At 35.4% G+C, this 144,179-nt stretch overlaps 2 protein-coding genes across 2 annotated transcripts; one reads left to right on the top strand and one right to left on the bottom strand.

The window, feature by feature from the left end:
* Window positions 1-60,936: 60,936 nt before the first annotated feature.
* On the bottom strand, window positions 60,937-88,976 carry SRD5A1 (steroid 5 alpha-reductase 1). Its single transcript, XM_074200225.1, has 5 exons — window positions 88,557-88,976; window positions 80,319-80,485; window positions 71,871-71,972; window positions 67,563-67,713; window positions 60,937-61,330 (listed from the first exon to the last, which is right to left on the bottom strand). Exons 1-5 carry the CDS (start codon window positions 88,838-88,840, stop codon window positions 61,264-61,266), a joined length of 771 nt encoding a protein of 256 aa, XP_074056326.1. The 5' UTR covers window positions 88,841-88,976; the 3' UTR covers window positions 60,937-61,263.
* A 517-nt stretch (window positions 88,977-89,493) lies between these two features.
* On the top strand, window positions 89,494-122,708 carry NSUN2 (NOP2/Sun RNA methyltransferase 2). Its single transcript, XM_074208303.1, has 19 exons — window positions 89,494-89,625; window positions 89,784-89,941; window positions 92,553-92,657; window positions 93,737-93,842; window positions 96,558-96,629; window positions 97,398-97,482; window positions 98,609-98,801; window positions 100,344-100,418; window positions 101,782-101,912; window positions 104,450-104,523; window positions 105,268-105,398; window positions 106,314-106,410; window positions 109,701-109,912; window positions 110,485-110,577; window positions 111,571-111,706; window positions 112,607-112,687; window positions 112,896-113,034; window positions 115,641-115,680; window positions 117,595-122,708. Exons 1-19 carry the CDS (start codon window positions 89,518-89,520, stop codon window positions 117,938-117,940), a joined length of 2,382 nt encoding a protein of 793 aa, XP_074064404.1. The 5' UTR covers window positions 89,494-89,517; the 3' UTR covers window positions 117,941-122,708.
* Window positions 122,709-144,179: the final 21,471 nt, after the last annotated feature.

Here is a 144,179-nt window from a genome sequence, read left to right as displayed (position 1 = left end):
GCAACATGAGGGTGATGATCAACCTTGAAGGACTTGCTCATTCCATCAGTGCAACAATCGGGAACAATTTTGGGCTGTCTGCAAAGGAGAGTGCCATCTGTATCCAGATAAGGAGCTGTGGAGTTTGAACAAAGTTCAAGGACTATTACCTTTAATTTAGAAAAAAACAGATATCTTATTGTCTGATCTTGTTACCTCTTAGAATTCTTGTCTCTTCTCTAAGGATATGATTTCTTTCTCATCACACCCAATTTGGATCAAGGTACAACATGGAAACAAAGTAAAGACTGACAGATTACTTTCCGTGGGGGGGGGGGGGGAAGTAAGACTGGGGGGAAATTGTAAAACTCAAAATAATATCTTTAATGAAAAACAAAGTAACAGTCAAAAAAAAAGAAATGTCACTGAACCATTTAAAGACTAGTCCAGTCTTACCTCCTCATCCCCCCCCCCCCCCCCCCCCCCCGCCAAAAGCCAATGCTATATAAAAGAGAAACCGGCAGAGCAAGAAGAAATAGAACTATAATTGCATTTGGAGGAAATAACATTTTATGTAGTAGACAACATCATACCAATTAGATAAGGGGTTTTTAAGAAGTTATGAAGAGGGGTGGCTAGGTGGCACAGTGGATAGAGCACCAGCCCTCGAGTCAGGAGTACCTGAGTTCAAATCTGGCCTCAGATACTTAATAATTACCTAGCTGTGTGGCCTTGGGCAAGCCACTTAACCCCATTTGCCTTGCAAAAAAACCTAAAAAAAAAAAAGTTAAGAAGTGAAATAGCAAGGATAACACATCACATTTTCTTTTCAATTGTATGTAGTTAGTATGCGTATGATCATCTAAATGGAGGCATTCTTTCCTGATTTTCTCTTCCCCTTTTTTCTTTGAGGGGTAAGGGAAGACTGTTGAAGGGTAGATGAATTGATAGGAAAGGAATTACTCTCCTGTAATACTCTGAAATCAGGACAATTCTCAAATGTGCTTTTTTTTCTGTCAGAGAAAAGTTTCTGGGAGATAGTGACAAAGAGGGAGAGTTGATAATGGTAATAGATGAAACCATGGTTTTCCAGCTACCTGCTAGTAAGTATTGTCTGAGGTTTGCAATCAAAGGATTTTAGTGATTTCCTGGAAAAGAGACAACAGTCACAGCATTACCTGAAGGAATCAGACAGCAGCATTGTGATGGTGAACTACATAACTTCTAAGGACAGTCTGTGATATACTGGATAAGACATTGCACTTGAAGAATGAATCTCACCTTAGATTTTTTAAATATCTGAATGTCTACAAAATGAGTAAAGTTGCAGATGTATAAAGTACTTTGCCTGAGACCTATCATCCAATTAGTGATTATCATTTAAAATTCATTTTTCTTACCTGTAAGATGACCAAAAATAATAGCACCAACCTCAAAGGGTTATTGTGAGGCTCAAATAAAATAATAAATGTCAAATGCTTTGTAAATTTTAAAGTACTCTATAATATTACTACTATTATTTTACAACTCTAAATCTATGGTCTTACTGTCTAACTGAGATGATTGCAAAGGTTGGAGTTGGCAAGAAAGACTGCTTAACCTGAACTTCCCCCTTAATACCCCAAATAGCAAGTCAAATGGATTACTAAAACCCATCAATTGTGATCATATTTCACAGGAATTGTGAACAAGGTAGAGAGATTTGGTATGATGAATATTGTCTATAATGATTCCTTTTTCTGTTATATGTGTGTGTGTGTGTGTGTGTGTCTGTGTGTGTGAATTTTAATAGTTGCTTTAAGTTCACATGCATTGGTAGTCTTGGTTACTTAAATGAGAGGAATTGAGGATCCCCAGAAGAGTTAAAATGTGCCATACTAGATTCTCAGAAAAATTATTCTGTTTAGAAACAAACACAAGCTATCAAGATAATTGGAGATTTATAAGGGTGGGGAGACTTGATCTGAATACTCCTCATTAATTGATTTTTCCTCAGGCCATTTGATGAAATAACTAAAGATAATGAGCAGTTTACAGAGATAATGAAATATTTAGAGCTAAAAGAATACACAAAACACATATATTATTTTAACACTTTGTGAGGTATTATTTGATGTTCAGTTAGTTTCAGTTTTGTCTGACTCTTTGTGACCCCCTTTGGAGTTTTCTTGGAAAAGATATTGGAGTGGTTTGCCGTTTCCTTCTCCAGTTCATTTTTGGATGAGAAAACTGAGGCAAATGGGTTAAGATTTGTCCAAGGTTATACAGCTTAGTAAAGTGTCTGAGCTCAAATTTGAGGTCATGAAAATGAATCTTCCTGACTTCAGACCCTGTTCTCTATCTACTGTGCCATCTGTGAAGAATTCATCTAATCAAAATTGATGGAACTAGAGAAGATCTAGCAATTGATTGATGAAGAATTAGGCATGTTCCTGATGGCCCTTTAAAAGAGCATGGATTCTGACTCTGCTGTAGGGTAGCTGAGTGGTGCAGCAGACAGATCCCTGGCTCTGGGGCCAAGAGGCCCAGCACCCCTTAGGCCCAGCATCCACCTGGCCCTAAGGTCCTGAACAGGCCATTCAATCCCAGCCCCTTGCAATAAGTAAAAAAGACAATGTGTTATACCTGACCACTCTCCCGCCATGGTCCATCCTCTGCTCCATCACTCACATCACCCCCCCTTCACCCATCCCCCTCCCCTCCTTGTTATTCCAGATGCCTATACCCCATTGAGTATATATGCTGCTTCACAAGAATATTTTATTAATGTATAAAAAACATTATTTTATAAAATGAGAATAAATATTAAATAAAAAAGTGGAAATAAAAAAGAGCATGGATTCTCTGGAGAAATAGTTGAGGTGGGTCATATAAGGAGTATGTTCTCTAACTGAAGAGAGGAAAGCTAGTTATAAAAGGAGAACATGTTTTCTGACTCAGGATTCAGAGTTATTGGACTCAGGTTAGAATACCACTTCTGTTATATATTTCTTTTATATACTTGGGCAATTCCCTTTATTTTAGTTTCTTCATCTAAAAAAAGAAAGGAGAAATAGACTATTCTCTAAAATCTCTTCTAGGCAGCTAGGTAGTATATCATATTGACTGCTGGGTCTGGAAGCAGGAAGATTTGAGGCCAAAAACAGCCTCAAACTAGTTTTGACAACCAGGGAAATTAATTTTCTCAATTGTAAAGTCAGGATAAAATAGACCTCACAAGACTGTTGTGAGGATCAAAGGATATTATATTTGTGAAGTGCTTAGCCTAGTCCCTGGTATATAGTAGACATATAGTGAATGCTTGTTTATTCCCACCCTCACCTTTCTCTCTACTCATCCTATAATCTGATTCAATGAGCTGCAATAGATGCTGGGGACACTGTAGACATGTGATTCTGTTTTTCTGCCATCCCTGTTCCTCCTCCCACCAACAGATGCTACTTCTTTGGCTTCAGACTTAATAACCTTGGACTCTGACAGTGCTTTTCTGCTTAGAACTTGGATTGTTATCCCTCTGTTTTGGAACTTATTTATACTGAATATTGATCATGTTTACTATTTGATCTATTCACTCGCTCTTCTCTCTGACTTTGTAATGTGGCCAAAACCTATTGTAACCAGTATGTCCAAACAAGCCTGGATTTTGTTTTTCTGTGTTGCTGAATAGGCCTGGGGAAACTTAACTCTTATTTAAAGAGAATGTTGAGTGGTTCTATATACATGCATATGGGTGCAAAGCTTCTTGGAAGAGAACAGTGGTTCCAGAGATTCTTCAAGAGAGACATGTGAAAAGAAATAAACACTTCGGAAGTTGCAATCCTGTAAGGGAGACCATGTATTGCTGATTTCTAGCTTGTCTCCCTAGAGACTTTTCTTTGGCTGAGATTGAACCTCTTCTTTTGGTATAAGTTGAGATCTCATCTCATTTCCAGCTAAAGAGTTTATTCACATATAGGACATTCTAATCTGTTGAACTTCTCTAATTTCCATTTGATGTTTGTCCTTCATGCTTGAAGAAGACCATGACATCAGGGAGGTGATGGCATGACAAGCACATGAATTGGATTTGAGTGAGGGGGTATTGTACTAAGTTACCAGCCTAACTTTCTTCTCCAGAGTCATCTGGGTCCAATGGCCAGATATGAATCAGGACAACTGGAGATAGCCCTGGGTGTGAGGCAATCAGGGTTAAGTAATTTGCCCAAGGTTGCACAGCTAATAAGTGTCGAGCATCTGGGAGGGGGGGGCTGGATTTCAACTTTTGTCCTCCCAACTCCAAGGCCAGTGCTTATCCACTGTGCCACCTAGCTGCCCCAATTTCTGTTTACTGTTTACTTGGATGAGTGAGTTTACTTGCTATTTATTATTTGTGGTAGTCTTTTGTGTAACCCATATTTGTTGAGGAGTTAAGCTGATAAAAATAAACTAAAATGTTATTTTCTTCCTTAAGAAAAATCAGAAGGTAGGGCGGCTAAGTGGCGCAGTGGATAAAGCACCAGCCCTGGAGTCAGGAGTACCTAGGTTCAAATCCAGTCTCAGACACTTAACCCTATTTGCCTTGCAAAAACCTAAAAAAAAAAAAGAATAATCAGGAGGGGAGCAGCTAGGTGGTGCAGTGGATAGAGCACCAGCCCTGGAGCCAGACCTGAGTTCAAATCCGGACTCAGATACTTAATAATTGCCTAGCAGTGTGACCTTGGGGAAGCCACTTAACCCCATTGCCTTAAATTAAAAATAAATAAATAAAAAATAAGAGCAATCAGAGAAACTTTTGCTCTGAACTGAATAATCCCTAGACCAATCATACTCAAAGAAGGCAAATAGATATAAATCTATTCTAAAAGCCTTCTTAGAGATAGGCAAGAGAAGGAACACTCCAACCATAATCTTCCTCCAGCTTCCCTCAAGGCAGAAATTGAAGTCTCCTTTGGGGAGAGGTGGGCTACTCATGAACCATGAATCTTTAGATTTTGACAACACATGTGTGCACACACATCTTATGTGTGACATGTATTTTAGACTATTTTTATTCTTTACTTGTTAAATGAACCTGCTGTTAAATACACACATACATACACACATAGATACCTTGTTAATGTTTATCTCTGACTCAGCATCTGGTGCTGTCTAGCTCCTCTTTAAGTTGAGGTGGCCTGTAATGTCAATGTTTGTTCTTTGGAGCAAATTAATCAAATTTAAAAATTTTGTATTTGGGGTGGCTAGGTGGTGTAGTGGATAAAGCACCAGCCCTGGAGTCAGGAGTACCTGGGTTCAAATCCGTTCTCAGACACTTAATAATTACCTAGCTGTTTGGCCTTGGGCAAGCCACTTAACCCTGTTTGCCTTAAAAAAAACTAAAAAAAAGAAAACTTTTATTTCTTTGATAATGAATCTCTCTATATTTCACCCAGGCAGGAAGTCCAGTGGCTATTCATGGAGCCTGACTACTGAATAGTATGTAAGTTTTGTGTTGCTCCATTTCTGACCTGAGCAGGTTTGCCTACCTGAATCAATTTTGCAGTCTTTTTCTCAGGGAAAACTCATCATACTGATGCCAGAATGTTAAAATAGAAGTAGGTTATCCCATTGCAACTCACAATTCCTCTGCCAAGAGATCCACCAGTCTTAGTCTCTTCATTAATAGATATTATAGACACTGGCCCATTAATAATGTTTTATTATGAACTTACTAACCATCAACAAACATGAATATTTCAAAATACAAAGAAAAAATATGAATTTCTATTATGTACAGTTTTCTCCAAAGTTTTATGTTTTATTTTATAGGTTAAGTGTGCAACTGTGATGGGCTGGTCATGTTGTTCAAGTGCCAGTCATACACTTGCCAAAAAGATTATTTTATGGAGAACTCATACATGGCAAGCACTCTGGAGGGGGGAGGTTGGGGGGTTTCAGAAGAAGTCATACAATGACATCCTGAAGGGCTTTCTTGAGAACTTTGGAATTGATTATGCAGCATGGGAGACACTAGCTCAGGACCACTCAGCATGGTATACCCCTGTCAGAGAAGGTGCTATGCTCTACAAGCAAGGCAGAATTAAAGGTGAGATACTTAAGATTAGAGTAATCACCCCAGGTGTTCAAGTGGACTATTTGTGCCAACTGTGGTAGAGCATTCTGAGCTCATATTGGGCTGATCAGTCACAGTTAGACACACTGTAATTTGTCTCAAATATGGTGATGTCATTTTAGTCTTCTTCAATAATGAAGGACAAGAACCAATCAACCAACCAACCAATTTCCATAACTCTGTTTGTCTTTACTCCATTCCAAACTTCCTTCTGCTTTCTTCTAGGTATTTAAAATAATAAATTGATATTCAATTATTTATTAATTTGTATTTGTTTATTTACTTAGTTTTTAAAGTTCACTATTACCACCACCACCACCACCACCTCCACCAGTATCAGCCACTACTATTGCTACCACCACACCTTGACCACTACATCTTAGGATATAATTAGGAATTGCTCTTGTGGTTTCATTGGGTGAGAAACCTCCTCTAACAATGTAGTTTAGCACCTTTTTTGCAACCTCAGTTTAAAAAAGTAGTCAAAATCACTTTGAGTTGTTTCTTATTCAGAGTCACAAAGCCAATATGTATCAAAAGTATCTACTGTTATATATTATCTCTCAATTCCATGGCATTCGATTTTAGTATCTTGTGAGTTTTCTTAGCAAGAATTAGTCCCCTAGCCAGATGATCACCTGATTGTATTAATATAATCAAAATTTTTAGCAATTCATATGTGGGACAGGTGAGACTTGAATCCAGGACACAACTCCAAGGTTAGTTCCCTGTTCACTGTTCCACATTGTCTTTTGCATACCCATTAAGTGGGACAAAAAATAAACTCTTCAGAAATCTTCTCTAACCCATAAATATATACTCTTCAATGTTAAGGTTTAAAAGAAGAAAATTTATGGGGCTTTACAGTGAGATTCCTAGTTTTTAAGGCATTCAAGTCAGACATGCAATCAGGCACTTGGTATGTGCAAACTGAAGGGATCTACATCATTTATGTTACAGCAACAGGAGCAGAGTCCTTGGCATAGGTTTCTCCCAGTGTGTAGGGGTTGCTGGGGAAACTGGTGATAATAATAGCTCTCCTTTATGTAGTACCTTAATAATTACCAAGTTCTTTCCTCACTACAAGAGTATGAAGTGGGTCAGTGCCAAAGTTAGGCCTTAGACATTAAGATCAGAATGTTTCCACTATGCCCATGCCCTTTCTCTAAGCAAGTGGAAATTAATTTGCAACAACCCCTGGCAAAGAACTTACTGACCACAAAACTCTCTGGGATTTGTACCAGTTCAATCTGAGTTGGAGAAGAGAGGAAACTAAAGAAAGAATAGTACTCAACTGGGGAGTGGAGGTTTTCAAGCAAGGCTAGGGAAAATAATGTGAGACTGGAGAAAAATGATGAGAGAAAAAGGGAGAGATTGTGGTCTTCCCACAGAAGCAGCATGAGAACAGAACAGCAGCAGCAGTCTGCTACATCTACAATGCCCTTCTAATAAGACCATAAGAAATTATCTTCATCTGAATAGACAAGGTTGGAGATTCTTGAGACTATATGTGTTTTACTGGGGCTGTCCTTCACCCAGAGGAAAAAAAAACAAGGGAAGAGATAGGATACGCCCTACCCTTCCCTAACCTTACTTCAATTTGTATTTTTCCTAAATTTGTTATGTTAAAGAATGCATTTGCTGATTTTTATATTTTTTGTTTTCTTTTCAAGGAATTGGGGTTAAGTGACTTGCCCAAGTTCACACAGTTAGGTAATTAAGTGTCTGATACCGGGTTTGAATTCAGGTCCTTCTGATTCCAGGATTGGTACTCTCTATTCACTGCATCACCTAGCTGCCCATGAATTTTATTTTATTTTATTTTTAGGTTTTTCAAGGCAATTGGGTTAAGTGGCTTGCCCAAGGCCACACGGCTATGTAATTATTAACTGTCTCAGGTCGAATTTGAACCCAGGTACTCCTGACTCCAAGGCTGTTGTTCTATTCACTGCGCCACCTAGCCACCCCCCAACTGCACCACCTAGCTGCCCCCTGCCCATGAATTTTATATCCAACTCTGACCTTATATTGTCAAGCATCTCTTTATGTCATGAGAATGCAATGGAAGTATGGGAGAAAGGGAGATTTCCTAACATAAAACTTGGAATTCAACCTCAGCCCATTGCTAGAACATTTTCCTCTCCAACTGAGGGGCATAAGCATGATTCATTTCATAATTGTTCTTTATACAATTATGTTCTTTGAAGTGCAGAATCACTCTGAATTTGGATATAAATTTACCTCATAGATGTTAATTCAGGCTATACTTTCATTCAACAAACATTTATTATATGATTACTGTTTATATAATATACAGTGTGTGTGTGTGTGTGTGTGTGTGTGTGTGTGTGTGTGTGTGTACACACAGCAAATATAAAACATATGGAAATGGATAACTACTACTTACACTAATACAAAACCCCAAGAGGCTTTTAGGTGTGAAAACCACTAAGGCTTAAATTCTGTCTATAGTCCCAAGTATACATCATACTGCTGTTTTATACTAGTCAGATATTACAGAAAGAGGGAAGGAATGATTTATTTTCAGTCAATGTGGCAAGATATTATTGGAAACCATCTAATAGCCCCAAAGATGAGAGTGGATAGGCATTTAGTATATACAAATTTCATGGAATACTTTGTAGATATTTAAAAGAGAAAGCATATAGTAGACTATATCAATATATATGATGTATCAAAAGTATCATGTTAATGAAACAGCATAAAATAGTATCTATAGTATCCACTATGCAAACATATGTGATATCTCTTAATGAAATCAAATGAGAATTGGGAGTAATAGAAGTAGAATTTAATACTTATTTAAACGGTGAATAAATGGAACTGGTGAATAAATGGAAGCTGGAAGTGAGAGTTGAGAGGAAGTTCCTTGTCTGAAAGTGATGGGAATGTTATTCATTGTCAAGATGAGTAGGTTTGCATCTAGAAAATAGATCCAGGAGAGATAATTTATGAATTATTGGACTACTAGAAATACTAGAATAAAAAACGAACCTAGAAATTATCTTTCAGGAAATTATCAGGGTAAACTGCTAGAACATGAAGACAAAAAAGCAAATGAAAGAATATGCAGAACTCCTCCAGAAAGAGACCCCGAGATAAAAACTCCTTGGGTTATCATAATTAAATTCAAGAATTCTCACATAAAGGAGAAAATACTGCAAGCAGCAAAAAAGAAGTAATTTAAATGCAACACAAACAGAATCAGATTTACACAGGACTCATCAGCTTCAACACTGAAAGACCAGAGGACCTGGAATACCATATTTTGGAGAGCAAAGGACTTTGGATTACAACCAAGAATTTATTAACCTGCAAAATTCATTATATTCTGTCAGGGGAAAAGATGGATGTTCAACAAATTAGATGACTTCCAAAATTTTCTGATAAAAAAACCAGCTCTGAAAGAGAATTCTAGCTCCAAATACAAGACTCAAGAGATGCATTAAAAAGTAAATGTAAAGGGCTGGGGGTGGGGGGGGGGGGCAGAGAGCAAATGTTAGTCAAGAGCATTAAATTGCATATAACCCTAAAAAGGGATGATTTAACATTTGTAATTCTTGAGAATCGTATTTCTCTTAGGGTAGATAAAGAGTTGTTGAATTAAAAAAAAAGACAGATTGTGCTGCTTTGAAGATTTGGGGGCACAGATCATTATTTAGGAACATAGCATTCCAGTTATTTTGCTGAAGATGGCAGGATTGGTGTATACAAAGAGTGATTGAAATTCCCTAGGCAGAAGAGGCTAGAATGCTAGCCTTTGTGAGAGTCATGATATATAGATATACATCATATATGTATATATATATATATATATATATATATATATATATATATATATATAATTTAGGAACATAGAATTCCAAAAGATGGTATTTTTTTCTGGAGTATGTTGTAGGACTGGTATATATAAATTCCCTATGCAGAAGAAGCTAGAATGCCAGCCTTTGTGAGAATCATGGTGTGTGTGTGTGTGTGTGTGTGTGTGTGTGTGTGTGTGTGTGTGTTCATAATGGAAATGACTTAGAGAGATAAGTGATATTTGCCCTTCATTCTTGACTTTGACATCAGGGATGCCATGACAGGCACATGAATTGGATTTGAGTTAGGAAGTACTGTGTTAAGTCACCAGCCTCACTTTCTCCTTCAGAGCCATCTGGATCCAGTGGCCAGATATGAATCAGGATGATTGGAGATGACCCTGGGTGCAAGGCAGTCAGGTTAAGTGATCTACCCAAGGACACACAGCTAGGTAATTAATTATTAAGTGTCTGAGGCTGGATTTGAACTCAGGTCCTCCTGTCTCCAAGGCCAGTGGTGCTATCCTCTGTGCCATCTAGCTGCCCTAGTAAGTAATCTTGGTTTGCTAGCCACATGGTTAGGAGCTGTTTTTGCTTGTTTTTGCAATAGCAACTGGTATGTCTTTCAGAGGTGTTAGGTTGCTTGGACATTTTCATTTTCCCTTCCACTACTCTTCTCTTAGCTTAACTCATCTGTTGACACTATAAAGGAAGCTTTGATCCTTGACCTCTGCATTTGTCCTTTTCTCTATTAGATGAAATTATTAAAGAATGAGCACCCCAGAATCTCCATGTCTATTTTGTAGTAGCTCAGTGTAAATGGCCCCAAGGAACTGACCTTTGGGAATGACCTTAAAGACATAGCGTAATAATTTCTGAGACAAAGAATCCATCTATTGGTTGATTATACATTTGAGGATGAACTTAGTGAGAAGTGAAGTAAGTTGAAGCACCCTCTCTCTGGAGATAGATTTAGGTTAGAGGATAGTCCCTGAAGTGCTGGGGAAAATGTTTGTACATTTGTTTTTGTAATATCTTTGAAGTATATGTCCTTTTGTGAAAGTGAATTGATTTTATATGGATAAAGGAAATGAGTCACAAGTCACTGGCTCATAACAGTGGAAGAAATAGCCAGTAAGTACTCAAGTTGATGACATTTAAAAAGGAACACATTCCAAAATCTCAGGGTACCTGCTATCCTAAATGACAAATATATCCATACTGCATCTGGGATAGCTGTTTAGAACAAACTTGATACATTTCGTTTATTGTATTACTTAAATTGTTAATTCTTTTGTAAATGGCTTGATGGGGGGGGTCTCTAATCAATTTAATCAGTCTCTCCAATAATTAGATTGGGGTGTGGGGAGAATAAACGCATCTAAGGGACATTTCCCCATGGAAACAGAAATATTTATTGATGTACTGTTTAAGGATACAGACAATTCTGTGAGTGGGACTACCCCAAGATCATCATCTGATTGAGATGAAAGCTTGTTAGAGAATATGCCCTGGGGGCAGCTAGGTAGAGCAGTGGATAGGTATTGGCCCTGGATTCAGGAGGACCTGAGTTCAAATTCAACCTCAGACACTTAATACTTACTTAGCTGTATGACACTGGGCAAGTCATTTAACCCCATTGCTTTGCCAACACAAACAACAACAACAACAAAACCAAGAATGAGAATATGCTCCGCTCTTAGGTCTATAAAAATGAATTGTGAGACCATTTTTCTTTCTCTGTGGAGGAAAGAAAGATTCACCAGAATGTCAAATTCAGGCCCCCTTCCAACAGGAGCTGATGGTCTATTTGAGTGCTTTACTCTTTTTTTTCAGCATTTCCTGTTTGATAATGGAATCCTGTGAGTAGTGTGCAATATATACAATAATAGAGGAGATGCTTGTTATATGAATTTAGGCAAACCTAGATATTAGTCAGGCCATCTCCTTTCTTGGACCATTGTCTACTGCGTCCATCAGAAACTTTGACTTACAAAACTTTGACTTCACCCTTACTGTACCCCAATTTTGATAGGCAAGATTTTTTTTTATTTCTTCCAGTACCAAGACCTCCCATTTCCGGGCTCTCTTCTTATCATATCTCCACACATGTAGAATCTTTCTTGTCATTCCCATCCCCCCCATTAGAATGTAAGCTTTTGGGGGACAGGAGATGTCTTGCTTACTTATATTTGAATCTTCATTGTTTACATAGTACCTGATCTATAATAAGTAATTAATATTATCTCTCTATCTATGTATCTGGCAGCTCAGTGGCACAAAGCAGTGTGACCCTGGGAAAGTCATTTTTCCCTATTTGCCTGGGTTTTCTCATCTGTAAAATGAGTTGGAGAAGGGAAGAGCAAACCACTCCAGTATCTTGGCCAAGAAAACCCCATATAGTGTAACTATAAGAGTTGATGTTGTTGATGTTTTGTCCTTCATTTTCAAAGAAGACCACAACATTGGAGTCAGGAGGACAGGAGTTCAAATCCAACCTCAGACCCTTGACTGGACCCAGATGGCTCTGGAGGAGAAAGTGAGGTTGAGCATTCAATAGACAATTAATAAATGCTTGTTTCTTCCTTATCTATTTGTCTGGAATATCTGTCTTATCTCTCTTCCTATTTTATCAATCAATCTGTATGTCCTGGAATAACTCAGGCAGGGAAAAACAAAACAAAGAGAGATAATAATCCTTTTGGAAGTGATGTCATGACAAGCACATAAACTGGATTTGAGTGAGGGGGAGGCTGTGCTAAATCACCAACCTCATGAGCCATCTGGGTCCAGTGGCCAGATATGAATCAGGACAATTGGAGTTGACCCTGGGTGTGAGACAATTAGGGTTAAATGACTTGCCAAAGGTCACAAAGCTAGTTAGAGTCAAGAATCTAAGGCTGGATTTGAACTTCTGTCCTCCTGACTCCAGAGCCAGTGCTCTATCCACTGCACCACCTAGCTGAGTTGAACACAACTGCTTGGAATCAGGAAGACCTGAATTCAATTCTAGTCTTAGATACTGTGTGACTCTGAGCCAGTTATTTAATCACTGTCTACCTCAGCTTCCTCACCTGTTAAATGGAGACAGTAGCACCTATCTCACAGAGTTATTGTGAGGCACTTATCTGTCATATTTCTCTCATATCCATCAAATATCTGTCATATTTGCAAAACACTTAGCACAGTGGCTGGCATACAATAGACAATTTCTTCCTTATCTATTTATCTGAAATATCTGTCTTATCTCTCTTCCCATCTTATCAATCAATCTGTGTGTCCTGGAATAACTCCAGGCAAGAAACAACAGAACAAAGAGAGATAATAATACTCTTGGAGAAAGTCCCCCAGATTCAGACTGGGTCGCAGAATCCTAGGAAATAAGAGCTGTGATCATGGATTACAACTGCAGCACAAATATCCTAGACTACAATGTAATTGTCTTTTCTTGTGGGTCTCATGAAATGGGAAAGGAGATGCAACTTACTGAAAAAATGAGACAAGTGTTATACACAAATGTATCTGGATATTTTTTCTGGCATAAATTCCAGATTGAGGAAAATAATTGAGTTAAAATTGTGATGATTTATGAAATTTTATGTGTGAAATAAATTAAAAACCCCTACACCAACACTGATGGAACCTGATTCAAGATTAAGGGAACTAGGATGCTATTAGGACAACTTTCTTTTTTTATTTTTATTTTATTTTTATTTTTAGTTTTTTGCTAGGCAGTGGGGTTAAGTGGCTTGCCCAAGGCCATACAGCTAGGTAATTATTAAGTGTCTGATGCCGCATTTGAACTCAGGTCCTCCTGACTCCAGGTCTGGTGCTCTATCCACTGCGCCACCTAACTGCCCCCTAGGACAACTTTCTAAACTATCCATAACATCGGTTCTTACACAGTGACAACTCTTTTTGACAGGTAGGGACAAAAGATCTTTTCTGCCTCCCTTCTGTACCTTTTCAAATGGGTGTCAAAATTCACATTCTGATTATGTCCTTTTTTGTAAAGTTGCATAAAATAATAATTTAAATAATACATAGATATAAAAGGAGCCAGCAATATCTAATGAAATTGACAGATCCAGGGAAGAAGAATAGAGAAGATTTTGCAACAAGGAGGTCCCTAGTGATCTCTAAAGGCACATGTTCAATGAAGTATTAGAGACATTTCAAACTGTTATACCTAAGAACCTATTTCTGAGTGAAATTGGTGTCCACATGTTTTGACATTTGTTCAAAACAAACTTGAAAACAAATTTTAAAAAATCTAGTCATTTCCTTTCTATATATTTGAGTCTTCAAGTGTAGAAAAATCCATCTCCAGGCTGCACCCAAAGTTAAGGACAATGGAAAGATTATAATCTTTGGAAATAGTGGATTTGAGTTCAGTTCCTATTTCTGATATTATTACTTGTGTGAGTTTGACAAGTCATTTAATGGTCTTCAATTTCCCCATCTGTAGAATAAAGAGATGAAACTAGATTTCTTCTGGGGTTCCTTCCACTTCTAGATCTCTATTCCCTTTGATCTGTAAGTACCATTCAGTTGGGAGAAACCTATTTACATATGAGAAAGATTAATCTTCTATGGGCCTGGAAAGAGGAAGAGTACTAATCATTCTATGTATACAAAAAGTTCTTTCAGTGGCTTCCTTTGCTGCAGGGAGCAGTAGAAATGAAGAACATTTCTTTTGATGGATATAAAGATGTCAGAGAGTAAGAAGGGAGGTGGCTGGTGTATTAGTAAATCAACAGAGTGTAGACGAGAGAGAGAGAGAGAGAGAGAGAGAGAGAGAGAGAGAGAGAGAGAGAGAGAGAGAGAATGGTGAGGAGTTGAGGAGTAGTGGAGTCCATACTGCGCAAAGAAAGAGCAAATAAACCTGGGATATGGAGTGTTGTAGCAGTGCCCATTGTGTTTGCTCTGTTTTCATTTTGGTATGTGTGTGAGCTTCATCCAGGTTTGTCCTGGAAAAAAATGATGCTTTTACTGTGTACCAGAGGGATGCTGATAAATGTTTAACAATTGACTCCATGGTGGGGAGGGAATGTACTCACAATGAACTTTTAAATTTAATCTGTATTAGCAACTTTTTCCTTCATCTCTCTCAAGTTTAAGCTATCCAAAAAAAGCAAATAAGTTGTGATTTATATTTTTTATTGATTTCCAAGGTGTAGTGGCTCACACTAACAATTAGCTCTCACCGGTTCAAGCTGGCTCCAGTATGCTCTTGGCTCTCCCACACTCGGAGTTGAGAAAGTAAAAAAATGAAAAATTTAACCTAACCTAGTCTTTTGTTGTTGTTCAGCCATTTTCGACTCTTTGTGACCCCATTTGGAATTTTCTTGGAGAGATTTTCCATTTCTTTCTCCATTTTATTTTATAAATGAGGAAACTAGGCAAAAGGGATCAAATGACTTGCCTAGGGTTGCATAGGTGGTATCTGAGATCAAATCTGAACTCAGATCTTCCTGACTCCAGGTCCAGCACTCTTTTCATGAACCACTAGCTGCCCCCTATTGTTAATTATATGAATTATATCAGTTGATTTAACGTGTTTCTCTTTCCTAACAGAAGAGTGTTGGGAATTGAGTATATGTTACTGATCACCCCAAACTGACCTAAAATCTAACAGCACTCAAACTATTTTTTCCAGTAATGAAAATACTTGCTTGAACTTTTAAAATGCTGATGATAGAAATTTGAAGCTATTAGCTTCAAATGAATAATTGTTCAATTCTTTCAAGGAAGTATATTAAAAAAAATAAAGAAGAAAAGCATGAATATAACTTGAAGCAAGCTCTTGAAATCCCTTATGCCATTTTTATCTCAAAGTAACAAACAAAACTTCAAATCTTTTTCTTTCCTTGATCAAAAAGCACTATTTATTAAAACATAAATGGTTATTTATTGAGGTGGAAACATAATCCCTTTCTGCCTATAGGCATGGATTTCAACCTCCCTCTCCTCCTCCACCCCTATGTCCCTAAGATGCAACGACTTGACTTAATGACTAATGTATTTCTTTGAAAAATTCTAATGTTAAAGATTACAGACACAGGGAAATACTACCAATTTTTTTAAGTGTTGTAATTCTTACCTGAATCTTGGGATATTGGGTATTTTAGAGTCTTCTTTGTATCCATTTTTCAAAAACAGCCTGACTTACCTTTGTGGAGTGTGAAGTCTCACATCTCACATTACTGATTAGAGACCTCTCTTTTATGTATAGACATCCCCATCTGCTGGAATGCTAGGTACTTGCTGATTGAGGTTTCTAGGTAGCACTTAGTTGAATTTTTGCATTCACTGGCATATAAATAGGGAGCAGTTAATGAAGACAGAAACAGTTGTTGTACATTATTCTAACATCTTGGCAATGAAAGAAGTTAAGAGTCTGTCCATCTCTGAATAAGGCACTTGGAAGAAAGTAACAAAGAAATCAGAAGGTGTTTTATTTTCCTTTGATAGATATAAATTTTATTTGAAATTTAAATTATATTTTCCAGCAACTCAACATTATTGCCTTCTGATGTCCAGAACACCTTACTGCAACCTTTATTAATTGACTTGAAAACCTGTAAATGTAAATTCACTTTTTCCAGTCATGTAAATATAAATAATAGACATTCCTCTTCAATTTTTGCCTATTGTTGCTGACACTATTTCCTTTATCCTCTAAGGCATTCTAAGCTAACAAGGGCCTATTCAAGTATAGCTCTGCCTTTATATAACTTCTCTGCTACTATATTTATTTTAGATTCATGTAAATGGAAGTTTCCTTCAAGATTATCCTATCTGTGCCTTCATATGATAAGAAGAAAAAGTCAATCCCAGAAAAGTTGTGACATTATCAATGCCACAGAGCATGGTAGTGACAGAAATAAGGATAGCATTCAGGTTTCTAATCATCTTTGATGAAAATACCTACTTCTATTTAAATAAATGGATAAAATGACAGTTTTGAAAGAGTTCACTATGTTGCTATAACCAAGCAAAATATATAGGGAAAATCATTTGTGGATGAGGGACTCCTGTTTTGTCAGAAGGTGTTAATGATTTCACTACAACTGATCTTGTGATACAGTAATAATCCCTAAAATCATTTGATGTCTTCTATGCCCCCACAACTCAGACAATTGACAGACATCATGGTCTGAAACCCACAGCTTTCCCAGGAACTTATGCAAGAAAGGACACGGCAAAGATAAGCAAGGAAAGAAAGTCATCAAGAACAACAGATTTCTAAAAACATAGTTTGCCACTCAGAAAGCATCACCTGGCTCTCTCTAGTGAGTAAGCCTAGAAATGCCAACCCATAGGTTTCGGCTCATTCTGCTTTTATCTCTGATGGGAAGACAATTTTGAAGTTTGAAAAAGGATGGATGATGCCTTCATTAGTGGCCAAGTAACATAAATCCTGAATAAGTCAATTATGTTTCATTCCTTCCTTCTTGTTCATAAATGTTTTCTCATGACTAGAATGAACTCTCAACACTGTCACCTCTTGTGAAATTCCAAGATTCATTTTCTATCTTAAGAATCAAGTCTTAAACCCAAATCCCTCTGACTCTCATTGATTGGTCCACAATAGGTCCCAATACAAGACTAACTTGGTCAATGTTTAGTCCTTGATTGGCTCAGAAGGAATACAAAAAGTAATTGTTTGTTTTGTCTAGAAACCCTGAGGATCTTCACTTGCCAGGCTGATTTTTTTTTTTACATCATCTCTCTTGAAATGACCTTTTATCTATTCTGTATTTGCTGCCTTGTATCACAGTAGAATGTACAGGATCAAAACTTTCATTTCTGTCTTTATATCTATCCTCAGTGTTTAACACATAGTGAGGACCTAAAAATATATTACTGTATTAGCAATGTTATTCCCAAGTTATAGATGAAGGAATGTGTTCAGAGAGTATAAATGACCCACCTAACAATAAGAAAGTTTCTGAGATAAAATCTGAACTCCAAGGTGAGGCCTCTCTCTTTAGTCCCATACTTTACAAAATATTTTTCAAATTTTCACCTGACTTTACATAAAGACTGATGTGGTGGGAGGGGGTACTTTACTATATCCTAAAACAGCTCATTCTAGTTTTAGATTATTTTAATTATTAATTTTTCTTTCAAATAAGGGCAGTTTAGTGGTACAGTGGACAGAGTGCTGGACCTGGAGTCAGGAAGTCTCATTTGCCTAAATTCAAATCTGACCTCAGAGATTCAGGAAAGAATTCTACATATTGACTCTTGATTTGTAAATATAGCCACAAAGTTTATTTATTATATTACTGTGGCTATTAATGTCACAAGTAAAGAGAATAGTGTATAGAAAGCTTGAATAAGACTTGATCTCTTAAAGAAATGTAGAAAAGCTAAGAGAAAAGAGTTATTTAAAAGCAGTTGTAAGGTTACAAGTAGTAGTCAGGGAACTCAGCAAAGTAAAGAAAAAAAAGTAAGTCACTAGAGTGTTGCAGCTGGGTTGAATCATCATTAGCAGGCATCAGGGTGATGCAGGGAATTATGGATGTGGGGATGTGATTGGAAACAAATTTTGTGGAAGGAAAAATATTTTTGTACTTATCTAGGGAATTCTGTTGTTCAAAGTGACTTCATTCCAGGATGGAAGTGACCTTGGACTGTTCACCTTTCCTCCGACTTTTGTACCCCTTCCCTCAGCTTCCAGTTTCCAGTTACTTGACTTTGCTCATTATTGGTCAAGCTTATGCTGGTGTTACAGGAAATGACATGTTGGACTTAAGAGGTCACACACTTTGGAACAGAAAGGACCAAGTATATAGCTTACCTATTGGAGAACACCTGGAGCCAGGTGCTAGACCACCCCCTAAGTCCAACCTACTACAGAGGTGCATTTAAGAGAAGTGTAACCCCTTCTCTCTCTCCCTCTCTTCTTGTCTGTACTTTTACCTTGCAAGGATGGCTGTCTCATGATTCTGGCCTAGGCCCACTGAGAACCATGGGCCCCTATGCCATGTGGCTAGACCAAGCAACCCTTCTGTCCTCTCTCTCTCTCTCTCTCTCTCTCTCTCTCCCTCCCTCCTCTCATCTAGCCTGTCCTCAAAGTGCTTACTGTTTTTCTAGGAGAAAGGTTTGTAACCTTCTATAATAAATCCTGAGCAGTTTTAAATCCCAGGGATGTATATGAATTCATTCACTATTCAAGGCCTCTCAATCTTTATTTGGCAACCCCAAACTCATCCACAACAATGGAAATAAACATCATGGGGAAAGCAGCATTAGGAAAATAGGGACAGTCGTAAGGCACTAGCACCTGGACTGGATCAGCAGTAGCCAGCAAGGGATAAGTAGAATAAAGAGGGAGATTAGCATAAAGTAGAGAAATCAGGGACAGTTACAAAAGTGTTATAACTGGTTTAGATTCTTAAGAGAGTAGCAAAACTGAAAGAGAATGTTAGGACAGTTGCAATGGTATTGAAATTGGGCTGATAACAGGAGCAGCCATCAAGGGTAAAGGCAGAATTTTTATTGGGGAGCAGCATATAGTGTACATGGTGGGAAGGGGTTAAGGGAAGGAGGTGAGGTACTTCCTATGATCTCAGTGGACTTATATCTCAGTTAACCTCTTTGGTAGGATAGTCTTTTGGGCCACCAAAGTTAAGTACCTTTATCTGAATATCAAAATATACTTGATTGGAGTCTTCCCTTCCAATAAATTGTTTTCTGTGTATAGGTTCCAGGTGGCCCACGATGGGATCTAACAATGGAATGGAAATCAGGTGCCCATAGGATATGCAAGGTTAGCACAGAAGGCAATAATATTTGATATAATTTTTTCTGTAATATTTTCTCTACTTCAACATGACAAAAAAACCTGAAAACCAAATACCAAATCTAAAAGAGTCTTGATTCTAATTTTCACATGAGGCTCCCAATTCTGTTCTTTAGTCAAAATATATAAGATCCCGCTTCCATTTAACAACTCTTCAAAGACTACTGCAACTACCAAATTTTCCAAGAGATTTGTCTTCTACAAGCTAAACAACCTTAGTTCTTTCCATCAATCCTCATAGAACTAGACACATTGAGACATAGGAAAGACCTTAATTTAGAAAGGCCAAGGTCACCCAATGCATCTCAGGCCATTCAGTTGTCTTGACCTTTGTCTTGCCACTAGACTCCAAGGACTCTCAGGGAGATAGCAAAGTTATGACTTTGTTCAGCTTTGCCTTACTCAAATCCAATTCAATCTAAAGTCAAGGCATAGAGCATGAGGTCATTAGTACTCTTCAAGAAAGAACAAACAAAACAATGAACATAAATGAGGTACTTCACTGATTTGGTCATGCCCCTAAGGATGCTTTGCCTTGTTGATTCAAAATATTGTTATTTTCTTTAGATAATCAAATAGGTAAAACTTAGGGGTGGGAGAATTGGGGATTTAACTAATATTCCTTTTTTTCATCCTGGATTGAACAATTGTTTAAAATGACCCAAAGAGTGAAGAGTATTAATAAACTGTTGTGAACCTGTAGGGAGGTTGCTAGAACAGGTTTAAGTGGCACAGTTCTTAATCTTATGATTTTTTTTCTGTTATTTTTGCGAGTTTTATGTAAATGTTTGTGAATATTATGAACACAGAAAGTAAAGCCACTACGAGACTTAAAAGTTTAATTCACCTAATATGTGCTTGGCACAACACTAATATCTCATTTGATCCTCACAAAAAACCTGTGAGGTAGGTGGTATTATTATTATTATTATTATTATTATTATTATTATTATTATCTCATTTGACAATTGAAGAAACTGAGGCAGACAGTTCAGTGACTTGCCCAAAGTCACACTATATGTTCTACTTTCTTCATTTAAAGATATTCTGAGGGGGTGGCTAGGTGGTGTAGTGGATAAAGCACCGGCCCCAGAGTCAGGAGTACCTGGCTTCAAATCCGGTCTCAGACACTTAATTATTACTTAGCTGTGTGGCCTTGGGCAAGCCACTTTAACCCCATTTGCCTTGCAAAAACCTAAAAAATAAAAGATATTCTGAGAAGCAATTCTTGGGTTTCCCCAATACTACCATGGTACAAAGGGATATACATTGTACCAAAAAAAGGGTATAAATCTTTGGAATGGGTTATAAATCAACTTGGTAGAAAGCTGATTCTAGCTGTATTTATACTACTTTTGGTACTATTTAAAATAAATACAGCAAAAGCTTACTGTGCAGAAGGTAAAGCTTCCTGGAGAGTTAAAAGCCTATTTCCTTTAGTAATTTTAACACAAGGTGAAGGAGATTATAATCCTAAAGAAATGAAGCAGATTCAGTACCATATGACACTAAAGGAAGTCTTCTCAAGAGGAATGTTGTGGTATTCTATCTCACACCTCCTGTGTGTTTACACTGACAAGGAATATTCAGGCAGCACAGATGAACAGCAAGTCTGTCGAATGATTAAAATTATACTTCTTTCCAATTGACTTTTTTTAAAAAGGGGGGCTTAATGGAGAATTCTCTTTTTCAAAGTGAAAATAATTTGCTTATCATTATGTGAGGAATATGTTTCTAGACTGATTGGGACAAACATTTCCTTTACACATCTTGCAAAAGTGATGGAGAGTGGTAATAATGACAAACTATTTCCTTGCTTGATCTGAGTCTAATTAAATGACAAAATCAGTACTAGGACACAATAGAAAACAACCAATATGTAACACTAAAGAGTTGTTTTTTCTAGTTAGTTTGGAAAGACATTTTTAGACATATCTAATATTTTAATAGATGCTAATTTTCTATTACTTTGGGGTAAGGTAAGGCTAACACTTGCACAAATAAATGAGCTATTATCCACTTTTCCAAAGCTACTTGTTAATTTTATTTGAAAGATTTCCTCAAACCTTACCTTCCATGCAGGTTGCAAGGATAAGTCTGCTAGCTGTGTAACAGTGAGAGCATTAAAAAAGTGCCCCCCGAAAATATAAATGTTCGTGTCTATAGTTGCTCCAGGCAATTCTGGACTATTAGGATGTATATATGAAGTCAAGTAAACATGAATTCATTGAGCACTTACAAGCAGTCCAGCATTGTGCTAGATGCTTAGAGAAACCAAAAGTAAGCATAGGTTTCTGTCCCTGACCTTGAGAGGGTCATAGTCTTACTGCAAAGGCAATATTTATTATTATTTATCATAATATTCTAAGCATAGGGTAGCATGGAAAATTGACCATTAAAAATCCCCCTAAGATATAATGCAATTATATATTTTATTCTCTAGATTTAGTTATTGCTCTAAATATGATATCTGACCAATAGGAAAATGGGCTGCCCTTCCAAGTAGTGAGCTGTCCATCAACTGAAATGTCCAAATGCCTGGCATATTATAAGCACTTAATAAATGTGCACTGACTTTCTGATGTAGCTGGAAATCCTGTATTGGATAAGTAGTTGGACTAGATGACTCTAAGCTCCCTTCACACTACAGAATTTTAAAATGCCATATTAGTTTGGTAATTGTGAGAAAATAATTCTGTAAACCAAAAAGGGCTACATAAACCTGTACTATTATTACTATTAGAAGAAAGTAATAAATCCCATTCTCTAAAATGACATTTTAGTTCAGAATTTTCAAATTTACACTGGACTCTTTTTTAAGAATAATCAAGGGGCGACTAGGTGGCGCAGTAGATAGAGCACTGACCCTGGAGTCAGGAGTACCTGAGTTCAAATCCAACCTCAGACACTTAATAATTACCTAGCTGTGTGGCCTTGGGCAAGTAACTTAACCCCTTGCAAAAAAACCTTAAAAAAAGAATAATCAAGTGAAATTGTGTCAGATTCTTATACAATGTTCAGTTTTCTTTGGTGTATGTCAGGAATTTCTCTCCTGGCAGTGGGTTCTGAGATTCAGATAGACCAAAGAACAGCTGGAAAGTTGAAAGGAAGAAGTTCACACTATTTATTTGATGTAGCAGCAGCAGCAAGAGACTACAGGATACAGAAATACACACACAGTTTGTGTGTGTGTGTGTGTGTGTGTGTGTGTGTGTGTGTGTGTGTGTGAAAACTAAATAAAACTGGCTACAAGTAAAATTTGAGGGTTACATAAATATGATAAGTATAAACAAATTATATAATTGTGAATATATCAGACTCAAATAAGGGCTTTACATCTGGCCAGTTTATAAAACTGTGATTAAGGAAATTCACATTCACATCCAAATATGACTTTCATTTCCAGCCAAGTTCAACTTGGCTTGGTTTGCATTACATGTAGTAAGATCAAAGTATTAATGAGCAGGTTACTCTCTTAAGATTTTGAACTTCTTGAGGCTGTTCTTTGCCTTTCTTTGTAACTCCCAGCACCTAGCATAGATTACTTGTTTATTACTGATTCTAAGCATGTGAACTTCATAGGATCACGGATTAAGAGCCTTAAGGGACTTCAAGGATCATCTAATTCAACAACTTCATTTTACAGATTAAAAAAAAAACTGAGACACTGGGGAGGTTAACTGATTTGCCTAAAGGCTTATAGACAATAAGCATTAGAGGTCAGATTTGCACTAGACCATACTGCTTTTTCATAAAAGATTTAAAGATATGTTACAGGGGTGGCTAGGTGGCGCAGTAGATAAAGCACCAACCCTGGAGTCAGGAGTACCTGGGTTCAAATCCGGTCTCAGACACTTAATAATTACCTAGCTGTGTGGCCTTGGGCAAGCCACTTAACCCCATTTGCTTTGTAAATACCTAAAAAAAAAAGATATGTTATAATTTAAATAATCCTAGACTCAGGAACCAATTCACCCAATTCAGTTTTAACACAAAGAATTACTTGAAGTTTTTAAAAATAGTCCCTACATATATGTCTAGGTATATATCTATATCCATGTGATACATATATATCTATACATATTTATGTATGTATGTATACATGTATATATACACACAACATAGATATGCATATATGTTTATGAGTAAGCATAGGTATAGTTAGCTAGATGGTATAGTAGAAAAAAACAAATCTGGCCTGAGACATTTATTAGTTATATGACCCTGGTCAAGTGACTTAAAGTCTGCTTGCCTCAATTTCTCCATTTGTAAAATGGAGGTTGTAGTGAGGATCAAATAAGTAGAAATTATGAAATACTACAGTGCCCAAAATATAGTAAATATATTTTTGTTGTTGTTATAACCCCCATTTTTGAAGGGGCCTAGACTGGCTAGCATTCACTCCTTCCACTTCTGATATTTCAGACTGTGAAACCATCCTTTCCTCTTCTAGATTTTTTTAAACTTTCTTTTCCTTTCTTTCCTCATTAGAATGTCAACTCCTAGTGGTGGCTAGGTGGTGCAGTGGATAGAGTACCGGCCTTGGAGTCAGGAGTACCTGGGTTCAAATCTGACCTCAGACACTTAATAATTACCTAGTCGTGTGGCCTTGGGCAAGCCATTTAACCCCATTGCCTTGAAAAATCTAAAAAAAAAAAAATAATGTCAAGTCCTTGACATATATAGTAAGTACTTAAAAAGTATTTACTTTCTTCTTTTTTTAGCTATTTATTAAAATATGTTGGAAAATAAAAGCTCATTTCATATATATGTATATATATTTAAATATGAAGATATATATATTTAAATATGAAGGTATTTTAAAAGACAATGTGGTATGGTGGCTAGGGAATCAACCCTGGAACCAGAAAAGACCTGGGATCAACTCCCATCTGTGACATATGTTGACTATGTGACTCTGGAAAATAATATAATTTCTTGGTGCCTTCAGCCAAACTCATTGTTGCTTGTCCTTTGTTCTGGAAGAGGATCATGACATCAGGAGAATGATGCCATGACTTAATTGGATTTTAGGGGGTGGAGGACTGTGCAAAGTCACCAGTCTCACTTTTTTCTCTGCTGCAAAATATCTAGGTCCAGTGGCCAAATATGGAGCAAGGTGACTAGAGATGGCCTTGGAGGAAGTGGGAGACTTTGGTTTTTTTAAACTAAGGTCTTTTCCAGGTCTCAGTTTGCTTGAGGCAATTCCTGTTCACTGATTTTAATGTATTGCAATACATATATATGTGTGTGTGTGTGTGTGTGTATATGTATATATGATGCTTTGATAATAACTAACTTTCATAAAGCTTTTGATGAGAAGACAGGGTTTGGTAGTCTTTTAAAAATATTTTCTCAGTCCAATTTTATTTTTGTAATAATAGATTACAAGTTTTTCCCCAAATATTTGGTATCTTCCTTCCTCTTTTAGAGGCATTGAGTCTTCAAAATCCTCAAAATTGTTTGGCTTACTAAGTGCATAAACCTTAGTTTGGACTCATGTCTATCATAACCCCGAAAGAAAGGAAGTGGAAAGGCACTCAAATAATATGAATCGGGAATAGGACACTTCTTTATTTTTAAACACAAAAGAAATGCTATAAGATCTAAAAGATTTGAAATATTGGTTAGACCTGAGTAAAATTTATGACTTAGAACTACTATGACAATCTTTGGGGAGATTGAGTTAAAAAACATTAAAACATAAAGTTGTTTGTAGGACAACTGACTAGGTTGTGTTGCATTTCATTTAAGTACTTCACTATTGAAACAAAATTGATCTATATTTTCATGGGGGCCTCCTGGGCTTAGGTAGTCATTTTCTTCCATGAAAAAAAATACTCAGCTTGTTGTTGGTAGCCCTACTCAATGGAGCTAGAATCTCTGATCTCTGAAACAGAAATTATAATCTTTCCCTCTAAACCCATCCCCCATTCCACATTTCTTATTACTATAGAAAGCTACATCATCCTACGATCCTTCACCTCAGGCTTGCAACTCAGGAGTCATCTTGCATTCCTTACTATATCTCACACTTTCTGCTCTTCATTCTCAAAGAAGGAAGGTGCTGCCATGACAAGCATGTGAATTGGATTTGAGTTAGGCAGGGCTGTGCAAAGTCACCAGCCTCATTTTCTTTTCCAGAGCCATCTGGGTCCAGTGGTCAGATACGGATCAGGACAACTAGAGATAGCCCTGGATGCAAAGCAATTAGGGTTAAGTGACTTGTCCAAGGTCACACAATTAGTAAGTATTAAGTGTCTGAGACCGGATTCAAGTTCTGGTCCTCCTGACTCCAAGGCCAGTACTCTATCCACTGCACCACCACCTAGCTGCCCCCAGGAATTAGTGAATGGAAAGAGAAGAATCAACAAAGAAAGGGTATCAACTGAAAGCAGAAAAAGGGAAAGGAAAAATGAAGAGAAGAAAACTGAAAAAGAAACATCTGTGTTGTAGCAAAGAAGGGAAATAAGCATCTCAGGCTTACAACCTAGGAGTCATCTTGGATTCTTTACTATGTCACCATGAGAGAGAGAGAAAGCTGGAAGCTTTTGAAATGATTGAGCACCTCACCCACCCAACCCCCCTATTACTGTCTCAGGGTTTCCTGCTTCACACCAAAGTGCCAAGTTATTTAAGCACTGGTGGTTAAAAACTGCCAGAGGCACAGTTATCCCCAAAGTGCTCAAGTACTGAGTCACCATGGTTGGCAGAAATCAGGCAAGGAAGTTCTGCTAATGCTCCATGTAATCCACAGCTATACTTTATCTAGTCTGGCTATTCTTCCCATTCATTTTCTTAGGTGTCATTTCTATGTCCTCATGTAGCACATCAGTGGTAGTTCCATTGTCATTGATGAAGACAAGAGGTTATTGAAGACATCTATATAGATCTTTTCCATTATTATTCTCTCTCCTTTCCTTTTTCTAGTTTCATACGTAACTGGAGGAAGTAAAATAAAGTCTGAGGAAGACTTTACTTTAATAGGTCTCTGGTCAACCTTTCTGTACATTTACTTATTCTCTCCACTGCTTCTGTAAGGTATGAGTCTAATTCTCTTTTCAGCTTCACTTGTTTTCACTCATTCCTCTTTCCATTATTTTTTTTCCTTTAAAAAATGGGTCTCCTTATTTTATCTGGTATGGAAATATAGGAGATCAGATAGGTCCAATACCATTGTGATTGGAATAAGATCTTTTACCCAATCTATTTCTGAACTGGGTCACTTGTCCCTCCTGGGTAACCAGGTCTTCCCCCCTTCTCCACTACCTACTCCCATAAGTTCACCACATTAATAGCAGGTTTACTACAGACATCAGATAGGTTTAGCATACTGAAACTAACAACTTCTGAACTTCAGATGTCAGGCAGCATTTATGATAGCAGTTATACATGATCATGCCCAATGCTCTATTCTTTCTCATAATAGTGGTTTGATATTTAATTAATCACACCCTATGCTAGCTCACTTTTAGCCTAAGAGCAATATAATAATAGTGTTTTTAAACCATTCTCCTGCTGTTTGAGTTTATACCAAATAAAAACTTATTACAATGACAATGACTCAGAGTCCTCAGAGAACAAGTGTCAGTGGAAAGTTATGGAGAGGGGAAGACAGGAAAAGAATGGACTTTTGCAGGGCGGGGGGACTAACCTTAATATGAGCACAACTGATAGCTCTGTTTAAACTCTCTGGTCTGAGTTGCTTGTATCTCTCCCTTCTTTGCTGCAACACAATTCTTTTTTTAGTTTCTCCTCTTGATTTTTCCTCTTCTTTTTCTGCTTTCAGTTGCTGCTCCTATGCTGTTGATTCTTTCTCTTTCCACTCATTAATTCCTGCAGAGGAAATTCCACCACTCAATTCCAATTGAGCATTGGATCCCTTTCAAACTACTGGTTTACAGTTCAAAAACAGTTCCAAATCATTCTCAGAGCTAAAAGGAAATATACTTCTCCCTCTGAATTACAAATTCATATTTACTAGGAAGTTCTTATGCTACCTTTTCATTTTTATAATGTTTATCCTGTTTGTTGCCTTTTGACTCATTGGAAAAAAATACACTATTTATGATGATGTGACTTTACTAATATCTACATATCTCTGGAAATATAGCTTCCAATGTATTTTTACCATCTTTCCTTATATATTTGTATTGAAATACCTATCAATATATATGTTGATTTAATTTCAGATTTATATTCTTTGTGAATTACTATACCTTATAATCCTCTGCAATAGATTCAGGTTAATGAATCACCCCATAGCTTATTAAAAATATAAAAGAAAACTGTCTAGAAGCAATTATCTCCAGCATAGTCATTTTTAAAGTCTGGTTTTGTCTAAATGTTTTTGTGTGTATTAAGTAAAAAAATTACTTATCTCTAGATAATGTTACATAGATTCTGCTTCCTTAGTTGAAAAGGTTTGAAGCCAAGAAAAGAATTTGCTTAAGTATATTTTCTTGCTATAAAATTAGATTTGATGTGGCCCATGGAAGTATTTCCTAAATTGATTTGAGCTGGTAGAAGAAGGAATGGAACATGCATTTATTAAGTGCCTATTATGTGAAAGACACTATGCTAAAACCTTTTTAATGAATACAGGCATATCACAGAGATAATGTGGGTTTTATTTCAGATCACCACAATAAAGTGAGTATTGCAATAAAGTGAGTCACATGAATTTTTTGGTTATGTTTACCTTTACTGGAGTCTATTAAGTGTACAATAATAATTTATGTATTAAAAACGATGTACAAACCTTCATTAAAATACTTTATTGCTAAAATTGCTAATCATCATCTGAACTTTTAGAAAGTTATAATCTTTTTGCTGGTGGAGGGTTTTGCCTTGATGCTGTTGGTTATTGATTATCAGGGTGGTGGGTATTGATATGACTGTGAAAATTTCTTAAAATAAAATAATCAAGTTTCCCAAATAATTGACTATTCTTTTCACTTGAACACTCTAAGACCTTTATAGGATTATTAATTGGTCCATTATAATTTCAATATTATTGTGTCTCTGGGAATAGGAGACCTGAGAAGATAGAGAGAAATGGAGGAATAGTATGTTATTGGAGCAGTTAGTTTTGATTAAGTTTGTTGTCTTACATGGGTGAGGAGCAAAACAATTACAATAGTAACATCAAAGATCACTAATCACGAATCACCAGAACAGATACAGTTATAATGAAAAAAATTTGAAATGCTGTGACAGCTATCAAAATATAACACAAACACAATGTGAACACATGCTGTTTGGAAACATGACAGTAATAGACTTGTTCTACTCAAGACTGTCACAAACCTTCAATTTGTAAATAGTTCAGTATCTGTACATCATAATAAAGAGATATGTTGGTATTATCTCATTTAATCCTCATAACAACCCTGTGAAGTAGATGCTATTTTTATCCCCCTTTTCAGTTGAGGCAGATAGAAGTTGAATTACTTGCCTAGAATATTGAGTATTTGAGCAACTGAGTATTTGAGACCATTTGAACTCATGTTTCTTGACTCTAGAATTCAACCATCTAGATGCCATTGATATTGGATATTGGAATTTGTGATCGGAACTCAGAAGACTCCTCAGTCAAATGTGCGGCCCATGTAAGGACCAGGTACAATATGAAGGGCCAGGGTTGACATATGCATAAGGTAGATGGCGACTAAAGTAAAGCCCAATGTAAATGTCATTGCTAGAGCCTATAGACTTGTTAGTGATTCTGAATGAGGAGAAGCCATGGTAGATTGCTCATGATTCAGAACAGGGAAGGGTAGGGAAGGCACCCCCCCATCCATAAAAGGCTTCAGCTTTGGGGAGTGATATTACCAGAGAAAGAATAATTTCAGCAACATTCCTGATGACATGATACCCTAAACTAGCTCCTGGCTTTCTAATTTCTGTCATTCCCTTAGACAATGTAATTTTCCAAGAAATCTTGGTTCCCCCCATGTAGATTTCTGTTTTATACTCCCATGAAAAATGATTTGGACACACTTTACCCTCTTGAAAGGAGCAGTTAGGGGCAAAATCAGGTAGAACTGAATTCAAATCCAGACTTATTGTGTGATCCTGAGCAAAACACAACCTCTATTTGCCTCAGTTTCCTCATCTATAAAATGAGTATTATATTAAATATGTAATTATGCTAAATGGTTATTATAAAAGAGATTATATAAAAGAGACAATTATTATAAAAGAGACCTCCTAGGGCTCTTGTGAAGATCAAATGAGGTAATCTTCATAAAATGCTTAGTTCTCTGCCTAGAATAGAGGAAGCACTATATATATATATATATATATATATATATATATATATAAATGCTGCTGTTATTGTTCAATTGTTTTCAGTTGTGTTTAACTCTTCATTACTCCATTTGGGATTTTCTTGGCAAAGATACTGGAAGGGTTTGCCATTTTCTTCTCCAGCTCATTTTATAGATGAGGAAACTGAGACAAATAAGGTTAAATGACTTGTGCAAGGTCACATAATTAGGTAAGTGTCTGAGGACAAATTTGAGCTCAGGAAGATGAGTCTTCCTGACCCCAAATTCAGTACTCTTTGAACTGTGGCACCACATAGCTGTCCATATAAATGCTAGCTGTTATTCTTTCCAATAGTCATATTTACTTCCATCACAATTATTGCCCTTACTGAGTCAGTTCTCTTGCAGAGAATATGCCTAAACTGGCTCTTTCTCTTGAAATTTTCCAGATGGCCTATTGTTCAGGTATGGATTGGACAAGGTGACTTCTTGAGTTGAAGAAACTGAGGCAGACAGAAGTTGAATTACTTTGAACTCTGGGATCCTATAATTCTGACATTCACAAGTAAAGTCTTCTTTAAATGTTAGGGAGGTTATGGTCATTGTAATTCAGAACTACTGAATTGCTTAGGGAAGGAGAACAGATGAGAGAGAGAGATGCAATACAGTGGAAGGATGGCAGTTACATACCAGTCAGGAAAAAGAAATGTTTTTTAAAGACCTGGTAAAATGCAATTTGAAATCTTGTCTGTCAGTAACTGTAAAGTGAAAAACCTTCAGCTCCATCCAGTTGCTATGCGACAATTGGTGATGAAGTGGTTCAATGGGAACAAAAAGGTTGGATTGTTCACAGGGCAGAGAAGTCAGCCCATGAAAAGTGATGGACCAAGAATACAGCAGCTGCTGTTTTTCAGCAAAAAATTGATCAGGTTTTAACTTGGGTAGAATATCATCAAAGCTCAGATCTGTTATTTTCCTTTTGATGTACATATCTAAAAATTGTTGGGAAATGTACCATCAGCAGTCATATACTACTGCTGGGTTTCCTAAAAAAGAAAAAGTCCTTTAAGGTCAACACAAGCTGGTTTCTTTTCAGAAAGGAGGCAAGCTGTTAGTTTATTTTTTCCACTCAATTTGTTTTTCTATTTGCATTTTAACTTGCTGATTATTTTTTTCAGTTCTAAAATCCTATTTGTTTTCTGCATTTTGAATTCAACTGGGCTTTGATTTCAAAATATGATTAAAAACCAGTTTGGAATTAACTCTTTTATTCTCCCTCACCATTCACTCCCCTGCCAATGTTGATGCTGTTCTGCTTTCCAACAGTGGCTGCCAAATAGGACTCCAAAGAAATTTGAGGTGTACATCCTGTATGAACATGACTTATGGACCAAACTCTTTCCTTCTTGGGTTTGGGAGAGAAGAGGGCTTGGGAAGTTCTCTGCCGATTATAGTTTTTGGGTGGAAATTCAACTACTTCAGGCCATTCACTCAAATCTTTTCTATCCCCCCCCCCAATATTTGCTAAATGATTTATTGATGATCTTTTCAGCTGAGAACACTTAAGGTATGTAAGGAAATGAGTATGGTGAGGTGGAAGAAAATAAGGTATGTAATACCTTGAGGTCATTGGCTAAAATTTTCTGTTTTGTCCATCGGATATGTAGAGTTATTGAGAAGGCATGAGCTTGTTGAACTCATCTATGTAGCATACTCATCTGGTGACAAATTAGAAAGGGAAGTCAATGGAAGAGGAAAACATTTTGAGGGAAAGTTGATAGTCTGTTTTTGAGTTAAATGTGGTTTAGATGAAGGATTTGGTCCTTCCTCTACCCCTAGTCCCTCCCTGTCCTCTAATAGCAAAAGGTGCACTATGATGTGCCAGTGAACAAGAAAGCTTCAGCTTGCTCTCTTTTATAGACTGACTCAGACTGACTGGTTGTGTCTTTTAAGTTTCATCAGAGAAATGTGGTTAAACATAATAGTCAAAGGAAAAGCACATTAATATCCCATCATCTGTTAATATATTCCATGATATCATCACATGAGCTGTGAAGAGGACCCAATTCTGCCTCTTTCCCCACCTTCTAACTTCCTCAATGAATGCTAGATCAAAGTATATCAGACATTAGATAGGACTGTGAAACTGTCATGGTTGTGAGAATTTTTTTTAGTATTAGGAAAGGTTTAGTTATAAAATATATCCTCCTTCCAAGACACTGAGTTTTGGTCAGGGTGAAAAATTTCATTCAGATAATAGGAGATGCTGTTCTGGTCTGAAAGAGGAAAGGAGCAACAGTGATGTTGATCTGGGAGTTATCCATGCCTCAAGTGAATTGCCACTTCTCACATAGTCTCACCTGCTCTCCTCAATTATAATTGCCCCTCATGTCAAATTACTTTTTTAAAAAAAACTCTTGTATATACACTATATTTACTTTATCTGAATATAAACTGTTTTTCACCAGTAGAATATAAACTTCTTGAGGGGAGGTATTCTTCAGTTTTGTCTCTGTAATCTCAAAGTTTAGGGTATAGATGCTAACATAAATGTCTGTCGAATTTGAATTGAATTCAGGTACAGATGATAATTGAATCATATTATGAGATATTTCTCTGAGAGGAGAATAAATAAATCAATAATAATTTATATAAGTATCTTCTGTATGTTTAGTGTTGGAAATATAAAGATAGAAACAAAAGCAATCCCTGCCACAAGGAGCTTATAGTTTAGTTAGAGGAGATGATTGATGGAAAGACAGACAGACAGATAGATGACATATATGTAATACATACACACACATACATTTGTTGTCATTGTTTAATCATTTCAATCTTGTCCAACACTTAATGACCCCATTTGGGGTTTTTTTTTTGCAAACAAATACCATTTCCTTTTCCAGCTCATTTTTATAGGTAAGAAACTGAGGCAAATAGGGTTAAGTGACTTGTCCAAAGTGACACAGCTAATAAGAATCTAAAGTCAGTTTTGAATGCAGGTCTTTTTGACTCTAGACTCTGTACTCTCTTCATAGTATTGCCTAACTGCACATATATATTTGTATGGTTATGCAAAAATACATTCAAAATGCTTATTAGGAGCTTTTAAAAGGTACTGGGAGTTGTGAACATCAGGAAAAGAATCTCATGTGGAAGGTAGCATTTGAGCTGAGCCTTAAGAGATAGAAATAAAGTAGGAGTATATTTCCGGACCTCTAGTCCTGGAGATGGAGTTCCAAGTAGGAGGAGAAGGAAATGCTGATCACAAACTGATAGTCTCTGTGAAACAATCACATTGTCACCTCCACTGGGAAATGTGTCAGTGATTGGACTATGATTGTAGGTGTAGGGAAAAAGAAGGGCAGATACCTAGATATACGTGAGAGTTTTTGAATATACATACACACATACTCATTGTGCATATATACATTCAAAGATATATATATATATATATATATATATATATATATAATTGTCTGTGTATATATATATATATAAAACATTATGCTTCAAGATATGAACACTATATATACTACCTATAAAGTAAAGTGTGTTTGTAAATATATTTATTTATGCCCTGCATATTCCCAAAATTTTAGTGTGTATATAATATTTTACCTACCTACAGTGTACAAATATTTATATATGCACAAAATATAGTATATTAATTATATATATAATTCATATATACATATGATTGGAGCTGTGATCTCATTGGTGGAATTCTCAATTAAGAAATGTCCTCTACCAATGCAAGTCAACACTTTCTCTGCAATTTAAAGAATAAAGACAATTGCCTAGGGTTATATAGTATCTGAGGCAGAATTGGAATTCAGATCTTTCTGGTTCCAAGGTTAACTATCCACTATACTATACTATGTGTGCTACTTCTCATATTACCATATTACTCATATGGTATTTAACATACACTTAGATAATTTCATTTTGTTTCCTCATGAAAATAAAAAAAATTGAAGCTTAATATAGTATGTAGCAAGGATTTATGGAGCCAACAAATGTTAAATAGGTTCAATTTAATCTAAAATCATGAAAGAGTCCCTCCAGAGCTTCATAATAAACAAAACACTATTTTCAGTGCAAAGTAATGTTGAAATAACCAGCATAAAACTATTGTGATTTTCCAGATAAAATCTTATTTTAATCATTTTACTATATCTATATAAAATTCAGAACATTTAAAAATTATATTTGGCAAACTTTCAAAAAACATGATTACAAAAACATGGATTTTACTGTGGTATGGAAATATGGTTTTGCCTTTAATCCTCTTATAATACATTAGTCTTTTATCTAATATATTAGTCAAAGGCAACAAAATTGCTGAGTTCTAAACTAAATTCTATTTCTGAGGCCATTTGTCTATTTAGAAGAAATCAAGTCTTCATTCTATCTGGTTTATCAATCTGGACCTTTTCTTACTCTAGAAGTCTCTCTACCTTCCTCATTCATGACTTCTGCCTCTCTCCCCCTGTCACCCCAAAACTTCCTCTCCTTACAAAAGAGTAGTTTGATTCCAATTCTTAACACCTGGAACTATTTTATTTAGAAATGAAATTATGGAAGAAAAAATCAATGTGATCAATACATGAAGAAAAGTAGATATTTACCATGAATTTATATGCAACAGATTGGATATGGGTGTGAGAGATAGTGAGGAATCTAGGATGACTAGTTTGCAATTCCTATGTCCTCCTCCTACTCAGTTCGGAAATTTATTGGTGTTGGGTAACAAATCACAGTGAAATTCATGAAGCATTGTTTAAAAATAGAGTAGAAAGAAAAAAATTTTATTAAGTAAATATTTACCTTATTCTATTATAAATCCCAACATAGAATATACTTATTATATATTAAATGTGTTAATTCCTGTAACCAAATTTTTATTGTTTGAATATGTTTATCAAATCCCACATGTTATAGTTGACCAAGTTTCTCATTCCAAATTTCGTATTCTCTATGTTTTACATATGGTACCTTGATTTACCAGTATTTGTTGAATAAGGCATAACAGATAAACATCCAGAGTATCTCCTAGTTATTGAATGTGCCAGGAGTTTCTCTTCTTATACCAGAAACTTGATATAGTCCAGGAGTACCTCTGATTGGTCAAAAAAGCCTGATACAAGAACTCAGTTCTTTTGCAGCTGCTTCTAACCTCTGCCACCTCTGAGACCACAGTTTTAGCCCATAAACAATGCTAATTATAACAGGAAGACTCATTTTCCTGGGTTCAAATCTGGCCTCAGACACTAGCTGCACAATTCAGGGCAAACACTGTCTCGGTAACTCGTTTATAAAATAAGTTGAAGAAGGAAATGACAAACCACTTCAGTATCTTTGTCAAGCAAACCGTAAATGGAGTCATAAAGAGTTGAACACTACTGAAATGACTGAATAACAACTCATACCATATACACTATACTAAGCCTTGAGGATACCAAAAAAAAAAATAAGCAAAAGGCAGTCCCTGCCCTCTAGATGATTACAATCTAATGGGAGAGACAAAAGGAAAAATAAATATATACAACCAAAGGATTGTATATATCCCATTCAATCCTATTTAAAGGATAAATAGGAAATGATTAAGCAAGGGAAGGCACTAAAATAAGAGACTGGAAAAACCTTCCTCTAGAAGGTTTTAGCAAGTACTTGAATGAAGTCAAGGAAACCAGGAGATGAAGATGAGCATTGCATAAAGCTGAAAGATGGAGTGTCTTTGTTTGAGGAATAGTCAGGAGATCAGTGTCACTATATCAAAGAGGAAATGAGAGGGAGTAAGATGTTAGAAAACTGGAAAGGTAGGGGTTGGGAGGCTAGGTTATAAAGGGCTTTGAAAGCCAAAAAGAGCATTTTGTATTTGAACCTGGATTCAATGGGGAGCCAATGGTGTTTATTGAGTTGGGGTGGGAGCAACATTTCCTTCCCTTCAGTACAATCACTTAAAGTGACTGAATGGGGCATTTCCTTTCCTTTTCAGCACAATTACTTTTAGTGGCTGAATAGAAGAGGGTTTAGAGTGAGTAGAGAAGACACAATCCAACTGTGAGTTGATGAGAACCTGCACTAAAGTAGTATCAGTGTCACAGGACAGAAAGTGTATATTTGGGTGATATAATAGATATGAAATGAATATGGTTTGGTAACATACTGGATACAGGGGTGAGAGATAGTAAGGAATCTAGGATGACTTCTAGTTTGCAAACCTGGGGAACTTTGAAAATGATGAGGTATTCTATGATACTAGACAGGAGCATAGGAGGAAAGATAATGAGTTCAATTTTTGATATGTTGAATTTAAGATGTCTATTGCATATCCAATTAGAGCTGGAAGGAGATGACTGGAGATCATCAGACAGGATAGAACAGAATTGGTGGATTTGAGAATTATCAATGGAGACATGTAATTAAATTCATGGAGCTGATGAGTTCATCAAGTGAAGTAATATAGAGGAAGAAGAAGACCTTGGACAGAACCCTATGGAACACCTGAGATTAGAAGGTATAATCTAGATGGGGATCCAGCAAAGGAAACTGAAAAGGGATGGTGTAACAGATAGGAGAGAGTGATGACCCAAAAACCTAAAAAAAAGAGTTTATCAATCAAGGAGAAGATGTGCAATAGTTTCAGAGATGCAGAGAGGTAAAAAAGAATGAGTATTAAGAAAACACTATTGAGTTTGGCAGGTAAGAGATCATTGTTAACTGTAGAAAGTAATTAGGTAGAATAATGAATTTGTAAGTAGGATTGTAAATAGTTGAAAATAGAATAAGAAGTGTTAAAATGGATAGACTTATTATAGACAGCCTTTTAAATGATTTTAGCCACAAAAGGAAGAAAAACTAAATGATGATAGGAGACATAGAAGGAACAAATGAGGATTTTTTCAGTATGGTAAGACATTAGTAAGTTTTCAGGTGTTAGAGAAGGAATCAGCATATAGGGAGGGAGAATAAGTGATAGAATGGAAACTACAACTGGAGAAGACTTGCTAGTTACTTTGATCCATGTGCTTCCTCAAAGTATATGGTTACCTGGAAGGATCATGTGTAGTCTTTCCTTCATAGGGCATGAATTCACATATGTGATTCATCCATCTAACTTTTCAACTCTGGTTTTCTTTCTCTGTGTCCTTTGTAGTTCTGCCCCCACTCTAACTCCAATTTAAGAATCCTCTATACAATATTGAACAAAATACATGTATCGGTACTTTTTGTGGTAGCAAAAACCTGGAAATAAAGTGGGTGGCCACTAATTGAAGAATATGTGGGAAATAATCAGATATCATTGCACAATAGAGGGAAAAAAGGACAAATATGAGGATTTCAGAAAAGTAAGGGGAAATTTGTATGAACTGATACAAAATAAAATAAGAACCAAAAGAATCATGTGTATGATATCAGTGTGAATTAAAAGATCTGAAAAGCAATCTTGAATATTTAGAAACTAATAAATGAGCTAAAAAATGAAACATCTCTTTCCTCATAGCAGAGATGGTCATGGTCTCAATGCTTTATAGGTTTTTTGTTTTGTTTTGTTTTTTTTGCTAGAAGAATGGTTCAGTTCAGGTGTGGAATATTATTTTTCCCCCTCCCAGAAATGACTATGATCTTGAGAGGTAAAGAGGCATTAATTTTGTGTGACTATCTATGTGTTATATATGTATATATATGCATATATACATACATATAGAGAGATGTATGGGAATATGTCTAATAAATCATTTATAGAACATTATGAAAAGACAGAAAGAAAATATCACAGAATGAAAAGACATGGATGGTGCTTGATCTGATCTATGCTGACAGAGAAGTAATCCATATCAAGGAATTCTACATATAGAACCAGCAATTTATCAAAATATCATTAATTTTTTCTATTAAAAGGAAAAACTGTCATGTAGAAAGTGGTAAAAAACAGGATTTTTAGTTGTGGCTTCTTAGCTGATTCACTGAATAAATCTGTTTACTGCATCTGAGTCAATTATCTCAGTAGTCATTTCTATAAAAAGAAAATGTAATTTCTTTGTGAATTACTTCACTATTCTTGACTGAAAGGTCCTTTTATCTTCACAGAAAACATAGGAATTCCAAATGTCCTCAAACTGAATGGGAAATCTATGCCAAGAGGGAATAAGGGAGCAGAAATACTATGTAAGAATTCGATGAAGCATATTGGGAATGAGAATAATAAAAGGACAGTGTCCTAGGTGCAAATGTGGAAATGACACATCTAATTGTCAAGATCTGTTTGAATCTTTTTTTTGCAAGACAGTGGGGTTAAGTGGCTTGCCCAAGGCTGCACAGCTAGGTAATTATTAAGCGTCTCAGGTGGGACTTGAACTCAGTTACTCCTGACTGGTGCTCTATCCACTGCACCACCTAGCCACCCTGATCTGTTTGAATCTTGAACATGTGTTTGACCTTAGTTTTTTTAGATGAATCAGTTCATAGATAAAGTCCCTCCATTCATCTGTGTCCTGCTTCCTAGTTCAGTTTGGGGGTACTTGGTATAGCCTAAGGGTACTCATGCACTGAGTCACATTCTGGGATCTGGTCAGCATGAACTTGACAAAGAGGCAAGGAAGTAGGTAATGTTCTAAATCTTTCTCTCTTCTGACCTTTTATAGTCTTTATTGTCAGCATCATGAAGTTGTCACTTTGCTGTATACATTATTAAATTTCACAGATTTAAGTTTTGTTTATCCACCTAGGTTGTAAACTCTTTGAGAGCAAAGACTACATTTTGTATGTAGCCATATAACTGAAGTCCCGGGTTTATAGGGAAAAGACGTGATAATAAGGGGAAGGGCATTACTTACATAATCTTTGTTTCTCTGACTTGATTATCACACCAAGGATTTTCTCTAAGGACTTAAGAATTTAGCTTGTTTTGCATCCCTTACTCCTCCCCAATTCTTTCTCAGTTTACCTTGGGAATATAAATATTTGATTTATGTCTACTCTCTACAAAAAAGAAAAGATACCCAGTTCTCAAAAAAGTCCCGTTGTTAATAAGATGTCAAATATGATTGATTTATTTTAATTTGACAATTAAAGAAAAAACATATAATTGGAACTATAAATAATCAAAACAATTCTTTCTTCTCTGCATAGAGTACTGGATCTGTCTGGAGTCAAGAGGAAATAGTTCAAATCCTATCTCAGAAATTTACTATTTGTGTGACTCTTGGCAAGTTACCTAACCTCAATCTTCCTCAGTTGTCTCAATTGTCAAGTTGAGTTTTGGGGAAGATCAAATGACATGATATTTGTAAAGTTCTTGGCACAGTTCCTGAAACACACCTAATATATGCTTATGTCCTTATAGTGAATCTCTTATCCAGAGATTTCTATTATCCTTCAGATTTAAAATATTGCCATGAATTTAACCCTCCCTTCATCTGTAACTAATACACAAGACAAAAAAAACCCCAGGACTTTTTTTTTTATTTGTTTGTTTTGGTGGTTGCAAAGTAATGGGGATAAGTAACTTGAAAGGTCATACAGCAAAGTAAGTATTAAGTGTCTGAGGCTGGATTTGAACTCAGCCCCTTATGACTCCAGGGCCAGTGCTCACTGTGTCACAATAGCTGACCCCCAAAATTTAGGATTGTTAAAGAGTGAACCAATCGGAATAAACTCCACCTTACAGGAAGATGGGGTGTTATAATCCATTACATTGATAGTATGTACCCCGGGGTGCTCCTTTTACCTCAAAAGGGGAAATTGTTCAAAGTATCTAGAGAATCTCTTAGATTTGTATAGTCAATATTCCTCACAGATCTAGTGAAGGGCAGGATCTGGGTGTGTTTTTCATTATAAAGGTTTCGTCTCTTGAGTGCCCCCCCCACCAGAATTTGGACCAGGAACTCTTTACACTTAGTTCAAGAACATCACTATGATTCCTCTGCTACCTCAAAAGTTTTCCTAGTTTTGTGTACCTTTCACTATGGATAAGGCGTAAGGTCTGTGTGGCTCTGTGACATTGCCATCGACTAAAAGCTCCTTTAGACAGTATCTGAGGTCCTCCATATTACAGAGGTCAGTTTTTTAAGACTGCTTTCTGAAACTGTTGAAGTTGACTGTTCCTTTGGCTCACCCCACATTCTCCTACTGTGGTAAGAACACACGTGACCTTATGCTGTCTCTTCCTCAGTTGATCTTTCCAATTCCAAGGATTGGAGGGCTCATTGCTTTCATGGAGTTCTTTTCTAGGATTGTTTTCTATTGTCCCACAATTTTTTACATAAAGTTGCAAATTTTCATGTTATTTTAGCACTGGATCCCAACTCAAAGACTTAAGTATTCTGCCAGTGATATGAATAGCCACACTACCTACCTGCTCCCTGATGATTGTAACTTCCTTAAGAAATGTCAAACTCACTATGGCATAAATCAGATCTATTCTCCTTCAGGCAATGTAAACCTAGTCTCTGAACAAGCTGTAGAGTTTACACTACAAAAGTGTCATGTAAAATTATGAGAATATGAGTCTTTTTTGGATCTACTCTATAGCAGAGCATGACACTCCCTGATTTTTAAATCATTGTTGTCACTGCTATGTGAGATCCTATGCGTTCCTGTGGAATGGAGCCAGGAAATTTTGTTGGGGCAGGTGTTTCCATACTCTTCAAGATTCAGAGTGGCTTCCAATCATTCTCCTAACTCTGGTTTCCTGATTTTATGCCAATAGATTTCAGTTTGTAGCAAATCAATGTTGAGTTCTTTTCCCAAGTGCTCTCATTCAGTAAAGATATTTCTATCTTGACCATAATTATAATAAAAGACAAATTGATTTTTTTTGACTACACTGTTGCTACTTATTAAGGGGGTTCTTCAGCATTTGGTCTTGGCCTTTCCCCTCTAGTAGTGGGATTTGTCTCTAGTTTGTCTTATAGTAAGACTGGCCATAGCCTATTCGGTTAAAAACCTAATTGCACTTTTGTGGTTTTTGGTCTCAGTAGCCTGTATTTTAGGAGATAGTCTGGGGACAAATGGGGCTGGTTTATGTAATTTTCAAACATTCTTGGTCAAGTATCTTCATGTCTATTAATTGGGACTAGCCATTTTAATTTTAGATAAGTGGTAAATGTCCTTGTTATGGCCAAAGGATTTTATTATATGCTAATCTCCTTGTCACATGGATTATTCTAACATTGTTCATCTGCTCCATGGATATTATTGGAGAGTAAAGAAGAATTTGACAGAGTTGATCTGTATGATCATTAAACTGTATATATGTCATCTTTGAGTCCTGGAGTACCATGACCTTAGGGTTTCACAATTTTCAAGGATCATATGAGGTCAAGTACAAGCCCCTAAGGCTTTCCAAAAATCCCTTACATTTCTTGGACTCATTCCATGCAATTCCTACTTTCAGCGGCATATCTTAGTCAAAGTACTAAGAGATCTTCTGGTGAGTAGAAATACTCCCCTGAAAAAGACTACAACTCATTTTGGGTCCCTTGAGCAAGACTGGAAGATGGACAGCCTGTGCTCCAAACCTGATTACTGTCAATATTACAATTGAGAAGCTTATTACTATATAAGATGCTGGTACTGGGTTATTGGCTGCTACTAAAAGTGTTGACATTAGGTTACTGGCTCCTCCTAAAAGAACAAAAACTCACTGGTTACAGATGAAGATTTCATTTCTCCCAGCAATTTCCTTTATGTCACGATTAGTTCATTCTGCTCTCTTCAAAAAGAGTATTGGACTTACTGATCAATTCCTGTTCTGCAGTGGTAGATGTGGTTACCATTTTGCAAGATTTAAATACACACACACACACACACACACACACATATATGTATATATATATATATATATATATAAAATCTCCTTTATGACCCAGTTTAAGAGCCAATCAACATTAAGATTTTCCTGAGTGTTCCCTTATCTTCTAATGCCTTTGACCCCCAAATTTCCTTGTTAATTGTGTGCATATTCTGCATTTACTTATATATTTACATATTGTCTTCTTTGATACAATATAAGCTCCTTGAAGGCAAGAATTATTTCATTTTTGTTTTAGCATCTAGAAGCTAAATAATAAATAAATTAATAATTAAATAATAATAATTAAATTAGGTGCTAAATAAATGCTAGTTAATTGTTTGATTGAGCCACACAACTTTTCTTTTTTAAGATTTTTCAAGGCAATGGGGTTAAGTGGCTTGCCCAAGGCCACATGGCTAGGTAATTATTAAGTGTCTGAGGTCAGATTTGAACCCAGGTACTCCTGACTCCAGGGTGGGTGCTTTATCCACTGCACCACCTAGCTGCCCCTGTTTCTGTCATTTCTGTTTGGGATATCAAAAAGTTTTATTTTGTCAATATTAATTAACATTTTGGAAAGTTTCTTCCTAAGCAATTGCTGATAGTGAGATTTTCTAATTTTACTCAGGTTTGCCATAGTGTTTATAATAATAATAATAACAGTTAATGTTATATGTAATGTTTTAAGGCCCTTGAATTTTGGAGAGATCTCATTTTGGAGTCTCATAACAACTTGTAAAATCCTACAGGTATTAAGTAGCCCCAATTTGTAGTAAGGAGATAATTTGTGAAAATGTGATTATATACTTTATAGATATTTTATTCAATGATAGATCTGACCTCAGTATGGAAACATAGAGCATGCCTTGGAAAATTTTCTTAAGTTTTTCAAAGGTTAGACTATCTCATGCATATTACTGAATCAAAAAATCAAAACACATTTATCAGTTTTATAAATGTAGTACATGTTGCCTTAAAGTGCCAATGATAAACATAAACCAAGAGAACACAAGCATAATCCTGTCTGATATGGGATGAATAAAAGAATTTCACAATATTCTGCAAATCAAGTCTATAACTTCTTTGATATTTTACTTATAAGATATAGGAAGGGGCAGAAAAAAACATTTGAATCTATGCTTAACAACAAGAAATGGTAAAGTTCAAAGACTTAGAAGCTACTGAGGAGTCTTATACGTGAACACAGGGTGAATGAACTCAAAATTGGTTCTCAGGAGAGATTATTAAATTTTCAGTATGTGTACTGAGAACACCAAAATCAGGAAATGCTACAAACCAGGGCTTCATTTATTATTTTTTTTTGATTTCTAGATGGAAGAAAATAATGGAAAAAATGTCAAAAACAGATTGAATTTAAAGTGTTTCATGGACAACCTATTTTTACTTTAGAATGTCAATTGTGACATTTACCAGCATACCACTGTTTGCACATCATATGTCACCTTTTCTAGAAGAGAATCACAAGCATGTTGCAACATTAAAAAAATATAAAATTGACTATAGTTTTAAAAATGTTTATTTATTTTTAACATTGTCACAGACAATCTAGTCTTTCTTTCCAAATAGCTCAAATAGCATAGCAACTATATAATATTTTCTTCCCAGTATCTTGCATCTCTCCTACTCCTCTCCCCCTCTGTCCATAGCATTGGATAAAATCACAGCAACATCACTAACACAATAATGAGTACTCTTCCAAACTCACAGGCCTTAAATGTTCATGCCTCTCTTTCCAGTCCTGTCCCCACCTATTGAGAAGGCAAGCAATATGATATCCATTATATATATATGAAGAACTGACAATACTTTTAACAGGCAAGAAGTAACTGGTTAAAGATCTAACAATCATTTCAGATTCAGTTATCTATTTATGGTCAGATTACTGAATGTTTAGAGGAGAAGAAAGGATAAAGAAGAAATTGCAAGTAATTTAAATGTCATCATCTATGAAAAATGAGAAATGAATTTCTTCCAACACCCTTTGAAAACACTAAGATTCTGAAGGGACACATTTTTTCCCCTTTTAATAGAATTAATAATCACCTCCCAATCGCTAAAATACATTCACTTTTTTAGGATATTCTTAATTCTTTTTGGTGCATTTGGAATTGATACTCAGCTTTGATCTTGTCATCAGGAATGCTTGAAAACCCTCCATTCCATTAAAGATCCTTTTTTTTAAATTAGAAGATACTTGAACTTAGTGACAAGAAAGTACCATGTATTTTATAAGTACATGATATTTGCAAAACACAATATAGGAGAAGGAATTATTATGACCTCACAAAACATAGCAACCAAAGAGAAAAGCCAACAGAGGTCATATTGAGAGATCTAATTAAACTAGCTTTTTAAATTTTGTTTTTTATTTTTGAATCTAAACTCCCTAAATAAGTCTTTCTACAATACAGCATAGCACAAAAAAAGAACTGTATATAAAACTGTGAATCTCTACTTCATGAATCTTAATTTTTATTAAGTTAATAATACATTCAACAATCAGAGTAGGTAAAGGAATAATTCTAATTACATAAAAATGGGAAGGTTTTGCACAAAAAAACCCAATGAAGATAAAATTAAAAAAGAAAAAATAAAATAGGATAAGTAATTTTAACAAATTTCTCTGATAAAGGTCTCATTTCTTTCTTTCTTTTTTTTTTAGGCTTTTGCAAAGCAATGGGGTTAAGTGGCTTGCCCAAGGCCACACAGCTAAAAGTGTCTGAGGTCAGATTTGAACTCAGGTACTGCTGACTCCAGGGCTGGTGCTCTATCTACTGAACCACCTAGCCTCCCTGTAAAGGTCTCATTTCTAAGATGATAATAAATTAATTAAAATTTATAATAACAAATCATTCTTTTAATTGATAAATGGCCAAAATGAACAGGCAATTTTTCAGAAAAAGAAATCCAAAGTATAGATAATCTGATTCAGAAACACTAATTCACTAATAATTGGAGAAATGAAAATTAAAACAAGTCTGAGGTTCTTATCTCATATTCGTTAGATTGGCAAAATTTAAAAAAAAAAGAGGAAATTATAAATGTCATGAGAAACACAAATACATTAATACCCTGTAGGTGGAGCTCTGAGCTAGTCTAATCAGTAATTTTAATAAATAATTTGGAGCTATGGGAAAAAAGTCATTAAACTATGCAAACCCTCTGACTTAGAAATATCATTACTGTTTCTATTTCAAAGAGATCAAAGAGAGAGGAAAAGGACTTATATGTACAAAAATATTTAGAACAGCTTTTTAAAAAAAATTGTATTTATTTATTTTTCCAGTTACATGCAATGGTAGTTTTCAAACAATCATTTTTATTGCAAGGTTTTGAGTTTCACATTTTTCTTCCTCCCTCCCTTCCCTTCCTCCCCCTGACAGAAAGCAATCTAATTTTGATTATACATGTATAACTATGATAAACATAAATCCATATTGATCATGTTGTAAAAGAATCAAATTGAAATGGGAAAAACATCAGATAGAGGAAAAAACATAATACATAAGAGAACTTTTAAAAAATGAAGATAGCAAGCTTTGGTCTGCATTTAAACTCCACAGTTCCTTCTGTGGTTAATGTTGGTATTTTCCATCACAAATCTTTTAGAATTATCTTTGATTATTGTTCTAGAGCAACTTGTTTTTGGTAGCAAATAACTGGAAATTGAGGAAAGTGTACACAATTGGGAAAATGGCTAAACAAACATAAATGTGATTAAAAATAGAATACATTTTTACTGTAATAAGTGTTCAAAAGGCTTCAGAGAAACTTGGTAGTATTTGTATAAATCAAGGCTTAGTTAAGTGGGCTAACTATAAAAAATAATTAATAAAATAACATAAATATTGTAAGGGCAAAAAACTTTGAAAGACTTAAAATCCTGATCAATGCAATGACCAATTTTGATTCCAGAATACTCATAATGAGACTTGCTACCCAATTTCTGAAAGAGAGATAATTGACTTAGGAAGCAGAAATATATATGTGTACATATACACATATATGTATATGTACATATTCAATATTGCATATGTACTATATGTATATGTACTACATTCCACATTTGTACAGATTATATATATAATCTGTACAAATGTGGAATATAGCCTCTGTAGGAATTTGTTTTGTTTGATTACACATATTACAAGTGTTTTGTTTTTTCTTTCTTTTTAAATGGGAGGAGCAGTGAGAGAAAGAAAAAGTAGATTTTTATTATTTCAAAATTTTGACTTTAAAATAAATTCAAGGGGCAGCTAGTGGATAGAGTGCCAGCCCTGGAGTCAAGAGGACTTGAGTTCAAATTCAGCCTCAGACAATAATTACCTAGCTGTGTGACCTTGGGTAAGTCACTTAACCTCATTGCCTAGCCCCGCCCCCTGCAAAAAAATAAATTCAATACATTACTTTCAAAACTGTTTGTGCCTGTGCTTCCTTCTAAATTTCCTTTGACTTTCTTCTGTTCATTTAAAAATATTTAAATGTGGGCAACTAGGTGGTGCAGTGGATAAAGAACCATCCCCTGGAGTCAAGAGAATTTGAGTTCAAATCTGGCCTCAGACACTTAATAATTACCTAGCTGTGTGATCTTGGGCAAGCCACTTAAACCCATTGGCTTGCAAAACAAACAAAAATATTTAAATGACTCTCTTTTGACCAGTCACTAATGTTTTTCAGCTTCTATTAGAAATAGAGGGAAAAAAGAACCATGTAATACATAAGCATATTTAAGCAAAAAAAAAAAAAATCCATATAGTGACCACATTCAGAAAGGTATGCTTTTTTTTTTGATTTTTTTTTTTTTGCAAGGCAATGGGGTTAAGTGGCTTGCCCAAGGCCACACAGCTAGGTAATTACTAAGTGTCTGAGACCAGATTTGAACTCAGGTATTCCTGACTTCAGGGCTGATGCTCTACTGCTGCAGCCGCCCCAAGGTATGCTTTTTTAATACCTTGAGTACATTACACTGTCAGGAAGGGGTAATAATTTTCACCATGCATTTTCTGGCACCCATGGTCATTGTTTTGTTTAGAGTTCTTAATTTTTCAAAGTAGTCCTTTATAATTGAATAAATTGTTCTCTTGGTTCTGTTCACTCTACTCTCAATTTCTATTGCTATTTTTCTACAATAAAGACAAAGTGACAAATTCTTCTTTTAATCATTTCTTACAGTACAATATTATTACTTTATATTAATATACCATAATTTGTTCAGCTATTCCAAAAGATAAATATCCCCATAATATGTAGTTCTTTTCTTTTTTGTTCCATTTAATATACCCTTAAAGTTCAGGAGGTTTGCTTTATTCTACCTAGAAATATCCTCCTTTAATTTTAGGGTTTTGTTTTTTTTTTTTGCAAGGCAATGGGGCTAAGTGGCTTGCCCAAGGCCACACAGCTAGGTAATTATTAAGTGTCTGAGGCCAAATTTAAACTCAGGTACTCCTGACCCTAGGGTCAGTGCTCTATTCACTTTGCCACCTAAATGCTCCAATATCCTCTCTCTTAATCCCTCCTCTCCTTAGCTTTACTTCTTGCCCAATTAAGTTTGATATATGAAATATTTTTATGTCAAACTATATACATCTGTATTCAACCCTGCTTTGTCCAGATGAAATATATGAAGTTCATTTAATACCTATTCCAGTTCCCTCTTCTTCATTATTTACATACTTTTCCCATCTAATCCAAATTTGAAAAGTAGTAAATTTTTATCAATCATCTCCTTCTCATTTGCTTAAATAAATTTACCTTTCTAGAATGTTCAATTCTTATTTTTTGCATTCAGAATTGATACTCAGCTCTGGTCTTCTCATTAGGAATACCTGAAAGTCCTCTACTCCATTAAAGATTCCTCTTTTTTTTCCTCTAGGAGGATGATACTCAGCTTTGTGGACTAAATTAATCTTGGTTTTAAATCTAAGTTTGAAATTTAATACTAACTTCTGGTTCCTTGGTACTTGAATTGTTTCTTCCTGAATACTTATAGTGTTTTGTTTTTCTTTGATATAGGAATTCTGAATTTTGAATATATATATATATATATATATATATATATATATATATATATATATATATATATATAATCCTGGGATATATAGTTCCTTGTCAACCTCCCCCCCCCCCTTTCCATAAGGTGATTGGTAGATTTTATCTTCACTTTGCTCTTTGGGGTATCTGGGTTCCATCACTGAACATTCTGGGGTTTGATTTTCCAACCTGAATCTTTGAGGTTCAAAGCTAGATCTTCAGGAAACTTTATAATGTCTCAGGATCAAATAACAGAGATCTCAGAGCCTCAGGACCCAGCTATCCTGTTATGAATATTGCTGCCCAAGGATTGGCTACTGATCTCTATTGTGAATTGCTGACAACTCCGGGGCTTCCTCCGGGGAACTCTTCATTCTTATTGAGTTTATCCAGAACCATACAGGCTATAAACATTTCTGGTCTATACTGGTAAGGCTGGGAGATTACTCTCTTGCCTACCCCACCTTGGTGTCCCCTAGCTTTACTGATATCCCTCTTTCCTATCGTCTGTGGGACATCTGGCTAACTTTTTATCTGTTTCCATCCACCTTTCTTTCTTTTTTCCTTCTCCCTCCCTTGGCTAAATCCCCCCCCCCCCCCCCACACACACACACTCACAAAAGCATATGATTAAGATATAAAGACAATACCAATAACAAAGCAGATAGTATTAATATCCAAATCCTTGATAAAATGTTAACTAGTACAGAACCAAACACATATCACCAGGTTACTCTACTGAAATCCTCTTGCCACATTGACAATGAAACATTAACAATTATCCTTTTAGTCTTGTGACTCAACCATCCCTGCTGGTGATAATATCCATTTATCTGTATTTTGGTCTAGTCTATATCTTGGCATCTTTGCCATAAGAATAGCAAGAGAAACTGGGTCTAAATCCTGCCTCCGATCTTTAATTCCTGGTAAATCACACAATGGGTTTACACTCCAGTTTCCCAATCTGTAAAATGGGGATAATAACAGTAGTACTTCTTAGAACTCTGAGAGTGGTAAATATCATATTAATAATGGAGGCAACTAGTGACTGATCCGGTGGTTCAGGAAAACGTAAGTTCAAATCCAGTCTTAGATGCTTACTAGTTGTGCAACCCTGCCAAGTCACTTAACCTCTATTTGCCTTAATCTCCAGGATAAGGAAATGGCAAACAACTTCAGTGTCTCTGCAAAGAAAACTCTATGGACAGTATTGACAGACTATTGGTCTATAAGACAGAGTCAGACATGAATGAAAACCAACAATTTCTAAGTTTATTAACTTCTCTCAACTTATCTGTTTCACAGAATTGTTGTATGCTAAACACTTACACATAAAATAACTATGTATAAAAATGAGTTATTTTCAAGTAGGGTTTTCATTGCACTTCTCTCTAAACATTGTTCCATTAAATAGATTTGTTGTTTTTCAGTCATTTCAGTTGTGTATGACTTTGGGACCCCCCCCCCCCACCTTGAGATTTTCTTGGTAAAGATACTGGCGTGGTTCACCATTTAATTCTCTAGTTTATTTAACAGATGAGGAAACTGAGGCAAAGTTTATATAAGTTTATATAAGTCCAATTATTAATTGAAACATGTTCCACTTAAACCCTTTCAAGTTTCCTTCTAATTCTACAAATCTGCTATGAATGAGAGTTCTCTTTCTGACAAAATCAGATCATTTGGAAAGAGAAGTCAGCAAGCTTCATCAAGATGAGGTTATAGCAGACTGACCTTATTTCCTTCTTTTTGGCAGAACATTAGCTTGGTAAAAATGAAGATTGCTATATATACAATAAATTAGATTTTAGCAAGGCATTTGGCAAAGTCTCTTAAATGTTGCTTGTCCATAAAAAGACATAGGCATGATTAGGTTGAATTAGAATAGTATGAATGACTAGAGGCAAAAGCATAGTTATTAAGAGAGTGTGATGGGACCCATATCTCTAATTTTCCAATTGCACTTCAACCAAAATGGATTAGTTTTCCCTTTAAAGGGTACAAGGTTATGTCTGGGAATCTGATTGTCTTCTGCCTCCCTTCATATAGGTACTAGTGATCTAAGGGCATAAAAGTCTCACCAAAATGAGTAGGAACCCTTCTGACATGTGGATGTCTGAAGACTATGTGAAGCATCACATTCAGATGTATTTCTCTATGGAAATGAAGGAAAATGTGTGTATTCCTCTAAATAGAATAGGAAGCAGGATCCTTCTCAAGTGGAATGATTAGCTTAGTGGGTGCTAGTTGCCTGAGAAGGTAAAAGAAGCACCAATCCTAGCATTTCCTGGTTGTTTTTGACCAATCTATAGAAGTTGGATTGTCTGCATAATAAAACTCAAGGTGTACTGGACTTTAGCTTGGGGAAGCAAATAGTGCTGGTGGACACATAAGCTGCAGGTTCTTAGCTGATAAGGTACAGATTGATAGGCTTCAGATGGAAAGCTACTGTGTTGTCTTCAGCCATGAGGTTCTTTTATTCTTTATTCCAATAAGACTGATACCATGGGAGAGAAGAATGAGAATGAATGAGAACAAAAGATTTGGTGCAAGGTAAGCTGTTGGTCCAGATGTGAATGTGAATTTTCCTTAACCACAATACTCCAGCTTGGCCAGGAGTAAGGCCAATATTTGGATATTCACTTAGTAATGGTTATAATAATCAATTCAGATGTACAGTCCTTTTATGGGATTTGGATAGCTAGGTTACATGCCTTGTTTATATGATGATATTTATGTCTCAGACTTGGTATGATGCCAGTTTTGTTCTAGACCCCTAAAAATGTCCAGGCTAAGGAACAGAATTTGCATACAGGAGACTGGGTGGACAGCAGGACAGCGAACAATCCTGTGTTAATGGGTCGTGGAAGTGAAGGTAAGTGGACCTGGTGGACTAGGAACTTGGGGAACTGATAAACTTTGGCTATGTAGAGAGATTTATGACCCTGCCACCTCTTATCTCCAAGGTTGTACCATAAAAGGTTTAAATCTCTCCAAGCCTCCAAAGCATTCTTTTGGTCTCTCTGAATAAAGAACTTGTAAAACAATCAGGAAAAGAGCATTTAAAAGCAGTCAGAGTTCTGCCTTACAATTGATAAATCTGACAGGATTTCTTTGAGGTCAAACTCTCCAGAACTTGCAATTGGTAACAAGGATGGGATTTGTTTGAAACATCCTGCACCATTCAATTGGATTGTATTTAGATTTGGTTTGGTCTTGACAGGATTGGACTTAGACTTAGGAACTCAATAGTTGGTAAAATCACAAAAATAAAAATGAAAACCCCACATGTACTTACTACTCCTGGGAGGTTCACTTTTGATTTTGTGTATGTGTGTTTATGTCATTGTACTTTCCATTTACATCAGTGTAGCCTTTGTGTATATTCAGTTTTTGGCTTTCCTTATTTTACTCTGCATCAGTTCATGTAGATCTTTTCATACCTCCCTATATTCATCATATGCATTATTTCTTCCAGCACCATAATATTCCATTACATTCATATTTGATCTAGGGTTTGTTTGAAGATCTCTCTTTCTTTTAAAGCATTTGTACAAAGTTCAGTTTAATTACTTGCTTTAATAGTAACTTTTATGTTAAAGGGGAATTAAATTCATATTAATGTAATAAGGTGAACTCAGGCACGGACTCATTATTCAGACACTCAAGGAAAGAAAATGAGTTCTTTGTAGTTTTCTCTGTATTGCAGGGGTAGATCTGAGGAGGTAACTAAAAACTCTTTGAGACTGAAACTACAAAAGTAATATTTCTCATGTTTTAAAGATTTTTTATTTTTGTGGTAAGCTACTAATTTTTTGGAGAAGAAAATGGCAAACTACTCCAGTATCTTTGCCAAGAAAACCCCATTACAAGGTCAAGAAAATTTGACAGAACTGAATGATTGAACAAGTAGGCTGATAGCAAAAATGTAGTGCACCTGGTACATTCCACAACTCAACTGACCTCAGTGAAAACATCTTGCTTGATGGTGAAAAAACACGAACCACCAAAAATCCCTGAAAAGCAGGAATTATGTCAGTGAAAGTTCTGATGTAACAATTAAAGAGTTAACTCAAGAATTAGACCATCTTCTTTCAAAAAGAAAAGATCCCTTTATTAGATTTGATGTTTAAGAATTCAGTCTATACTGGCACCAATGATTTTATTTTTTGGTGATTAGAGTATTAGATTTAATAAAACCTCAAGTATTTCAAACTTGGAAAACATTTTTGATATAAAGATCTTTAAATATAAGCTTCAAAGAGTAAAACAGAATTTTAAAAATCACTTTGGGAAAATTGGATAAGAGAGCAGTGATGAAGTCTGGTTACATAAGATTTTTTTACATAGTCAATGAGGGAATTTGTTTTTCTTAATAAGAACTTCTTAGAAGGGTTTTGCTTTTATTTTTAAAAGGGGGGGAGAGAAAATAGATTTTTGTTCATTATAAAAATAAAATGAATCTTAAGAAAACAGAATAATTTCTAGGACCACACAATTCAGGATTTGAAAAGTAACATCTGAACTTTAGCACTGAATAAATGAAAGGACAAGTCATAAATAAAATGCAGGTATTAACAGCAACACTATTCAAAAAAAATTCCCAACAGAAATTCTATTAGAGGAAGGTAAAATTGGTGTGTGGAAAGCGTGGGCTTTGATGTAAGAAAAATTTGGTCTTAATTTTGCCTATGCATGCTGTAACTCAAAATCACTCGGGGGGGGGGGGGGGGGGGGGGGGGCTGGGGCAAGCCAAAGGTGGAGTAAAGCCTCATTCAAGATCTCACCCAAACAATCCCCAAAATATTTAAATAATTACTTTACACAAATTCTAGAGTGGCAGAACCCACAAAAAGATGCAATAAAAATTTTTCCAGCCTGAGACAAGTTGGAAGATTGATGGGAAGGGCTAAAGAGGGGCACAGAGAAGTGCAGTGTGGGCCACTGTAGAGTGACCCTGCCCCAGGAATCCAGGGTCGGACAACTGGGTGACAGGGTAGGTGACAGTGGTTGTGGTTTCCAGACCTCTCAGCCCCGTGATTACCAGGGACAACTTGGAAGTTCTGTAGGAAAAGTAAGCTGCATCTCAGTGAGAGACGAGCACAGTCTAGTGCAGATTTGACCCCAGTGAACCAGGAGCAATCCTCGGGAGCCACTGAATGGGCAGAGGTAGCTGCTGCTGGAGCTCTCAGTCCACAGAAGGTAGGTCAGAAAAAGATGACAGGGGTCTCTTTGCTAACGCTGAGGTGGGACTATGGAGCTTTGTCATTCTTGGATCTGGGTTTCAGTCCCAGGTCATGGTCCTAGGAAAAGAGGACAAACAGTAGCACAACAAAGCTTGCAGTTCAGGGGGAGCGGGGCCCTTCTCACAGTTCTAGGGCAGTGGTCAGCAGAGTACAGGCTCATATCACCTTGGAAGAACTGAAACCTTGCAGGTCCCTAGAAGTCTCTAACATCAGCTGCAAAAAACTCTAAAAGCTTGGAACAGTATATCTTCCACTCTGGAAGCCAAGCCCCACCTTAACAAAGAGTTAAAATCAATTCATAGGAAAATAAGCAAACAGCAAAAGAAAAAAAATCTGAACATGAAAGTTACTATGGTGATAGGGAAGATCAAAACACACACTCAGTAGAAGATAAAAAAATTAAATCTTCTACATCCAAAGCCTTCAAGAAATATATGAATAGGTCTCAGGTCATGGAAAAGCTCAAAAAAGATTTTTTTTAATCGAATAAGGAAGGTAGAGGAAAAAGTGGGAAGAGAAATGAGAGTGATGTGAGAAAATCATGAAAAATAAGACAGTAGTTTAGTAAAGGAGACTTTAAAAAATAATGAATGAAATAACATTTCAAAAATCAGACTAGTGGAAAAAGAGGTCCAAAAAAGCCAATAAGGAGAAGAATGCCTTAAAAGTAGAATTTGTCAAAAGGAAAAGGAAATATAAAAGCTTGCTAAAGAAAACAATTCCTTAAAATAGAGCATTCAATAAAGGGAAGCTGAAGCTGATGAGTTTATGAGAAATCAAAAACAATAAAAAGGAATGAAAAACTAGAAGAAAACATGAACTATCCCATTAGAAAAACAATTGACCTGGAAAAAAGATCCAGGAGAAATATTTTATAATTTATTGGACTATCTGAAAGATAGGATTAAAAAAAAGAGCCTAGGATCATCTTTCAAGAAATTATCAAGGAAAATTGTCCTGATATTCTAGAACCAAAGGGGGGAATAGACATTAAAGGAATTCACCAATCACCTCTGAAAGAGATCCCCAAATGAAAACTCCCAGAATAACCAAATTTCAAAGCTCACAGGAGAAAATATTGTAAACAGGCAGAAAGTAAAAATTCAGTTATCCTGGAGCCAGAGTCAGAAAAACACATTTTAGCTGCTTCTACATTAAGGCATCAATCACAGGGCTTGGAATATGGTATATTACAAGATAAAAGAACTTGATTACAACCAAAAAATCAATTACACAGAAAAATTGAACGTACTCTTTCGGGGAAAAGATGGACCTTCAATGAAATAGGAACTTTCAAACTTTCCTGATGAAAAAACAAGAGATAAACAGAAAATTTGACCTTCATTATGAGAATCAAGTAAAGTAAAAAAGGTTAAATAGGAAAGGGAAATCATAAGGGGCTTAATGATGCTGAGCTACTTATATTCCAGCATGGGAAGATGATACTGTTAACTCATATGAATTTTCTCCTTTATTAGGGCAGTTAGAAGGGATAGATAGATAGATAGATAGATAGATAGATAAGGAACAGGTGGGGGTTGAATAGGAAGAGATAATATATTAAAAAAGATGGAATTAAGGGGTGAGAATGAAATGGATTTTTTCAGATTATATTTTATTTTGTTTTTCCAATTACATATTATGAAAGTTTTTCAACATTCATCCACTTGCATATTTATAAGTTACACAATTTTCTACCACCCTCCTTTCCAACCCTACTTCCCTCAGTGGTGAACAATCTGGTTAAAGTTGTGCATTTAAATTTGTGTTTATCATGTTTACAATATTAGTCATTTTGTGGATGAGGAATTAGGTCTATGGGAAAAAAAGAAAGAGAACCATGGGATAGAAAGGAAGAACATAAAAGAAATTTTTTAAAAAGTGAACATAGTATCTATTCAGATTCTGTATTTTGGGGGAAATTTTTGGAAAAGGAATGTACTTGAAGAAAGTGAAAGGGGGAGGTAGAATAGGGTAAGCTATTTCACATAAAAGAAGCAAGAAAAAGGTTTATTTCAGTGGAGTGGGAGAGGGGGAATTGAGGAGTGGGTCTTATTCTCATCAGAATTGGCTCAGAGAGGGAATAACATACACACTCAATTGAATATAGAAATCTATCTTACTCTAGAAGAACTAGAAGGGAAGAGGATGGGTGAGTGGGGTGGTGGTGGAATACGATGGAGGAAAATACATTTAGCAATATAAACTGTGGGGAAAAAAATTTGTCACACGTTTCTCTGAAAAAGTCCTATTTCTCAGAGAGACTGGGTCAAATTTATAAAAAAAGTGCATTTCCCAATTGATAAAATGATTAAAAGAAATGATTTTTGGATTAGATTATCAATGCTCTCTATGGTCATATTTTTAAAAAACCCTTCTAACTCAAGGCAAATGGGGTTAAATGGCTTGCCCAAGGCCACACAGCTAGGTAATTATTAAGTGTCTGAGACTGGATTTGAACCCAGGTACTCCTGACCCCAGGGCAGGTGCTCTACCCACTGCGCCACCTAGCTGCCCCTGATCCAAGACAGTTTTGAAGGACTTAGAATGTTTTCCAAACCCAGAGAATGACCTGATGTCTGAATATAGACTTGAAGCATACTTTTTTTAACCTAAAAGAAAAGCAACATGGGGTCATGAACAACTATAATAATGGACTTAGCTCCTCTCAGCACTCAGTGATCAAGGACAATTCTAAAAGACTTGTAATGGAAAATGCCTTCCACATCCAGAGAAAAAACTATGGAGTCTAAATGCAGATAAAAGCAGATTATTTTTACTTTTTTTAAAACTTGTTTTATTGCTTTTTCTCATTTTTTCAACTTTAGTTCTGATCCTTCTTTCACAACTTGACTAATATGAAAATGTTAAGCATGATTGTACATGTATAAACTATATCAGATTACTACTCACTGTCATGGGGAGGGGAAAATATGGAACTCAGAAGCTTACAAAAGATGAATACTGAAAACTATCTTTACATGTAAATTGAAAAAAATAAAATGACATTTTAAAAAATATTTAAAGTTTTCTTAAAAACCTGTATCATGTTATTTCAGATGTGTAGAAAAGATGAGAGGAACACTACAAAGTTGATTTGATTAGATTAAAAATGTCAGATTTAAGATCATAAACCATTAGGAAACACTTTAGTCCTCTTCTTGAAAAGGAGACTGCTGTGTGTTCTGAAGGTTTTGCAACTAAGGCTGTTCAATTTCCAATAACTGTTGTTACGCTAGACAATGTCAGTCTCATATATATATATATATATATATATATATATATATATATGTATATATATATATATAATTAAGTTCATTCCACTTGACAATATTAGAATATGGAAAAGACTGAATAAATGAAAACTGAGGATAAAGATTAATCATAGTTAAATCAAAAGAATAGACAGCTATTTATGAGATGATGTCACATCTGAACTTTGTATGCATTTGCAATTTTAGTTCTTGATCTTGGGTCAGCTCAATGCATTTTAGCAAATATTTACTAAACATTGCTAGACACAAAATTTTGTGTGAGGCTCTGGGAGATACAAAGATATATGGATAGGTGAGCTGTGTAAATCTACCAACTCCTAAAGATTACAAATATTGGATTCTTTCTTGGAGATTTCTTCCTAAAATCTCTTTTGATTCATGCCTCTACTGAGATTTTTCTCAGGAAAATCAGAATTTGGCTTATGTCAGGATCTGAACAACATAGGAACAAAGCCATCAACTGTAGCGCAAGTGTGTTCTTCCTAAGAATTTATGTTCCTTTTTTGAGCGCCATTACCCCTTCTGAAAGGGGAAAGGACTTGTGGCTGCTTGAAAGATAAGCAAACCTCCTTATGACAAACCTCATCTCCCCAAGAATTTTTAACCTAAACCTTTAAACTTAAAATGATATCCTGATTGGGCCTCCTGGAACATAGAAAGTATTTAAAAGTTAATACAGTTAATAGAAACATCTCCCATCTCCTTTAGACCTTCACGGTTCACTTAATTCACAATATCGGTGAAGGATAAGATTAGGTTTGGGGACTTAAAAAAAAAACCAAACCTTAAAAAAGAAGAATAGGGATGGATAGACAGAGTCAGAAGTCATCTGTGTAGAGATGATACTTAAATCTATGGGAGTTGATGAAATCACCAAGAGAATGGAAGGGGGGCAGGGCAGTCTTGGGGATACACTCAGATGGGGTGAATAATACAGTAAAAAGAGGACTCAGGAGGTTAGACAGGTAAGAACTGCAGAAAAACAATACCATAAAACCCAGAAAACAGAAATTATTCAAAAGGACACAGAAAACAGTGTTAAATGCTGTAAGAAAAGGTAAAAAAAAAAAAAAGATGAGGATTGGGGAAAAGGCACCATATATTTGGCAATTAAGAGATCTGGGAACTTTTTTTTATCAAAGATTTTATTTATTTTGAGTTTAATTTTTCCCCTTAATCTTACTTCCCTTCCTCCACTCCCCACAGAAAGCAATTTGTCAGTCTTTACATTGTTTCTATGGTATACAATGATCCAAATTGAATGTGATGAGAGAGAAATTATCCTTAGGGAAGAAACATAAAGCATAAGAGATAGCAAGATCAGACAATAAGATAATTAGGTTTTTTTCCCTAAATTTAAGGTAATAGTCCTTGGTCTTTGTTCAAACTCCACAGTTGCTTCTCTGGATACAGATGGTATTCTCCATTGCAGAACGCCCCACATTGACCCTGATTGTTGCACTGATGGAATGAGCGAGTCCATCAAGGTTGATCATTGCCCTATGTTGCAGTTAGGGTGTACAGTGTTTTTCTGGTTCTGCTCATCTCACTCAGCATCAGTTCATAAAAATCCTTCCAGGTTTCCTTGAATTCCCATCCCTCCTGGTTTCTAATAGAACAATAGTGTTCCATGACATACATATACCAGTTTGAAGGACATTTACTTGATTTCCAATTTTTGCTAGCACATATAGGGCTGCTATGAATGTTTCTGTACAAGTGATGTTTTTACCCTTTTTCATTATCTCTTCAGGATATAGACCCAGTAGTGGTATTGCTGGATCAAAGGGTATGCACATTTTTGTTGCCCTTTGGGCATAGGAACTGTTTTTTTTTCAAATTGAAATTTCGTTTTTATTTCACAAGTAATTTTCCTTCCTTCCTATCCCTTACTCCTTTAAAAAGAAAATAAATTTCTTTCAATTAACACACATACACACACACACACACACACACACAGTCAAACAAAACAAATTCCCTCACTGGTCATTTTCAAAATAAATGTCTCATTTTTCACCTAAATGCATTATTTTTCTATCAGGATATAGATAACATACTTCATTATCAGTCCTCTGAAATTATGTAAGCCATTTCACTGATTATAGTTCTTATAGCTTTCAAGATATTTGTTTATATAGTGTTGCTTTTATATAGATTGTTCTCCAGGTTCATTTCATTTTTCATCAGGTTATACAACACTTCAAAATTATCCATTTATAAAGCTGATGTTATAGTATCAATTTTTCTTCTGGTCCTGATTACTTCACTCTACTTCAGTTTATAAAAATACTGCCATGACTCTTCAAATTCATTTGTTTCCTCATTTTCTTAACAGCACAAGAATATACTAATTAAATTTATATACCTTAATTTGTTCAACCATTCCCCAATTGGGGAGCATCCCCTTAGGGCTTTTTGCCACCATAAAAAAGCACATAATATGAATATTTTTGAATATGTAAATCCTTTTCCTCTTTCTTTGATCTCTTTTGGCAGACTTGGCAGACTGAGTCACCCTCTCCCAATATATTATTATTTCATTAAATATATGTAAAAATCTAACAGATTTTTTTAAAAAATTGAGTTTTAAATTTTCTCCATTCCTCCCATCACCCTTTCTTGAGAAGGCAAGCAATTTGATATAGATTATGCATGTGAAATCATGCAAAATGTATTTCCATACTATTGTTGAAAAAAGAAAAAAAAGAGGAAATAGGTTTTTAAAAAATATTCTTTGATCTGCATTTAGACTCTCAGTTCTTTTTCTGGAGATGAGATATCATTTTTCATCATATGTCCTTCAGAATTACCTTAGATCATTGCATTGTTAAAAATCTACCTCCAAGGGACAGAATGTCATATGAAATTAAGAACAGGAGGCCAATGTTGCTGGAATACAGATTACAGGGGATAAGGGTGTAAGAAGACTGGTTATGAAGAACTTTAAAAGCAAAATAGAGGATTTTATATTTGATAGAGGCAAAGGAGGGTCACTAAAGTTTACAGAATAAAGGGGTGATGTGGTCAGATCTGTGTTTAAGGGAGATAATTTTGATAGCTGAAGGAGGATGGACTGGAGTGGGGAGACACTTTCAGGCAAGTAGTCAACCAGAAAGCTACTGAAATGGTCTAGGCTTGAGGTGATGAAAGTTGGACCTGAGTGGTGATAATATCAGAAGAGGCAAGGGATACACATACTAGAGATGTAACAAAGGTAGAAAAATCAAAACTTGTTAACTTGTTGGAGATGGGGTTAAAAGATAGTGAAGAATAAAGGAATACCCCTTTGTGAGCCTAGGCAAAAGAAAGTAGTAGTATTATCCACAATAATAGGAAAATTAGAAGGAAGGGAGGGTTTTGAGGAAAGATAATTAGTTCACTTTTGGACATGCTGAATTTATGAAGCCTATCCAGTTGAAGATGTCCAATGCATATTTGGAAATGCAAGATTAGAGATCAGGAAAGAGGTTAGGGCTGGACAAGGATAATCATCTGTGTAGAGATGATAATTTAATCCACAGGAGTGGAGGAAATCACCAAATGAAATAGTACAAAAAAAGAGAAGAAAATTTAAGACAGATTGATGGACAGCCACAGTTAGTAGGTATTACTTAGCACAAAAGAAACTGGTCAGACAAGTAGAACCAGGAGAGAGCAAAGTGGGGCTAAAATAAAGAGAAAAGAGCATACAAAGAGAGGGACTGATACTGTCAAAGGCTGCAGAGAGATTAAGAAGGCTAAGGATAGAAATAAAAGGATAGATTTGGCAATTGAGAGTGCATTAGGGATTTTGGAAGGAGCAGTTTCAATTGAATGGTGAGGGCAGAAGCCAGAATGTAGATGGTTAAGAAGATAGTGAGGTGAGAGAAGAAGAAGCAGAAGCACTCACTGCTCACAGACTACCCATGGAATGGGTGGACCAAATGAGGGGTGGGGCGGGGCTGAGGACAAAAGAAATTTGGATATCTTTGAAAGCACTAGGAAAACAACTGGAAGGCAAGAAGACAATGAAATTGAGGAAGAGAATGTAGATGATAAGAAGGGGCAATCTGCTGGGTAAGAGGATAAAATGCAATCATGTGTGCATGTAATTGATTTGTCTGGGCAAGGAGAAGGGCCATCTCTTTATCTAAGACAAGGGTAAAAAGGATCTGAGTGACCTTAGATGAAAAGAGAAGAAAAGGGAGTCTTGGCAAATTTAAAAAATAAAACGTGAGACAAGGATCCCAGCTGAGAAGGTAGAAGAGCGAAGTTATTAACAAGTTGGAGAAGGGACAAAAAGGTTTATTAAACATCATTTATAGGGATAATTTGCTTTTGCATACCTAATTTGTTCTCATGTTTGATTTTTAAAAAAAAATCTGTACCAAAAAGTTTTGAAAATCATTCCTTGGTAGAATAGTTTGGGAAAAAACAGGAAGGAAAATGTTCTATTTGGAACCATTTGCTCTATCAAGACACAGGCATAGTCAGTCAGTAAAAATTACTATTAAATGTTTACTATGGGCCATGAGCTAGTACTTGGGTATACCAGGAGGGCTAAAGTCAGTGCCTCCTCTTTAGGAGTTCACAAAGTGTAGTTGTATCATTAAGCTCTGCAAAACTATTATTTTCAGAAATAATCAGAAATCAAAGAGCCAGAGACTATTTCCTTTGTATTCAGTATTAGGAATATGCTGCTATTTTGTCCAGTCTGTTTTTAGAACTGAAAATTTATTCAGAAAAATTTCTTAGAAAATTCTTTGAAATATTATTCATAAAAATGACATTTTGTGTCTGCATATACATACATACATACATACACACACACACACACACACACACACACACATATATATACATATATCTGTATATACTCCAGAGAAAATTATGCAAACCCTTGAAGCTGAAGACAGAAATTTTCAGCGATATGTGCTTAATATAAAAATGGAATTATAATTTTCCTCAACTTTGGATAGTCTTCAAACTTTTCCAGGTACCACCTTAAAAAAAGAAAAAAAAATAATTTTTTTTTAACGCAAGGACCATTCTTTCTAAAAAGCTTTAACCAGGTACTTTCAAAATAAAAGCAATGGAAGATAGGTTTTGTTATCATCACCATAAAACAAAGAAATAGCTGAAATAGATCTTTTTTACTAAGCTAATACATATGATGGCAATAGAATTTCTATAACAATTTCGTTTATGAAATGGGTTATCAGATATATGTTGTTATTCATAAGAGAACCAATTTCATTTATTTTGATATCATCAGGGTTGCTGATCTTGCCTCACATCTCTATTTTCATTGCCGGCACTTAGCACAGTATCTGGCAGATCCAAAATAAGCAATTACTCAATGCTTGTTGATTTATTCTTATTGATCAACACAATGGGAAGACAGAACCTTCCCCACAGAGCTGAAAAAAAAAGACAGCTGTTGGAAAACTGGGCTGAAATAAAAAAAAAATTCCCCAAATAACATGCAAGGTCCAATGAGGAAAAAAACTACTCACTCACAAATATGCCCCTTTGCTTTTGGGAAGGCACTAATTATTATAAGTTTTTCTTTGGATCAACTCTGTTTTCTTTCTACAACATCCAGTATCAAATATGGATTTTTTAAAATGAAAGGAAATTATTATCTGAACCTTTCTATAAAACTGTTTAATTATTAAAATGAGGATTCTGGAGAGGCAGAGCCAAGATGGCTGAGAAAATGGCAATGACTTACCTGAGCTCTCCCCAAAACTCCTCTGAAAATATTTAAATAATGCCATAAATCAATTCCTGAAGCAGCAGAATCCACAAAAAGTCAGGGTAAAAGAATTTTTCTAGCCAAAGTTGACTTAGAAAGATTGGCAGGAAAGGTCTGTTGCACCTGGAGCAGGTCTTGAAAGCCACTGAACTAGCAGTTACAGCAGTTGTTTCCAGAGCTCTCAGGTCAAAGATAGTCAGGATGTTGAACAACTGATCAGAAGGAAATTACAGGGATCATTTTGCTAGTATTGAGACAGAACTCTTGTTTTGGGTCCATCTGGATATGAATCACAGTCCTTGGTGGTGATCACCAGATGAGGAGGACCAATAGCACACCAGAGCTTGCAGCTGAATTGGAGCAGTGACCCTTGGCACTATTGCAGGGCAGGAAAGAGTGCTAGTGGACACTCACAGACTAGAGCACAGGTCAGAAGAGTAGTAAATGCACCTCTCCAAAGATCCTGCCTCCTTGAAAGAACTGAAAACTTACAAGTCCCAAGAAGTAAATCTGAAAACAACTGCACAAAAACCCCTGAAGCTTGGGACAGTGGGCCCTCCATTCCAGAAGCAGAGCTCCTTTTAACAAAGAATTAAAGTCAAGAAATAGAATGAGAAAAATGAACAAACAACAGAAAAAAATTCTGATCATAGAAAGTTACTATGGTGTCAAGGAAGATCAAAACATACACTCAGAAGAAGATAACAGTCAAAGTTTCTACATCCAAAGACTCCAAGAAGAATATGAATTGGTCTCAGGCTATAGAAGAGCTCAAAAAGGATTTTGAAAATCAAGTAAAGAGAGAGGAAAATTTGGAAAGAAAAATGAGAGTGATGCAAGAAAATCCTGAAAAACAAGTCAATAATTTGTTAAAGAAGATACAAAAAAATTACTGAAGAAAATACTTTAAAAGCCAAACTAAGCCAAATGGTAAAAATGGTACAAAAATCCAATGAGGAGAAAACTAGAATTGGTCAAATAGAAAAAGAGAGACAAAAATTCATTATAGAAAATAATTCCTTAAAAATTAGAACTGAATAAATGGTAGCTAATAACTTTATGAGAAATCAAGAAACACTAAAGCAAAACCAAAAGAATGAAGGAAATAAAAGAGAACATGATCTCACTGGAAAAATAAGCAAACTGGAAAAAAGATCCAGGAAAGATCATTTAAAAACTTGAATTACTTGAAAGTCATGATCAAAAAAAAAGGTCTTTGATGTCATCTTTCAAGCAAGTATCAAGGAAATCTGCCCTGATATTCTAGAGGGTAAAATATAAATTGAAAGAATATACTAATCACCCTCCTGAAAGAATGCAAAAATGAAAACTTTGGGGAATATATAAATATCTGTATCTATATCTATAGGTCCATATAGATATATCTATAGATATAGTCAAATCCCAGAGCACACAGTCAAGGAGAGAACATTACAAACAGAAGAAAAACAATTCAAGTATTGTGGAGTCACAGTAAGGATAACACAAGCTTTAGCAGCTTCCACATTAAAGGATCAGAGGGCTTAGAATATGGAGGGCAAAGCTGGCCAGCTAATAGTGTATATTCTTTGAGGTGTTTTGCTGTGGTCTCTGAGCTTAAATAATTTATATATATAATTTTTGCATTAATATTCATGAGGGCTAATTAGTTTAGGTTTTCCTGTATTTTTTTTTTTGTTTTTGCAGGGCAATGAATGGAGTTAAGTGGCTTGCCCAAGGCCACACAGCTAGGTAATTATTAAGTGTCTGAGGCTGGATTTGAACTCAGGTACTCCTGACTCCAGGGTCAGTGCTCTATCCACTGCGGCACCTAGCCATGCCGCTTTTCTGTATTTTCTTTGAGTTTATTCATAAACTGCTCAATTTCCTTTTCTAAGAATGGGCTATTTAAGTCCTCTATTTCCTGTCTTGTTACACTAACTTGGGGGTAGTGTATATTTTTGTAAATATTAATAATTTCATTTAGATCATCAATTTTATGGCTATGTAACTAAGCCAAAGAGCTCTTATTAATTTCCTCTATTTCTTCACTGGTTACAAGTCCAACTTTAAAATTTCTGATACTGCTAATTTGATTCTTCTTTTTTTTACAATCAATTTAACTAAGGGTTTTTTCCTTTAAATAAATTATTATTTATTGATTCGATGAGCTTTTTTTTATTTTCACTATTCTTAATCTCAGGGTTTTATTCTTTTAAAAAACTAACTTTGATTTTTATTTACTAATTCAGTAGAGGTTTTTTATTTTTTCGATATTGTTAATCTTTGATTTTCAGAATTTTGATTTTGTATTTAATTGGTTTTGTTTTTGTTTTTTGCAAAGCAGTGGGGTTAAGTGACTTGTCCAAGGTCATATAGCTAGGTAATTATTAAGTGTCTGAGGCTGGATTTGAGCTAAGGTCCTCCTGACTCCAGGACCAGTGCTCTAGCCACTGCACCACCTAGCTGCCCCTATTTAATTGTTTTTAAAAATGTTCTAGTTAAAAACAATTTCTTTGGTTATATTCAAATTCACTGATTTGTTCTCTCTTTTTGATAAAAGAGTTTAGAGATAAACATTTACCCCTATTTATTTTTTCTGGTTGCATCACACAAATTTCATTATGCTTTCCAAATGTCATAATTTTAAAAGAAATTATTTATTGTCTCTATGATTTGTTTTTTGACCCATTCATTTTTCAAAATTAAAGTATTGAATTATGATCTTTAAAAGATGTTTAATATTTCAGTACTAATTTGCAGATCTTTTATCTCCTAATATGTAATCAATTTTTGGGAAGGTAAACTTGAAAATTAGGTATACTCTTACTTTTCCAATTCAACAAATTCCAGCATTCTATCATATCTAATTTTTCTCAAATTTTATTATGTCCTTTATATCTTTTTGTTAGATTTTTATGCCTGAAAGGGATAAACTGAGATATCTCTACTACTGTAGTTTTATTATTTCACCCTATATTTTTCCTTTAAAAATTAAGATCCTATGCCATTTGGTACATATATGTTAAGCAATGATATTAATTGTCTATGGTACATTTCAACAAAACATAGTTTCCATCTATTTTCTTTAATTAGTTCTATTTTTGTCAGTTTCACCTTTATGACACATCCAGATTATGCCACCCTTCTCTCCTCTAACATGGTACCATTCTGGTATAGGCCCTCATTGTCTGGTTTACAATAATAGCTGCTGGTAGCTTTCCCATTCCAATCCATCCTCCATTTATTGATGAAAGTGATTTTCCTTCAGCATCCTATAGCATATTTTCCTTCCACTATGTCATTCTCTTCCTTCTACCCCTAAAACAAGTGGTTCCTTATTGTTTCCAGGATCAAATACAAAATTCTCTGTTTGGCATTCAAAACACATTCAAAACCTAGTCCTCTGGAACCTTTCTAGTCTTCTTACACCTTACCCTCTACCCCCTACTCTGCCCCAGAGACACTGGTTGTAAAACATTCAATTTCTGGACCTCATGATTTTCCCTGTCTAGAATATTTTCTCTCCCTTTTCATTTCCACCTCCTGGCCTCCTTCAAGTCCCAATTAAAATTCCAGTAGCTACAGGAAGCCTTCCCTGACCTATTTTAATTTCAGAGCACTCTTTCTGTTAATTACTTCCATGAAATGTTAAATTTATTCTCCTTATAGTTCATTTGTAAATATTTTTTGATTGCTGTCTCCCCCCATTAGATGGTGAGCTCTTTGAGGGCAAAGACTATTTTTGATTTTCTTGGGCTCTCTAGTGCTAAGCATGGCACATAACAGGTGCTTCATAAATGTTTATTGACTGACTGTGTGACCCTAGAGAGGCAACTGAAGGACATAGGAGTTTATGAACTAGATCTCCTTGACCAATCAGAGGAGTTCATGACTCCCTCAAGGTCATGTCCAAGGTCACACTCACTGTGAAGAGTACATCAGCTGTTCATCTGTTATGTTTCATTCAACAAACATTTATAAAACATGATAGAATATACAAAACCTACTACATACAAAATTTGTGATGAGAAACTTGGTTGCTCAGCTGCAACACATGGAAATGAGACAATAGTTGTTGGAGACTATTTGCTAATTTTTTATGTAATATTTTTGTAGAGATACTAAACTATAGTTTTCTTTCCTGGTTTAGGTATAAAGACCATATCTGTTTCATAAGAAGAATCTGAAAGGGTTTCTATTTTAGGAAAAAAATGTATAAAATATTTAGAATTAACTGTTCCTTGAATATTTGGTAGAAATCATTTGTAAAACCATCTAGTCCTTGACTTTTTTCCTTTGGGAGGTCTTTTATGGCATGCTTAATTTCTTTCTCTGATACTAAGTTATTTAAATAATCTTTTTTATTTCCGGTAAGCTGGCATGTTATATTTTTGTTAGTATTCTTCTATTTCATCTATATTATCAGTTATGCTGGCATAAATTGATTCTAATAGTCATCTTTATTCATCAACTGTGAATCTTTTACATTTTTGATTAATAATATTTTGATTTTCTAGCTCTTTTTAAGTCAAATTTACTATTTATTTATTATATTAGTTTTTAAAACTTAGCATCTAGTTTTATTTATTAAATGTTTTTATTTGGGGGTATTTTTTCTTTCAATTTTGTTAACTGCTTCTTTGATTTTCAGATTTTTAAATTTGATATTTAATCAAGAGTTTTGATTTTATGTTTTTCCAGTTTTTATAGCTATCTGCCCAATTAATTGATCTTTCTTTTCTTGATGAAAATATTCAGAGATATCCATTTCCCCTAAGGATTGCTTTAACTGCCTTCCATAAATGTTGCTATGCTTTCAATTGGTATCATTTTCATTGATGAAATTTTCTATTATTTCTATATTTTGTTCATTGAGTCATCATTTCTTTAGGATTGAGTTATTTAGTCTCTCATTAATTTTCTTTTTTTCTGTAAAGGTCCATTAATATAATTTTTGCTTTACTGTGTTTATTTAAGGAAGCATTTAGTGCTTGTGTTTCTGCATTCATTTGTGCAGCTTCTGTACTTCGATATATGGTTAATTTTTGTAAAGGTGACACACACACACACACACACTTAAAAGGTATGCAAAAGTCTTGCTCTTTCCATTCAGTAATCATCAAAAATTTCTCATCTCAATCTGTTTTGAAATTTTAGCCAGCTTCTTCTTGTTTATCTTTTTGTTAGATTTGTCTAAATATGAAAAAGATACATAAAAGTCCCTTAATATTATAGGCTTACTATATCTTCTTCTCACTTCATTAACTATTTCTTTAAATATTTAGATTCTATATTATTTGGTGCATATGTGTGTTAAATATTGACATTGAGGGATAACCTATGGGCCCTTTAAGCATAATTTAGTTCCTCTGTTTATTTCTTCATATCAAGTTTATTTTTACTATTGCCTGAAAAATCATGACTGCTACCCCAGCTTTTGTAATTAAGACAAGTGAAAATAAGCATATAGAATTATTAAGATAAAAAAAACTTACCTGTGATGTTGTTTTGCTCTGGACCCTAAAATGAAGGTTGTAAATATTGCAAATGCAATGCCTTCCAAGGACCAGCTCGCAAGAGCATAACCATACCATTCCATCACTTCTCCAGAGAAATTGGCTGCAGAAACATATTCAAACAAGCCTCCTAAAATTAACAAAAGGAGAATGAAAGTATAAATTTGCCATGAACACCCCCTACCCCTGACAAAAAAGTGAAATGTTATCAGTTCATGAGCACTGACTATTTTCAAGTGGTTTCTTTCAATGACTTTCAGAGAACACCAATGTAAATGTGAGAAATCCCTTTTAGAACTTACATCATGACTGCCAATTTGAATAATTTACTTCAATTTTTTCAATTTCTGTTTTTACACACTTCTCAATTAAGCAGAACACAAAATATATTTATCAACTACATTCAGATTTGTTTAAAGTTCAAGATATGGATTTAACTCAGGTTATCTGAAGTTGAAATCTGATAAACTGACACCAGATCAATTTTAAAATAAAATAAAATAGGACTATATATGCCCAAAGCCATTCCCAATAGATATGTGGACAAGGGATAACAACAAACAGTTCACAAAGGAATTGCAAATTTTCAATAGCAATATGATAGAATGCTCTAAACCTTTAAATAGAATCAAAATAATCTCATTGGAAAAGATGACAAAAATTCAGAATAATTAATGATGGAGAAGTTATTGCAAAGGACACCCAAATGCATTATTGATATACTGATGAACTGATATAAGCATTCTAGAAAGCAATTTGGAATAACTAGTGACTAATATGCATTTAGTAATAATAAGTGACAAAAATGTCCATATTCCCTTGACCTGGAGAGTCTACTGTTAAGTATATCCCCCAAAGAAGGTTACTCATATATCATATATCAAAATATTTATAGCAAAACTTTTTTATGGCAGAAAAGAACTGAAAACAAAGTAGATGACCAACAATTGGAGAAGGGTAAACAAAGTATGGTTAAAGCATATAACTACTATAAGGGAACATGACAAAGACTTGCATGAACCGATACAAAATGAAGTAAGCACTGCCAGGAAAATAATACATGCAAAGACTATAAAGTTTCAAATGGAAAGAATAGAAGCCATGAAGGAAGAAACATCTGTTGTGAAATTATGAAGAACTAGCTTGGGGGGCAGCCAGGAGGCACAGTGAATAGATTACTAGCTCTGGAGTCATGAGGACTTGAGTACAAATTCAGTCTCAGACATTTAATAATAACCTAGCTGGATAACCCTGGGCAAGTCACTTAACCCCATTGTTGTGAAGGGAAAAAAAAAACCTGGCAGACTAGCCCCAATAAAGAGATAAGTAAAGTCACCCTACCTCTTCTTTTTCAAAGACTGGGGTCCACAGAAGCAGGACATTATAAATAATGTGAAATTTTTCCAATGCATTGATTTTTTTAACATCTCCCCAAATCTGTTAATCACTCTTATATATTCCTAAAAAAGTCAATCACTTAAATAGAAAAAATGGTGCATTTACTCTTTGTCATTTTCTCCTAAAGCTACCTACTTAAGAGTTGAATTTCTAGTAAAATGCCAAAGGCAGCTCCCATCTGTAGGGAAATTTTTATGCATTTCAAACAATTCCAATTTAGGCAGCTTGGAAGAAAATGCTTTGCCAGCATAGTGCAGTGCAAAGAACATTGGATTTCAATTTTCTTCCCTTTATAAATCATGTCTAATGTATAACGAGAAAGATCATCCAATAATGGTTCATTGGGGCTGGTTGGGGATTCCCTGCTGGATAGTGGTGAGGCTAACATTATTGAACTGACACAAACAAGCACAAATAATAAAAGGGATTGCTCTTTTCTTAGGGAATATCTCCCATAATATAGCAGAGAGTCTTCTGAGACTTGTTAAAGTTGTCAACACTTCTTGTGGTAGCAAAATAACAAAAAACCCTGGAAACAAAGTAGATCCCATTGATTAGGTAATAGCTGAGCATAATAGCAGTACATAAAAATCACTTTTATGTTAAGAAATATTAAGAAATGATGATCATGAAACAAGATAATTACAGAAACATGGTAAAGACTTGTGAATTAATATCAAATAAAATAAACAGAATCAAGAAAATAATATCCAAAATGACTACAACAATGTAAATGGAAACCACAATTTAAAAAAAAATAAACTTTTAACACTATTTAACTGTAAGATCACACTAGAAAAAGTTCACCTCCCTTCCTCTCTGCAGTTATGGTGGATCAGGATATGGAATATTATACATATTATCAAATATGGTTCATGTATTGGTTAGTTTTGTTCAACTTTTTTCCTTTATTGATATTTACAATGAATGGAAAGTAGAGAGCTAGAGAAGGAAGCAATCTATTTGGAAATGAACACTATAAAAAATAACACCAAAGACAATGAGAAAAAAATAAGAATGAGAAATAAAAACAGTTCAAAAAAAACATAGCAAAATGTTTATGAACCAATGCTGAGTAAAAAAAAAAAAAGTAGCACCATGAGAGCATTATTTGTGATATGCATTCCTTCCTGGGGTGGAGTTGTCTAGATTAGAAAATAAGTGATTTCTGGCTTCAGCTCCCTATATCTTGCCAACCCCAGACCCCCATACCAACACTTTATTTCATCTAGCCATCCACTAAGACTCTTGGGCTTAGTCACTGGGGTATATTGCCTATTATTCTGCCACTCTCTCACAGTTTTCCTCTACACTTTTCATCTTTTTTCACTGAGAGAAGGAATCAAGTACATACAAAAGTGCTCCATTAGCAATGTGTGAAGGGGAGTAATACGAAGTTAAGTTATGAAATATAGGCTAGAGTCAGACTGTGAAGGGTTTTTAATACTGTATCCTAGAGGCTATGAGAAGTCACTGAAGGTTCTTGAACATAAGAGTGATTGGTCAGACTCAAGCTTTTATGGAAATTATACTGGCAGAGAATGTCTATTTTATTTTTATTGATATAATTTGTTTTGACATTTTTCACATTTTCAAATGTATTCCTTCTCTCTCTACTTCTTAGCTAGCCATCACTTGAATAAAAATTTGAGAAAAGATATTTTTGGCATAATAAATAATGCTACCATCATGTTTGACTATAAATACAATATTCCAAAGCTGTGGAACTCTGTAAAAAAGAGGGAGATCTAACTTTCTTAGTCTCTTCCAATTATAATGTCCAGTTTATTTTTTTGATTTTTGTACAATGGCATCATGTTAGTTTATCACATACACCATTTTCCATGTTCTGCTAACTTCACTGAAGAAGATTTTTGAGGAAGTGATGTAGAGGACAGATTGAAGAAGGGAGAGACCAGAAGCCAAGGATTTAACTAATAGATTGTTGGAATAATCTATGCTAGAAGTAATGAGAGTTGAGGTAGAAGCGAAGAAAGTGGAAAGAAGGTAATGGCTATAAGCTAAGTTGCAGAGTTATAATGTATGATTATATCTAAGGGAAAAGAGAGAAAGAAGAGTTGAAGATGACTCAAGTTTCAGAACTTGTTGATTAGAATGATGCTGGTACCTTTGACAGATATAGGAAGTTTTTAGTGTATGGCTACAGGTTTAGGGGAGAAGAAAATGAATTATGCACTTAAAAAGGATCAGTTTTTCCAGTATGACAGAGTTCTGATTTGGGATGAAATGTAACCAAGGACAAGTGTCATTGAAAAAGTTTTTCATTTCCTTGGGCTCCAATACTGTCTAAAGAAATTGTGAAATGCTTTGTGAATTACCTTTGAGATAAATAAGGAGCAAATAAGAATGCCATTCTTATTTATTACTTCATTTCAACTCATTAGCAAAGCAAAAGACAAAGCTTTTACCCTTGCCTTTTCACTTAGTGGGAGGTAAACACTGAACTGGTCTAACACAAGTACACAATGAATAATGATGATAACATCACCTATCTATGGAGCTTTACAAAGTATTTTTCTCACAACTATTTGATCTTTAAGTTCTCTTAGTCCAAGTAGGTAGTATAGAGTATCATTCCTCTTTTCTTGAGAGCAAAGTGGAAAAACCACATTCACACACATACACAAACACATATAAAGAAATAGTCATATAAAAACCTTAAAAAAAACAAACCCAAAACAAAACTAATTAGCCCATATAAAACACAGAGCATTACCTAAATAGTTCAATGGTGTATTAATCAGAACCCTTAAAGTTCATTAAATAATTAATATATTTAAACTGAATGTTTTTTAGGGTTTTACATGATTTTGTTGGAATGCTAAAAGAAATTCATTAACAGTTTATTCAAGCAGGATTTTTACTTACCCCTTGGTATTTTGTACCCAGTTTCTCCTGGTTTTCTCAAGTTTCTTAGGATATTATCAGAATAGATATTTATTAACATCCCTATTAGCCACATGGCACAACCTAATAAGGGAAAAGAAATAAAAGTAAAGATTGCTTCAATAGTTATAACAATTCATCTACTAACTAATCTAACATAAAATCTTTTTTTTTTTTTTTTTTTTTTTTTTTTTTTAGTTTTTGCAAGGCAGTGGGGATTAAGTGGCTCGCCCAAGGCCACACAGCTAGGTAATTATTATGTGTCTGAGGCCGGATTTGAACTCAGGTACTCCTGACTCCAGGGCTGGTGCTCTATCCACTGCACCACCTAGCCACCCCAAAAGAGACAGTTTTTTTTAAGGTTTTTGCAATGCAAACAGGGTTAAGTGGCTTGCCCAAGACCACACAGCTAGGTAATTAAGTGTCTGAGACCACATTTGAACCCAGGTACTCCTGACTCCAAGGCTGGTGCTTTATCCACTACGCCACCTAGCCACCCCCCATAAAATCTTTTTAAAGCAATTTAACTGCTACTATTAAAGAGAACTGCTTCCTATTTTACCACCCCTCTGGACATTAAAAAAAAATTACTTCAGTCATTCAGAGACTATTAACACTGCAATCACCCACCCTCCATATCTTTGCAGGGGAAATTTTAGTACTGTGTTAGAAAGTTAAGATCACCTGTTCTTTCACCTCATAAACAAAGCATAGAGTTCCCATCCTTCCTTTTCTGCTTACCCCACAGTCAAGGTAGACAAGTTGTGGCAAGTCATACCCTCTGCCAGAAGATTGAAGACTCACAGGGAACCTGTTACAGCAATTTAGTAACTGAGTTGCCAGCTGGATGGGGTTGTCATTGGAGATTGAAAAGAGTTGTATAAATGAGCTGAAAGGCTAGAAAATGGCCATCTAGTAAAAATGCTTATGGAAGGGAAATGCTCTGAACCACCAAATGTAGTTAAAAACCATTGTCAAAGATATATGGATGACTGGAAAGGGATATTGGAGTGTAGCTCCAATGATTCACAAATTCTAGAATCTTAGAATTGGAAGGGACCTCAAAGGCCTTGCAGTCCAAGCATCTCCTTCCTTTTTGGCCTTCTTAGCAATCAAGAAATAAGCATTTAAGCACCTACTATACACCAGGTCCTGGCTAAAACTTTATAAATAATGTCTTATTTGATCCTCACAAGAACTCTAAGAGGTGGGTGCTTTTTATGATCCACGTTTTACTGTTGAGGAAAACTGCAGCAGAAAGAAATTAAGTGACTTGACCAGCGTCACAAAGAAGGCAAGCGTCTGAGGTAAGTTCAGCGCTCTATTGTATAGCTAGCTGCTTCTTGGGAGTGCCTCATGAAAGGTGAAAGGCACTAAATAGCCTTTGTAGAAGCCTGAGTTTTGAAGGAGAGATTCTAAGAAGCAAAGGAAAGGACATAGTAAATTACAATGTAAGAAGAACCTATTTAAAGTCTCAGGGAGATGAAGTGTTGCATGAGGAACAGCAAGAAGGTCACTGAACTATAGAGTACATAAAGGGGAATAACATATAAGGTTGGAATAATAGCCTAGAGCCATACTGAGGAGGATTTTAAATGGTCAAATTTGTACTTGATCCTAGGGGTAATGAGGAGCTAGTGGAGAAAAAGGAGCAAGCAAGTGACATGGCAAGTCCCTTTCTTGAGAGAAATCATTCTGAAAGTTCCATATATCTCTACACTGGAAAGTGGAGGAAATCAAGATACTAAGAATGAGAACTCCACTCTGCCTTTGCCAAGGAAGTGGAGGAATGAGTATTTTTTACTACTTAATACAGTACTAACAATTCCCCTGTAACTAGGTACTTTAATATGAAGGCCATAGTGAATACAAAGAGATAACAATGATACTGTAAAGTCACAAATTTTGAAATCAACTTTATATGTGATATGATGGAGTATAAAAAATTAAGGATAACTCTGACACAAACTTGGATGACTGTACAGTTAGACCCTTGAAAGGAATAGGAAAGTTTCCTTCCTACTTCTAGTAAAGGGGTAGGTTATATGGGAAGAATTGGAGTTGTTTTGGAAATGTCATATTTGAGCTGCCTGTAAGACATCTGCTCAGAAATGTCAAAATAGACAGTTCAAGAGAGTAAGAGTCATCTGCAAAGAAATTATTAAAGCCAGGAGAATCAAATGATAAAAGGGGCCAGGGGCAAGAATATCGCTCCCATAGTTGGGGAAGTGATATGGATGATGACCTTGAAAAGGAAACTAAGAACAAACAGAAAAGGAAAGATGCACTTGGGGAAAAAGTCACAAAAAGACAAAGGAAAGAACATCAAGAAAGAGGAGGCAGTGGTCAACAGTGTCAAAAACTATAGATGTCAAAAAGGATGAGTTCTGAGAAAAGGCATCAGGATTTTATGATTAAGAAAGCACTGCTAAGTTTGGAGTTAGCAATTTTAGTTAAGGGATGAGTTTGGTAGGCAAATTAAAATGAGCTGAAAAAAAGTGGGAAACATGAGTAGATCATGCTTTCTAGGAATTAGGCCTAGAGAAGAAAGAATGATAAAAAATGATAGCTTGAGAAGATAGTAGAATCAAATTAGATTTTTAAGGATAGAGAAGGTCTAAGGAATGGTTATAGTTCATAAATCTGTAGATATAGAAAGATTGAAGATTACTGTGATGGAGATATTTAATTTTTTTTTAATCTCACCAACCTGAAATTTGCAGCTCTGTGACGTCTATTCATTACTCCTAGTTTTGTCCCTGAGTTCACCAAAACAAGTTCACTCATTCTTTCCATATGATAGTCCTTAAAATACATGAAGGTAACTATCATATCCTTCCTTAAGGATTCTCCAAGCTAAATGTAGATATGTTTGACCTGAGAAGAACCTTCAATTTCTTATATGTCATAGTTGTCAACCATCATATTTTTCATGCATGTGGGATGTTATTTCTAGTTTGACTGTCATCAAATATTTACTAGACTCACAACCTGTTCATTTCCTCTACTCTTACTAGCTGAAGATAAACAAAAATGTATTAGTCAAACCCAGATATTTATTAGACTTTTCTCCCAAAGATTAATTTTTCATTATTGCAAAAGTTATGATATAAATCTAATTCTTACTATAGATAATATAGGTAGTGTTACAGAGGAGTAGCCTGGTATATGCCATCTTGAAAACAGAACATGAATTCTGATTCCTGTCTTTGACTCCTACTAGCTATGGAGTTTGCAAGTCACTTAAACAGTGAGTGAACCAGAAAGCTCTCTGGAATATATTATGAACCAATGACTGATATATTGGTAAAGGAAATAGCCTAGTAACTATGATGTCACCACTGCTTGTAAGTATTATCTTTCCCAATTAGAATATGAACAGTTTGAGAATAGGAGCTGTTTTGATTTCTTGTAAAGCCATAACTTAGAATAAGTGCTTAACTGTGTCACATCATTCCTCTACCTTAAAGTATCACAATTTATTTAACCATTCCCCTATTACTAGACATTTAAGTTGCTGAGTTGTGTTCCCCCCAATTACAAATATGTTGCTATAGACATCTTTGAACAGATGGATTTTTTCTTTTAATAAACTTTTTTTATTCCCAACAAGTCAAAGAGCATGATGATTTTTGTAATTTTTACCAGATCTGCCAAATTGTTTCCAAAAAAGTTTCTATTAGAAGACAATTACACTAGCAATAAATGTTTTTGTGTTCCCACAACTTCAATGACAATGTGTATCATGACTTTTTATTATTTTTACCAATTTAGTGTATGTGGAGGGATGCTTTAGAATTTTCTAAATTCAGTTTCTTGGATTATTAGTGAAAATGAGCATTTTTCAAGTAGTTATTAACTATGTGTTTTCCTCTTTCATAAACTGCTTGTATCCCTTAGCCATTGATCTATAAGTGACTAGGAGTTCCAGTTGCAAATTTTTAAAAATCCATTAGTTATTTTACATGTCATATTTTTATTTATCAATCCCAATCTGTTGTCTCATTGATACAGAATATCATTTCAACAATACAGAGCAGACATCATACATGTATGCCAATCCTACTAGACTCTTATCTGTATTCAAATTTCACCAAAACAAATCTACCCAATACTCTGGAAGCCTTTGCTTTTCACCACTGTCCTGGGTACATCAGTGAAGAACTCTGAACTTGTCATGCCCCATATTGACAAAAGTCCATATTCTTTCTAGCACGTATTTCTTTGATGACAACCTTTAGTTCTGATCTTTTTTGATGTAGCCTATTCACACCCAACATTCACCTTTTCATTGTGTGTTATACTCATTCTTATTCCTTTTTTCCCCTCATCGAGGTTGAGTCTCTGATCTTGTCGGGGCTGGAAGTGCAGCTGGCCATTCACAGACCTGATCCCAATCGAATTTGACACAGAAGCCTTAACCTGCTTTGTTATCCCAAATAGGATGGTCCACCCTTCTTAGCCAGACTGGTGGATCTCTACTACCTAAAATTCATCACAGTAGTGTCAGGCTTAGTGTAGACACCTAACCTGCTTTAGAACTGCTTCAACTTTGAACTTTCTAGATCAAAACAATTAATTGGCCTCAGCAAAACTAGTAGCATACACCACCATACCAGGTTCACTTTTGGTTCTTCAGAATGATATTCCATGCCTTACTTGCCATATATAATTTCCCCTAACATTTTAATGTATTTGTTACATTAAATATTTAATTTTAATATAATTAAGCACACCTCCAGGAGTTCTGATTCATATGGCTACTGGACCCAGATAGCTCTGGAGGAGAAAGTGAGGCTGGCAACTTAGCATAACATCCCCTCACTCAAATTCAATCATTTTCTTGTTGTGGAATCACCTCCTGGATGACATGGTCCTACTCTTGAATGATTAAATATCATCATCGTCATCTCACCAATGTGCAATACTTTCATTTCTCTATTTTAATGTTTCTAATTAGAATTCCTCTTAGTGATATAACTATTTTCCTCTAGATATTTTTACGTGATAATTATTATCACAGAATCTTAAGAGCAGAAAAGAACCTTATAATTCATTCATTCGGCCACTTGAGTGACTCCCAATCACCACCAGGATAAAATATAAACCATCCCTCTTTTAGATATTTAAAGTCCTTCATAACTGGACCCCCCCCCCCCCTTCCCTTTATAATCTTCTTACACCTTATTACACTTTGATCCCTTCCTCCTGGACTCTTTACTGTTCCTTAACAAGAAACTCTATTCTCACAGTTCTAGGCATTTTCACTCTGTCCTCCATGCTCACCTTCCTGGGTATCTTACAAGTCCCAGCTTAAATCTGACCTGCTATAATAAACCTTCCCCTACTCGCCTTTATTTTGGAGTTTTTCCTCTTTTGATCTTCAATTATTAATTACATATATAGCTTATTTGTACATGGCTGTTTGTGTGTTGTCTTCCCATTAGACTGTGAATTCCTCGAGAGCAGGGATTGTTTTCTGCCTTCTTTGTATCCCAAGCATCTAGTACAGGGCTTTACAAATAGTAAATCCTTAATGTTTATTAATTTTTGTATGATAGTATCTTTCTTTCTTATTTCCTCTCAATATCTTCCAGGTGCTGTAACTGCAAATAAATAGATGCAACCATAAAAAAAGGATAGAAAATATCAATCCTAACTTCATCCTGAATAAGTATATCAATGTGACAATGATTTGGAATCAAAGAAGCATACATAGATATGTGGCATTAAATGCAAATACATGTTTTTGAAGGAAGAAAACAGCTATTCAATTTTTATGTACTTTTTGTTTTTGTTGAACACAAACTCTAATCCGTCTAAATCGTTAATTTACAAGCATTTCTAATTAGTCTACTATAACATGTTATACACTTAGCTATCTAAACTAATACTATCCAGGAACTTGGATAAAGACAGCTAATAAAGCAGCTAATAAATAAGAAACTATTGAGTTGGCCTATTCCATGTACGCTCAGGTTAAAGGTCTTCAAGATAATAAGTTTATCAAGTAGACATATATTAAATAATTTCTCTCACAGACTTTAGGACCATGAAAAGAATCTGAGATAAAAATCAGTCTGATAACTAATTTTATAAGAGATGAAAACAAATGAAGAGTAGAAGTAAATTATCCAAGGGTCCTTAGTAGGGGAACAAGCTTGGAATAAAAACCAGTTTTCTCATTCTAATTCTAATATTTGTTCTATTAGGAGCTCGTAACACATTTTATTTCTTATGTGAAAGTTCTAATTCCAGAATCTTTCTGGCAAAAAATAAGAGATACTGCTATTGTCTAGATTCTCAAGGATAGTTGTTCTCAAACATTTTTGCTTAATGACTCCATTGTAAGGTTAAAAAAAGTTAGGCTTCCACCTTAGAGTACTAGTAGTTGAGTTCAAAATGATGGGTTTCTCAGATGATCTAAGAAGAGATTAGAAACTATGGCTTTGGAACTTTCTTCTACTCAAGTTTGTCCTTGTCCTTGAGGAATGGTGCATCAAAGGTTTCAGTTTTTCCTTTCCTTTCCCTTGTCTGTACCATTAAAAAAAAACATGGAATTCCATATCCAATTGGAAATATTCCATTCTTTGATCCAATTTCAACCTCTTTTATTTCCTATGTTGTAGAGATCAAATACTACTGGTGACAGTATTTTTCAGATTATCAGCATCTTGGTACAAAGAGTCATTTACATAATATGATAGAAGGGATGGCACCATAATTAGCTTTTTTTTTAGGTTTTTTTTTTTGTAAGGCAATGGGGTTAGGTGGCTTGCCCAAGGCCACACGGCTAGGTAATCATTTAAGTGTCTGAGGCCAGATTTGAACTCAGGTATAACTGACTCCAGGGCTGGTGCTCTATCCACTACGCCACCTAGCCACCCCTCATAATTAGCTTTGAGGGGCACTGTTTAAAGACTGAAATACACCAAATTGATCCCTAACATTCTCACAGCTGGCCTGAAAATCCCATCATCAGTCAATTCTGTAGTTTAGAAACCTTTTTCCAAGAACAAATCAAGTATGGGGAAAAAAGACCTGAAAGAAGTTGTGGGGGGGCAAAGGAGAAAACAATAGTTGTTCAATTAGGACTAGATTTATTTCATTAAGTATCTTCTAATTCTTCAAAGACCTATAATTTCTCAGACTGCAAATAGCAAATATGGTACATGAACCAGTGCCTGAGATTATAAATTTAAAAAAAAGGAAAAATTCAGTTATCACCTTGTAAGGTGGTTGGATATAAGCACTAATCTAATACCAATCATGTAGAGTACTGCCACAAGTCACATTAGCAGTCTTGGATGAATTAACTGGCATGGACCAATGACACAGCAATGTTGTCAGAGCACCTAGGTTCAAAACATACTTCTGATGATTACTATCTGCATAATCTTGGGCAAGTCACACAATCTAAATGAGCTTCTTTAATTTTGCCTTGCTCATGGAGCACAGCACCCTCTTTGATGATGGCACATCATACTGGGCAATCCTTTACTATTGTTTCCCTAGCAGCTAGGTGGCGCAGTGGATAGGACACCAGTCGTGGTGTCAGGAGGATCTGAGTTCAAACACTGGCCTCAGACACTTGACATTTATTAGCTGTGTGACCATGGACAAGTCATTTAACCCTCATTGTCTTTCCTCCAGGCCATCTCCTGATTCATATCTGGCCACTGGACCCACATGGTTCCAGAGGAGAAAAAGAGGCTGGTGACTTAGCACAGCACCCTCTCACTCAAATCCAATTCACTTGCTTGTCATAGTATCACCTCCCTGATGTTATGATTTTCTTTGAGAACAAAGGATAATCATCATATCACAATCATGTGATCCACTATTGAAACATTAGATACTTATGTGCTAGACAATTTAAAAAGTAATTCATATTTATATAACATTTCAAAGTTTACAGATTATAGAATGTCAGTTAGAAGGGACCTCAAACACCATCTAGTTTAACTGAGTAAGATTTTTCTCTATAACAGGTATCCAGTTTTTGCCTAAAGACCTCTATGGGGAGAAATTCTACTCTGCCCTGGCAGCCTAAGTTTTCTATACTACTCATTATTATTATTAGGAAGTTAAAGTTATCTAAAGTAAATGTGAAATTCATGCCACTAATTTAAATTTAATTTAAATTTCATTTTTATATGAAAACGATGGGTACCTAGCCTTCATATGCTATAGTAGTTTATTATTTAAATGAAAGAGAAAAAAACTTATTTTTATACTATTCCCAAAGTAGATAGTGGAAGAATTATCCCCATTTTACTGATGAAGACATTATAATGAAACTCAGAAAAGTTAATTAAGTCAATAAACAATCTACTTCTGACTCCCAAATTGGTGTTTTTTTTATATTATACAATGTTGGCTCTCAATTATAGGAACAACATTTTAATATATAGTTGGTTATTGACTCACCTGTGATAAAACGGGGATCTTTGATCCAGTTATCAGAATATACTGCATAGTTACTCAAGTACTGGCTTTGTAAGTATCCATTAAGGATACAGATCATGACTGCTAATAAGGTTATGAGTATTGGTACTGGTTTTCCTCCACGAATCAGAAAGGGAAAAATTAATGACCTGAGGAAAACAGGAGAAATACATTTTAATATTCAAATGTTATCTCAACAGAATGAGTACTCCCTACAAATGAAGAAAATTATAAACTATGCCTAGCCAACTTGTGTGCCTTTTATCCTTCTCCCAATATTTTGCTAGGAATGGGGAATAGGGGATGGAGTGGTTGGTATACTTAATGTTCTAGATGCCTTTCTCCCCTTTTAACACTATGAGGATGACATAAGAGCATGCAGGCTTTCCATTTGTTATCCCTCATTCTATACATGTGACTAGTCCATCTATTAATAAAAAAGACAGGTTGACTATATGGAAAAAGCAAGGGACAGCCAATGCGCTTTATTGGTATACTCTTAATGTAAATATAATTTAATCCTACCTTCAAATCTCAAATAACAAACAAGTTAATTCATGAAATTCTAAATAAAATTTCTTAAAATTCAAATCCCTATCCCTGTTTCCTATAACAATAATAATCTAATTAAGTCATAGTATTTTTTTTTTTGCAAGGCAAAGGGGGCAGGATTAAATGACTTGCCCAAGGTCACACTCATAGGTAATTATTAAGTGTCTGAGGCCAGATTTGAACTCAGGTCTTCCTGACTCCAGGGCTGGTTCTCTATCCACCATACCACCTAGCTGCCCCAAATCATAGGGTCTTAACATATGGTTGAAGGTTGAAGCTATAGGGTAAATTATTAATTACTGTTGCTTATTAAAGATTTCAGCAGCATAAAAATTTACATTGCAACCCTCTCTTTTAAAATAAACACTTGGGGTAAGAATGACATCTATTTCAAGTAGGATAAGCTAGCATATCCCTAATAAGGCAATGAAACCATCATGGAAACTAAACTAGTCCAGGGAATAATAGAAGAACAATTGATCTCACTTTCCCTAAAACATAAAAAAAAAATCCAGCACAAATCCTGGCAAGAGGACTGTCACTACTGAGTCAAATAAGTAGGCTTCTTTTGTAAGAATGTTTCATCTAGTCCCAAGTCTAAACCACAAGAACTGACTTCAATCAGTCTATCACAGATAGACAATTATCACAGTTGTCAGGTTTGATACGGAATAATCTCATGGCTAAAATGGGAAAAGGATAATGCAAAGAAAGGAGAATGCTGCTCACTTTTCTTGGCGTACCTTATATCATCTGAGCAACCAGGAGGTCCCCCATTGATTCCCAGGAATTAAGTGAGGGGTATTCAGCATAAGGAAACAAAAGTATCTTCTTGCATGCAATTCAGCAAGTTTAAAAAGATGTGTTCTATAGATGGAGCTGTGAACTCATCCAACCTTTCTAGAGAGAAATTTGGCGCTACACCCAAAAGGCAACAAAAATGAGCATACCCTTTGACCCAGCAATGCCACTACTGGGTCTATACCCTGAAGAGATGATGAAAAAAGGGTAAAAACATCACTTGTACAAAAATATTCATAGCAGCACTGTTTTGTGGTGGCAAAGAATTGGAACTCAAGTAAATGTCCTTCAATTGGGGAATGGCTTAGCAAATTGTGGTATATATGTATCATGGAACACGATTGTTCTATTAGAAACCAGGAGGGATGGGAATTCAGGGAAGCCTGGAGGGATTTGCATGAACTGATGCTGAGTGAGATGAGCAGAACCAGAAAAACACCGTACACCCTAACATGCAGGTGATTATCAACCTTGATGGACTTGCTCATTCCATCAAAGTGCAACAATTAGGGACAATTCTGGGCTATCTGTGATGGAGAATACCATCTGTATCCAGATAAAGAGCTATGGAGTTTGAACAAAGTTCAAGGACTATTACCTTTAATTTAGAAAAAAAAACCAGATATATTATTGTCTGATCTTGTTATCTCTAAGACTTTTTGTTTCCTCCTTAAGGATATGATTTCTCTCTCATCACACTCAATTTGGATCAAGGTACAATATGGAAACAAAGTAAAGACAGATTGCTTTCTGTGGGGGGGGGGAGTAAGATTGGGGGAAAAAATTGTAAAACTCAAATAAAATCTTTAATAAAATAAATAAATAAATAAATGTGTGTTCAGGACTCTAAGATCTATGTCCCTATGTCCTGAGGGCAGAGGGGCAACTCACGGACAGTTTATTATTTTTGTTGTTATTATTCTTACTATCATTCTTGTTTAATTGCTTTGAGATGAGGACTTCAGGGACAAGAGTCAGGTGGTATAGTGAATAAAGCCCAGGACTAAAGTCTGGGAGACCTAAGTTCAAATCCCTCATCATACCTTTCCTAGCTGCATGACTCTGGGCAATTACTTAACCATCTGCTCCAGATTTTTCATCTACAAACCAAGAATAATCTACTTCCTAGGGTGGGTGTGAAAATCTCAGATGAGTAAAAATTGTAAAGTACTGTGCAAGTTTGCTCAATTACTTTGAATAGGTGTGAAATTGCAAGCTGAAATGTATTCCAAATCAAGCGTTTCAAAAACCTTAACACTAAGGATAGGAGGTGGTGGTATTTTTCCTTTTTTTCCCCTAAAACCACTGTAAACTACGGAGAAGCAATTTTTTTGTGTAAAATGAGCTTGAAGACTTGAGAAGAGGTCTTCCCTCCTACCTCTTCCTATTTCTCTTTGAGAATTAAGAAAACAACAACAAAAAAACACAAACATCTCAGGCCTGCTTTACAAATGCTAGACAATTCCATGAATATATGAACATACCAATAATCAATCAGCCCTGCATCATTCTGGCATATGATACTGCCCTCCCTCCCAAAACTGAAAAGTAGGGGAGAAAAAATTAAGATGTTTATAATACCTAGTTAAATCAAGAGCATTCATAAATGATGCTGCCAGGACAATACATATGTAGAAAAATTAGAAGCTTTGCATACTTTCTTTAGGATCCATTTTTTTTTTTAGATTTTTGCAAGGCAAATGGGGTTAAGTGCTTGCCCAAGGCCACACGCTAGGTAATTATTAAGTGTCTGAGGCCGGATTTGAACTCAGGTACTCCTGACTCCAGGGCCAGTACTCTATCCACTGCGCCACCTAGCCGCCCCCTAGGATCTATTTTTTAAAAAAATTAATTCATATCTTTTTTTTTTCTTAGTCACTTAAACCTCTCAATATATTTCACCCCTTGTTCAACCTTGAAGGACTCACTCATTCCATCAGTGCAACAATCGGGAACAATTTTGGGCTGTCTGCAAAGGAGAGTACCATCTGTATCCAGATAAAGAGCTGTGGAGTTTGAACAAAGTTCAAGGACTAGTCCCTTTAATTTAGAAAAAAAAAAAACAAAACATATCTTATTGTCTGATCTTGTTGTCTCTTAGACTTTTTGTCTCTTCCTTAAGGATATGATTTCTCTCTCATCACACTCAATTTGGATCAATGTATACCATAGAAACAAAGTAAAGATTGACAGATTGCTTTCCGTGGGGGGAGGGAAGTAAGAGGGGGGAAATTGTAAAACTCAAATAATATCTCTAATAAAAAAAAATAATTGAGCCTAAATTTAAAAATATATAGATATATTTCACCCTTCTCAGGGAGTAATTTTTTATTGCAATTTTTAAAAGATGAGGGAAAAGCAATTCAGTAAAACCCAATTGTGACCTTTCATATAATATTTCCATACACTAATCTTCAACGTCTATAAAGAAAGGAAGTATACTTATCTCTTTGGATATGAAGCTTCTATTATTAAATATTTGCATGACTTCTCTCTGTATTGGCTAGCAGACTATTTTCATCAATATTTACTGTAAATATTTCCTATATTGAATCTTTTCTAACTTTAGCTTTTCTGGTTTCAGTCTCACAAAATCTTTTCAATTTTATGTAATCATTTAGTCTTTAGCCATTAAAAATGTAATCTCTAGGGGCAGTTAGGTGGCGCAGTGGATAGAGCACTGGCCCTGGAGTCAGGAGTACCTGAGTTCAAATCCGGCCTCAGACACTTAATAATTACCTAGCCTTGTGGGCCTTGGGCAAGCCACTTAATCCCATTGCCTTGCAAAAACCTAAAAAAAAAATTTCTTTGAGGGCAAGTACATTTTTTGTATTCACTGTGCTTAGCACAGTGTCTGGCACAACTTAAGTACCAAATAAATGTTCTCATCTATCTTCAGGCAGAGACTGAATGATTATTTGTCAGGTAGAAAGAGGGAATTCTTGCTTAGTAATAAGTTATACTAAATGGCATTTGAAGATCCTTTTTTTGTGTGTGAGTAATAACAGATACCTCTATGATGACAGCGTATGGCAGGAGCTAAAATAGTTGAAAAGTCTCACTGTTAAAAATGACAATGATTTACAAAACCCTGCCCTTTTCAAAATATACTGTTTATTCATCACAATATTTGGGGGGGGGGGTGTATAATAAGTACAAGTAGGGTATGCATCATGAAGATAAGTGGAATTGAGAGTTATGCATATGTCCATTCATTTGGAATTTTTTCCTACAAAACTGATACCTAGAAGTGATACTCTTTTAATATTTTTAATTTGGAAAATAGACATTGTAGCCTGGTAGCCTTATGTTATAATTGATTGACTATACCAGTGAATTATATGCTTGCAGAAAAATACTGGTACAGGGGAGGGGGGGAGAAAATGGGACTGGTGGTGTTCAATTATGGAAATATAATTCTTTGGCAATGTAGCTTCAGAAACCTTCAAAAACCCATAGAGGATTACAAGTATAATAGTTAAAAATAATTCACAAGAAAAAGACATTTTGTGCTTTTTGAAATATTTTGAAAACAATAAAGACAACAAAGAATTCTGTACTTACAGTGCCATAAAATGTTAAAAAAAAAAGGCAGCTATAAAATACATAGTAGGATTTCCTTTGATGGTGTCAATTCCTCAGTCTCTGCTTTTACCTCTCCATTATTAATCAATGACTGAATGATCTTGTCAGCGATGGATTAAAGATCACTATATCTTTCCAACTCCAAGAGTTTATGATTCTTCTTTATTTTTTGTTAATAAATTTCTCTTTATTAAAAATTAAAAGCTGGGTTCTATTTGGGAGGAAAAAACTTATCCTGTGGGTTTTGTTGTTACTTTTTTAAAACCTTTCAACCTTCATCACTGGAAAGTTTACCTATATCTGCCTTACTATCAGCATATCTGATACAGTAGCTGGTTTTATGTAACACTGGATGGTTTTTTCCACAAGTTCTATTTCCTACTGAATGTATTTGTTTACTTCTATTTTCTCCTATTTTCTATTTACTTCGATTCACTAAATAAAAGTCTCCAAAAATCAGAGGATATCTGTTTTGGTTTTGCAAACTGTACATTGCTGAGCAACAACTTAAGAAAAATTTTACAAAGGCAATTTAAAGTAAGCAATGACACATTCATATTTGGATAGATTTCTGCATGTCTCATTGGTTATTCCTTTTCCTTGCTCAGATTGAAGAGCTCAAACTAGATTTGGATTATTCCACCAATCCTGAGTCAGTGACAACCATTCCCAAGGTGTGAATGACTATAAGGGTTTCTCTGCATTTTGGGGAAAAGTTCTTTACAAAGCAATAGCATTCCTATTTTCACACACAGGTTTTATATTAAGTATTAAGAGATCAGGAAAATTGGGTTCCAGTCAATAAATCAAAACTTCTCTTGTATCAGTAAACTATAAAAGCAATGGTTTGGGACTAGATGACCTTTGGGATTCCAATCAGTTCTAAAATTACATGCATGTTTTGTAATTCCTGTTTTCCTCTGAACAATCATATCACATTATACCCCTCTCAACATGCTTCTGTATTCCACAATGTGATTGACTGTATATGGTTTATCTTCCATATTAGATTTTAAGACTATAAAGACAATGATTCTGTCTTATTTTTCTTTTTATTTCTTCACTTCTTTCTTAGTAGTTGAACTTAACAACAACAACAACAACAACAACAACAACAACAACAATAATAATAATAATAATAATAATAATAATAATGAAGTAGGGCATCCTCTTGCCCTGAATAAGAAATTACTTGTCTCTAATAGCTGGTACACAGGAAATGGCAAAGGAGAAAGGACAGGGAACAAGGATGGAAAGGGATGTTATGCAGTGTATGAGTTCGGAAGCTATCAGTACTTCTTTAACCAAAATTCTTAAGTGTTTTTAATTGAAAAAGATGTTATTGTCAAGTGATTAAACATTTAAAAATAAATTTAAACTCTAGATTAAGAGCTGGAAAGCACTTTAGAAACCATTTAAGACCAACTCTCATTTTGTTGTTTCAGTCATGTCTTTTTAAGACTCTTCTAGGTCTTCTTGGCAAAGATACTGGAGTGATTTGCCATTTCCTTCTCCATCTCATTTCACAGATGAGAAAATTGAGACAAATAGGGTGAAGTGACTTGCCCAGGGTCAACATAACTTATAAGTGTTTGTGTCCAGATTTGAATTTAGGTCTTCCTGACTCCAGACCTGGCAACCAATCTGGCCAACTCTAATTTTATAGTTGAGGAAACTGAATCCTAGAGAAATGTTACATGGCTATAATCCTGCAGAGGCAGGATTCAAATCCAAGTCTTTTGACTCCAAAGACAGCATTTTTCACTATACAATGTGCCTCTCCCTATATATGTCAGGAAGAAATTATGATTGTATATTAATTTACTTTATACGCAATACTTTTCAGGAATACCTTAAATGTGCAGTGACATTAGATCGTTAACAAAAATACATTTCTTTGGGGTGGTTTGGTGGCGCAGGGGATAGAGCACCAGCCCTGGAATCAGCAGTAGCTGAGTTCAAATCTGACCTCAGACATGAAATAATTACCTTAGCTGTGTGCCCTTGGGCAAGTCACAACCCCATTGCCTTGCAAAAAAAAATACATTTCTTCACCTGAGTAAATCTGATGTTGTTTTATGAGCCTTCTGAATATAGGAGCAAAACAAAGCTGACTGATACTGCTCCAATTTTGCCAGAACTAAACATAGTATTTTCATATACATAAATATTCCAGTGATGTACAAATACTAATTGGACCACCTAACCAAGAGAACCTGCATACCACAAAAAGAAAATGTTTGGCCAAATAAGAATGTTTATTAGAAGAAATCTATCTTTCATATTCTTTCCCTTCTCTCCACTCCAAAGGATGACATTATCCAAGTTCAAGCACCTGGTCTCTTTCAATAGTTTCCAGTTCTTCCTGGAAATTTCCATTTTCCCTAACTGCAGGCGCCATATCTGCATCAGTTCTCTGAGGCAATCCCACCAGAGGGCAGATAATCATTGTAGGGTCTACCATGCCAAGCATAAAGGCTTCCAGGATAGGGCAGGTACCTGACCCAGTAAACTAACTAGTATTGGAACAATTCCTTGGCTACAGGTGTTTTCTGGTTGGTTCTTTGTTTTCAGAGATTAAATGACGTAACATCACATTTCTTAAATTAACCAAACAAGAAAGTAGGCTTTTAAAAAAGGGGCAAAAGTTTACCAAAAAAAAAAAGGTGGAGGGGCGCCTAGGTGGCACAGTGCATAGAGCCCCGGCCCTGGAGTCAGGAGGACCGGAGTTCAAATCCGACCTGACACCACTTACCTAGCTGTGTGGCCTTGGCAAGCCACTTAACCCCTTTGCCTTACAAAAATCTAACAACAACAAGAAGAAGAGTCTAAGGCAAAGGGGAGCATTAAAGAATGCAGCTGCAGGCAACCAGGGCTCTTCCTGGGTCAAGACCAGAAGAGCAGTGAACACGCCTTTTATAACACCTTGGAAGAAGGAAAAATATGCGGAACCCCAGAAATAGTTCTGAAAACAGCGGCACGAAAAAGGATGAAACTTGGGACAGCGCCTCCTCATCTTCACATGAATAGAATCCAACTTTAATGTCAAGTTCAGAGTCAAGAAATAATCTAGAAAAATGAACAAACAACAATAAAAGAATTTGACCATAAAAACTTACTCTAAACCTAAACCTAAAAAAAAAAGGTGGAGTCGGGGCTCTCTGTGGGGCTCTGCTGCGCCGGGGAGGGCAGGACAGGAGCCCCCCAGTACCCCCCCCCGCTTCCCTCCTGGGGAGCACCTGCGCAGGCCGGGATCCGGGGGCCCCTCCCGAGCCCCGTTACCTCTGCAGGTAGTGGATGATGAAGGTGGCCAGCAGCAGGCGATTGGGCCAGTGGCCGAGGCGCTGGGCAGGGGTGCAGGTGACCACGTAGAGCGGCACCAGCAGGCACGGCAGCTCCTGCAGGAACCACGACAGCCTCCCGGGCAGGGTCGGGCCGAAGGCGGCGAGGGCGTGGCGGCCGTAGGGCGAGCCCACGGCCGACTGCAGGAGCCCGGACACCAGCCCCAGGAACATCAGAAGCCAGGCGAGGGCTTCCAGGCGTCCTGGCTCTGCGGCCGGCGCCATGGTCCCCGCGGTCGCGCCTGGCAGCCCTGGGCTTCCTCCGGCTCCAGCTGCCAGGGCCCGGGCGAGGGGGCACCCGGCAAGTCCTAACCCGCCTGGGCTAGAGCCGGGCAAAGAGGATTTTAAAGGAGGCGGCTGGTGGGCGGGGCCGAGGATCAGGAGGTGTGGCGCCGAGGACGCCGATTGGATGAGCGGTCCTAGAAGGTGCCGAGGGAGGGTTCCGATTGGAAGACAGGCTCTCCTGGATCGCCTCCCCTACACTTCCGGCCCTCCCCCTCCGACCCACGTGTGACGGCGTCTGAGCAAACCAGAAAACGCCCTCGGTTCTCCGGAGTTGTCAAGCCGGCTTCTCCAGCCCCGCCCCCGAGCCCAACGGCACTGCGCCTGCGCCCTCCACTTAGGGCGCCTCACGCCGCGCCTGCAAAACCTTTAAGAAAAAAAAAGTCTTTGGGGGTTTTCGTCCTCAGGGTCTCCCACCCTCAAAGCATTACCGCCTTGTCGAGGATTTCCTCCGGCGGAGCAGTTAAGTTTGGGGGGATCCTGGGGCTCCCCTCTTCGCTTCTATGCATAGGCTCTTACGTAGGCAACTCTTGCTTGGGCTGGGGCCTAAGGAGAAGGCCCCCCTCGAGGTGGGAAGCTCCGGCCTCATTCTGAAGCTCGTGGCGCGGCGCGTGGTCAGCATGGGGCGGCGGTATCGGAACCGGCGGCGCTCTCAGCAGCAGCAGCAGCAGCCAGGCCCGGAGTCCAGAGAGGACGCGGCGGACGGGGACGGGAGGCGGGACAAGTCGGTAGGAAGCGTGGGGGCACGGGGCGGCGGGGCCGGGGCTGGGAGGCCCGGGAGCGGGCGGCGGGGAGGGAAGCCGCGGCATCCGGGTCCCTCGGAGCTCCCGCGCATCCGGGTCCCCCGGAGCCACCGCCGTCTTCCTCTCCGCTCGTCTTTCCTCAGGGCTGGGAAGGCGGCTACCCCGAGATCGTCAAAGAGAACAAGCTGTTCGAACACTACTACCAGGAGCTGAAGATCGTCCCGGAGGGCGAGTGGGAGCAGTTCATGCAGGCCCTCCGGGAGCCCCTGCCGGCCACTCTGAGGATCACCGGCTACAAGTGGTACGGCCCAGCCGGGCGCGCCCTGGCCCGGGGAGGCGGGAGGGGAGGGCCGGACCGGGCCGGGGCCTGGCCTCGGGAATTGAGTCCTGCGGCCCAGGGCAAGAGTGGCCCGTGCCTAGGGGCCAAGGGAAATGCGAAGTTGGGGGCCCGTGCTCGGGGGGGAACCCTAAAAAATGTAATCTTACCGTCAAAAGCCTTCACTGACTCAGATTTGTGAAAAAGCAAGCCATTCCCCAATTGACAAGCGGTCAAAGCATATGCGGAGGCAATTTGCAATCCATAGTCATATGAAAAATTGGTCTCAATGATTACTTATTAGAGAAATGCAAACCAAAGCATCCCTGAGGTCCCACCTCACACCTCTCAGATTGGCCAATATGACCAGAAAGGACAATGATCAATGTTGGAAAGGATGTGGGAAATCTGGGGCACCAATACATTATTGGTGGAGCTGTGAATCCATCCAACCTTTCTGGAGAACAATCTGGAATTATACCCAAAGGGCAACAAAAATGTGCATGCCCATTGATCTAGCAATATCAATACTAGGTCTGTACACTGAAGGGATTATGAGAAAGGGTAAAAAAAAAAAACCATCACTTGTACAAAAATATTCAAAGCAGCCCTATTTGTGGTTGGCAAAATACTGGAAATTGTGTAAATGTCCATCCATTGGGGAACGGCTTATTAAACTGTGGTATGTGTATGTTACGGAAAGCTATTGTTATATTAGAAACCAGGAGGGATAGGAATTAAGAGAAACCTGGAAAGATTTGCACGAACTGATGCTGAGAGAGATGAGCAGAACCAGAAGAACATTGTACACCCTAACAGCAACATGGGGGTGATGATCAACCTTGATGAACCGGCTCATTTCATCAATGCAACAATCAGGGACAATTTGGGGTATTTGCAATGGAGAATACCATCTGTCTCCAAAGAGGGAATTGTGGAGTTTGAACAAAGACCGAAGACCTTTAATTTTTTTATGTAATTTTGTTCTCTTATATTTTTTTCTTTAAGGATATGATTTTTCTCTTAACACATTCAATTTTGATCAATGTATAGCATGGAAACAATGTAAAAACTGTCAGATTGCCTTTGGTGGGGGGAGGGAAACTAGATGGGGGGGTGTAAAATTAAAAAAATTTTAAAAGGTCCTTCCTTTTGGATAGTACATGTTAGTGGCAAAAACCTTTGACCATTATACTTTTTGTTTTCTGGCTTAATTGGTATAAATACCACTCAGTATTCAACATGCGCTGTCTTCTGCCTTTCCATGCCCTGTGATTCTACAGGATTCATGACCCTGTCATCTGCAGAGGCCTACTGTGCCTTTCATCTTTATATGGGCTACAGAACTGGGCAAGGACTACATGTTAAACCTTCCTCATGCAGTGATATCATTTCATCTCCTTTTCCCCTCACACATATCCTGACTGATAATCCCTTCTGTCATGATGCTATTAAGACTCAGTATATAGAAACCTTTTATTATATATTATTTGTTATATTTTTTCTTTGAGTTTCTGAAGATATTTTTATATGTATGGGATTTTTTTATTTGAGTTTTGAGTGGATTTTGTGGGACACTGGGGAAAGTTTTGACATGCACAGTTTTCTAAATGTCACCCAGTCAGTGTTCAGACAAAAGATCTTGGTTTACAACTGAGAATCAACAACCCAGAACAACTGAACATCCTCTTTCAGAGGAAAAGATGGACTTTCAGTGAAACAGGGGACTTTCAAACAAAGAGTTTCATTTTCAAGAATAGGACTTTTGGTGAGCCATAGAGGGATTGGACGAGGACTAACTATGAGGATCTTAATGATGTTGAACTGTTTGTATTCCTGCATGTGAAGAAGATATTGACAACCCATATGAACTTTCTCATTTATCAGAGTTGCTAGGAGCATGTATAAACAGGATATAGGAAAGAACAGAATATAATGGTATAATATAGTAAAAAGATGGAGTCAATGGGTGGATAAAGGAAAAGTACTGGGAAGAAGAGAAAAGAGAGGAAGAAGGAGCTAAGATATTTCACATAAGAGTAACGAAAAAACTTTTTCAATGGAGTGCAATGGGGGAAAGTAAGGGGGAGGGAGTGAGTGAGCCTTCATTCTCATCAGAAATGGTTCAGAGAAGAAATAACATGCACACTTAATAGGGTATAGAAATCTATCTTACCCTAGAGAAAAATGAGAAGGGATGGGATAAAGGGGAATGGAGGGGAGGAAGGGGGGGGGCAATAGAAGAGAGGGTACTCAGATACAATACACTTTTGGACAGGGCCAGGATGAAAGGAGAGAGAAAATAGAATAAAGGAGAGTGGGGAGGAATAGAGTGGAGGTACAACTAGCAATAGCAACTGTGGGAAAAATATTGAAGCAACTTCTCTGGTGGACTTATGATAAAAGAAGGTCACTCACCCTAGAGACAGTCATTGGAATCTGAGAAGAACAGTGATGAAAACGACAAATGTCTTCTTTTTACACCTAAAAAAATTAGCTTTGGGTTCTTAAATGTGTTTTGAAACATTTCTAAAAGTAATGTTAAATTTTCTTATAAATCAAGATGACAATTAAACTATTTGCCTCCTCTCAACAGTCATGCAAAGGAAATTCTTCATTGCTTGAAAGACAAATATTTCAAGGAACTACAGGATCTGGTGGTAGATGGTCAGAAAGTTGAAGTACCACAACCTTTAAGCTGGTAGGTGAAATCGTGTTTCTTATTACATTGGTATTTTGATTATTGCTACTATTGGTATACTTAACCCTGCTCCATAGCAGTCTTTGCAACTCAGGGATGGTTTTGTAGCCTGATTATTTCTGTTTGTCTTGTTGTTACTATCATCATAGCTTCCATGCCTTGCTTTGTGGGTTGGGAAATCAATTTATATTAGACTAAGAATGACTCAATATAAACTTGAATGAGAATTTTTAATTCATTGTAGGAGTAGGTATTAAAATAATTGATATCAGTTTATCATCTTGAAATTGTCATAAGTATTAGGAGTTCATACTTCAAGAAGGCAGAATACACTCAACCAAATCTTTGTGTCTCTTCTGTCCTTTCTATCTGATGCCTGTGATTTCTACCAGGATCTTTTCATTGTACAGGGAAAATAGAATATAATTAGGTACCAATTACATACCCAGAAAATTTTGTTACTTATAATCAGTCCTCTGTCCAAGAACTCCACAAGTGCTATGGAGGTGACCCTTGGTTTTTATGCCATAAGAATGATACCTGGAAAACTTTACCAATCTAGTTAAATTCTAGAAAGGTCTCATGGACAGTGTGTTGAGACCTGTCTCAAAGGCAACTTTAGAGCAGCTCATTACAAATTATTGGCAGTATGATTCATAAAATTGTGATTATTCCTTGGTCAAGGGAGTACCTGCACTAAGGAAATATAGCTTTTGAAATGTAATATAATAAATATAATATAATATATTCAGGCTTTACAAATTTAAGCAGAACTTGTTAAAATAGAAAAATGAGTTGTATGGAATTTTCTATTTTGTAGAAGGTCAATATGATTCAGAATTGAAAATGTGCAAAATATAAATGTTTCTCTTGACAGCTTTAGTTCAAGGCATTTTATTATAATTTTATTCTTTATATCCTTTACATTTCAGAGGTATTGTTTTAGACCTTTTTAGTTTACCTATTTTGGTTCATAAACTTCAGAAAAAATAAATTTCTGATTTAATGTTTAGCTTTTTTTTTAATCACTTGACTATGTGATTTCCAAATATCTCCAACTTTTTTTTTGTTTTTATTAGGTACCCCGAAGAGCTTGCATGGCATACAAATCTGAGTCGAAAAATCTTGAGAAAGTCTCCACAGTTGGAAAAATTTCACCAATTTTTGGTTAGCGAAACTGAATCTGTAAGTTTTGTTTTTTCGAAGATACGAACTTAGAGAATATTAAACTTGAAAGGGACATTAGAGATCAAGTTCCACCACAGCTCTTTCCCTCCCTCCCCCAGATCATCTTTTTAGTTTAATTCATCCATTGTTAATTAACTACTAAGCACAAAATATGTACCACCAAGGCTACAAAGGCAAAAATGAAACTACTCTTTACCACAAGAAGCTTATGAGTATGTATTAAGTATATATATGTATATATAATATATATTAAGTATATATTAAGCATAGTAATATAAGTATATATTAATTATTAAGTATACTTAATGAGTATGGGGATATTAAGATTCAGAGAAGTAAAGTTACTCCACCAGAATGACATAACTAGGTAATGGTAGCTAACACATTGCTAATTTTCTGTAACCCTGAGGCACAAGAGTAATATGAGGATATGTTCAGGGAAGCGAGGAATAAAGATCTGTGATTTTCATACCTGTATCTACATTTCTGGGTTGGTTCTTTATCAAGTTTCCATAACCTGTCACCTTTTCCCCATTCTTTTTTTCACCCTCCTACATCTAGGGTCATAGGGAAGAGAAAGCAAAGTAAGGAAAAGCCAGAGATGACACTGATGACACCAAGTAAAGATGTCTTTCTTGTAGCTAAGTCCTCTCTCAGAGAAGAGGAGGGCAGGGAGTAGTTCTCTAAAGCTATTTCTCATGGCTTTAGAGTTGATCAGAGAAGAGTCTCAGCTCTATAAGGCTGCTTTTACTCCTCAGATGAGTAAAGAATAAAGTAGGAATGACAAAGGCCAATGGCTTAAAAATCTAGACGCCACAGCAGAACCTCCGGGTTCTAACAGTAGGACAATTAATTCTTTTTTTGGTTGGCTAAGTCAAGTGCCAGGGTCTGTCCAGATTGTTCACCCCACACTCTCGGGTTTTTCCCTTTATTTTCATTCCCATTTAAGCTCTGGCTTAAAAGTCACCCTCTCTTCATCTTTGAACCTTTTCTTTTTACTATCCTGCCCATATATACATCCAAGTCCTCACATAGAGGATTCTAGATGGAAAGGGAGAGGACACAGATAATTAAGGTTAGTAATAACATCTATAGCTGACTTTAAAGTACTTTACCTTTCGGTTTGGGTAGAAATGAAATTAAAAAGATCGACTAGTATCTATTATCTAAACTCCTTAGATTTAAGTAGAGGTCTTCAGATAGAAGCATGAGGATCCTCTTGGGAAGGAGGTCCTTGATTGTTTAAGGGTTAAGTTAAATGACTTCTGAGGGTGCCTTCCAATGCAGTTGACATTTTTAAGATGCTGATTAAAGAAAGTATGTTTTACAATGTGTGAAAATGAATAGTACTTCTAACTTTAAGGAAGTCTTCAATAGCAATTGAAGTTAAGTTAAATATTTGAGTTGTATAGAATCTTCAGAAATAATCTAATCTCACTTGTTTGCAGTAAAGAACCAAAGGAATTTTAGGATAATTTATATTCTGTTTATTTTCTCCTTTCCTATTTTCCTTAAAATGAAACTTTATGGGCCTAAGATTGAATATGTAGGCACCTCACCAAAATACAAAGATTTATGTTAAGACTACGACCAAAAAGGCACTGTAAACTGTATATACCCCTTTTGATCCAGAGATAGCGCTACTAAGTCTATATTACAAAGATATTTTAAAAAAGAAGGAAGTCATATGTACAAAACTAATTATAAAAGCTTTTTGTGGTGGAAAAGAATTGAAAACCAAAGTGATACCTATCAACTGGGAAATGATGGTATAGGAATATAATGTGTGAATACTATTTTATTGTAAGATGATGAAAGAATTGGTTTCAGAAAACCTTGAAGACTTGTACAAATGGATGTAAAATTAAGTGAGCAAAACCAAAAGAACAATTTAAATAATAATAATAATAATAGTAACCTCATAAGACAATTTTGAGAGATTTGGATCAACCATGATTTTTGAGTGCAGCAGTGAACCATGCAGCCCACCTCCTGACAGATGCCGAATGTATTTTGGTGACAAATGTGGAAATTTGTTTTGCTTGACTGCATAGTAAGACAAGAAGCATGCAATTTGTGGTTGAACTTGGAAAAGAGAATTTATGGATCACTTGGTATATATACTGTCACTCTTAAGAACCCATAGACTTGTGTGTATGCTACTCCAGAGAACTAGTAGATGGAAGTTAATGGTGATATAGATTTAAGAAAAAACTTTCCCCAAAATGGAACTCTACCTCCTTGGTGAAGAGCTATCATGTCTGTGATTGGAAACTTAAAGTCTAGGCTTAATGACTCTTGGTTATGTTATGAGTGTAATTCTCACATTAGATGGGAAATTGAACTCAGTTAAGATTTTTTTTACGATTCATGAGATTCACTAATCCTCTGCATATAGTTTTCAGAGACCTTATTTTTATAGGGGAGGAGTCTGGGGAAAGACAGCAAATAATTTTTAGTCATCAAGGGATATCCTTACAGTACCTTTGAGACAAATACTTAAGGAGGTGACAAGGCACTTAAAAAGCGCCTCGAAATTCTTTGAAATCTATTTAGATTATTATATAGTAAATTGTGAACACATGTTTATTTTATGTTTTTAATTGCAATAAAATATATGATATCTTTGCTTTTTATTTTGAACTAGGTATTTTCGTCCTTATATGTATTGGCAATTTTATAAATCTGTAGTTACCAAAACTTCATTTTCAGGGAAATATTAGTCGTCAGGAAGCTGTCAGTATGATTCCACCCTTGCTGCTTAATGTTCAGCCTCATCATAAGGTATTATTTATTTTGAAGTGTTTTTCTTAATGTAAAAGAAAACTAAAGGATTTAGTATTACTTGGAAACATAAATGTATGATGCCAAAGTCACTTAAAAAATTTCTGCCTTTTTTATGTAAAAATAATAATGGCTAACGTTTATAAAGAACTAGGCACTGTGCTTAGTGCTTTACAGTTATTATCTCATTGATCCTTAAAACTGTTATGTAAGTAAGTAGGTGCTATTATCCCTATTTAACAGATGTGAAAACCGAGGCAAACAGGATCATATAGCTTTTAAGTATCCGGGGCCAGATTTGAACTCTTCTCTTTCTTCTCTTTCTAATTCCAGATTCAGCATTCTATCCACTGCTTCTGAAGTAATATTATTCATCCATTATCCAATTCAACAAATATTAAGTGCTTAAAAGTAAAACTTTTCAGCTCATGTTTTATTTTTCCATGTTCTCTCCTTTTTTCTGCATAACATTTTTATTAATGTTGTCTTTCCAAATAACAATCATGAGTTCATAGATTTGGAGTTGAAAGGGAGAAAATGAAGGATCAATTTTGGGGCAACTATTTGGGACAGAAGCAGAACTTAGTAATTTTGTAAAGTGGCTTTGGCACTTTGGTTTACAAAGCATTTTCGTAGTTGATGCTTACAATAGCCCTTAAGGTTGGTAGATCTGGGCATCATGTTTTTAGTGTGTTTTGTAAAGCTTTCTTGGAGAATATTGTTTTCAAACAAAAATAATCAAGTACTTTTTCCTGTTTTCATGAATAGATTTTAGATATGTGTGCAGCACCTGGATCAAAGACTGCTCAGTTAATTGAAATGCTTCACGCTGATATGAATGTTTCCTTTCCAGGTATGTGATGGTATATGGTATATTTTGTTTAGATAGGGTAAATGGTGGGGTTTTTTTGGGTTTTTTTGAGGGAGCTGGTTGAAGGAAAGGTCAAAACATACTCTGTATCTGTGATTGGCATCTGTATAATGAGGAGCTTTGTTTAATTTGATGTGTTTTTCAAAATTAAAAGAAAGCTGGTTATTTTTGAAGTAATATTATAAATTATAGATTTCATGTTCCTAATATGCTGGTTCCTATCTCTTGTTTAGAGGTTAATTAATATTTAATTCCTGCTATTAGAAACAGTTTCAAGATTAAATAAAGTTAAGTAAATCTTGCATGTTTATAAGTTTTGATTTCACTTTTGTCCATGAGTTTTGAAATGTGCACCTAAGGAAGCCTTCTTAATACTGAAATGTCTTAATATTATTAAGAATGGGTTATGCTTACTACCGGTTTCTTTATTGCTTTGTCCTCAAATAGGAGAAAGGATGAAAATTTTAGAGTGATTGATTAGTGTATTGAATTGGTTCTAAAACTAATTGGTTATGTGAACAAAAGGACAAAAAGTAATTTAAATTTAATTTCTATTTATATCCTTCAAATCTGTAAAGGAGTTCATCTGTGACAAAATTGCTCTTTACTTGTAAGTAAACTTTCCTATAAAGTTGCTTACAATTTAATATATTAAGCAATAAAATCATCAGTTAATTTTAATGCTTAATCTAGGGTACACTAAATTCAACAACTACTTCACACTCTTTCTATCTTTGGTGCCCCATCATCCTCCTCACAAAAAAAAACATACTTGTTATCTTTGAAAGTAATTTTATAACATCAGATTGTTAATTTATGTTCTTATCAGGGGAATAGGATTTTTTAGAAGTAAATCTATACTATCTAATCCTGAAGCTCTGGAGCAACTTGTCATGTTTTTCAGTCTTGATCTCTATGTTTCCTTTGTTTTCATGGGAATGCTTGTTATCCATGTCCCTTAAGTCTGCTCCTGTTTCAGTACCTTCAGGACAGGAATTTATTCTTCTGTTTTTTGTTATTTGGTAGTTAAAAAAATACTGTGACTTAAACTAGGGATATTAATTTGTCTTCCTTGTGATTATCTGACAATTCAATTTTATGTTCCCAGAGGGATTTGTTATTGCTAATGATGTTGACAACAAACGCTGCTATTTGCTGGTTCATCAAGCAAAAAGGTTAAGCAGTCCTTGTATCATGGTTGTAAACCATGATGCTTCCAGCATTCCTAGACTACAAATAGACATGAATGGAAAGAAAGAGGTTCTCTTCTATGATAGAATTCTATGTGATGTGCCTTGCAGGTATTTTGACATTTTCCTTTTGATTACATAGCAGTTATTTATAGTATATTAAATTTTTGCTCAAATCATTAATCTTATAAACATGTTTTTTTAAGCAAAGTAGAATTTTTTTATGACTAAATGATTTTTAAAAGTATGTTGTAAATTGATGTGTGTTCTAAGTATGTACTTCATTTGAACCATGCTCTCTTTTAACCAGAAGCATAAAATGTTTTTGACTAATTAAGTCCTCGAATTTATTAAACAATAGCCAATTTTGGTGTAAATTAGATTAAGTATGATTATTGTATCTCTCTTTTCTAGAAGAGGCGTGAGACACCTGAGATTCCTAGATCAGATCTTAAGATCCTTGTAGTTTCATTTGATTTATATTAAGTTGTAGTGTGAGAGCTTATACCAGTGATTGGCAAAAAAAAAAAAAAGCACCATGGCTTTAAAAATTGTTTAGAGGTAATACCAAATGCCACAAGATGATGACATTGCTTCATGAACTATGTGTTCCTCATGTTACTCCATGCTATACATATCCTGTATATTTAGGTCTTGGGAATGCAACCTTGTTTTATATCTATTTCATGTCTATATATTAGGGTTTTTTTTTTCTGTTGTATGCCTCTCAATGTTCCAGTGATTGTTAACCACTCATATTCTTGTTAAATGTTTTGTGTAGGCCCTGGGTAATTTAAAAAAGAACACAGACCTGACCTCCAGAAATTTATAATTTAAGTTGTTTTGGAGAGGAAGGTGCCAAGCCAGCTAGAGGGAAACTTTAGGTACTATTATAGTACAAGTTTAAAATTACTATTGGCATAAGAGATTCAAGAAGTATTTTCTCTTCTTTATGTCGTCTTTCTTTCAGCCTGTCTGTTTCCCAGTTCTTAGCCCCACTTTTCACAATTTTCTTAGCTATTTTTGAGAATTGTCATATATTTTTATTAAATATATTTCACTTCATTCTCATTTTTAAACAAAATAAAACCACAATTGCTTTTTACTTAAGTTGCTCCTTTATTGATTTTATGTGTGAGTCATTGAGCCATGAAAGAAACCAATCAGATTTTCCAGTTTGCTTCCTATGTTTTCATAATAGAGCTAATTTGACAGTTTTTGTGTGTGGTTATTGCCTAGATTTCACCTGAAGACTTAAAATATGTAGCAGTCTTTCACAGGTGCTTTTAAGTAATCACAATTTTTGCCAAGCAAATTACAATTCATTTTTTTTTCATTCCAGTCTTATAATTTTACAAAGGGGTTTTCTGATGGAAGTTAATGAGGCTTTAAAAAAATCTCTTTTTCCATAAGTCAGTGAATTAAGTTTATGAATTGTTAAAATTTAAAACAAAGTTACAATTCTGTTTATAATAATAAAGTATATAATAATGTAATTATATTATATTTTAGCTTTTTTAAAAAATAGTGAAGTGAGTTCATTCCTAGTTCATGCAAGATTGTTTTCAAATTACCATTTAAGGGGAAAAGTGTATATCTTTATTATTCAAATCTATTCTGTATTTTTAATGCAAAAAATTTATTTCTTTTCAGTGGAGATGGTACTATGAGAAAAAACATTGATGTTTGGAAAAAGTGGACAACACTGAATAGTTTGCAGTTACATGGGTAAAATGTGTTAAATTCTGTTTCAGAGAGAGACTTTTTTGAAGTAGACTTATTTGACAAAATAAAGATTTGAAAAAATAATTTCTTAAAGTTCTTTGACTTATGAAAAGGATCAGACCATTAGAAGTTTAACTTCAAATTTCATTATATTTTTGCAAACCCTAAAAATTGATGATAATCCAAATTGGTTTATGACAAATCAAAATTAGCTTATTTTCATAGGAGTCTTAATATAGTTTTTTTATCTAAACACAGTAGCAACATATTGCTAACATAGATGTCATTATGTAAGATTTTTGGCTCCTTTATTACAATATCCTACTAAATATCTTCTGTTTTCCCGTTCATTTTTTTCCCCCAAGATTTTTTTTGTTCCTATAACCTATGTTCTTGGATTTAGAAGTTCCTTATTTATTGTAAAAGTAATTTCACCTTAGCTTAAGTAGGAATGGTACTACTATACAGAAGGTAATCTTTCTCTGGGTATGTATAAATCATTTGTCAAAACAATTAGAAAATAGTAGTTTTTAATTTTTAGAAGTAAAATAATTCTCTCTTTTTATGCATTAGTTTTATATTTTTTGAAAACAAAATTTAATACACTGATTACATTTTTTTATTTCCTTGAAAGTTTTCTTTTATGATCTAGCCTATCTCTTAGAAGCAGTTTGGAGGGATTTAAATTGAATTTGGCTATTCATTATTGAATTACTAAATGTTCTTATTGTTTGCTGCAAGATTTAAGAAACAAATTATTTTGATGTAAATCCACCCCATCACACATTTTTAAGTAATCCTGTTTACTTGTGTAATGAAGAGTCCTTATTAAGAGGTAACTTGCTAATTCGTGATAGTCTGTAGACCAACTGAATTTCAATCTTTAACTGTAAGAAACCTATTTAGAATCCTGAAAGCATTTTCATTAGCTTTGCAGAGTTCTTCTTGCCATGCTGATACAGACCAACTGCAGAAACTACATAGTCTATAACCATCTTGGATATATATATATATATTTCCTTTGTAACCAAATAAGATTGGACTTTTCCCATGAGCATAACTGCTAAGAGACTCCAACCTAAGAGAAAGAATTCTGGAAGGAAAAAAATTTCAATTCTGAAATATTCCATTTTACACTGTTACTTAATTACAGGCCCTAGCCATTTGCTGGGTTTGGGGCTAGTTTAATAGCAAACTTTGAATGGAATGTTTTTGAAAAATAACTGCCTTATGTTTGTTTAACTCTATTTTTATGAATTGGTCATAGTATTAAGACCTGGAACAATATTCTAGATAGTTTATAGAAGTTTTTGGAGAGGGGGGTGCACTCCATTGCTTTTTAATCTAGTGTATATTATCCTTTCAGTTTACAGCTTAGGATAGCAACACGTGGGGTTGAGCAGCTGGCTGAGGGTGGCAGGATGGTATATTCTACATGTTCATTAAATCCTATTGAGGATGAAGCAGTCATAGCCTCACTATTGGAGAAAAGTGAAGGTAAAAAGTCATTTTAAAATGTACGTGTATGCAGTGTATAGTTTTGTTATGTGTTTAACTATCTGGAAATTTGGGAACTAAAAGGAAAATTGGCTCTGTTGTACTATTTTGTTTTTGTTATATTCCTTTCTGCATGTGCTTAAGTATTGATTGAAAAATTGTTATGAAATTTCTAGTTTCTGTAATCATTGGACAGTATAAAAATATTAATTCACTGTCTACAATTTTCAGTAAAGCTCTTAGCCTTTCTTATTACTTATAAAAGAACAAAGTAAGGAGGAAACTATATGCATAATTTAGGTATTTATTGGTACCTTGGGTTATCTTTACAGATCATTTTCCATTTAATTGTTATTGGTAGGTTTATTTGCAGAGGCAGTATTTACTTTTAAAGTGATTTTAAAAATATTACCCATTTGTCTTTATTATTCAGTTAGGTCTTGAATCTGATCTTGAACTTTTTAAGTCTTTTCTAGGTTCAGTATTCCATATCTTTATTTTTTTATATTGCATATCTGACTATAAAATACATTACAAAAACTTTGAGATCATAAATATTTTCTTTTAAAAAATACTTTGTTGCTACAATGTTTTGATAGGAATTATTTGAACTATAATTCCTATAAATTATACATAGCTAAAAAATTAAATCCATAACTTCTCCAGATCAGTTTTTTGATCATGTGATAACTAAGGTTTTTTTGGGAGTCAGCTAAGTAATTAGATTTTATTTTCCTGCTTTCAGGAAAGGGAAAAATCAAATTATATCCAGAGTCCTTCCTTCAATTTGGTGTCAAAAAACAAACCCCAGTGAAGAAAAGAACACTTTCGAATTTGAAGCTTCCTTTTGATTTTGTAGCTTTCCCAACTTATTTTTAACTCAGTTTTTCAGGGATCATTTGTTAGCACATACTTATTTTTTAAGTGTCTAATTTTTTTCTTATTTAGATCTCTGGGTTTTAAGTTATCACATTTTAAAGCTGGGAGGGCCCTTAGAGAACATAATTCACTCTTACCTCTGGTAGTATATTTTTTAAAAAATTTTTTTTTATTAAAGATTTTATTTGAGTTTTACAATTTTTCCCCAGTGTTACTTCTCCCCCCCCTCCCCTCCCCACGGAAAGCAATCTGTCTGTCTTTACTTTGTTTCCATGTTGTACATTGATCCAAATTGAGTGGGATGAGAGAGAAATCATATACTTAAGGAAGAAACAAAAAGTATAGGAGATAACAAGATCAGACAATAAGATATCTGGTTTTTTTTTCCCCTAAATTAAAGGGAATAGTCCTTGAGCTTTGTTCAAATTCCACGGCTCTTTATCTGGATACAAATGGTATTCTCCATTGCAGACAGCCCAAAATTGTCCCTGATTGTTGCACTGATGGAAGGAGCAAGTCCATCAAAGTTGAACATCACCCCCATGTTGCAGTTAGGGTGTACAGTGTTTTTGTGGTTCTACTCATCTCACTCAGCATCAATTCATGCAAATCCCTCCAGGCTTCCCTGAATTCCCATCCCTCCTGGTTTCTAATAGAACAAAAGTGTTCCATGACATACATATACCACAGTTTGCTAAGCCATGCCCCAATTGAAGGACATTTACTTGATTTCCAATTCTTTGCCACCACAAACTAGGCTGCTATAAATATTTTTGTACAAGTAATGTTTTTACCTTTTTTCATCATCTCTTCAGGGTATAGACCCAGTAGTCGTATTGCTGTGTCAAAGGGTATGCTCATTTTTGTTGCCCTTTGGGTGTAGTTCGAAATTTCTCTCCAGAAAGGTTGGATGAGTTCACAGCTCCATCTTTGGTGGTATATTTTAAAAACTAACATCTTCCTAAATTTTCTCCTTTCAGTTAAGCCCCCACATCTATCTAGCTATCAGGTTTTATTTGTTTATATCTCAAGAAAATCCTTCAATTCATATCTTTTCCATTTTATAGTTGGCCTCTTTGGTATGCAGTCTTTTCTGTTCTCTAGTATGTCATTCATATAATTAACAAAATGAATCTTTAGTTCACCCTGAATTTGAGTTTAGTCCAGTCTGTCAAAGAACCTTGGTTGTTTGAGATTTCTTTAACCCAGACTGAAAGAGCGTAATCTATCTTCACTCTTCTTCTTGCCTAAGAAGGCTTCTTATCAGGTACTGCATTTCTTCTTTACACTCTACCATTTCCCTCATTCTAGGTAACTTCATTTTATATATAATGTCCTCTTAAACATTCTGGCTTTTTATTTTCCTTTACTGAATTTGCTGCACTGATTTTAACCAATTGTTTAGATATAAGTCTTAGAAAATATTCCTTGAGGCAAATAGAGATAAAATTAAGGTTGGAGATGCTGTGTCTTCTTTCTCCAATTAAAAAAAAAAACACAGCAAACTTAAAATCTCTAATAATTTATTATGATTATTATTTGTAATGGGAGACTTTTAAATTATGATTATTTAGTTATACATATAAACGCCCATATTTATGATTTAACATCTTTATTCTAAGTTCTGACATTGTTATTAACTCTCCTGTCTTGTACAGGTGCTTTGGAACTTGCTGATGTTTCTTCTGAGTTGCCAGGTTTAAAATGGATGCCTGGGATCACACAATGGAAGGTAATAAAGAAAATATTTCAGCTATTTTGCTTTTAGCTACAGGATCATTTTCATTTCACAGTAGGATCATTTCATAGAAGGATTCACTAATTTAATTGAACAATATTTTGGGGGTAGAGATTAAACATTTAATGATGAAATAATTTGTGATGACATGCTACCAGTATAATTTCTCATACTACAAATAGAAAAAAGTGGGGTGTTTTTTTTGTTTCTATCTGAATTATATCCTAATTTTAATTTTTCTCTAGGATAAAATAGAAGCAAACTCTTTCAGCATGAAATAATTCACTGCTTAAGACTAAAGTGATAAGAGTCTGAAGGTTGTTAAGGTTTCACATTTTTATCATTTACTATTTATACACATTTTTCCTATTAATTGCTGTGAAAATTCTTGAACCTTTAGTTTCTTTCATCAAAGTTTAGTTTTTGGTTTTTGTGGGGGGGGGGGGTTATTTTTATTTTTTTATTATTTTTTGCAAGGTAATGGGGTTGAGTGGCTTGTCCAAGGCTACACAGCTAGGTAATTATTGTCTGAGGCCGGATTTGAACTCAGGTACTCCTGACTCCAAGGTTGGTGTTCTATCCACTGTGCCACCTAGCCCCCTAAAGTTTAGTTTTTAAAACAAATAAGAATATTTAACAGTTATGATAATTGTGGAATTTTTTCCCCCTCTATGCTTTTTGGTAATCTCAGATAGCATTGGTAGACAATGATTGACAGGTTTTATTTTTTTCCTACAGGTAATGACAAAAGATGGACAGTGGTTTGCAGACTGGAAAGATGTACCTCAGAGCAGGCATACTCAGATTCGTCCTACTATGTTCCCCCCAAAAGATCAAGAAAATTTAAAGAAAATGAACTTAGAACGTTGGTGAGTTTGCATAGAATGATAATTGTATACTTATAAAAATCTTCAGAGGTTTGAAATGAAAAGATTGATTTTTAGGGATTCTTTTGACTTTACTTTTTGGTAGACTTGTTATATGAGATGGCAACTCCCAAGTCAATGTATGCTACATTCTTTCCGTGAGTATTACAGGGATCCTGGGACCTTCAGTAACCTCTCTTATCTTCCAGTTGTATACTTCCCATATATCAGGTTCTCTGTCCACACTCATAGTATGTAAAAGTATTTGCATAGGTGTAAGGACCTATCCTCACTAGAGATACTTATATTCCTTATACACATCTTAAATCTGTATTCAATTTTAGCTTCTGTACTTTATTCTGGGAGGTAGGGAAAGGAAGCAAGCTATTAGAATCATGACTAAGCATATAAGTAAAAGGGATCAAAATTATTTGCAAGAATTCTGAGTTCTTATATGATTAGTAGTCAGTCAATTGTAATGAACTAACAAGTCATGATATTGGTTGCAAATGTAGTATTTAAACCACTTCTTAGCAAAGCAATTGTACTAACAAACTTGTGAAAGACAAAATTTGATAATTGTTGTTCAGATGTTTATCTTTGCTACTCGAATTCCTTTTTTTTTTTAAACACATGAGATAACCACAACCAACTTTCAGATGCTGGGCTATTTTTTTTCTTTCCATCCCAGTATTGAATGTTTTTTGCCAAATTTGGACCAAAATACATATTTCACAATTGATCAAAGGATCGATTGTAGTTGCAGTTTGTTAATTCCTTCCTAACTACCCTATAAAAATGAACCTGAAACAACTAAATAACAAATAAAATTTGCAGAAGACATGAATTATATGAAAATAACTCACCAAATCGGTGACTAGCTTGAATGTGTTTTTGCTTTTATTTTTTTTAATTTAGTCTACGGATATTACCACATCACCAGAACACTGGAGGCTTCTTTGTGGCTGTATTAGTTAAGAAATCTTCAATGCCATGGAATAAACGTCAGCCCAAGGTAAAATTTACTCTTGAGAAAAACTCTAAGCAATTGTACTTTAGAAACTAACAAGTTCAGTGAAAGACAGGATGTACAGGGAGTGGAAGAAGGAGACTACTAGGGCTAGCCTACTCAGTGGGGCAAACTGCTTTATAAGTGTTAGTGTTACTATGATCCTAGCATTATCGACCTCAATGAGGATAAAAAAAAGTCAAAGGAGAAATGAATTTCTGGTCAATGGAGTTATTAAAGCATAGGCTAGGGAGGAGGGAAGGGAGGGTGGAGGGAAACTTTGTAACTTGGAAATATACATGTACAAATGGAGCAAAATAAACAAACAGAAAAAGCATAGACTGGCCAACACTTGATAGGGATACTCCGCATAAGGAAATTTCTTATATCCTTCTATATGTTGAGGTTTTTAAGTTCCTTCTTTCTAATTCCATACTACTTTTAGAGTCATGAATGTTGTAGCTGAATATTATTGTTTTGTGAAATAGTTTTGGTTTTTTCCTTCAAATTTATTTCTTAAATATATGGGAGAGATTTTTTCTTTTTATTAAATATGTTTTGGTTAAAAAAACATGTGTTACTACTTAGTCCTTCAATATAGGTATATAGGTTTAGTCTTGTCCCTTGTCCCCATCCCCGCCGAATTAAGATATTCTTAGTATATATTCCATTGGAAGGCTTCTGTTTAATTTTTTTTGTTCATTTTAATTACCCTTCCTTGAAGTAAACTCTTGACAATTAAAACTACATAAAATATATGATTGGGGCCAGGTAGGTGGTGCAGTGGGTCGAACACTGACCCAGGATTCAGAAGAACCTGAGTTCAGATTTGGCCTCAGGCAATTGACACTACCTGTGTGACCCTGGGCAAGTCACTTAATCCCCATTGCCTCAAACCCCCCCCCCAAAATACATGATTTTATGCAAACATACTACTATTACCCATTCTAGAATAGGTTGATCTGTCTGAATATTGATAAAAGGATATTGAGTTTTCTTAAATATGGTTGGTTAATGCTCATGACTTTTCATTCTGTGATAGAGAATATTCACACTAGAGGCATTCATTAGAGGTCTTTGTGTGATTTGAGTACAATTCATTCCTGAAACTTGACTAAAAACTGTCTCAAATACAAATCTGATAGAATGTTAACTGTCTATAGCTAGAGTTTCCAGCTTATAGTCTTAACATTAATTAGACTATAAGAAAGCAGGGCAGTGCAATGAAAATCATGGACTCAGATTTGTAGGGTAACTCTTTTCAGTGCTGAAAATTTTTTTTTTCCCTTTCATCCCAGTGCTGAGTGTTCTCTGCCAAATTTGGACCAAAAAACATTTCAGAAGGGATCAGTTGTACTTGAAGTTTGTTTGTTCCTTCCTAACTACCCTATAAATGAACCTAAAATAATTAAATAGCAAATAAAATTTGCAGAAAAATGTATTTTGGGGGGGGCAGTTAGGTGGCACAGTTGATAGAGCACTGGCTCTGGAGTCAGGAGTACTTGAACTCAGCCTGGCCTCAGATACTTAATAATTACTCAGCTGTGTGACCTTGGGCAAGTCACTTAATCTCATTGCCTTGCAAAAACAAAGGAAAGAAAATAAAATGTTTTTTTCAATATACTTCACACACCAAAAAAATTATGTTGTCAGCCAGCCAAAGTCTGCTTCTAACCCTCCTATCTCTATCCCTGACCTTTCCCCTCAATAGAGAACAGAACAAAACCCATTACAAATATGGATAGTTGCCTTGGGCAAGCCACTTAACCCCATTTGCCTTGCAAAAACCTAAAAAAAAAAAACCCAAATATGGATAGTCAATCAAAATATATTTCCATATTGGCTTGCCCCCCCAAAAAAAAGAGTGAGTCCTTCCTCAGTACTCATCTAGGATCCTGATTATGCTTGTAAGAGCATAAGAGTATATCATTACATTTATAATCCATAACTTGTTCCAGTGTATGGGTGCCTCCTCATTACCATTCTTTCCTGCCTCACTTTGTTCTATGCTTAATTTCTGAGCCACCTCAGTGTTATTACTGAACTTCTTCCTTTCTTGATACACTATCCGCCCTTCTACCCCCATCTATGCCATAGAATTGAATAACAGGTCACAAAGCTGCTAGTTGCAGCTAATCTCCTTCACAGTGACCTAAAATGGATCTGGAGATGTCTGGTATGTTTGGACCCTCCTCTTGTTGCACTTTAGCCCTCCCTGGGTGCTAACCTTATACCCAGTGTCTGAAGTCCTCCCTGTCTCCTGTGCCAAGCCAGGCTGAACAAAGGACTCATTGTGAGTTTTCTGAATCCTAATGGATTCAGTTTTGTGCATTCTCTGGATGTTTGGAGGAGTTTGTTGAGGGCAGTTCACTGTAGCACAGTCCTTTCTGCTCTGCCCTCTTTCTTGGCTATAGTATCTCAATCCCTTGTAGAAATAAATGCCTTCCTTAAAATATAATTTAAAATTATTTCTGTTACTTTTTTTAAAAAATGTTTATTTGAAGAATCTCTGGATGTTTTTTAAAAGTAGAATTGAAACCAAAAGTAGAATTGAAATTCTTTATAAAGCAACAAGTACTATTAATTCCTTCTAGTTATTTCTATGAACATTTTTCCTTTTTAGATGAATTTGCTTTCATTTTATTTGTAAAGTCAGTATGGATGTATTACATATAGATTCTGACACAGTGACCTATATACATAAACTGCTTGTAAATATTTAATAATGATGGCAATTATATTAGAGCAGGGGTTCTTAATTTAGAAATTATGTACTTTTAAAAGATTTTCATAACTGCATTCAGTATAATTGGTTTCCTTTTTCATTCCATGTTATACATTTTAAAGCATTATAAGAATAGAGTTCATAGTTTTCACCAGACTATCAGAGATAGCCATGACACAAAGGTTTTAAGAAGCCTGGCTTTAGAGATTTTGAATATCTAAAGGATTTACATCTACTTGTTTCTCATTTTTTTCATATATATATAGATATATATATATATATATATATATATATATATATATATATATGTTAGACTTAACTTTCTCGTAGAACCTGCTGTAATCATTTGGAGTCATATGCATTTATGGCTTGTATACACAATTATAAGATATATTTGTTTTTATCTTTTAAAACATAAATTAAGGTTAAGTGAGGGGAAATATATCATTTGATGACCAATCCAGTTTAACCTTGATTTTGTGCATTGGAGTTGATGATTTGCACATGGGTAATACAAGTTTAAATTCCAATTGTGTGAAATACCTTCCTAACTCTGATGGTTCTCTGACAGATCCAGCGAAAATCTCCTATGGATACAGGAGAAGCTGTAGAATCTAGACTTTCAGTCCCTGTAGAGATGACTGCTTCCACCCCTATAGGAACAAGTCTCACAGCTTCTGCAGAAACAGGTGACAAATCTGTTACTATTGCTGAAGGGGAAGAAACCTTGCAAAGAACTGAGAATTTGAAGAGTGACATAAACAAGAAAGATGGTGTATGTGGGTAAGCAGTTTATGTCCTCATTTGAATGTTTTTAATTTCTAATACCAATATTAATTTGGATGGACCTAAGAAGCACACTTTAAAAATATATATACCTAGATTTTTTTCTTTGGGTGGGTTGGAGCAGTAGAAAGTACATACTTAGTCGGCATAGAAGTCAAAGATGTAAGTCTTATTTTCTAATTTTTGGTACTTCAGAATCTGTTTTTTAAGAATCTTTTGGGGTGGCTAGGTGGCGCAGTGGATAGAGCACTGGCCCTGGAGTCAGGAGTACCTGAGTTCAAATGTGGCCTCAGACACTTAATTATCTAGCTGGGTGGCCTTGGGCAAGCCACTTAACCCCATTTGCCTTGCAAAAAACAAACCCTATTAAAAAAAATCTTTTCCTGTTCTTTGCTTGGAGACAGTAAATTTAACAAATTTGGTTGGTCAGTACCTAATATGTGAAATAAGGGGACTATGGAAAGTAGAAGAGAAGAATTTGAGAATAAATTCTTGCTACTTTGTTTTAAATAGTATATAACATGATGATTAATTATGTATTTATTGATTTTATTGCATACTTGCTTTAGCCCACCCCCATCAAAGAAAATGAAGTTATTTGGATTTAAAGAAGATCCATTTGTATTTATTCCTGAAGATGATCCTTTATTTCCACCTATCCAGTAAGAAAAAGTTGTTTTTATTTTAATGAATTAAATAACATACTCATTAGCTAAAGATTATTCTCATTTTGGGCTAGATCATAAAAGACATTACATTAATGTGCCTTTTTAATGAAAGGACCAGCGAACTAAATTCAGATAAGATGAAAATTCTTATGTTAATGTGTAATGTGATAAGATATTGGAGTGTCTGCTGCAATTGTTAATAAATTTTTAATGTATGGGCCAAAATAAAAATAAATTTTATCTGAAAAAGTAGAGTTTGTGTCCTACATTAATAGTAATTTCTCAGGTTGTTTAAAGTAATTTTCTGTTAAACGCTTTTATCGTTTTTTTAAATGGATCTTATTAATTAAGCTGATCACACCTTAAAAGTTTACATTTGATTTTATATCAAACATTAGCCTCTCAGGAAAAATGATCTATATCAGATGTGAAAATACTGTGCTTTATTTGACACTTTCTTAAAACTGCTAAATATATTCTGATTGCTATTGGAAAGCTTTTCTAAAATGTCAGTTAGAGGTTTTTAAAATTTTAATTACCTAGCATTGTTAGATAATTGCAGCAGTTGGATCTGCCCTTTACTTTTAATCATTAATTTTTTTTATTTTTCTTTAGATGTAAAATATGTTCTGATAATTCATAATTAGTATCTTGCATAAGCATCCCTAGAAACTTTGGTGTGGCATAGGGAGTAAAGAAGTACTCTTGGTAAAATGTTAATAATAGTTTCTTGCTATCCATGTCCAAATATTACCATACTATTTAGACCTATTAGACTATTCTAAGGACCATTTATTTCTCTGGCCTTGAGTCTTATTTAACTCTTTGTTTGAAAATCAGTTGTGATTTCATGAATCATAAAGTATTTTAGCATCAATTTAAAATCTACCTGCAGGTAGAGAGTAGAGTAGAAAGTAAATCATATCTTAGAAGTCATTAATAAGTGAATTCTGAACTCATATATAAAATGCATTATTTTATTTGCAGGAATTTTTATGCTCTGGCTCCTTCATTCCCAAAGATGAATTTATTGACTCGAACCCAAGAAGGAAAGAAAAGGCAATTGTATATGGTTTCTAAGGAGTTAAGAAATGTACTGCTGAATAATAGTGAGAAGATGAAGGTATAACTCACTTAACATTTTAATAACTAATGTATAAATAGGTATATCTGCCTCTTTTGTCTACTCAGTTTTTAACCCTCCTTAGTTTGGAAACAAGTCTTGACTTCTACAAATGTAAGTAAGAAAGGATTAGAATTGAATTTTTAAAAGTAATCCTGACCACATTAAGTTACTGACAATCTGTTGTTCTGCTAAAATCTTTTCTGTTGTTTTCAAGGTACTTAGTGACTAATTTACCTTAAGATTTATAAGTTTTAAGTTAATCTAAATAGAACTTAAATTTTTTTGGATGCCTATACTAGAGCATTTTATACTAGTCCCTTTATATAATATGGAACAGTCTTCTCTATCTTAATGATCTTAACTAAATACAAACAATATATTTAAGAAAATCTTGCCTTTTTGAGAGGAAGCATGTTCTCTTGATTTGGAGTAAAAAGAGCTGGTTTCAGATACTGGTTCTGCAATTTACTATTTCTAAAATAAGTCACTTCAGCTTTCTAGGCCAGTTTCATCTCTAAAGTTAGAACTTTGAACTGCTTGAGCTCTTAAAGGGCCCTTCTAGATCTTAAGTCTCTGATTTGCACCTTCTGAAAAAGCATTGAGCCTCTGTGTTAACCATCCCTAAGCCCATCTTGGAGAAGGATATGGTATGCATTTGAATTCAAAAAGAGCAACCAATTTTCTTTGACATCTACTCTCAGTTTTATAATTGAAAAATCTGTTTTCATCAGTTTTCTTCCCTTATTTACCTGTGTTTTTGAAGGGAAGAACAAATTAGGAACCATTATATTCTATATCCTCAATAAAAAGTGAAAATGTGTCCTCTTGTATCTGAATATCCACCATCAAACTTTATAATTCCCAATGTTTGAGTATTTTTTTTTAATCTTTTTGCAGGTAATTAACACTGGGATAAAAGTATGGTCTCGGAATAATGATGGTGAACAATTTGGTTGTGCTTTTCGTCTGGCACAAGAGGTAACCCTAAAATTCCTGATTTCTGATTACAGAATTTTATAAATTTTGTAGCGCTAATCTCTGATTGCTAAAATTGACTTGCCAAACACCAAATTAGAATTCAGTTTTGAAAGATACTTTGTTTCTTAATTTTAGAAGATGTGATTTGGGTTATTTTTGATGTTGTTTAAGATGAAAATGATGACACTGATGATCTTTATTCCAACAGGGAATATATACGTTGTACCCATTTATTAATTCAAGAATCATCATTGTGTGTATAGAAGATATTAAAATTCTATTAACCCAGGAAAACCCATTTTTTAGTAAGTTTAGCAGTGAGACACACAAACAAGCTAAGGATATGGGTAAGTTTTTATTTTATATATATATATATGTGTGTGTGTGTATTATTCATAATCTAAATGTAGTTAAATTTATATTGACTGCAATATTTTTCTTAGGGCAGCTAGGTGGCACAGTGGATTCATCACCAGCTCTGGAGTCAGGATTTAAAAAAAAAGAATTATTTTTTCTTACAACCAAAATACTCTTGTGAGCAAAATTTGTACAACTCAGCTTAAATCTCCTTAGCTTTACCTTAGGAAAAATAAAGTGTGAGATTCTTTCAAGTTCAGTTCAGAAAGCAATGCTATGTCTTTATAAAGACAAAAATTAAAGTCTCAACTCTCAAGAAGCCTGTTTTCCATTTTAAATTATACTAATCACCTTATTAGTGGCTAGAATTTCCCAAACTAGTTTTCTTTTATAACTTCATCTGCTATTTTGTTTTGTTCAGTGCTATCTTACCTAAAATAAGATTACTTAGAACTCAGTTGTATGGGATATCAAGACAAAAATTAACTAATCAAAAGCAGTAACCCAACCTTAGGTTGATATACATTTGATTACGTTTACAAATTGTAGTTTCTTATTTTCTGCTTTGTGTGAAGTTAATGAAATACTGATAGAAATGATATGTAGAATATCTTGTTTTAAAATATTAATGTGGTCTGGAAGCAAGAAAGAAAGCCTGAATGGTAGATGGAAGTGATCAAAGTTTTGGTCTAATTATAAACATTTAATTAAATATAATATGTAAATATTTACCTTACACTTTGTTTCATTTACCACTTTGAACAGTATTATTTAGATGAAATAAAATGAAAAAAATCTGTGCGAGGTAGTTATAAAATACTGAAGATCTTGCATAAAATTGAGGCTTATTTACCATTGTCAGTTTTCACATTTCATGCACTTGCCCATTAATGTACATAAGAATAAGTTTCTTAGAAATGAAATGAGCTTGTATGATGATCATGCAAGTTTTACTGATCCTTGGAAATCACAAAAGATTATAAGAAATGTCATGTTGGAACTTTGTATCGACCTATTTCATCCAGTATTTTATCTCTGATAGTAACTAGGGAGGTAAAGTAATTTCAGTGGTTATCAACTCATATATTTACTTTTTTTAAATGAAACACTTAATTATGGCCATAGTAATTGGAGATAGCATTATTGTAGTTATGGGTCATGCTGCTAGAGACAATTTGGTGTAAATTATTCTTTAAATCCCTTTTCTGCTCTCTATTTCTGTTGGTGGCATATGCTTCTTAAGAGTACCAAATTGCCTTAATTCCCTATACCCAGTCATTTACCAAGTTTTGTTTTTCTTTCAAACTTTCTCACTTGCATATCATTTCATTCCCTCTTCCTCCACCTTAATCTAGGTACGCCTCATCAAATTACATTTTACTTCTCCTTTCTGACTCTGGAGTTTTTGTCTCTATAACTACCAGATATTGCTTTGGGTGGATTGGACTTGTTTTCAACCACATAACAGGACTAGCAGTAATGGGTGGAAGATAGACAGGAGCATATATAGGATTTATATAAAGGAGAACTTCCTGATAGTTAACTATCTAAAAGTAGAAGTAGCACTCTTAAATATTTGGTAGGCTTATCTCTCAGTAAAGGTCTTTAATCCAAGACTGGATAACCCCTTTTTCAAGTATTTTGAAAGACAGCATTTTATAACCTGAAATCAAGAAGGCCAGTATTTCTCTTCTGTGGTCCTGGTTATGTCTTTTAACCTCTCTGTGATTCATTTTCCTATCTGCAAAATGGAGCTAATGATTCCTGTCTCACAGACAAATTAAATCATGTATGTAAAGTCCTGGTTTATAAAATCAGTTGATATTAATAAGCTTCTTGGTATATGGGACAGGTTTTTTTGATTATTGTTTGGTCTATGTATCCACAGAATCCAGCTCAGTGTTTTGCGTATATTGGGTAATTAATAAACAGCTTATTGGATTGGATTATGTAGGAAGTCCCTGATCAGATACTTTGATTAGATGACCTCTTAAGTTTCTTTCTACCTCAGAGATCCTAAAATATTCCTTTTGTCATCTTAATTCCCCACCCAAAAAACCCCATAATCACCACCAGAATTTTTTTAGGGTTTTTTTTTTTTTTTTTGCAAGGAAAACGGGGTTAAGTGGCTTGCCCAAGGCCACACAGCTAGGCAGTTATTAAGTGTCTGAGACCAGATTTGAACCCGGGTACTCCTGACTCCAAGGCCGGTGCTTTATCCGTTACGCCACCTAGCCACCCCTGCCACCAGATTTTTTGCAACACCAGAGCTAAAGTTCTCTGTTTGAATTTCAAAATCTTTCATATTCTGGCTTTGTTATATCTTAGCACATTTTAAGAGACATCCAAGCTTTCCCTTACTTACTCCATCCTTCATTAATCTCCCCTTTTTCTGTATGCCAATAGCAGGTGCGTGTATATATATATATATGCCATGCATTTTACCTTTTAATTTTGTAGTGTATTATGTTGTTGATATATTTTGTGAGTTATATGCCATGTCTTTTTAGATCATAAATATCTCATTTTATACTGCATCTGTGTATCCTCCATAATGCTTCAGGTTGTCACTAAATTTCTTTGATTTCTCTTCCAGCTAAAGGAAGCATTGTCCTGAAATATGAACCAGATGCTCAGTAAGTAAACAAATATCCTTTGACTAAATGTTTGATGGAGGAGTTAGAATTTCCTTTTGTGAGACAATATTTTGAAATGTAGGCATTTAAATGCTTTTCGTTTATCTTGAAATTTTATTTAAAATAATTTGAAATTCAGGTACTAAAAAGCTTTCCAGAACACGGGAACATTTAAAAACTGAACTTTTTTATCTGGCTCTGTTGTCATGTGTAATGCAGTCAACCACTTTTACCAATGTATTTTGAAGGCACCTTGATAAAAATGCCAAGTTAAAATTGCCTCTAGATTTAGTAACTCTAAAAGAAAACTCATCTCCCAGAATTTATTTATTTATTTGTTTGTTTTTTGCAAGGCAAATGGGGTTGAGTGGCTTGCCCAAGGCCACACAACTAGGTGTCTGAGGCCAGATTTGAACTTAGGTACTCCAGACTCCAGGGCCGGTGCTCTTTTCCACTGCACCACCTAGCTGCCCCCATTTCCCAGAATTTAAAAAGTTCTCTGAGAAATATTCTTAAATTGATGTCTTAAATTAATTTATTATTAAAATTATTGAATAGTATTTAAATAATTAAATTAATCATATTTGATTTCTTATTCAATCCTGACTGTGGTGAGTAGCAAAAGAACTGCAAACTAGGGTGCTCCTGACATTACCTGGAAATATAAACTTGGAGACAGAATCAATTTTTCTTTAGCTCAAAATGACAGGTTCTTAGGTTAAAAGAGTAAAAGTGAGTACTTCACACATTATTAGGGAATAACTAGAAAATGACTTCAAAATCTTATAATTTTTGTCCTCTTCATCATTTTTTTATCATTCTCCTCCTTCCTGTTTTTCACTTGACCAGGGATAGGTCCTATTACTCCCTTAGTCTAGTAAATGAGATGTAGTTTTTATCACTACTCTTTGTGTGTAACTTTAAACTGATGAAAATGATAAAACAATGCAAGACAATTTGTGATCTAGAGCAGACAGTAACTAGGTGCTATGAGTTGTGTGACCTTTATAGAAGAGAAGTAGAGATTAAATTGAATCTGGAAAGGTGCATATGATTGGGATAATCAGAGCTGTATGATAATGAGAATAGATTTGGAATGATCTATCAAAGAGACAAGAATCAGAGCTGGTATGATGTAAAGTAATAAAAAGTAAGTTCATGGGTTGAATTACTCGGTTGGGAATTGGGGTCTTTCACACTAAAAAAAAGTTGAGATTTTAAAGTGGACTAATGATATAATGAAAACCAAATCTTTAGACTTTTAGTTTGACACTATTATTTAGAAACATTGGGGGAAACCAGTTAACAATTGAGCTAGGATATCAGTGGGAACAGAAAAAAAAGGAATGGTGAATGAGGCACATTTTTAAGGAAAACTTCACAGGATTTGGTATCTGAATGAAACATAAGAAAGAAAAAAATGAAAGTTGTTTCTGAAGTATAGGAAATGTGATTTCATAAACAAATAAAGTTGGGGGATGACTTCTGAGAATAGGTCAAGGGAAAAAAATGAGTTCATTTTTAACACACATGAATTGTAGGTTCTCTTCTAAAACTATAATCTGAAGAACAGTTACCAACTTGCATTGGTAATAGGGATTTACTTATTGTGTGCAGTCTGCACCATAAAATTTCTTTTTTTTTTTTTACTCATTAGGCAAAGATTTTTTTAGCTATCAACTGTACCATACTTTCTAAAGTGATTTGAACTTGTTAAAGGAAAATGATAAATGAATTCAAAATATAAATATTATTTCATTAAATAGTAGAGATTGTTTTTCTTCTTAAAACTTGGAAAAGTCACTATAAATGATTTCATTGACAATGTTTGCTGTTATATCATGTATTACATCTTTTAACTTTGAATTCAATGTTCATATGAAAAAATGAAATATTTTCATATTTTGAATATAGGAAACCAGATACTCTTCAGTGCCCTATTGTGTTGTGTGGATGGCGTGGAAAGACTTCAATTCGTGCTTTTGTGCCCAAGAATGAACGACTTCATTACCTAAGGATGATGGGAGTAGAGGTGTTTAGAGAAAAGAGGAAAGAGGAGTCCACAAATAAATTAGAGGATAGTCAGACCATTGTGGATAAGGAAATGGATGTGAAATGTGGAACACAAGAATCGGTCAGTTCAGATTCACAAATAGAAGATGAGGTGATGCAGGAACCACTGGAAAATGCACTTGACGAAACAGAGAGTAAAATAGAAAATGACAAACCACAGGATTCTGAAACTCAAACCCTGTGTTGACCATAATAATACCAAAGAATTGGTACTTTTTAGTTTATATCAACTGACCTTGCTTTGTTGAGATAAAAATCTAGGACTTTAACTTGTTTGTAAATAAATTTTTAAAAAACATTACAAAGAGGCATGCACGTTATCATACACAGACCCTCATTTTGCTCTTGTTTGAAATTTAGCAAGAGGTATTTTTCTTCTGCTTATAAATAACTGCTTTGGCCCCCTTTGTTTTTTATGATTCTTCTGGTTTTGGTGTGTCTATTGCCGGCAATGGACTTTGCACCAGTAAAATCTTATTTTCATTGTGAAGACTGAAGAATAAAACTACTTAATGGATTTTTCTTTTTTTAAAGCACCTTTTGGTGTTATGCCTATGATTGTTGGAAAGAATTCTTATAAAGTATAGATAAATGGATCTTAAGGTCCATTAATGATTTTTAAAATACATATACATACATAAATTGTGCAGGTATATGCATATGAAAGTATATTAACTCTTATGAAAATTCTATTGCTTTAATAATTGTGTAAGTTGCACATTTTAGAGGTACATTTTTATGCAATAAGATTAATATCTGAGTTTTCAGGTAACAATTGTACCTTTTGAAATAAAGGACATGTAAACTTTTTCTCAGAATAGTTTTAGTATGTATTTATGATTTTACATACCAGTAGAAAATGGTCTTAATAGAGTCTTTTATGTGGTTCTATTTTTATTATGCTGCATCTCTACTATCATTTTCAGATTCTTAATGTTTTGCAGTCTGGTTTTTAACATCATTCAGCAGAAACTGTTTTTCAAAGTTACCATGACTTGACAAATTTAGTGAACTCTTCTCATTCATCTTCATGATCTCTGTAATCTTGGACACTCAACCACACTACATTTTTTCTATAGATTTTCATGGCAACTTTTTGGTTTTTCTCCATGTTGATCACTTCTTTTGCTGGCTCTTAAGGTCCTAGTAGCTAACTGGATTTATCTTCTTAAGACTGTGTTCTTTATTTTCTCCCTCTATTGTATTTCACTTGGTGATATCAGCTCCCTTGGATTAACTTTTATAAATAAATTTAACTTTATAAATGAAGATGACTCACAAAACAAATTGTCCAGCCCCCTGACTTCTAATCTCATCTTCAGTTGCCTATTGGTTAAGGTATTCATCTTAACTGAATATCCTGTAAATATCTGAAACTCAAATCCAAAACTAAAGTCATTGCCTTTTCCCTAAAACCCTGCCTCTTCTGAGTGATACAGTAGAGTGCTGGGCCTGGAATCAGGAAGACAAGAGTTCAAATGTATACTTAGCTATAACCTTGGGCAAGTCACTTGACTTTTGTTGTTTCCTCTAAAATGGGTATAATTCTAGCCTTCTTGGAAGATCAAGAGAGTATTCTTAAAGCACCTAGAATGGTGCTTGACTAACACTTAATATATGCTTGGTTCCTTCCTGTTGCTCTCAGGGCTATCACTGTTCTAGTTGTCTAGGCTAACCATTTGGTTCTCATTCTTGATTCCCCAGTCTCACCCTGCATATCCAGTCATTTCTACCTCTTTAATTGGTTTTTGCCCCCCTTCTATCTGACACAGCCACATCCTGTTGGTGGTCCTATCACTTCATGCATGAATTATTGCCCATAGTCTTGTGGAGGGTCTGCCTTTCTTCCCCATCTATCTTCTACTTAAATTTCTCAAGCACAGGTCTGATCATGCAGTTCCTCTATTAATCTCCAATGTTGCCCAGTTAAGAGTAGCACTAATTTTTATAATATTATAATCTTTCATAATCTAGTCTCTTCTTTAAGTCTTTTTATATGTTATTTCCCCTATATTTCCTCTGATGGCTGTGACACTGGCCCTGAAAGACTTTTACTCTCCCCTCTCACATCTTCCTTCTCTGGCTTACTTTATGTTAGTGCTTTCTCACTGGGATTATCTCCCCATTTGTTCTATACATAATCTGTCTTCCCATTAGACTGAGCTCCTTGAGGGCACAGACTGTCTTTTCTTTGTATCCCTCATGCTTAGCAAAGTGCCTGACAATTGAATAAGCCAAGAGATGCAAGGAACACCTAAGAATTAATGGCAATAATGTATGTGAATCCTTCCACCTTTTTCCCAGAAAATTGAGAAATTATGTTTGTTGGTTGCATCATCTCTGTGGGAACTAAAGTTTCTCAGTCTCCAATGCCAATAATGCCAATGGACCCCTAAAGAAATTTGTATGATCTATAGTTTAAGATTATGGTAGAGCATATTTGCTATCAAAAAAAATTAAAAGGGCTGTGAAGAAGAGAAAATTTCAATTTATATTTGTACAATGAATGATGATGGATAGGAGGGACAGGTAATGTTACATCTTAATGTAAGGCAGAACGTTCTGCCAATTTGTCTAGTATTCCAGTTCTCAAACTTCTTGATCTCAGGACCCCTTTACACTTAAAAATTATTGAGGTTCCCCTCCTGAACTTCTTTTTATGTGAATTATCAATCTTGATATTTACCGTGTTTGAAAGTACAATATTTTGGTATCATGAAAGTAGTTCTGGGTCCTTAGACTACATTTTGAACACTACTGGTCTGGTGGAAAGAGGTTGGGAAATTAGTTTCCTAGAAAGGGATGCCAGCAATAGAAATAAGGAATTTTGGAGGAGAGTAAGGATTATCAGGGGAAAATGATTTACATTTTGGACAAGGATTATTAAACACTGGTTGAAATAAATGGACTTTGAAAATTTTATTCATTGCTTTGAAATGGTGAACTATGTTTCAAAGATAATTGTTTTGGCTTCTAGTTCTTCATGTATGCACTTTTCAGTTTAAAGATAAACTTGGATTGTGTTGAACAGTTGAAGGACATCATTTTGGCTGTTATTCCTGGCACAAGAAGCAATATTGTCATTTTAGTCAGAGGATTTGGATTTTTTTATCAGACTGCCATTTTCAGCCATCACAATCTCATAAAATATGAAGGAAGTTAGAATTTGAATTCGTGAAGAGAATAGGAGGACATCTAATATGGATGAAATAATGTTTGTTCAAAGTAAAGTATCCAGTTTCTATCTCATATTTTGTAGTTTTACCTTAGAACTAGATTGTTCAGCTTTTTAAAAGTTTTTGCTGAAACATTAGGAATTATATTTTGATTTACCATTATAGTGAGAGTTCTGTAATAGCTTGGCTTTGGTTTATTAAAGTATTTAGTAAACCCACATGGGGCCACATTTTGGACAGCCCTGCCTTAGAATACAAGAATTACCATTACAGTTCACATAAACCTCAGCTCTTATGCTTCCATTTATAATGGTCTTGTGGCATTTTCCCCAATGCACTTTTTTGGTTAGAATGTCACGCAACCTATTTGCAAATTTGAGAATGGACTAAATGATTTATTAAGGCTTTTTAAAAAAATTCTGAAACATCCTAAATACAATAAGAGGCCTTAGTTGGGATCTTCCAGGGGTTGATGAATTAGGAGGCAATTTTAAAAAATATCCTCAAGAAACTTATTTTGTTTGGGAGAAGTTTACTAAAAATAGTTGAATTGTTAAGCTGTCCTAATATATGTAGAGGTAAAAGATTAAATGACTGAAGCAAAGCTTTGAACTTGCATATCATTTTATTAGGCAATGTATGCTAATTGCATAACATCAGGACCAGGCTTCAGCTTTGGCACTGGACCCCAAATATAGGGGGTGGGGTGGAGTGACAGATTTCTATTCATTAAAAACAAATAAGATAAATCAAAAGGCCATGATTAACAAGGATACAAAACATGGGTAATCTGGAGGAAAGATTAGGGACTTTCTAAATTGAGAGGGGAAGAGTGAATAAGGATAATTCCCTGAACTTAAAAGAAGGGATGTCCTTCCCCTAATTGTCTATTCAATCAAAGGAACATGGTCAAGTGGATAGAGTACTGACCCTGCAGTCAGGAGAACCTTAGTTCAAATCCAGACTCGGACAATAATTACCTAGCTGTGTGACCTTCCTGTTGCCTTGCAGAAAACCAAAAAAAAAAAAGAAAAAAGCATGGAAACAATAATGGGAATGGTTTTCAATTAAAATATGTACTTGAGATGCATAACTGAGAAAACTCAATCTTTGTATTTGACTGGGTTTCTGGTCCTTGGTCAAGGGTTTCTAAACAACATGTAGAGGGGGCCCAACTTCCCACCTACACAGGTCTAGGTTCAAGCAGTGCAATAGTTTTCTCACAAGACATTAATTGGACTAGACCCATAGTTGAATAGGAAAAAAGAACTGAGCTAGATTCAGAATTGAGGCACAGGATGGAGTCAGAATGATTCACTCAATTCCTACAATTCCTTTAATTCAATCTTGATTCATGGGAGAGGGGCCAGCCTACTCCCCTGTGGATCACTTCTCGGTAAAACAAATCTATATTGGTTTTCATATATTCGTAATCAATTACATGCCAGTTATAGATCAAACTACATAGAGGGGCTTATTAACTTTAAGAAGGGAGATGTATATGTTACCAAGGCAATGAAACAAAGCAATATAATAAATATTAAATAACATCTTGTTTCCTAATAACCCACTCCCAATGTCAATTTAATCAGTATTTTGTCTTGAGTCCCAGATATTCTATGTAGCTTTCTGGTCCTTGGAAATATTTTCTCTTGGGCATTCTGGAATAGGCCTCATCCTCAAAGCAGCTCTCGAAAATGCTCTGCATCTCTGGTTCCAAATCCAACTTGTAGAAATTCTTGGATAATTCTGCTAAAATTTGTCAGTAAACAAGATAATTCAATTTAGTGCAATCTCTTAAATTTGATTTTCCAAACTTGATACTTAGGAGAATTTAAATTTTTATATACTGTTTATTTTTGTTTTTAACTTAAATACTATACTTGATCTTAAAGAATCTTATTTTTAAAAATCATGAGGTCTAACTTGTAAAAATGGAACTTTTTGTCTCTTAAAATTACTGAACAGATAACTTTACAAATTGGAAAATAATTTCAGCTTTTAATACACTTTTATATCTTTAGCCCTTAATCCAATTTTGAAAACTATTACTATAATATGCTCAAAGTTTGAATTTTCCATACTAAATACATTTGGAAGCCAATAATATACTTATGTATATAGTTCTAAGAGAAAATTGCCAAATTCTGTGACCTCAAAATTTACTACTCTTAATTAGAAAACTATTACATTGCATCTTTTTTCTTATTATTTTGTCCAATGCCCCCATTTGGAGGATATATCCCTATATTATAAGTTTATCCCAAATACAGATTAAAATTGTAAACTTTTTTATGCTAACCTATTATAGTAAACTCAGTCGAATTAAAATCTGTTAATTGATTTGTATTGTACTTAGAAAACTTCTACTGCTCCCCCACTCTGATTATAAAAATTTGCTATTCAAGGAGGGCCATTGTTATAACAATGTAAGACTCATCCCCTCAAGGATACAGATATACATCATAACGGGGAAAAGTCCCTTAGCTCTATTTGATTCCAGGTACAAGTCATATCTGACAGTCAATTATTAGTCATATAATTAATTTCCTGTTCAATAATGAAATAGCACAATGGGGAAATTGAGTCAAGAGACTCTTACCTTAGATCATGCCAAGGTTCGTCCCCTCAACTTTCCCAGGTACAGACCTGGAGCAGTTCTCAGATTGTATAGCACATAACCATTTTTTTAAATAATTGACTTCATGACAATTCAGTCAACTACTCTTTTTTGTTTTTAGGTTTTTGTAAGGCAAATGGGGTTAAGTGGTTTGCCCAAGGCCACACAGCTAGGTAATTATTAAGTGTCTGAGACCGGATTTGAACCCAGGTACTCCTGACTCCAGGGCAAGTGCTTTATCCACTGCGCCACCTAGCCGCCCCTATAGTCAACTACTCTTGTAATGAAAACTCGAAACAATTATATTTCCAAGAATTTTCACATCAAATAACAAAATTTCACTAACCACAACTTAGGGCTTGAGTAACTTTAAACCACCCTATATATTTTCATAATTTTTATAAGTGTTAGCCATAAATTTTCAATTTCACTATTATGGTAAACATCAGTTTTAAAACAGTTCATCCCATTAAATATTAGTTTTCACATATCTATTTTTATCACATTCTTTTAAAAGGTCAATTCAAAATCTAACACATCTAGATTTTTTTTTTTAATTTTTCTAGGGGTTGGCTAGGTGGCGCAGTGGATAAAGCACTTGCCCTGGAGTCAAGAGTATCTGGGTTCAAATCCGGTCTCAGACACTTAATAATTAAATTACCTAGCTGTGTGGCCTTGGGCAAGCCACTTAACCCCATTTGCCTTAGAAAAACCTAAAGAACAAAAGATTTTTCTAACAGTATTTTAATACAATGATACAAACATTTTGAAATATAATAAGATATATGATATTATGTATTTAAAACCTGAATCAAATCTTATAACCAGTCAGATTATATCAATAACCTATCTTACAGAGAAAATCATTAATCTTATTATCTGGTATTTTATACTAATGATATCTAAAACCTGGTATGCAATTATATTTAATACCAAAAGTAAATATATAGTGCTTACCATATGCTTGTTTGATAAGCGCTTCACAGTGCTTATAGTATTTTGATCCTCACAACCCTAGGAGGCAGGTACCATTCTAATTTTTCTTTTTAACATAGCAAGAATCTTAGAAACACAGAGATAACTTGGCTTAAGATAACAAAGCTCACAAATTTCTGAGACCAGACTATAATTCTTGTTCCCCTATATTTTTTCAGCATTTATTTTGCAATAGATACCATAATTAATAGGTGAACATATTTCACTACATCATAATTCAGTTGCTTGGTTGTCTTTCATAATTGAAGAGGACCAGAATGGCATCACTATGTTGGGATCAATGTATCTCTGATTGTGACTGATCTAACCAGTAGAAAATGGAAGCCTCTATCACAGGTTGTTGATAGTCCATATGAACATTTAGTTTTCTAGCATGGTGCTGATAGATAGCCTAGGTTTCATAGGCAAAAAACAATGAGGACAGCACAACAGCTCTGTAGACCTCTGCAGATTGTAGAGGCAGTGTAATAATACCCCTTCTCTCCCACTCTTTCTTTTAAACATTGACCACAGCTGAATAGAAAATTTGACATTGAAACATAAAATTCAAGAGACTTGCTGGGGTGGAAATATTAGTGACCTTGAGGGGAAGGGACCACTCATATATTAGACTTTGTGATAGCACAAAGCAAAGTCACACATACACTCTAGATCTGGGGGAAGCAAATTTCAAAGTATTCAGAGAGAAGAGAAGGTGCCTTAGTTTAAAATTTTATATGGAAAGTCAGTCTAGGGAATTCAAAAGACAGAAAAAATTTTGGTGAAAAGGGAAAGGAAATCTCTTTTTTAGAAAGATTAATGCACAGGGAATAGAAGAAACATTTTTCCTCCTGATAACATTTAAAACATGCTAGAGATGGAAGTAAGGGCAGGTGATGGAATTACTATAAGGCCTGTCATGAGTTAATCTGAATAGTATCAGGGAGAGCTAACACTCAGAATTGTGACAACTAGATGTATAGTAGAAAGAATGATGGATTTTGACAGGAAATTAGGTTCAAATCCTACTTCAGATGTATTAACTAGCAATGGGACCCTAGGCAAGGCATATAACCTCTCAACCTCAGTTTCCTCATCTGTAAAATGGGGATAATAATAGTACTTAACATTACAAGGTTGTTGTGAGTTTAAAATGAGATAAACACTAGCTATTATAATTTGTTAGCAAAAATTTAAAGGTTGGGTTTGTGGGAGAAAAGAAGGGGATTGGACTGCTTCTTGGAGCAGTTGAGATTCAGAGGGGGATTGGACTGCTTCTTGGAGCAGTTGAGATTCAGAGCTTCTTAACTCTTAATTGCTTTTGTTTTCCCTGACAAGCAGAATGAACCTTGGAATGAAAGAGAATAAAAAATAGCGAGAAGGGAGTTATTACCCTAAGACACTAGGGAGATGTAAAGGGAAAATCTAGATACCCTTAATGGATTGTCAACAGGTCCAGATAAACTGTTTCCTAGGGTACTGAAAAAAAAAAGGCAGATGTGATTGCTGAACCACTGCCAGAGGCTTAGTTCAAGGAGAACTGGAGAAGTAGGATGGGAAAAGGCAAGTGTCTGGTTTTCAGAGACCAATGAACCCTGCTTCAAGGCTTGTAGGACTATTGCCATGTGATTTAACCTTTCTCTTCATGGAATTTCCTTCCCATGTGATTTAACCTTTCTCTTCATGGAATTTCCTTCCAGAAGAATTATGGGGAAATAAAGTGAATATAAAGAGTCCCAAGTACCTAGGGCATTGTGGGGTGTATGCTGTGTGAATGACAGTATCTTCCTACCTTTAACAGGAAAGAGTTGTATAAATACAATCCTGTTATCTCTCAAGACCCAGAGACTTTAACTTCCAAATCAGTGTGAATTTACGTTTTGTAAACAAGTATGTCTTAAAATTTTATTTTTCCAGGAAACAAATAGCATGGTATCTTAGAACTGTGAAAAGAGCTGAGATGAAGACTTGCAGTCCAAACACAAAAGAGGTAAACATTGCTCTTTAAAGCAGTGAGTCACACTCTTAAAACCAGAAAGCTCTAAAAAGGCAATTTCCTTCTGAATCTAATCACAGGAACATTTCTATAGACTTCATTATCTTACTCTGCCAAATGTTGGCTTGGCTTTCCCAAGAACCTATCAGCTTGCTGTTATGCCATTTTCCAAGCCACCCACTGCTTTAACGGCTTCTAAATAGAAGGGACAACAGGGGGCAGCACTCCGTGGTTCACAGATGGGATGCTCTGCATCACAAGCCTGTATCTTTGGCCATAGGAGCAGGTTTAGCTGCAGGTTGATTTGAAATGCTCTGCAGCAAGCCCAGGCAGTAGCACAGCAATTAGATTGTGGCTGGGTCATACATAGGTTTTCATTTGTTTCCTTTTGGGGGATGGTGGCAGGGGGTGGGGAGTGGGGGGGTGGGGTAAGAGAGGGGGGCATTAAGTGTTCAGAAGGGTTGTATAAATGCATTGTTCTAGTTTGACTAAGTCAGACCATGAATTCATTACATATGCCTTCAAGGAGACATCCAGTTTGAGTAGTAGTTAGGATTAATTCAACGTTTAGCTTTTTAAGCTTTGCACATGGTTCATGGTTGCTTTATTCCCTCCTTTTTAATATTCTAAATTTGATTAGCAACATTCTCTGGGTTTGTCCAAGATATAAAAACCCACAAGGTCTCTGTTTTTAGTAGATTCACAATCTATTCTAATAACCTGAACATAGGGACTTTATAAAAAAGGAATGAATGTTTAACTACCTGGCACTTCTTTTTGTGAAATGAAATTTATAGAAATGCTAACTCCTAGAAAGTGGGAATTGTCTTTTGCTCATCCTTTGTTGATGTCTTATCTTACATTGGGAGCAACAAATCATAGATTGAGAACTGGAAGGAACCTCAGAGTCAATAGTCTAAACCTTTCATTTAACAATCAGAAAGTGAGAACCAGAGGTTAAATATCTTGCTCAAGGTCACAGTGAGAATGACAGAGGCAGGATTTAAACCTAGGTCTGTGGTCTCCAAATATTTTTTACTCCAAACAACTCTTTGCACAGTATACCACACTACTAATGACTTCAATTTGATGGACATAATGAAGTCTTTGAGACAATAATAAATGATGTGATACCATGTATCCTCCTTCCAGGAACCATAATTCTCCCTCCCCCAATACCCTGCAGTGACATACTCAGGGGAAAAATTGGTTTCATAATTACAAGACTAATAATTAATTATAACTTGCATTTATATAGCACTTGAAGGTTAATAAAAACACTTCATAGATTACCCTCACAACCCTGAAAGCTCAGGTGTTTTAATCCCTAATTTTACAATGAACAAAGTCAGAATGAGAGAGTTTAAATGACTTCCCCTGGTCACACAGCTAGTACCATTAAATGAGATTTTAATCCAGGTCTTTCTTGACTCATAGTCCAGCATGTTATTCAATATACCATATTAATTCTTTAATTTTCTATAACTTCTAATGTTCTCTTCTAGACTTTACTTTCCTATCAAAAGTACCTCAATGTGACCAGTTTTTTTCAGTTCAAAACATGAGAATTATCATTGTCCTTATTCCAAATACCCAATCAGTCGCCAAATCTTTCTGTTTCTCCCTTTATCACATCTCTCATACCTGCCCCTATTTCTTCACTCACACAGCTGCCATCTTAACTCAGGGCCTTATCAACTCCCATATAGACATGGCAACAGCTTTCTAATTAGTTTCCCTGCCTCAAATCTCTCCTGTCCATCCTACATACATCCCAATGTATTTTCCTTAAGCACAGATCCCTGATCAAAAAACTGCATTATTTAATTAACTCCATTGCCTTTCTATTGCCTTCAGGATAAAATATGAATTCTTTTTAGTTTTTCAAATCTTATGTGACATTGGCTCTAATCTATTGTTCCAGCAACACTAGATATGATTCTCCCTCCTTCACCCTGCAATCCAGTCAAACTAGCCTTCTCTCTGTTCCTTACACCTGATACTTCTGTCTCCCATCTCTCTGCTTTTGGACTCATACTCCTTCATTCCTGGAATACCCTCCCTTACTATTTTATAGAGTCCTTGACCCAACTGAAGTACCATTTTTGATATGAAACTTTGTCTGATCCCCTCAAATAGGAATGCCTTTACTACTTGTTCAGTTCTTTTTCAGTCATGTCTGACTCTTCATCACTACATTTAAGATTTTCTTGGCCAAAGTCAAATAGCTAATAAGATCTGAGGCTAGATTTGAGTCTTCTTTTCTTTTTTAGTTTTTGCTAGGCAATGGGGTTAAGTGGCTTGCCCAAGGCCACACAGCTAGGTAATTCTTAAGTGTCTGAGGCCAGATTTGAACTCAAGTACTCCTGACTCCAGGGCTGGTGCTCTATCCACTGCACCACCTAGCAGCCCCAATTTGAGTCTTCTTAACTCCAGGTCTGACACTCTATCCCCTTTTGTAGTTAACTACTTTGAATGAGTTTGTATGTATTCACTAATATTTATGCTATACATATATATAATATATATTTATGTATACTCATCTCCACCATTAGAATATGTTTTCTGAGTAGGGATTATTTCATTCTTTGTACTTGTATCTCCAGTGACTACCACTGACATATAATGCATGTTAAATAAATGTATATTGATCCATTAATATTAGGCCAGGACATATGCCTTTTCTGGATCTCTGATATCCTCAATTGTAAAGTGAAAAGAGGATTACATAGAAGACCTTTGAAATCCTTTGGAGCACTTAGTCTGTGCTATCAAACTTGATTGGAGTTCTAGAATGAGTTTCATTAAAGAGATAGTTTCTTCCCCTTCTATGGTCCTTGTACCATTTGGTTATTCAGCAGCCGCCTTCTGTTATATAAAGTAACTTTACCTTTCAATACTTTTGTGTTCATAGTGCCCATCCAAACAAGCCCCAGGGATATTTAGGTCTTGCCATTTCTTGGAGAGAAAGTGCGGATTGATGATGTTTTTACAATAGCAAGTCATGGAATTCACTGTAAAGGACCTTAGCAATCACTGAGACCAACTCATTTTACTCATTTGACTCCCAGGATAGTGGTATTTCCACTCCCCCATGCTGTACTCATAAGAGATTAGTAGATTTTTAAGATGTAATAAAGCCTCGCATAGATCACAAAATGGCACCTGCCTCTCTAGATTGTCATGAGGATCAAATGAGAAAATATTTGTTTTTGAAAAAAGTACTTAGCACAGTGTTCCACCATATAGGTGCTATACAAATGTTTGTTTCTTTTATAGCTATTGGCAGTCATCTTGAGAATATTCAAATATATGTTAGTGCTATTTTGTCATGTCTGATTCTTTGTGACCCCATTTGTAGTTTTCTTGGCAAAGACACTGGAGTTTGCCATTTCATTCTCTAGCTCATTTTATAGATGAGGAAACTGAGGCAAACAGTTTAGTGATTTGACCAGGATCACATGGTTAGTAAGTGTCTGAGACTGCATTTGAACTCACGTAGTTGGGGTCTTCCTGATTCCAGATCCAGATCCAGATCTCAATCCACAGCATCATCTAGTTGACTGTTTCAAGATATATGTGATCCCATTGATTCAGAAAGTCCCTCTAACAAAACAGATGACCACTCATTCATATCCACCCATCTTGTGTGACTTGTTCATATGCTTCCATAAATTTGATGTGGTAGGAATTGGGAAGGGTGAGGTTCTATCCAATATAGAGGCTTTCCTTGATTTCTTCTAAAATCATGAATTACCAACAGAACATTCTGGCAATATACCTGTCATCCTTTCCCTTTCCATATGACCAGCCCTAATTCCCTTTCTAGCATACATTTCTCTGATTATATCTTTTATTTCTGCTTTGGTTATATGTTATAACCTATTGTCACTCACTGTGCACTTTACCATTGCCCTTAGTGTCATATTCAATTTACATGTTTCCCTGTAGTATAATGAAACTAAAATATTACTAAAAAAGTTTGTTTTTACTCTTATAAAGAGAATTACTAAAATTAGAATTAATAAAATAGTTTTGCAATCTTCAGAATATGCTTGTGAAATTGTGATGAGTGCTATTTCCTTCTTACAAGTGAGGAAATAAAAGCAAGTAAGTTTTCCTTTAATTACAATCCTGGTATTGTGTCTAAGACCAGTATTAGATTTCCTTTTACTTGAGTCCCACTCACTGGCCTCTTAGGTAATTTTTGAAAGGAGGAGACATTCTATCACTTCCCCAGAAAATGCCCATTTTTTTTCTTTTAATCCTGTCCTTTATTTCTATTTCCCTTTCTCTTCTTCCTGATTTCTGGGTTAGACCATTCTACTCCCCTATCCATAGAATTAGTTTCATATATGATCTCTCGGTAACAATTAGTTGAAGTTCACTAAAAGAGTACACTAGTTCCTAAAAAAGGCACAACCTATAGAATTAGACAATTTTGCCTTTATGTATATTCCTTACTGTTTTGGATCTTCTTTGTAGATAGAAAAGAGCTCAAATTCTATTGAGTTAATACTGACAAAGTCATATATAAGGACACATTAATGTTGTCCCATCTCAGTTTCTAACTTTTAACCCTACTTCAATATAATAACTTACTTCAATACTATAATAAAGTTGTGCTTTAAGCTTTAAAGAGGATTTTTACATACATTATCTCACTTGAGCTTCATAATAACCCTGTGGGGTAGGTGTTCTACTGTCAAAGGTCTGGTTTTTTTATTCTACATCATGCTATATTTATAATATGTCAATCCAAAAAGAAACTGAGGGTGAGCTGTTAGGGGATTCTAAGAATTCCTGAAGAGTAGAACAATATCTTTCCCCTTCTTCCCTACTGGAGCTTTTTCTTTGTTTCCTTAAAATTGCTTCAAAGCCATAATCATAGGCTTTATGTTTTTTATCTCCTAGATATTGGTCTTCATTCACAGAGGCTTTTCTCCCTCCTCAGATTTTCTTATAGCACTTTTCTGAATATCTCTTTTGTCTCCCTTATTTCCTACCTTGTAGTCTTAATTATCTTTTCTCATGCTGTATGCTCTTAAAGGTGAAGACAGTCTTTGCTTTTATCTTTTATATCCCAAATCTAACACAGGGCCTTCCATACACTAAACCTTGATAAATGTTTGCTAAACTGAATTAAATATGGACCTGTACATCATTGCTTCTTTTGGGGGGTGGGGGGAATGAGGGGGGGCAATGAACAAGCAGACAGAAATATATAAACATCCTTCAATACTTCCAGTAGCTTTACTTCTCCATACCCAGGACCAAGGTTACTCCTATGTAGAACAGAGTCACCTAAATGATATGATTTGAGGCATATCAGTATGAAATTATTCCTGAGATTAATATGTCTGCTTTCTATTAGTTACTTTACTATACACATGTAATGGACACAGAGTAAGCCTGTTTGCAGAAGGGAATTGATAAATATTTTCACTTCAGAAAGACCCTGATTCCCAAAAATCTTATTTCCCCCACCAAGTGTTTATTAATATACCTAAATTATCTGCATCTGCAGTCATTTTTCTAATGTGTGAGTAAAAGACATCTCCATTCCAAATATTGATACCCTTTTCTTTATAGGACTTCTGTCAAACCGGGTTGTAAATCCTTTGTGTGAATTAGTATGTGATTCTAACAATTTTTCAGAAAATATGGAGCAGGATGAAAGAACTAACTACCTGAAGAAGGGCACATCAACATAGTTGAAAATGTGTATGTGAGGGTTTTATGGATATGTGTGGAGGGAGGGTGACTTGCAGATAAAATCTGTCATCTTAAAATTAATCCAGAACTGATCTTGCTCATTTTTTCCTCCAATCTCTGATCAGGCTCTGCAGATTGTATTTTAGGAGAAAGCCATAGATCGATTGCTATAGCACATTGCTAGGCTTGTTGCTTTCAGAACAGTCCCCTAGCAATGGATTTCATGCCAGCAAGGACTTTGAAAGAGGTCAGTAATTGGATAAGAGAAGAGAAAATGTCCTAAGCATGGGGGGACAGCTAGAGAAAATGCTCAGAACTAAGAAATGAAGTAGTTTGTTCATGAGACATCCAGGAGATCAAGAATTGAAGAGTCAAACTGAAGAGTAATGTAAGAAGTCTGGAAAGGTAGAAGGTTATAAGGTACTTTTTTTTTTACACATAAAGTACTTTGAATGTCAAATATTTGTTCCTGGAGGCAATAGGGAATTACTGGAGTTTATTAGGAAGCAGTGACATAATTGGACCTGCAATGTGGGAAAATAACTTTAGTACTGAATAGAGAATGGATTGGAATGAGGTGAGATTGCCTCTTCTAAAAGGGGCAGCTAGGTGTAGTAGATCCTAGACCCCTAGAGTCATGAGGACTGAGTTCAAATCTGGCTTCAGATAGTCTACTAGCTTGTGCAAGCAAGTCACTTAGCCCCGATTACCAATATAATAATTATTATAATTATAATTGTATGTATAATGCATTGTTCACACAATACGAATGAGTAAGGTATGACATATATAATTAATATAATTAATGTAACAATATAATATAATATGTATATTGCTATCTGTTTGGAGACAATGCAGAAGAGTTAAATGTAAATATAACAATATAGAGTCAGAAAATGTATAACTTTATTAAAAATCAGACTCATGGGGGGGCAGCTAGGTGGTACAGTGGATAGAGCACTAGCATTGGAGTCCGTAGGACCTGAATTCAAATCCAGCCCCAGATACTTAATTACTTAGTTTTGTCACCTTGGGCAAGTCACTTAAACCCATTGCCTTGCAAAAAAAAAATCAGATCCATCAGACAATCAAAAAGCTAAAAAAAATTATTGATAAAGGTAATAAATTTTTATTGGTTATTTATTGCCCTTGATAGTCATTTATTCATTAAAGCTATTTCATGCTGATTTTGTGTGTAATAGTGTATAAAGTAAATATATGGTGATAAATTACATGCATAATATTTAAGATTTATGAAGCATTTGCATACCTTAATTAATTTGATCTTTACAATAACCTTTTGCTCAGAGAATCATAATCAAATCTAGAATATCATTGTAGGGACAGCTATGTGGCACAGTGGATAGAGCACTGCCCTGGAGTCAGGAAGACCTCAGCTCAAATCTGGACTCAGATACTTAATTGCCCAGCTATGTGGCCTTGGGCAAGTCACTTAACCCCATTGCCTTAAATAAATAAAAAAGAATTAAAAAAAACCGAATACCATTGCATTTGGTAAGGGTATGACAATTTCTGACTCTGCTTAACATCCCTGTGATTCAAAGTTCCAGACTACCTAGGGCTTCCCTGTTATGGCCATTATCGTCTGATCTTTCATTTCCACTCATTTCAACTCTATTCTTCTCATTCTTTCATTGTTCCAAATGGAATCATTGTTCCATTGTTCTATTGTTAGTATTTTGCTCTTCATATTAAATTTGCTCCTCTCATGATGCCTCCATCTCCTTAGTAGAAACCTGGCTTCCCCCAGAAGATACCATTAATACTACCCTTTCCAGTAATAATGATAATACCAAACAATTACATACCAATTTAAGATTTTCAAAGTGCTTTACAAACATTATCCCAAGTGATCCTCACAACAATCCTCTGAGGGGAGTACTATTATTATTTCCATTTTACAGATGAAGAAACTAAGGCCCAGTGAGATTTAGTGACTTATCCAGAGTCATAGCCAATAAGTATCTGTATCTAGATTTAAGCCTCTATCTGAAGTGGCCTAGTCAGCATTCTCCCTTCACCACCAGTATCCCCCTTCACACAGTGGGCTAGAGAAGTCATCCTTCTTGCTTCCCATTGACACTCCCAGGCTCTCCACATGCAATCAAAGGGAAAGTGTAAGAAAGAACACAAGGATTCTCAAATCCACACAAGTATGTGTCTCCCAAACTCTATCTTGCTGTGAGTAGCAGCATGGACATAGAGTGGGAAGACCTGAGTTAAACTCTGGCCTCAAGTGCTTCCTACCTGTGAGTCCTTGGGCAAGTCACCTAATTTTAAAATATGGATAATAATAGTATCTATTTCCAGGGTTGTTGTGAGGATCAAATGAGATATTGTAAAAGGTTTAGTACATGGTAGGTTTTATATATATTATTATGACCACCACCAACACCACCACTACTACTGTCACTTTTATTGGAGTAGTCCTATCTATCTGCCTTTTCTGCTTCTCAAGTACTTATGAAAGCTAATGGAGGCAGTCATCTGATCTTGCTGATTGGGTCCTCTCTCTTCACTCTCTGGAGTGGCTCTGGAGGAGAAAGTGAGGTTGGTGACTTAGCACAGTCTCCCTCACTTAAATCCAATTCACATGCTTGTCATGGTATCACCTCCCTGATGTAGTCTTCTTTGAAAATGAAGAACAAACATTATATGTCACTCTCCCCAATAGCTATTCATAAACCTTTTCTTTCCTAAAGCCACTTCTTCCACTCACTTCTCTTAGGAGAGGACATCAAGTCATGTTTCACTAAAAAATTAAGTCATCCATCAATAGCTCCCTCTTGTTTCCAATTCTACACTTTAAACGACCTTAATGTCATGATCCATTCTTTCTTCTTTTGAAGTATCAGAAAATGAGATGACTCTTCTCCTTGCCAATCCCAAAAACCTCTATTTAGGTTCTTGATCCCATCTCCTATCTCCTTCAGGAATTTACCCCTTTGATTATTATCCCCCTCTTTTTCCTCTAATTTTCAATCTCTCTCTCTCTCTCTTAATACTTCCTTCCCATCTGCTTACAAATACCTTCATAACTCCTCCAATCTTTTTTTTTTTAGATTTTTTTTTTCAAGGCAATGGGGTTAAGTGGTGTGCCCAAGGCCACACGGCTAGGTAATTATTAAGTGTCTGAGGTCTAACTCCTCCATTCTTAAAAAATCACATGATCTTACTATTCCCTTAAGTTATTATCCTAATTCATCACTTTCAGTCACTTTGCTAGAGACAGGTGTCCATATTCATTGCCTCTATATTCTTACTTCATGCTTACTTCTCAACTCCTTACAATTTGATTTCTCTCTAAACTTATCAATAGTCTCCTAGTTGCTAAATCCTTTTTCTTAATCTTCATTCTCCTTGAATTCTCTATATCATTTGACTCTATTGATCACAATTTCCTCCTACATATTATCTCTTTCTAGGTTTTTTGGGACACTGCCATTTCCTTGTTGTCTTCCTCCCTTTCAAGGCTCTCTTTAGTCTCTTTTGTTGGATCATCATCAAAGATCTAATCCATTTCTAAGAGAACTCTTCATTTTTCTATTATTTTTTTTTAATCTTGGTGGTCTATTTCAAGAAATTCAGCTACCATTTCTTCATACAGGCTCACTAGTTCCCTAGTCTCACCTGAGCTTCTATCCTATTTCATTTTCCATATCCTGTCCTATTAGAGACATCTTAGATATAGTGGATAGAACATTGAGCCTATAGTCAGGAACACCTGAGTTCAAATTCATCTTTGATACCTCCTGGTATGTGTCTTTGGGAAGGTCACTTAACCACTCTTTGTCTCAGTTTCTTCAACTGTAAAATGCAGGTAATGATGGTACTTACCTCCCATGTTTGTTGTGAAGATCAAATGAGTTAATAATTGTAAAGTGGTTGGCGCAGTTCCTTGCATATAGTGATGTTGTAGAGGGGTGATTGTCTTGCCCAAGGTCACACAACTAGTAAATAAGTGTCAAGTGTCAGAGACCACATTTGAACTCAGCTTCTTCTGACTCCAGGGCCCATAGTAGGCACTACACACACACATACACACACACACACACACACACACACACACATGCTAGCTATGATTATTATTACTATTTAATATGAAATGCTCATTATAAATAGATGTCCCATGGCATCTCAAACTTCTCATGTTCAAAAATGACCTGAGATCTCTTTCTAAGTTCCTTATTTTCATTGAAGGTACCATTACTATTTCAGTCATCTAAGCTCACAACCAGATGTTACACAGTATGTGAGGTGCTATAATTGACTGATTATTCCCTATTTTATTGTTCTTTCTGAATCTGTAACTTAGGATAAAACTGAAAACTTGTACCCAGAGTACTTAGTTCAGTGGTCAATCAAACCTCAGGTTTCCACACAGGAAGAAGCATCTCCTTGTTTATTCAAATACACAAACATAGCTACAGGGTATGGATTTGCATTGGAAAGCAGAAAAACAGCTTTTGAAATTACACAAAGAAATCAGACCTGAGGGTAGAAAGTCACTTTCCCTTTAATTTGCATTCTGCTTGCAAGCATATGGTAAATATTGCATTGACAATTCAGCATAAAAAAGACACAAAGAGCACTGGAGGCTTCTGGTTTTCCAAAATAATAAGATTTGGAATCTAGTCATTTGGAGCCCAGCCTAACCCCTCTTTTTTACAGAGGATGAACCTGGGGCCCCCAGGAGTAAAGTAATGAGTGAACCAAAGCTCTCTGAAGGCAAACTTTGCATGACATCAATGCAGCATGAAGCTTTTATGGTGTTTCATCAAGATGACCAGCACAATTAAGCATAGGAGCATAGGACTGGGATTTCCCAGTCTCTAAATACAACTTAACTAATATTGCTACTTGTTTTCCAAACTCATTCAACCAACAAAACTTGTTTTTCAGATAGTCCCTGTTTGGATTTTGCAAAACCCGTCCCACTCTCCATAAGATTTTATAGTTTTTAGTGCATCTGATAATAACCCTGAGAGTGGCAATTAAAACAGTATGACTTCTCATATATTTTGAGATAAAGAAATTGAAGTTTAGAAGTTAAAGGACTTACTCAAAGTAACAATTGGGTTTGGGGTCAGAGAACCCATTTCTGTCCCTTATTTCCCTTGGGCAAATCACTTAACCTCTCCTGCACCATAAGCAATAAATAATTACTAGATTATGCTACAAATGTTTGTTTGCAATATTGTAAGTTTGTTTCTGCAATTAAAATATGTCACCAGTGCAGCAGTTTACATCAAGCTCCGACTGCCTCTAAGTGGGACATGTTCTTACTGTTTTTTCAATCTGTCACTGAGTGGTTTCCAAGTTGTCACAAGGCTTCAACATTGAACACAAACCAATTTCCAATCAAAGGTTAGACATGGGTACATGCCCTCATTTATATTTTGTACACTGTACCAGAGTAATTCTTCCTTCCCTTTCATTATCCTGTAATTGTCCCTCATCAACTGTATAGACAAAGATCAAATTCTTCTGAGCACTTCTCTTTTTGTGGCTCACTCATTGAGGCTATTTGATGGCTACTATTGCTAGGTATGAGTGCGCATATTGCATGCCATCTTAGAACCATCACGAACCATTATATTCTTCAAAAACAAACCTCATATACTGCTCATTGCCATACTGTCATATTGAAACTTTTTTTCTCATTTAAACTTATCTTCTGCCTTACCCTTCTATTTGGAGACTTTTCAATGACTTGGTTGGCAACAATGGTCAATTTTCTAGAAAAAAAATTTCTAAAAGAGTAGAGCCAGTATGCCAGTGAGAAGAAAGTCACATCATATGATTTCTTTATAAAGGTTAGTTTCTATACAAACATTGTTAAAATGAAGCAATATATGAAATTGAATTTTGATTATCTTTATCATCTAATACAGTACTTGTTACTAGCCAGTAGAAAAATAAATATTTTATAGCACAACAAAGCTATTCATTTTGTCGACTGACTAGGTGATTGAAAATTTTAAAAATTGAATTTCCATCTTCCAAAAAGGGAGCTTATAAAATTCTCCTACTGGACAAGAGATGTTACAACAAATCAGATGTAGAATTGGGCAGGATAAGAGATAGTGAGGAGTCAGGATGACACCTAGATTGCAACTGTAAATGATTGGAATGATGTTGTTATTCTCTGTGTTATAGTCAGAAAGGTTTTAGGGGAAAAGATAATGAGTTAAGTTTTGGATATGTTGAGTTTAAGGTAGCTACTGTACATTCAGTTCAAGATGTCTGAAAGGTTGGAAACTAACAGAAAGATTGGGGTAGGATAAATAGATTAGAGGATCATCAGCATAGAGATGATAATTAAATATATGGGAATTGATAAGGTCTCCAAGTGAAACAGTAATGAGGGAGCAGAAAGCCCAAGACAAAACCCTGAGGGAAGACTAAGGTTAGAGAAGCTGAAGGTCAGAGAGGTTAAATAAATGACCCAAGGTCACACAGGTAGCAAGTAAAAGAAGCAGCTCTGAACTCAATACTTCTGACCCCAAAGCTATTACCTTTTCAGTATACTACACTCTCTTAACAGATATTATTTCTCTTTTTCTGTTGAGGAAATTAAGGCTCAAAGAGAGTAAATGGCTTACCCTTAGTGAAATCAAGAGTAAGTGTAAGTATGGTGAGAAAAATTGTCTAAGTCCTACATATATGTACTCCTGTGAATATGTGCCAGACCCTAGACTTTCAAATCGAGGCACTATATTTTTGCCTTATGTTCAGCATGGGATCTCTTAGCTCATTTTCTGCACTATTGGCACTTAGCTAATTCTTCTCTATAATGTTTTTGTGCAGTTTATTTTTTCTTCCCATAGGTATATTTCTTCATGCTATAATGAACTGACCATTTCTCCAATTTCATGAAGGTCATCTGGAATTTTAAGGCTCTGCTAGCCAGCTTCCCCACTAGTTATTACCCCTCTGCTTCCCAGTCTATCATTTAAGTCCCATCCTGGACTCTCCTCAGAATGCTTCACTTGTAGCCAAAATTGATAATGATTATTTGGCAGAAATAACCAGCATCAGGGTCTCCAAAGTCATTTGTTTGACCCTGGTGCCTACATAGCTGGGAGTGATTTATTTTTCATTTGTATTCACTTTCATATTGCTTACCTAGGGGAAGGGTCACTAAAATTAGGAAGAGATTTGAAATTAAAGATCATGGCACAGTGGATCTGAAGTTGGGAGACATAGGTTGGCATCTGAGCTCTGCCAACTGATTAGTTGTAACTTCCATATTTAGCTTCACTTTCTTAGCCTTCAGTTATCTCATCTGTAAAATGAAATAGTTCTAATAAGCTGTGAATTGTAAAAATATTTGAAAAGAAATATTCATTCCTTTCAAGTATATACAACAAATGGAATTAGACTAAATTGGGAGCTGAACTTTCTGGAAAGAAAAACTTTAAGATTCTCTGATCAGGGGTGGCTAGGTGGTGCATTAGATAGGGCACTAGCCCTGGATTCAGGAAGACCTGAGTTCAAATCACTCAGACACTTAATAATTACCTAGCTGTGTGACCTTCGGCAAGTCACTTAACCCCATTTGCCTTGCAAAAAAATCCTCTGGTCACATGAACTTGACTTTGCCTCCTGTTTCACTGAGATCATTTGAATTCAAGTCTTTTAACTTCCCCTCCCTATATTTTAAAGATTCTTTTTATCTTTATCCATTCTTTATCTTTTTCCAATAATAGCTTACTTTTATAAAGTGTTTTACACACACACACACACACACACACACACACACATACACACATATGTATAAAATCTCATTTAATCTTCACAACTAGATGTTTTCTAGCTGAGGTTTTTAGGGTTCAGTGTAGGGTTGTTTGAAAAAGATTTCAAGAGGTTCCAGTCAAAATGGTGGAGTGAAGACAGGCACTGTGATAAGGCACTGGTTTCGCCTCAAAAATAACATGAAAGAAACCTCTTAACAGAAATTCGATCCACAAAATCCAGAAAAAGAAACTAGGAGAAAAACATCTACCAACAAGGTCTGTCTCAGGGGACCGTGGGTGAACCAGGAATGGAGAGCAGAGGGCCAACGCAGGGACAGCAATGGGGTGAAGCCAGAAGACCTAAGGCCCTGGAGGCTTTGGTGAGTGGTGAGTCCAAGGACCAATTTTAGCCATGCAGAACCTTTGGCCGGGGGAGTGGAGGTCTGCTGAGTCCCAGTTGGGCTGGAGGGTGACCCAGCACAGAGAGTTGCAGAGCATGCCTGGAAATCGACCAGCTGAGCACAGTACCTGAGCTCCATACTTTTAGCAGAGCCCTTTTACCAGAACAAACAGTAACTGCACCCCAACCCCCCCAGGCTCAGATGTGGGCAGTAGAGCTCCCTCAGCTGAAAGGGAAATTAACTCCCTCCCCAGGGTCCAGCCCATTGTTCAAAGTCAACTTAGACCCTGCTGCCCCTCACTCCTTCCAGGATTAGGGAGAGGGCTTCAAACACTAGAGAGAAAGCAACCAGCACCTTCTACTGGCTGGTTCACTTGGAATTACTAAGCCAAGTGAACAAAGCCTCTAGGGTTTTCAAAAGCAAACCTCTGAGAACCAGCCCTTCTCCCAATACAAGATCCTAGGGAAATGAAGAAAGGCCAGGAAAAAGGGGACGCCATGGAGAAATACTTAGAAGTAAAAGATCTAACCCAGAGAGATCTAGAACTTCTGAGGAGAATATGAATTGATCTCCAGCCCAGAAAGACTTCCTTGAAGAAATCAGGAAGGAGTTTAAAAATCAATTCAAAAAATTGGGAAAAGAAACTCAAGAGAAAATTAACATCTTGCAACAAGAAAACAAATCCTTAGAAAATACAGTTGGACAAATACAAAATGAGAATAATTCTCTCAGATCCTCAATTGGGCAAATGAAAAAGAAAATAATTCCCTTAACTCCTCAGTTGGGCAAATGCAAAAAAGGGAAAAGGGAAAGAAAGGGGAGGGAAGTTGGTACAGGAGGGCAAACACACTGAAGGCATGGTATTCAGAAGAAAATACTGGGGAATATGCATAAAGTGAAAAAAGGGGAAGAGTACAAACAGAAAAGATAGCATGAGTAATAATAACAAGAGTAATTATAACTTTGAATGTCAATGGAATGAACTCTCCCATAAAACATAAGCAAATAGCAGAGTGCATTAAAAATCAAAATCCTATAATATGCTGCTTACAAGAAACTCATTTGAAGCAGAGAGATATATAGAGAGTAAAGGCAAAAGATTGGAGCAAAATATATTTTACTTTAGCTGAAGTGAAAAAAGCAGAGGTTGCAATGCTTATCTCAGACAAAGCAGCTGCAACAATAGATATAATTAAAAGAGATAAGGAAGGAAACTATAACCTCCTAAAATCCATAGACAATAAAGCAATTTCAGTACTAAATATGCACCCAATAGTATAGCATCCAAATTCTTAGAGAAGTTGAAGGAGCTACAGGAAGACATAGACAGCAAAACTCTACTAGTGGGAGACCTCAAACTCCCACTCTCAGATTTAGATAAAGCTAGTCAAAAAATAAACAAGAAGGAAGTTAAGAAGGTAAATAGAATGCTAGAAAACCTAGACATGATAGACCTATGGAGGAAATTAAATGTGGAAGGAAAAGAATGAAAGGAAAATATTTTTTGTTGTGTATTACATGGCACTTACTGAAAAATTGACCATGTACTAGGGCATAAAAACCTGATGATCAACTGCAGAAAGACAGAAATAGCGAATACATCTTTATCCATAATGCAATAAAAATCATATGCAATATGGGACCAGGTAGATCTAGACCCCAAACTAATTGGAAACTAAATAACCTAATTTTAAAGAATGAGTGGATAAAACAACAAACTATAGAAAGAATTAATTATTGCATCCTAGATAATGACAATAATGAAACACCATACCAAAACCTATGGGATTCACTCAAGGCAGCTGTAAGGGGATATATTATATCTTTAAATGCTTGCATGAATAAATTAGAGAAAGAGGAAATCAATAAACTAAATATGCAATAAAAAATTAGAGAAAGAACAGATTAAAAACCCCCAATTAAATACCAAATTAAAAATCTAAAAATTAAAGGGGAAATTAATAAAATCAAAAGCAAGAAAACTATTGAACAATAAAATGAAGAGTTGGTTTTGGAAAAAACCTACAAAATTTATAAACCTCTGGTCAATTTGATTAAAAAAAGAAAGAAGAAAACCAAATTGCTAGCATCATAAATAAAAAAAGGTGAACTCACCACCAGTGAGGAGGAAATTAAAGTAATAATTTGGGATTATTTTGCCCAACTCTATGCCAAGAAATTTGACAATCTAAGTGAAATGGATGAATATTTACAAAAATATAAATTGCCCAAGTTAAATGAAGAGGAACTTAAATACCTAAACAACCCTATCTCAGAAAAAGAAATTCAACAAGCCATTATTAAACTCCCCAAGGAAAAAATCTCCAGGGCCAGATGGATTCACAAGAGAATTCTATCAAACATTTAAGAAACAATTGGTTCCAATTCTATATAAACTCTTTGGAAAAATAGGTGAAGACGGAACTCTGTCTAACTCTTTCTATGACACCAATATGGTGCTGATACCTAAACCAGGAGGAGTTAAAACAGAAAGAAAATTATAGACCTATCTCCCTGATAAATATAGTTGCAAAAATCTTAAATATAATCTTAGCAAAATGATTCCAAGTTATCACTAGGTTAATACATTATGACCAAGTAGGATTCATCCCAGGAAGGCAGGGTTGGTTCAATATTAGGAAACTTATTATAATTAATTATATCAATAACAAACCTATCAGAAATCATATGATTATATCAATAGATGCTAAAAAAGTTTTTCACAAAGCACAACACCCATTCTCACTAAAAAACACTAGAGACTGTATGAATAAATGGATTGTTCCTTAGAATAATAAGAGTATCTATCTGAAACCATCAACAAGCATTATATGCAATGGGGATAGGCTTCAGGCATTCCCCATAAGATCAGGGGTGAAACAAGGGTGCCCAATATCACCACTACTATTCAGTTTTGTAATAGAAATGTTAGCCTCAGCAATAAGAGAAGTAAAAGAAATTGAAGGAATTAGAATTGTGAAGGAAGAGACAAAACTCACTTTTTGAAGATGACATGATATTATACCTAGAGAATTCCAAAAAATCATCTAAAATACTACTAGAAATAATTATCAACTTTAGCAAAGTCACAAAATATAAAATAAATCCTCATCATTTCTATATATGACTAGCAAGATGCAGCAGAAAGAGCTAGAAAGAGATATCCCATTCAAAGTAACTTCAGACAATATAAAATACCTGGGAGTCTATGTGCCAAGGCAGACTCAAAACTTTTTGAAAACAATTACAAAGCACTTTTCATACAAATAAAATCATATTTAAATAACTGGGCAATATCAACTGCACATGGATAGGTCAAGCTAATATAATAAAAATGACAATTCTACCAAAACTAAACTACCTGTTTAGTGTCTTACCAATCAAAATTCCAAAAAATTATTTTAATACATTAGAAGAAATTGTAAGTAAATTCATATGAGAAAAAAAAAGTCAAGAATTTTCAGGGATTCAATGAAAAAAAGCAAAAAGAATGTGGCTTAGCCTTGCCAGATTTAAAATTATACTGTAGGGGTGGCTAGGTGGTATAGTAGATAAGCAGTTTTGGAGTCAAGAGTACCTGGGTTCAAATCTGGTCTCAGACACTTAATAATTACCTAGCTGTGTAGCCTTGGCAAGCCACTTAACCCCATTTGCCTCACAAAAACCTAAAAAAAAATAAATAAAATAAAATTATACTATAAAGGATCAGTCATCAAAACTGTCTGGTATTGAATAGTGGGTCATTGGAATAGACTAGGTGCAATAGCAGGAATGATTATAATG

This window comes from Macrotis lagotis, chromosome X (assembly GCF_037893015.1).
Source record: "Macrotis lagotis isolate mMagLag1 chromosome X, bilby.v1.9.chrom.fasta, whole genome shotgun sequence".
Classification (NCBI taxonomy): domain Eukaryota; kingdom Metazoa; phylum Chordata; class Mammalia; order Peramelemorphia; family Peramelidae; genus Macrotis; species Macrotis lagotis.
The sequence above is the reverse complement of the archived record's forward strand: the minus strand, read 5'-3'. Positions and strand labels throughout refer to the sequence as shown.

Bases quoted from the DNA above. Each gene is read 5' to 3' on its own strand.
- SRD5A1 (XM_074200225.1), bottom strand. From the start codon at position 88,840: ATGGCGCCGGCCGCAGAGCCAGGACGCCTGGAAGCCCTCGCCTGGCTT. The intron at 71,973-80,318 runs GTGAGTCAATAA...TTCCCTTATTAG, and splicing joins AGATCCCCGTTTTATCACAG to GTTGTGCCATGTGGCTAATA. The intron at 61,331-67,562 runs GTAAGTTTTTTT...TCTTTTTTTAAG, and splicing joins AGAGCAAAACAACATCACAG to GTGGTACCTGGAAAAGTTTG.
- NSUN2 (XM_074208303.1), top strand. From the start codon at position 89,518: ATGGGGCGGCGGTATCGGAACCGGCGGCGCTCTCAGCAGCAGCAGCAG. The intron at 89,626-89,783 runs GTAGGAAGCGTG...GTCTTTCCTCAG, and splicing joins ACGGGAGGCGGGACAAGTCG to GGCTGGGAAGGCGGCTACCC. The intron at 92,658-93,736 runs GTAGGTGAAATC...TGTTTTTATTAG, and splicing joins GTACCACAACCTTTAAGCTG to GTACCCCGAAGAGCTTGCAT.